We start from the raw sequence: 130,929 nt of genomic DNA on the forward strand, positions 1-130,929 counted from the left end.
AAAATTCGCCCCCTCATAGACCACCTGTCATCAAAATTTGCAGATGCTTATACCCCTGAACAGTCATTTTGAGACATTTGGTTTCCAGACTACTCACGGTTTTGGGCCTGTAAAATGCCAGGGCGGTATAGGAACCCCACAAGTGACCCCATTTTAGAAAAAAAGACACCCCAAGGTATTTTGTTAGGTGTATGACGAGTTCATAGAAGATTTTATTTTTTGTCAAAAGTTAGCGGAAATTAATTTTTATTGTTTTTTTTTCACAAAGTGTCATTTTTCACTAACTTGTGACAAAAAATAAAATCTTCTATGAACTCGCCATACACCTAACAGAATACCTTGGGGTGTCTTCTTTCTAAAATGGGGTCACTTGTGGGGTTCCTATACTGCCCTGGCATTTTAGGGCCCCTAAACCGCGAGGAGTAGTCTAGAAAACAAATGCTTCAAAATGATCTGTGAATAGGACGTTGGGCCGTTGGGCCCCTTAGCGCACCTAGGCTGCAAAAACCACACATGTGGTACCGCCGTACTCAGGAAAAGTAGTATAATGTGTTTTGGGGTGTATTTTTACACATACCCATGCTGGGTGGGAGAAATTTCTATGTAAATGGACAATTGTGTGTAAAAAAATCAAACAATTGTCATTTACAGAGATATTTCTCCCACTTAGCATGGGTATGTGTAAAAATACACCACAAAACGCATTATACTACTTCTCCTGAGTACGGCGGTACCACATGTGTGGCACTTTTTTACACCCTAAGTACGCTAAGGGGCCCAAAGTCCAATGAGTACCTTTAGGATTTCACAGGTCATTTTGCGACATTTGGTTTCAAGACTACTCCTCACGGTTTAGGGCCCCTAAAATGCCAGGGCAGTATAGGAACCCCACAAATGACCCCATTCTAGAAAGAAGACACCCAAAGGTATTCCGTACGGAGTATGGTGAGTTCATAGAAGATTTTATTTTTTGTCACAAGTTAGCGGAAAATGACACTTTGTGAAAAAAAACTATTAAAATCAATGTCCGCTAACTTGTGACAAAAAAATAAAATCTTCTATGAACTCACCATACTCCTAACGGAATACCTTGGGGTGTCTTCTTTCTAAAATGGGGTCATTAGTGGGGTTCCTATACTGCCCTGGCATTTTAGGGGCCCTAAACCGCGAGGAGTAGTCTTGAAACAAAAATGACCTGTGAAATCCTAAAGTTACTCATTGGACTTTGGGCCCCTTAGTGCAGTTAGGGTGCAAAAAAGTGCCACACATGTGGTATCGCCGTACTCGGGAGAAGTAGTATAATGTGTTTTGGGGTGTATTTTTACACATACCCATGCTGGGTGGGAGAAATACCTCTGTAAATGACAATCTTTTGATTTTTTTACACACAATTGTCCATTTACAGAGGTATTTCTCCCACCCAGCATGTGTATGTGTAAAAATACACCCCAAAACACATTGTACTACTTCTCCCGAGTATGGCGATACCACATGTGTGGCACTTTTTTGCACCCTAACTGCGCTAAAGGGCCCAAAGTCCAATGAGTACCTTTAGGATTTCACAGGTCATTTTGAGAAATTTCGTTTCAAGACTACTCCTCACGGTTTAGGGCCCCTAAAATGCCAGGGCAGTATAGGAACCGCACAAATGACCCCATTTTAGAAAGAAGACACCCCAAGGTATTCCGTTAGTAGTATGGCGAGTTCATAGAAGATTTTATTTTTTGGCACAAGTTAGCGGAAATTGATTTTAATTGTGTTTTTTCACAAAGTGTCTTTTTCCGCTAACTTTTGACAAAAAATAAAATCTTCTATGAACTCACCATACTCCTAACGGAATACCTTGGGGTGTCTTCTTATTAGTGACAAGAAAAGGAGCCAAAATTCATTTAGGTGGTAGGTTGTATGAGCGAGCAATAAACCGTGAAAGCTGCAGTGGTCTGAATGGAAAAAAAGTGGCCGGTCCTTAAGGGGTAGAAAGCCCTAGGTCCTCAAGTGGTTAAAAGCTTGCCATTTCCCTTAAGTGTCCTCCCCTTGTAGTACATTATCCCAGTTCACCAAACTTAGTGCCTGCCTAATTTGATTGGACTTTGCTTTTCTAAAATTCATAGTTTTAGTGGTCCCGCTGCCCCGTGGCCTATCAGTCACCAGATCAAACGTTATCATGTTGTGATCACTATTTCCCAAATGTTATTGAACCTGCACATTTGATACATTATCTGGTCTATTAGAAATGATCAGATCCAGTAACGCATTCCCCCTAGTTGGTTCCGTTACCATTTGAGTCAAGTAATTGTCCTGTAGTGCTGCCAGAAATCTACTGCTTTTACCAGAATGGGTAGCCTCAATACCCCAGTCAATGTCTGGAAAGTTGAAGTCGCCCATAACTATGACCTCATTTTTACTTGCAGCTTTTTCAATCTGCTGTAGTAATCGCAGTTCTGCAGCTTCATTAATATGAGGTGATCTGTAGCATACCCCAATAAGCAATTGGCAACTTTTATTTCCACCATGAATATTTACCCAAACGGACTCCACATCTTCGCAATCTTCCTCCATCTCATCGTTGAGGTCAGCTGTAAAAGAATTCTTAACGAAGAGACAAACCCCTCCACCTTTTTTCCCTGTTCTATCCTTCCTAAACACATTGTATCCTTTTAAATTAGCTATCCAGTCATGGCTTTCATCCATTCATGTCTCGGTTATTCCCACAATGTCATAGCCTTTGTCATTCAGAATGAACTCTAGTTCGTCTATTTTATTTGCAAGGCTCCGAGCATTGGTTACCATGCACTTTATATTTTTACCACCACATTTACCAATTTTGTTTACTTGAAATGGGCTACTTGAAGTTTTACCAACCTCCTTAATCTTTACACTGTCTCCACCCCCCTCTCCACCCCCCATAATGTTAGGCTCCCACTGTCTTTTTACCTTATCTTGTCTACATATTGAGACTTTATCCTCCCGCCTGGGGGAGGGGGGGGGGGTCTGTTGGTTAGGGTTGGGCATCAGGGGGGAGGGATCTGGGTGAGTGTAGGGTTAGGCTTAGTTATATTAAAATATCGGTATTTTAATAATTTTCTTTACACTTTAAAGGGGTCCTTAAAGAGAAACTCCGACCAAGAATTGAACTTTATCCCAATCAGTAGCTGATACCCCCTTTTACATGAGAAATCTATTCCTTTTCACAAACAGACCATCAGGGGGCGCTGTATGACTGATATTGTGGTGAAACCCCTCCCACAAGAAACTCTTGAGTATGTACTCCAGGCAGTTTCCTGTCTGTGAACCTTGCTGCTGCATTGTGGGAAATAGCTGTTTACAGCTGTTTCCAACTGCCAAAAAAACATGCAGCAGCTACATCACCTGCCAACAGTAAAAATGTCACCATGTAATGTCAGAATGTAAATCTGGGATTTAAAAGATTTTACAATGGGCAAACACTGACTAAATCATTTATACATAATTATTGTAAAAATGAAGCACTTTTTTACTACATTGTTTTCACTGGAGTTCCTCTTTAAGTGAAGAGTAAAAGATTCTCGCTCACCTGGGGCTTCCCCCAGCCCCCTGCAGACATCCTGTGCCCGCAGCATCTCAAACAGATCACCCGGTCCCCCCTGCAGGCAACTAGTTATGATTTCTGGCCGTGCACGTACTCAATCCCAATCCTACCGCCACGGCCGTCCTGCGCAGTACATGTCAGGAACCGGCCCGCGGCACACCTCCGTATACGGTTCCCGACTGCGGGTTTGACCAGATCGAGAGGGGAAGCAGCCTCAGTCAGGCTAAAAACAAGGCTGTGACCCCTCAAACGCTTCTTACTACCACCACTAGCTTTTGCTAGACACGTCCACTCGGCTGTCGAGTGCTCAGCGCGCAATCCGCGTTTTCGTATTTGGGTCAGCTTTGCGCTTTAGACCGAATACGGGAACGCCACACACACACAGTACAGTTGTACAGTAACACGGCACAATCAGGCACTGACTTGTAATGCAAGTTACACTGTAGTGCAGCAAAACCACTAACAGTCGTTCCGAACGATACTGTTAGCCACTCTGCTGTCGAGTGCAAAAGTGCCCCATACACACAATGCAATTACAATCCTATACAGTAGTGTTGCTCAGTCATACAATGAGGCATGGACTTATACACAGTTACACTTCAGTCTCTTCTAGTAGGCTATGAGTGTTAGTTTAGTACAGCAGAAGTCAAACTTATTAAATAACGATTTAATATTCCAGGAAAAAAGAGGAACAATGCAGAAAATAGTATATACAAAAGATTTACAAAAAGTAAAAAAGCTACAAAATAAACAGGGAAAAATAAACGTTACCAGCGTTGTTGGAACGTCATTGGCGGGAGAACGCCGCTTTCGACCACTAGTCGGGCAGCCCTAGCGTCTTTGCTATCTCCAGAGAGCTACCAGTTGTGAAGGACCTGTGCAGGTTCTTATAGGCCCATTTAGGGCCTGAGGGTACAAGTCCCACAATCTAACGCAATTTCCCCATTTGTGACATCACGGCCTGCCGAGCCCCTTGTCACACCTGGGCTAGCTGTGACATGCGAATTTCAAGGCTTTTCCTGTCCACTTTGAACTTGGCAGACTCAGTTTGTCTGATAGTGTTTTGGCACACAGGCAGCTGTTTACCTTCATACAAAAGATCAAAGCAATGCACCACATTTGCAGGATGCCAAACAAAAGTGAACCTAATTACCTGTTCCTGGCTGTCCAGACGAACTGTATGCTAATGTCCAAGCTCCCTGCTTCCAGAGGAATTCCATGCAAATGTAGGTCTATTGACACCCACAAGCAATCACATTACCAGTTTCCATGAAGCTAGCTGCCAATACCTTCAGGCCTGGAACCCACTGAAATCAGCAAACGCAACCGCTAGCGTTTTGTCTGAGCGGTTTGCAAGCGGATTCATGCGCGTTTTTGGTCGTGTTTTGCAACATTGTATTTTTTTGCCCAGTGGGTGCGTAGCGTTTTGCGTTTTGCGTTTTTATCCTGATTGGTCCTGTGAATTATTTTTCATTTTGTTACAGTGTGCTGAACCACAAAACGCTAGCAAAACCGCTCAGTTTAGGTTTTGCTGAGCGTTTCCGCTAGCGTTTCAATACTTTACATTGAAGCGCTAACGCTCCCAAAATGCTGCAAGTCCTGCGTTTGCATTTCTGAGAAACGCAAACGCTCCTGTGGAAGTTGCCCCATCCATTAACATTAGCCCAGCGTTTTGGCAAACTGCTAGCGTATCGCAGTGCTGCCAAAACGCTGCAAAAGCGCTCCTGTGGGTTCCAGCCCTCAAAGCCAGACTGGCTGACATACCCATGTGACACAGCCAGAAAAATGAAAAATACGCTTCTGTGCGATACCATACGGCGGCGATATTCTACATATTATCGTACATATCATCCTCATCCCAATATATCATCACAGTACGCGTACTACGTGTACGTGTGTGATGTACGCCTACTGCGCCTGCATAGGACAGCCAATGAGGCGGGAGTGCGATCGAGTACTCACGCGGCCAGAGCCGCGCAGGCACACTGCCGAAATCTAAACTAGCTGCCTGCGGAGAACCGGAGAACCTGTTTGAGACGGTCAGTTAGGTAGAATATCAGTAAATGTACAGATACTTTACTATCAGTTTTCCTGTGTTCTCAAATTTCCAGGTGCCCTTTTATTACATACTGTATGCCTCAGGGGATTCACAGGTTAATTTTTTCCCAGGGACCCATTTTATATAGAATTAGCCCTGCCTCCAGCAACTATCTGCCCAAATTTAAAGGTGCCCTTTTATTACATATGCCTTAGGGGGATCACAGGTTAATTTTATTTGCCATTATCCCTACCTCCAGCAATTATCTGGGAACTAATAATTATTATAATGATGGAATGTGGTTCATCTGTGGATGAGGATGTTTTGTAGTGAAAGAGAATAACAACAATAAGAAGTGGCTGACTGCACAGGTCCACAAACAGAGGCTGCAGTTAGCCCATTTGCCACAAGATGGCGACGTCACACCTCCCAGGTGGAACGCACAGATAGGAAATAATTGCGACTAATACAGGAAGTAATTTAGCACAGCAGGAAGAGAAGTTGCAAGGAGTGGAGAGACTACGTTGTTGGAAAAGGTAATTGTGTGATTCTTGTTACTGTATATACTATCTAATGTATGCTCATTGGGCGTTGCACATGTAGTAGAATAGACTGCAGTGTGGGAGATTAGTACAGACATGGGTATGGGGGAGCAGTGGGGGGATTAGTACAGACATGGGTATGGGGGAGCAGTGGGGGGATTAGTACAGACATGGGTATGGGGGAGCAGTGAGGGATTAGTACAGACATGGGTATGGGGGAGCAGTGGGGGGATTAGTACAGACATGGGTGTGGGAGAGCAGTGGGGAGATTAGTACAGACATGGGTATGGGTGAGCAGGGAGGAGATTAGTACAGACATGGGTATGGGGGAGCAGTGGGGTGATTAGTACAGACATGGGTATGGGGAGCAGGGAGGAGATTAATATAGATATGGGTATGGGGGAGCAGTGGGGGCATTAGTACAGACATGGGTATGGGAGAGCAGTGAGGGATTAGTACAGACATGGGTATGGGGGAGCAGTGGGGGGAGATTAGTACAGACATGGGTATGGGGGAGCAGTGGGGGATTAGTACAGACATGGGTATGGGAGAGCAGTGAGGGATTAGTACAGACATGGGTATGGGGGAGCAGTGGGGGATTAGTACAGACATGGGTATGGAGGAGCAGTGGGGGATTAGTACAGACATGGGTATGGGGGAGCAGTGGGGGATTAGTACAGACATGGGTATGGGAGAGCAGTGGGGGATTAGTACAGACATGGGTATGGGGGAGCAGTGGGGGGATTAGTACAGACATGGGTATGGGGGAGCAGTGGGGGGATTAGTACAGACATGGGTATGGGGGAGCAGTGGGGAGATTAGTACAGACATGGGTATGGGGGAGCAGTGGGGGGATTAGTACAGACATGGGTATGGGGGAGCAGTGGGGAGATTAGTACAGACATGGGTATGGGGGAGCAGTGGGGGGATTAATATAGATATGGGTATGGGGGAGCAGTGGGGGCATTAGTACAGACATGGGTATGGGAGAGCAGTGAGGGATTAGTACAGACATGGGTATGGGGGAGCAGTGGGGGCATTAGTACAGACATGGGTATGGGGGAGCAGTGGGGAGATTAGTACAGACATGGGTATGAGGGAGCAGTGGGGGGATTAGTACAGACATGGGTATGGGGGAGCAGTGGGGGGTTAGTACAGACATGGGTATGGGGGGAGCAGTGGGGGGATTAGTACAGACATGGGTATGGAGGAGCAGTGGGGAGATTAGTACAGACATGGGTATGGGGGAGCAGTGAGGGATTAGTACAGACATGGGTATGGGGGAGCAGTGGGGGGATTAGTACAGACATGGGTATGGGGAGCAGTGAGGGATTAGTACAGGCATGGGTATGGGGGAGCAGTGAGGGATTAGTACAGACATGGGTATGGGGAGCAGTGAGGGATTAGTACAGACATGGGTATGGGGGAGCAGTGAGGGATTAGTACAGACATGGGTATGGGGGAGCAGTGGGGGGATTCGTGCAGACATGGGTATGGGGGAGCAGTGGGGGGATTAGTACAGACATGGGTATGGGGGAGCAGTAGGGAGATTAGTACAGACATGGGTATGGGGAGCAGTGAGTAATTTGTACAGACATGGGTATGGGGGAGCAGTGAGGGATTAGTACAGACATGGGTATGGGGGAGCAGTGAGGGATTAGTACAGACATGGGTATGGGGGAGCAGTGAGGGATTAGTACAGACATGGGTATGGGGGGAGCAGTGGGGGGATTAGTACAGACATGGGTATGGGGGAGCAGTGAGGGATTATTACAGACATGGGTATGGGGGAGCAGTGGGGAGATTAGTACAGACATGGGTATGGGGGAGCAGTGGGGAGGTTAGTACAGACATGGGTATGGGGAAGCAGTGGGGGGATTCGTACAGACATTGGTATGGGGGAGCAGTGGGGGGATTAGTACAGACATGGGTATGGGGGAGCAGTGGGGGGATTAGTACAGACATGGGTATGGGGGAGCAGTGGGGGATTAGTACAGACTTGGGTATGGGAGAGCAGTGGGTGGATTAGTACAGACATGGGTATGGGGGAGCAGTGAGGGAGATTAGTACAGACATGGGTATGGGGGAGCAGTGGGTAGATTAGTACAGACATGGGTATGGGGGAGCATTGTGGGGATTAGTACAGACATGGGTTATGGGAGAACAGTGGGGGGATTAGTACAGACATGGGTATGGGGGAGCATTGTGGGGATTAGTACAGACATGGGTATGGGGGAGCAGTGGGGGGAGATTAGTACAGACATGGGTATGGGGGAGCAGTGGGGGATTAGTACAGACATGGGTATGGAGGAGCAGTGGGGGGATTAGTACAGACATGAGTATGGGGGAGCAGTGGGGGGATTAGTACAGACATGGGTATGGGGGAGCAGTGGGGGATTAGTACAGACATGGGTATGGGGAGCAGTGGGGGATTAGAACAGACATGGGTATGGGGGAGCAGTGGGGGATTAGTACAGACATGGGTATGGGGGAGCAGTGGGGAGATTAGTACAGATATGGGTATGGGTGAGCAGTGGGGGGATTAGTACAGACATGGGTATGGGGGAGCAGTGGGGGGATTAGTACAGACATGGGTATGGGGGAGCAGTGGGGAGATTAGTACAGACATGGGTATGGGGGAGCAGTGGGGGGATTAGTACAGACATGGGTATGGGAGAGCAGTGGGGGGATTAGTACAGACATGGGTATGGGGGAGCAGTGGGGAGATTAGTACAGACATGGGTATGGGGGAGCAGTGGGGGGATTAGTACAGACATGGGTATGGGGGAGCAGTGAGGAGATTAGTACAGACATGGGTATGGGGGGAGCAGTGGGGGGATTAGTACAGACATGGGTATGGGAGAGCAGTGGGTGGATTAGTACAGACATGGGTATGGGGGAACAGTGGGGGGATTAGTACAGACATGGGTATGGGGGAGCAGTGGGGGGATTAGTACAGACATGGGTATGGGGGAGCAGTAGGGAGATTAGTACAGACATGGGTATGGGGAGCAGTGAGTGATTAGTACAGACATGGGTATGGGGGAGCAGTGAGGGATTAGTACAGACATGGGTATGGGGGAGCAGTGAGGGATTAGTACAGACATGCGTATGGGGGGAGCAGTGGGGGGATTAGTACAGACATGGGTAAGGGGAGCAGTGGGGAGATTAGTACAGACATGGGTATGGGGGAGCAGTGGGGGATTAGTACAGACATGGGTATGGGGGAGCAGTGGGGGGATTAGTACAGACATGGGTATGGGGGAGCAGTGGGGGGAGATTAGTACAGACATGGGTATGGGGGAGCAGTGGGGAGGTTAGTACAGACATGGGTATGGGGAGCAATGGGGGCATTAGTACAGACATGGGTATGGGGGAGCAGTGGGGAGATTAGTACAGACATGGGTATGGGGAAGCAGTGGGGAGATTAGTACAGACATGGGTATGGAGAGCAATGGGGGCATTAGTACAGACATGGGTATGGGGGAGCAGTGGGGAGATTAGTACAGACATGGGTTATGGGGGAGCAGTGGGGGGATTAGTACAGACATGGGTATGGGAGAGCAGTGGGTGGGATTAGTACAGACATGGGTATGGGGGAGCAGTGGGGAGGGATTAGTACAGACATGGGTATGGGGAGCAGTGGGAGGATTAGTACAGACATGGGTATGGGGGAGTAGTGGGGGGATTAGTACAGACATGGGTATGGGGGAGCAGTGTGGGAGATTAGTACAGACATGGGTATGGGGAGCAGGGAGGAGATTAATATAGATATGGGTATGGGAGAGCAGTGGGTGGATTAGTACAGACATGGGTATGGGGGAGCAGTGGGGGGATTAGTACAGACATGGGTATGGGGAGCAGTAGGGGGATTAGTATAGACATGGGTATTGGTGAGCAGTGGGTGGACTAGTACAGACATGGGTATGGGAGAGCAGTGGGAAGATTAGTACAGACATGGGTATGGGGGAGCAGTGGGGGGATTAGTACAGACATGGGTATGGGAGAGCAGTGGGGGATTAGTACAGTCATGGGTATGGGGAGCAGTGGGTGGATTAGTACAGACATGGGTATGGGGGAGCAGTGGGGGATTAGTACAGACATGGGTATGGGGGAGCAGTGGGGGGATTAGTACAGACATGGGTATGGGGGAGCAGTGGGGGGATTGGTAGAGACATTGGTATGGGGGAGCAGTGGGGGATTAGTACAGACATGGGTATGGGGGAGCAGTGGGGGGATTAGTACAGACATGGGTATGGGGGAGCAGTGGGGGGATTGGTAGAGACATTGGTATGGGGGAGCAGTGGGGGATTAGTACAGACATGGGTATGGGGGAGCAGTGGGGGATTAGTACAGACTTTGGTATGGGAGAGCAGTGGGGGGATTAGTACAGACATGGGTATGGGGGAGCAGTGGGGGGGATTGGTAGAGACATTGGTATGGGGGAGCAGTGGGGGGATTAGTACAGACATGGGTATGGGGGAGCAGTGGGGGGATTAGTACAGACATGGGTATGGGGGAGCAGTGGGGGGGATTGGTAGAGACATTGGTATGGGGGAGCAGTGGGGGGATTAGTACAGACATGGGTATGGGGGAGCAGTGGGTGGATTAGTACAGACATGGGTATGGGGGAGCACTGGTGGGATTAGTACAGACATGGGGTATGGGAGAGCAGTGGGTGGATTAGTACAGACATGGGTATGGGGGAGCAGTGGGGGAGATTAGTACAGACATGGGTATGGGGGAGCAGTGGGTAGATTAGTACAGACATGGGTATGGGGGAGCATTGTGGGGATTAGTACAGACATGGGTATGGGGGAGCAGTGGGGGATTAGTACAGACATGGGTTATGGGAGAGCAGTGGGGGGATTAGTACAGACATGGGTATGGGGGAGCATTGTGGGGATTAGTACAGACATGGGTATGGGGGAGCAGTGGGGAGATTAGTACAGACATGGGTATGGGGGAGCAGTGGGGGGATTAGTACAGACATGGGTATGGGGGAGCATTGTGGGGATAAGTACAGACATGGGTATGGGGGAGTAGTGGGGGGGGATTAGTACAGACATGGGTATGGGGGAGCAGTGGGGGATTAGTACAGACATGGGTATGGGGGAGCAGTGGGGAGATTAGTACAGACATGGGTATGGGGGAGCAGTGGGGGGATTAGTACAGACATGGGTATGGGGGAGCAGTGGGGAGATTAGTACAGACATGGGTGTGGGGGAGCAGTGGGGAGATTAGTACAGACATGGGTATGGGAGAGCAGTGGGGGGATTGGTAGAGACATGGGTATGGGAGAGCAGTGGAGGATTAGTACAGACATGGGTATGGGGGAGCAGTGGGGAGATTAGTACAGACATGGGTATGGGGGGAGCAGTGGGGGGATTAGTACAGACATGGGTATGGGAGAGCAGTGGGGGGATTAGTACAGACATGGGTATGGGGGAGCAGTGGGGAGATTAGTACAGACATGGGTATGGGGGAGCAGTGGGGAGATTAGTACAGACATGGGTATGGGGGAGCAGTGGGGGGATTAGTACAGACATGGGTATGGGGGAGCAGTGGGGGGATTAGTACAGACATGGGTATGGGAGAGCAGTGGGGGGATTGGTAGAGACATGGGTATGGGAGAGCAGTGGAGGATTAGTACAGACATGGGTATGGGGGAGCAGTGGGGGATTAGTACAGACATGGGTATGGGGAGCAGTGGGGGGGATTAGTACAGACATGGGTATGGGAGAGCAGTGGAGGGATTAGTACAGACATGGGTATGGGGGAGCAGTGGGGAGATTAGTACAGACATGGGTATGGGGGAGCAGTGGGGGGATTAGTACAGACATGGGTATGGGGGAGCAGTGGGGAGATTAGTACAGACATGGGTATGGGAGAGCAGTGGGGGAATTGGTAGAGACATGGGTATGGGGGAGCAGTGAGGGATTAGTACAGACATGGGTATGGGGGGAGCAAGGGGGGGATTAGTACAGACATGGGTAAGGGGAGCAGTGGGGAGATTAGTACAGACATGGGTATGGGGGAGCAGTGGGGGATTAGTACAGACATGGGTATGGGGGAGCAGTGGGGGGATTAGTACAGACATGGGTATGGGGGAGCAGTGGTGGGAGATTAGTACAGACATGGGTATGGGGGAGCAGTGGGGAGATTAGTACAGACATGGGTATGGGGAGCAATCGGGGCATTAGTACAGACATGGGTATGGGGGAGCAGTGGGGAGATTAGTACAGACATGGGTATGGGGGAGCAGTGGGGAGATTAGTACAGACATGGGTATGGGGAGCAATGGGGACATTAGTACAGACATGGGTATGGGGGAGCAGTGGGGAGATTAGTACAGACATGGGTTATGGGGGAGCAGTGGGGGGATTAGTACAGACATGGGTATGGGAGAGCAGTGGGTGGGATTAGTACAGACATGGGTATGGGGGAGCAGTGGGGAGGGATTAGTACAGACATGGGTATGGGGGAGCAGTGTGGGAGATTAGTACAGACATGGGTATGGGGAGCAGGGAGGAGATTAATATAGATATGGGTATGGGAGAGCAGTGGGTGGATTAGTACAGACATGGGTATGGGGGAGCAGTGGGGGGAATAGTACAGACATGGGTATGGGGAGCAGTAGGGGGATTAGTATAGACATGGGTATTGGTGAGCAGTGGGTGGACTAGTACAGACATGGGTATGGGAGAGCAGTGGGAAGATTAGTAGAGACATGGGTATGGGGGAGCAGTGGGGGGATTAGTACAGACATGGGTATGGGAGAGCAGTGGGGGATTAGTACAGACATGGGTATGGGGAGCAGTGGGTGGATTAGTACAGACATGGGTATGGGGGAGCAGTGGGGGATTAGTACAGACATGGGTATGGGGGAGCAGTGGGGGGATTAGTACAGACATGGGTATGGGGGAGCAGTGGGGGGATTGGTAGAGACATTGGTATGGGGGAGCAGTGGGGGATTAGTACAGACTTGGGTATGGGAGAGCAGTGGGGGGATTAGTACAGACATGGGTATGGGGGAGCAGTGGGGGGGATTGGTAGAGACATTGGTATGGGGGAGCAGTTGGGGGGATTAGTACAGACATGGGTATGGGGGAGCAGTGGGGGGATTAGTACAGACATGGGTATGGGGGAGCAGTGGGGGGGATTGGTAGAGACATTGGTATGGGGGAGCAGTGGGGGGATTAGTACAGACATGGGTATGGGGGAGCAGTGGGGGGATTAGTACAGACATGGGTATGGGGGAGCACTGGTGGGATTAGTACAGACATGGGGTATGGCAGAGCAGTGGGTGGATTAGTACAGACATGGGTATGGGGGAGCAGTGGGGGAGATTAGTACAGACATGGGTATGGGGGAGCAGTGGGTAGATTAGTACAGACATGGGTATGGGGGAGCGTTGTGGGGATTAGTACAGACATGGGTATGGGGGAGCAGTGGGGGATTAGTACAGACATGGGTTATGGGAGAGCAGTGGGGGGATTAGTACAGACATGGGTATGGGGGAGCATTGTGGGGATTAGTACAGACATGGGTATGGGGGAGCAGTGGGGAGATTAGTACAGACATGGGTATGGGGGAGCAGTGGGGGGATTAGTACAGACATGGATATGGGGGAGCATTGTGGGGATTAGTACAGACATGGGTATGGGGGAGTAGTGGGGGGGATTAGTACAGACATGGGTATGGGGGAGCAGTGGGGGGATTAGTACAGACATGGGTATGGGGGAGCAGTGGGGAGATTAGTACAGACATGGGTGTGGGGGAGCAGTGGGGAGATTAGTACAGACATGGGTATGGGAGAGCAGTGGGGGGATTGGTAGAGACATGGGTATGGGAGAGCAGTGGAGGATTAGTACAGACATGGGTATGGGGGAGCAGTGGGGAGATTAGTACAGACATGGGTATGGGGGGAGCAGTGGGGGGATTAGTACAGACATGGGTATGGGAGAGCAGTGGGGGGATTAGTACAGACATGGGTATGGGGGAGCAGTGGGGAGATTAGTACAGACATGGGTATGGGGGAGCAGTGGGGGGATTAGTACAGACATGGGTATGGGGGAGCAGTGGGGGGATTAGTACAGACATGGGTATGGGGGAGCAGTGGGGGGATTAGTACAGACATGGGTATGGGAGAGCAGTGGGGGGATTGGTAGAGACATGGGTATGGGAGAGCAGTGGGGGGATTGGTAGAGACATGGGTATGGGAGAGCAGTGGAGGATTAGTACAGACATGGGTATGGGGGAGCAGTGGGGGATTAGTACAGACATGGGTATGGGGAGCAGTGGGGGGATTAGTACAGACATGGGTATGGGAGAGCAGTGGGGGATTAGTACAGACATGGGTATGGGGGAGCAGTGGGGGGATTAGTACAGACATGGGTATGGGGGAGCAGTGGGGGGAGATTAGTACAGACATGGGTATGGGGGAGCAGTGGGGAGATTAGTACAGACATGGGTATGGGGAGCAATGGGGGCATTAGTACAGACATGGGTATGGGGGAGCAGTGGGGAGATTAGTACAGACATGGGTTATGGGTGAGCAGTGGGGGGATTAGTACAGACATGGGTATGGGAGAGCAGTGGGTGGGATTAGTACAGACATGGGTATGGGGGAGCAGTGGGGAGGGATTAGTACAGACATGGGTATGGGGAGCAGTGGGAGGATTAGTACAGACATGGGTATGGGGGAGTAGTGGGGGGATTAGTACAGACATGGGTATGGGGGAGCAGTGTGGGAGATTAGTACAGACATGGGTATGGGGAGCAGGGAGGAGATTAATATAGATATGGGTATGGGAGAGCAGTGGGTGGATTAGTACAGACATGGGTATGGGGGAGCAGTGGGGGGATTAGTACAGACATGGGTATGGGGAGCAGTAGGGGAATTAGTATAGACATGGGTATTGGTGAGCAGTGGGTGGACTAGTACAGACATGGGTATGGGAGAGCAGTGGGGGGGATTGGTAGAGACATTGGTATGGGGGAGCAGTGGGGGGATTAGTACAGACATGGGTATGGGGGAGCAGTGGGGGGATTAGTACAGACATGGGTATGGGGGAGCACTGGTGGGATTAGTACAGACATGGGGTATGGCAGAGCAGTGGGTGGATTAGTACAGACATGGGTATGGGGGAGCAGTGGGGGAGAATAGTACAGACATGGGTATGGGGGAGCAGTGGGTAGATTAGTACAGACATGGGTATGGGGGAGCAGTGGGGGATTAGTACAGACATGGGTATGGGGGAGCAGTGGGGAGATTAGTACAGACATGGGTATGGGGGGAGCAGTGGGGGGATTAGTACAGACATGGGTATGGGAGAGCAGTGGGGGGATTAGTACAGACATGGGTATGGGGAGCAGTGGGTGGATTAGTACAGACATGGGTATGGGGGAGCATTGTGGGGATTAGTACAGACATGGGTATGGGGGAGCAGTGGGGAGATTAGTACAGACATGGGTATGGGGGAGCAGTGGGGGATTAGTACAGACATGGGTATGGGGAGCAGTGGGTGGATTAGTACAGACATGGGTATGGGGGAGCAGTGGGGGATTAGTACAGACTTGGGTATGGGAGAGCAGTGGGTGGATTAGTACAGACATGGGTATGGGGGAGCAGTGAGGGAGATTAGTACAGACATGGGTATGGGGGAGCAGTGGGTAGATTAGTACAGACATGGGTATGGGGGAGCATTGTGGGGATTAGTACAGACATGGGTTATGGGAGAACAGTGGGGGGATTAGTACAGACATGGGTATGGGGGAGCATTGTGGGGATTAGTACAGACATGGGTATGGGGGAGCAGTGGGGGGAGATTAGTACAGACATGGGTATGGGGGAGCAGTGGGGGATTAGTACAGACATGTGTATGGAGGAGCAGTGGGGGGATTAGTACAGACATGAGTATGGGGGAGCAGTGGGGGGATTAGTACAGACATGGGTATGGGGGAGCAGTGGGGGATTAGTACAGACATGGGTATGGGGAGCAGTGGGGGATTAGAACAGACATGGGTATGGGGGAGCAGTGGGGGATTAGTACAAACATGGGTATGGGGGAGCAGTGGGGAGATTAGTACAGATATGGGTATGGGTGAGCAGTGGGGGGATTAGTACAGACATGGGTATGGGGGAGCAGTGGGGGGATTAGTACAGACATGGGTATGGGGGAGCAGTGGGGAGATTAGTACAGACATGGGTATGGGGGAGCAGTGGGGGGATTAGTACAGACATGGGTATGGGAGAGCAGTGGGGGGATTAGTACAGACATGGGTATGGGGGAGCAGTGGGGAGATTAGTACAGACATGGGTTATGGGGGAGCAGTGGGGGGATTAGTACAGACATGGGTATGGGGAGCAATGGGGACATTAGTACAGACATGGGTATGGGGGAGCAGTGGGGAGATTAGTACAGACATGGGTTATGGGGGAGCAGTGGGGGGATTAGTACAGACATGGGTATGGGAGAGCAGTGGGTGGGATTAGTACAGACATGGGTATGGGGGAGCAGTGGGGAGGGATTAGTACAGACATGGGTATGGGGGAGCAGTGTGGGAGATTAGTACAGACATGGGTATGGGGAGCAGGGAGGAGATTAATATAGATATGGGTATGGGAGAGCAGTGGGTGGATTAGTACAGACATGGGTATGGGGGAGCAGTGGGGGGAATAGTACAGACATGGGTATGGGGAGCAGTAGGGGGATTAGTATAGACATGGGTATTGGTGAGCAGTGGGTGGACTAGTACAGACATGGGTATGGGAGAGCAGTGGGAAGATTAGTAGAGACATGGGTATGGGGGAGCAGTGGGGGGATTAGTACAGACATGGGTATGGGAGAGCAGTGGGGGATTAGTACAGACATGGGTATGGGGAGCAGTGGGTGGATTAGTACAGACATGGGTATGGGGGAGCAGTGGGGGATTAGTACAGACATGGGTATGGGGGAGCAGTGGGGGGATTAGTACAGACATGGGTATGGGGGAGCAGTGGGGGGATTGGTAGAGACATTGGTATGGGGGAGCAGTGGGGGATTAGTACAGACTTGGGTATGGGAGAGCAGTGGGGGGATTAGTACAGACATGGGTATGGGGGAGCAGTGGGGGGGATTGGTAGAGACATTGGTATGGGGGAGCAGTGGGGGGATTAGTACAGACATGGGTATGGGGGAGCAGTGGGGGGATTAGTACAGACATGGGTATGGGGGAGCAGTGGGGGGGATTGGTAGAGACATTGGTATGGGGGAGCAGTGGGGGGATTAGTACAGACATGGGTATGGGGGAGCAGTGGGGGGATTAGTACAGACATGGGTATGGGGGAGCACTGGTGGGATTAGTACAGACATGGGGTATGGCAGAGCAGTGGGTGGATTAGTACAGACATGGGTATGGGGGAGCAGTGGGGGAGATTAGTACAGACATGGGTATGGGGGAGCAGTGGGTAGATTAGTACAGACATGGGTATGGGGGAGCGTTGTGGGGATTAGTACAGACATGGGTATGGGGGAGCAGTGGGGGATTAGTACAGACATGGGTTATGGGAGAGCAGTGGGGGGATTAGTACAGACATGGGTATGGGGGAGCATTGTGGGGATTAGTACAGACATGGGTATGGGGGAGCAGTGGGGAGATTAGTACAGACATGGGTATGGGGGAGCAGTGGGGGGATTAGTACAGACATGGATATGGGGGAGCATTGTGGGGATTAGTACAGACATGGGTATGGGGGAGTAGTGGGGGGGATTAGTACAGACATGGGTATGGGGGAGCAGTGGGGGATTAGTACAGACATGGGTATGGGGGAGCAGTGGGGAGATTAGTACAGACATGGGTATGGGGGAGCAGTGGGGGGATTAGTACAGACATGGGTATGGGGGAGCAGTGGGGAGATTAGTACAGACATGGGTGTGGGGGAGCAGTGGGGAGATTAGTACAGACATGGGTATGGGAGAGCAGTGGGGGGATTGGTAGAGACATGGGTATGGGAGAGCAGTGGAGGATTAGTACAGACATGGGTATGGGGGAGCAGTGGGGAGATTAGTACAGACATGGGTATGGGGGGAGCAGTGGGGGGATTAGTACAGACATGGGTATGGGAGAGCAGTGGGGGGATTAGTACAGACATGGGTATGGGGGAGCAGTGGGGAGATTAGTACAGACATGGGTATGGGGGAGCAGTGGGGGGATTAGTACAGACATGGGTATGGGGGAGCAGTGGGGGGATTAGTACAGACATGGGTATGGGGGAGCAGTGGGGGGATTAGTACAGACATGGGTATGGGAGAGCAGTGGGGGGATTGGTAGAGACATGGGTATGGGAGAGCAGTGGGGGGATTGGTAGAGACATGGGTATGGGAGAGCAGTGGAGGATTAGTACAGACATGGGTATGGGGGAGCAGTGGGGGATTAGTACAGACATGGGTATGGGGAGCAGTGGGGGGATTAGTACAGACATGGGTATGGGAGAGCAGTGGGGGATTAGTACAGACATGGGTATGGGGGAGCAGTGGGGGGATTAGTACAGACATGGGTATGGGGGAGCAGTGGGGGGAGATTAGTACAGACATGGGTATGGGGGAGCAGTGGGGAGATTAGTACAGACATGGGTATGGGGAGCAATGGGGGCATTAGTACAGACATGGGTATGGGGGAGCAGTGGGGAGATTAGTACAGACATGGGTTATGGGTGAGCAGTGGGGGGATTAGTACAGACATGGGTATGGGAGAGCAGTGGGTGGGATTAGTACAGACATGGGTATGGGGGAGCAGTGGGGAGGGATTAGTACAGACATGGGTATGGGGAGCAGTGGGAGGATTAGTACAGACATGGGTATGGGGGAGTAGTGGGGGGATTAGTACAGACATGGGTATGGGGGAGCAGTGTGGGAGATTAGTACAGACATGGGTATGGGGAGCAGGGAGGAGATTAATATAGATATGGGTATGGGAGAGCAGTGGGTGGATTAGTACAGACATGGGTATGGGGGAGCAGTGGGGGGATTAGTACAGACATGGGTATGGGGAGCAGTAGGGGAATTAGTATAGACATGGGTATTGGTGAGCAGTGGGTGGACTAGTACAGACATGGGTATGGGAGAGCAGTGGGGGGGATTGGTAGAGACATTGGTATGGGGGAGCAGTGGGGGGATTAGTACAGACATGGGTATGGGGGAGCAGTGGGGGGATTAGTACAGACATGGGTATGGGGGAGCACTGGTGGGATTAGTACAGACATGGGGTATGGCAGAGCAGTGGGTGGATTAGTACAGACATGGGTATGGGGGAGCAGTGGGGGAGAATAGTACAGACATGGGTATGGGGGAGCAGTGGGTAGATTAGTACAGACATGGGTAAGGGGAGCAGTGGGGAGATTAGTACAGACATGGGTATGGGGGAGCAGTGGGGGATTAGTACAGACATGGGTATGGGGGAGCAGTGGGGAGATTAGTACAGACATGGGTATGGGGGGAGCAGTGGGGGGATTAGTACAGACATGGGTATGGGAGAGCAGTGGGGGGATTAGTACAGACATGGGTATGGGGAGCAGTGGGTGGATTAGTACAGACATGGGTATGGGGGAGCATTGTGGGGATTAGTACAGACATGGGTATGGGGGAGCAGTGGGGAGATTAGTACAGACATGGGTATGGGGGAGCAGTGGGGGATTAGTACAGACATGGGTATGGGGAGCAGTGGGTGGATTAGTACAGACATGGGTATGGGGGAGCAGTGGGGGATTAGTACAGACTTGGGTATGGGAGAGCAGTGGGTGGATTAGTACAGACATGGGTATGGGGGAGCAGTGAGGGAGATTAGTACAGACATGGGTATGGGGGAGCAGTGGGTAGATTAGTACAGACATGGGTATGGGGGAGCATTGTGGGGATTAGTACAGACATGGGTTATGGGAGAACAGTGGGGGGATTAGTACAGACATGGGTATGGGGGAGCATTGTGGGGATTAGTACAGACATGGGTATGGGGGAGCAGTGGGGGGAGATTAGTACAGACATGGGTATGGGGGAGCAGTGGGGGATTAGTACAGACATGTGTATGGAGGAGCAGTGGGGGGATTAGTACAGACATGAGTATGGGGGAGCAGTGGGGGGATTAGTACAGACATGGGTATGGGGGAGCAGTGGGGGATTAGTACAGACATGGGTATGGGGAGCAGTGGGGGATTAGAACAGACATGGGTATGGGGGAGCAGTGGGGGATTAGTACAGACATGGGTATGGGGGAGCAGTGGGGAGATTAGTACAGATATGGGTATGGGTGAGCAGTGGGGGGATTAGTACAGACATGGGTATGGGGGAGCAGTGGGGGGATTAGTACAGACATGGGTATGGGGGAGCAGTGGGGAGATTAGTACAGACATGGGTATGGGGGAGCAGTGGGGGGATTAGTACAGACATGGGTATGGGAGAGCAGTGGGGGGATTAGTACAGACATGGGTATGGGGGAGCAGTGGGGAGATTAGTACAGACATGGGTTATGGGGGAGCAGTGGGGGGATTAGTACAGACATGGGTATGGGGGAGCAGTGGGGGGATTAGTACAGACATGGGTATGGGGGAGCAGTGGGGGGATAAGTACAGACATGGGTATGGGGGAGCATTGTGGGGATTAGTACAGACATGGGTATGGGGGAGTAGTGGGGGGGGATTAGTACAGACATGGGTATGGGGGAGCAGTGGGGGATTAGTACAGACATGGGTATGGGGGAGCAGTGGGGAGATTAGTACAGACATGGGTATGGGGGAGCAGTGGGGGGATTAGTACAGACATGGGTATGGGGGAGCAGTGGGGAGATTAGTACAGACATGGGTGTGGGGGAGCAGTGGGGAGATTAGTACAGACATGGGTATGGGAGAGCAGTGGGGGGATTGGTAGAGACATGGGTATGGGAGAGCAGTGGAGGATTAGTACAGACATGGGTATGGGGGAGCAGTGGGGAGATTAGTACAGACATGGGTATGGGGGGAGCAGTGGGGGGATTAGTACAGACATGGGTATGGGAGAGCAGTGGGGGGATTAGTACAGACATGGGTATGGGGGAGCAGTGGGGAGATTAGTACAGACATGGGTATGGGGGAGCAGTGGGGAGATTAGTACAGACATGGGTATGGGGGAGCAGTGGGGGGATTAGTACAGACATGGGTATGGGGGAGCAGTGGGGGGATTAGTACAGACATGGGTATGGGAGAGCAGTGGGGGGATTGGTAGAGACATGGGTATGGGAGAGCAGTGGAGGATTAGTACAGACATGGGTATGGGGGAGCAGTGGGGGATTAGTACAGACATGGGTATGGGGAGCAGTGGGGGGATTAGTACAGACATGGGTATGGGAGAGCAGTGTGGGGATTAGTACAGACATGGGTATGGGAGAGCAGTGGAGGGATTAGTACAGACATGGGTATGGGGGAGCAGTGGGGAGATTAGTACAGACATGGGTATGGGGGAGCAGTGGGGGGATTAGTACAGACATGGGTATGGGGGAGCAGTAGGGAGATTAGTACAGACATGGGTGTGGGGGAGCAGTGGGGAGATTAGTACAGACATGGGTATGGGAGAGCAGTGGGGGGATTGGTAGAGACATGGGTATGGGGGAGCAGTGAGGGATTAGTACAGACATGGGTATGGGGGGAGCAAGGGGGGGATTAGTACAGACATGGGTAAGGGGAGCAGTGGGGAGATTAGTACAGACATGGGTATGGGGGAGCAGTGGGGGATTAGTACAGACATGGGTATGGGGGAGCAGTGGGGGGATTAGTACAGACATGGGTATGGGGGAGCAGTGGGGGGATTAGTACAGACATGGGTATGGGGGAGCAGTGGGGGGATTAGTACAGACATGGGTATGGGGGAGCAGTGGGAGGATTAGTACAGACATGGGTATGGGGGAGTAGTGGGGGGATTAGTACAGACATGGGTATGGGGGAGCAGTGGGGGGATTAGTACAGACATGGGTATGGGGGAGCAGTGAGGAGATTAGTACAGACATGGGTATGGGGGGAGCAGTGGGGGGATTAGTACAGACATGGGTATGGGAGAGCAGTGGGTGGATTAGTACAGACATGGGTATGGGGGAACAGTGGGGGGATTAGTACAGACATGGGTATGGGGGAGCAGTGGGGGGATTAGTACAGACATGGGTATGGGGGAGCAGTAGGGAGATTAGTACAGACATGGGTATGGGGAGCAGTGAGTGATTAGTACAGACATGGGTATGGGGGAGCAGTGAGGGATTAGTACAGACATGGGTATGGGGGAGCAGTGAGGGATTAGTACAGACATGGGTATGGGGGGAGCAGTGGGGGGATTAGTACAGACATGGGTAAGGGGAGCAGTGGGGAGATTAGTACAGACATGGGTATGGGGGAGCAGTGGGGGATTAGTACAGACATGGGTATGGGGGAGCAGTGGGGGGATTAGTACAGACATGGGTATGGGGGAGCAGTGGGGGGAGATTAGTACAGACATGGGTATGGGGGAGCAGTTGGGAGATTAGTACAGACATGGGTATGGGGAGCAATGGGGGCATTAGTACAGACATGGGTATGGGGGAGCAGTGGGGAGATTAGTACAGACATGGGTATGGGGAAGCAGTGGGGAGATTAGTACAGACATGGGTATGGGGAGCAATGGGGGCATTAGTAGAGACATGGGTATGGGGGAGCAGTGGGGAGATTAGTACAGACATGGGTTATGGGGGAGCAGTGGGGGGATTAGTACAGACATGGGTATGGGAGAGCAGTGGGTGGGATTAGTACAGACATGGGTATGGGGGAGCAGTGGGGAGGGATTAGTACAGACATGGGTATGGGGAGCAGTGGGAGGATTAGTACAGACATGGGTATGGGGGAGTAGTGGGGGGATTAGTACAGACATGGGTATGGGGGAGCAGTGTGGGAGATTAGTACAGACATGGGTATGGGGAGCAGGGAGGAGATTAATATAGATATGGGTATGGGAGAGCAGTGGGTGGATTAGTACAGACATGGGTATGGGGGAGCAGTGGGGGGATTAGTACAGACATGGGTATGGGGAGCAGTAGGGGGATTAGTATAGACATGGGTATTGGTGAGCAGTGGGTGGACTAGTACAGACATGGGTATGGGAGAGCAGTGGGAAGATTAGTACAGACATGGGTATGGGGGAGCAGTGGGGGGATTAGTACAGACATGGGTATGGGAGAGCAGTGGGGGATTAGTACAGTCATGGGTATGGGGAGCAGTGGGTGGATTAGTACAGACATGGGTATGGGGGAGCAGTGGGGGATTAGTACAGACATGGGTATGGGGGAGCAGTGGGGGGATTGGTAGAGACATTGGTATGGGGGAGCAGTGGGGGATTGGTACAGACATGGGTATGGGGGAGCAGTGGGGGGATTAGTACAGACATGGGTATGGGGGAGCAGTGGGGGGATTGGTAGAGACATTGGTATGGGGGAGCAGTGGGGGATTAGTACAGACATGGGTATGGGGGAGCAGTGGGGGATTAGTACAGACTTGGGTATGGGAGAGCAGTGGGGGGATTAGTACAGACATGGGGTATGGGAGAGCAGTGGGTGGATTAGTACAGACATGGGTATGGGGGAGCAGTGGGGGAGATTAGTACAGACATGGGTATGGGGGAGCAGTGGGTAGATTAGTACAGACATGGGTATGGGGGAGCATTGTGGGGATTAGTACAGACATGGGTATGGGGGAGCAGTGGGGGATTAGTACAGACATGGGTTATGGGAGAGCAGTGGGGGGATTAGTACAGACATGGGTATGGGGGAGCATTGTGGGGATTAGTACAGACATGGGTATGGGGGAGCAGTGGGGAGATTAGTACAGACATGGGTGTGGGGGAGCAGTGGGGAGATTAGTACAGACATGGGTATGGGGGAGCATTGTGGGGATTAGTACAGACATGGGTATGGGGGAGCAGTGGGGAGATTAGTACAGACATGGGTATGGGGGAGCAGTGGGTAGATTAGTACAGACATGGGTATGGGGGAGCATTGTGGGGATTAGTACAGACATGGGTATGGGGGAGCAGTGGGGGATTAGTACAGACATGGGTTATGGGAGAGCAGTGGGGGGATTAGTACAGACATGGGTATGGGGGAGCAGTGGGGGGATTAGTACAGACATGGGTATGGGGGAGCAGTGGGGAGATTAGTACAGACATGGGTGTGGGGGAGCAGTGGGGAGATTAGTACAGACATGGGTATGGGAGAGCAGTGGGGGGATTGGTAGAGACATGGGTATGGGAGAGCAGTGGAGGATTAGTACAGACATGGGTATGGGGGAGCAGTGGGGAGATTAGTACAGACATGGGTATGGGGGGAGCAGTGGGGGGATTAGTACAGACATGGGTATGGGAGAGCAGTGGGGGGATTAGTACAGACATGGGTATGGGGGAGCAGTGGGGAGATTAGTACAGACATGGGTATGGGGGAGCAGTGGGGAGATTAGTACAGACATGGGTATGGGGGAGCAGTGGGGGGATTAGTACAGACATGGGTATGGGGGAGCAGTGGGGGGATTAGTACAGACATGGGTATGGGAGAGCAGTGGGGGGATTGGTAGAGACATGGGTATGGGAGAGCAGTGGAGGATTAGTACAGACATGGGTATGGGGGAGCAGTGGGGGATTAGTACAGACATGGGTATGGGGAGCAGTGGGGGGATTAGTACAGACATGGGTATGGGAGAGCAGTGTGGGGATTAGTACAGACATGGGTATGGGAGAGCAGTGGAGGGATTAGTACAGACATGGGTATGGGGGAGCAGTGGGGAGATTAGTACAGACATGGGTATGGGGGAGCAGTGGGGGGATTAGTACAGACATGGGTATGGGGGAGCAGTAGGGAGATTAGTACAGACATGGGTGTGGGGGAGCAGTGGGGAGATTAGTACAGACATGGGTATGGGAGAGCAGTGGGGGGATTGGTAGAGACATGGGTATGGGGGAGCAGTGAGGGATTAGTACAGACATGGGTATGGGGGAGCAGTGGGGGATTAGTACAGACATGGGTATGGGGGAGCAGTGGGGGGATTAGTACAGACATGGGTATGGGGGAGCAGTGGGGGGAGATTAGTACAGACATGGGTATGGGGGAGCAGTGGGGAGATTAGTACAGACATGGGTATGGGGAGCAATGGGGGCATTAGTACAGACATGGGTATGGGGGAGCAGTGGGGAGATTAGTACAGACATGGGTATGGGGGAGCAGTGGGGAGATTAGTACAGACATGGGTATAGGGAGCAATGGGGGCATTAGTACAGACATGGGTATGGGGGAGCAGTGGGGAGATTAGTACAGACATGGGTATGGGGGAGCAGTGGGGAGATTGGTACAGACATGGGTTATGGGGGAGCAGTGGGGGGATTAGTACAGACATGGGTATGGGAGAGCAGTGGGTGGGATTAGTACAGACATGGGTATGGGGGAGCAGTGGGGAGGGATTAGTACAGACATGGGTATGGGGGAGCAGTGTGGGAGATTAGTACAGACATGGGTATGGGGGGCAGGGAGGAGATTAATATAGATATGGGTATGGGAGAGCAGTGGGTGGATTAGTACAGACATGGGTATGGGGGAGCAGTGGGGGGAATAGTACAGACATGGGTATGGGGAGCAGTAGGGGGATTAGTATAGACATGGGTATTGGTGAGCAGTGGGTGGACTAGTACAGACATGGGTATGGGAGAGCAGTGGGAAGATTAGTAGAGACATGGGTATGGGGGAGCAGTGGGGGGATTAGTACAGACATGGGTATGGGAGAGCAGTGGGGGATTAGTACAGACATGGGTATGGGGAGCAGTGGGGAGATTAGTACAGACATGGGTATGGGGGAGCAGTGGGGGGATTAGTACAGACATGGGTATGGGGGAGCAGTGGGGAGATTAGTACAGACATGGGTATGGGGGAGCAGTGGGGAGATTAGTACAGACATGGGTATGGGGGAGCAGTGGGGGATTAGTACAGAGTTGGGTATGGGAGAGCAGTGGGGGGATTAGTACAGACATGGGTATGGGGGAGCAGTGGGGGGGATTGGTAGAGACATTGGTATGGGGGAGCAGTGGGGGGATTAGTACAGACATGGGTATGGGGGAGCAGTGGGGGGATTAGTACAGACATGGGTATGGGGGAGCAGTGGGGGGGATTGGTAGAGACATTGGTATGGGGGAGCAGTGGGGGGATTAGTACAGACATGGGTATGGGGGAGCAGTGGGGGGATTAGTACAGACATGGGTATGGGGGAGCACTGGTGGGATTAGTACAGACATGGGGTATGGCAGAGCAGTGGGTGGATTAGTACAGACATGGGTATGGGGGAGCAGTGGGGGAGATTAGTACAGACATGGGTATGGGGGAGCAGTGGGTAGATTAGTACAGACATGGGTATGGGGGAGCGTTGTGGGGATTAGTACAGACATGGGTATGGGGGAGCAGTGGGGGATTAGTACAGACATGGGTTATGGGAGAGCAGTGGGGGGATTAGTACAGACATGGGTATGGGGGAGCATTGTGGGGATTAGTACAGACATGGGTATGGGGGAGCAGTGGGGAGATTAGTACAGACATGGGTATGGGGGAGCAGTGGGGGGATTAGTACAGACATGGGTATGGGGGAGCATTGTGGGGATTAGTACAGACATGGGTATGGGGGAGTAGTGGGGGGGATTAGTACAGACATGGGTATGGGGGAGCAGTGGGGGATTAGTACAGACATGGGTATGGGGGAGCAGTGGGGAGATTAGTACAGACATGGGTATGGGGGAGCAGTGGGGGGATTGGTAGAGACATTGGTATGGGGGAGCAGTGGGGGATTGGTACAGACATGGGTATGGGGGAGCAGTGGGGGGATTAGTACAGACATGGGTATGGGGGAGCAGTGGGGGGATTGGTAGAGACATTGGTATGGGGGAGCAGTGGGGGATTAGTACAGACATGGGTATGGGGGAGCAGTGGGGGATTAGTACAGACTTGGGTATGGGAGAGCAGTGGGGGGATTAGTACAGACATGGGGTATGGGAGAGCAGTGGGTGGATTAGTACAGACATGGGTATGGGGGAGCAGTGGGGGAGATTAGTACAGACATGGGTATGGGGGAGCAGTGGGTAGATTAGTACAGACATGGGTATGGGGGAGCATTGTGGGGATTAGTACAGACATGTGTATGGGGGAGCAGTGGGGGATTAGTACAGACATGGGTTATGGGAGAGCAGTGGGGGGATTAGTACAGACATGGGTATGGGGGAGCATTGTGGGGATTAGTACAGACATGGGTATGGGGGAGCAGTGGGGAGATTAGTACAGACATGGGTGTGGGGGAGCAGTGGGGAGATTAGTACAGACATGGGTATGGGGGAGCATTGTGGGGATTAGTACAGACATGGGTATGGGGGAGCAGTGGGGAGATTAGTACAGACATGGGTATGGGGGAGCAGTGGGTAGATTAGTACAGACATGGGTATGGGGGAGCATTGTGGGGATTAGTACAGACATGGGTATGGGGGAGCAGTGGGGAGATTAGTACAGACATGGGTGTGGGGGAGCAGTGGGGAGATTAGTACAGACATGGGTATGGGGGAGCATTGTGGGGATTAGTACAGACATGGGTATGGGGGAGCAGTGGGGAGATTAGTACAGACATGGGTGTGGGGGAGCAGTGGGGAGATTAGTACAGACATGGGTATGGGGGAGCAGTGGGTAGATTAGTACAGACATGGGTGTGGGGGAGCAGTGGGGAGATTAGTACAGACATGGGTATGGGAGAGCAGTGGGGGGATTGGTAGAGACATGGGTATGGGAGAGCAGTGGAGGATTAGTACAGACATGGGTATGGGGGAGCAGTGGGGAGATTAGTACAGACATGGGTATGGGGGGAGCAGTGGGGGGATTAGTACAGACATGGGTATGGGAGAGCAGTGGGGGGATTAGTACAGACATGGGTATGGGGGAGCAGTGGGGAGATTAGTACAGACATGGGTATGGGGGAGCAGTGGGGAGATTAGTACAGACATGGGTATGGGGGAGCAGTGGGGGGATTAGTACAGACATGGGTATGGGGGAGCAGTGGGGGGATTAGTACAGACATGGGTATGGGAGAGCAGTGGGGGGATTGGTAGAGACATGGGTATGGGAGAGCAGTGGAGGATTAGTACAGACATGGGTATGGGGGAGCAGTGGGGGATTAGTACAGACATGGGTATGGGGAGCAGTGGGGGGATTAGTACAGACATGGGTATGGGAGAGCAGTGTGGGGATTAGTACAGACATGGGTATGGGAGAGCAGTGGAGGGATTAGTACAGACATGGGTATGGGGGAGCAGTGGGGAGATTAGTACAGACATGGGTATGGGGGAGCAGTGGGGGGATTAGTACAGACATGGGTATGGGGGAGCAGTAGGGAGATTAGTACAGACATGGGTGTGGGGGAGCAGTGGGGAGATTAGTACAGACATGGGTATGGGAGAGCAGTGGGGGGATTGGTAGAGACATGGGTATGGGGGAGCAGTGAGGGATTAGTACAGACATGGGTATGGGGGGAGCAAGGGGGGGATTAGTACAGACATGGGTAAGGGGAGCAGTGGGGAGATTAGTACAGACATGGGTATGGGGGAGCAGTGGGGGATTAGTACAGACATGGGTATGGGGGAGCAGTGGGGGGATTAGTACAGACATGGGTATGGGGGAGCAGTGGGGGGAGATTAGTACAGACATGGGTATGGGGGAGCAGTGGGGAGATTAGTACAGACATGGGTATGGGGAGCAATGGGGGCATTAGTACAGACATGGGTATGGGGGAGCAGTGGGGAGATTAGTACAGACATGGGTATGGGGGAGCAGTGGGGAGATTAGTACAGACATGGGTATAGGGAGCAATGGGGGCATTAGTACAGACATGGGTATGGGGGAGCAGTGGGGAGATTAGTACAGACATGGGTATGGGGGAGCAGTGGGGAGATTGGTACAGACATGGGTTATGGGGGAGCAGTGGGGGGATTAGTACAGACATGGGTATGGGAGAGCAGTGGGTGGGATTAGTACAGACATGGGTATGGGGGAGCAGTGGGGAGGGATTAGTACAGACATGGGTATGGGGGAGCAGTGTGGGAGATTAGTACAGACATGGGTATGGGGAGCAGGGAGGAGATTAATATAGATATGGGTATGGGAGAGCAGTGGGTGGATTAGTACAGACATGGGTATGGGGGAGCAGTGGGGGGAATAGTACAGACATGGGTATGGGGAGCAGTAGGGGGATTAGTATAGACATGGGTATTGGTGAGCAGTGGGTGGACTAGTACAGACATGGGTATGGGAGAGCAGTGGGAAGATTAGTAGAGACATGGGTATGGGGGAGCAGTGGGGGGATTAGTACAGACATGGGTATGGGAGAGCAGTGGGGGATTAGTACAGACATGGGTATGGGGAGCAGTGGGTGGATTAGTACAGACATGGGTATGGGGGAGCAGTGGGGGATTAGTACAGACATGGGTATGGGGGAGCAGTGGGGGGATTAGTACAGACATGGGTATGGGGGAGCAGTGGGGGGATTGGTAGAGACATTGGTATGGGGGAGCAGTGGGGGATTAGTACAGAGTTGGGTATGGGAGAGCAGTGGGGGGATTAGTACAGACATGGGTATGGGGGAGCAGTGGGGGGGATTGGTAGAGACATTGGTATGGGGGAGCAGTGGGGGGATTAGTACAGACATGGGTATGGGGGAGCAGTGGGGGGATTAGTACAGACATGGGTATGGGGGAGCAGTGGGGGGGATTGGTAGAGACATTGGTATGGGGGAGCAGTGGGGGGATTAGTACAGACATGGGTATGGGGGAGCAGTGGGGGGATTAGTACAGACATGGGTATGGGGGAGCACTGGTGGGATTAGTACAGACATGGGGTATGGCAGAGCAGTGGGTGAATTAGTACAGACATGGGTATGGGGGAGCAGTGGGGGAGATTAGTACAGACATGGGTATGGGGGAGCAGTGGGTAGATTAGTACAGACATGGGTATGGGGGAGCAGTGGGGGATTAGTACAGACATGGGTTATGGGAGAGCAGTGGGGGGATTAGTACAGACATGGGTATGGGGGAGCATTGTGGGGATTAGTACAGACATGGGTATGGGGGAGCAGTGGGGAGATTAGTACAGACATGGGTATGGGGGAGCAGTGGGGGGATTAGTACAGACATGGGTATGGGGGAGCATTGTGGGGATTAGTACAGACATGGGTATGGGGGAGTAGTGGGGGGATTAGTACAGACATGGGTATGGGGGAGCAGTGGGGGATTAGTACAGACATGGGTATGGGGGAGCAGTGGGGGGATTAGTACAGACATGGGTATGGGGGAGCAGTGGGGGGATTAGTACAGACATGGGTATGGGGGAGCAGTGGGGAGATTAGTACAGACATGGGTGTGGGGGAGCAGTGGGGAGATTAGTACAGACATGGGTATGGGAGAGCAGTGGGGGGATTGGTAGAGACATGGGTATGGGAGAGCAGTGGAGGATTAGTACAGACATGGGTATGGGGGAGCAGTGGGGAGATTAGTACAGACATGGGTATGGGGGGAGCAGTGGGGGGATTAGTACAGACATGGGTATGGGAGAGCAGTGGGGGGATTAGTACAGACATGGGTATGGGGGAGCAGTGGGGAGATTAGTACAGACATGGGTATGGGGGAGCAGTGGGGGGATTAGTACAGACATGGGTATGGGGGAGCAGTGGGGGGATTAGTACAGACATGGGTATGGGGGAGCAGTGGGGGGATTAGTACAGACATGGGTATGGGAGAGCAGTGGGGGGATTGGTAGAGACATGGGTATGGGAGAGCAGTGGGGGGATTGGTAGAGACATGGGTATGGGGGAGCAGTGGGGGATTAGTACAGACATGGGTATGGGGAGCAGTGGGGGGATTAGTACAGACATGGGTATGGGAGAGCAGTGGGGGATTAGTACAGACATGGGTATTGGGGAGCAGTGGGGGGATTAGTACAGACATGGGTATGGGGGAGCAGTGGGGGGAGATTAGTACAGACATGGGTATGGGGGAGCAGTGGGGGGAGATTAGTACAGACATGGGTATGGGGGAGCAGTGGGGAGATTAGTACAGACATGGGTATGGGGAGCAATGGGGGCATTAGTACAGACATGGGTATGGGGGAGCAGTGGGGAGATTAGTACAGACATGGGTTATGGGGGAGCAGTGGGGGGATTAGTACAGACATGGGTATGGGAGAGCAGTGGGTGGGATTAGTACAGACATGGGTATGGGGGAGCAGTGGGGAGGGATTAGTACAGACATGGGTATGGGGAGCAGTGGGAGGATTAGTACAGACATGGGTATGGGGAGCAGTGGGAGGATTAGTACAGACATGGGTATGGGGGAGTAGTGGGGGGATTAGTACAGACATGGGTATGGGGGAGCAGTGTGGGAGATTAGTACAGACATGGGTATGGGGAGCAGGGAGGAGATTAATATAGATATGGGTATGGGAGAGCAGTGGGTGGATTAGTACAGACATGGGTATGGGGGAGCAGTGGGGGGATTAGTACAGACATGGGTATGGGGAGCAGTAGGGGGATTAGTATAGACATGGGTATTGGTGAGCAGTGGGTGGACTAGTACAGACATGGGTATGGGAGAGCAGTGGGGGGTTATTGGTAGAGACATTGGTATGGGGGAGCAGTGGGGGGATTAGTACAGACATGGGTATGGGGGAGCAGTGGGGGGATTAGTACAGACATGGGTATGGGGGAGCACTGGTGGGATTAGTACAGACATGGGGTATGGCAGAGCAGTGGGTGGATTAGTACAGACATGGGTATGGGGGAGCAGTGGGGGAGAATAGTACAGACATGGGTATGGGGGAGCAGTGGGTAGATTAGTACAGACATGGGTAAGGGGAGCAGTGGGGAGATTAGTACAGACATGGGTATGGGGGAGCAGTGGGGGATTAGTACAGACATGGGTATGGGGGAGCAGTGGGGAGATTAGTACAGACATGGGTATGGGGGGAGCAGTGGGGGGATTAGTACAGACATGGGTATGGGAGAGCAGTGGGGGGATTAGTACAGACATGGGTATGGGGAGCAGTGGGTGGATTAGTACAGACATGGGTATGGGGGAGCATTGTGGGGATTAGTACAGACATGGGTATGGGGGAGCAGTGGGGGGATTAGTACAGACATGGGTATGGGGGAGCAGTGGGGGGAGATTAGTACAGACATGGGTATGGGGGAGCAGTGGGGAGATTAGTACAGACATGGGTATGGGGAGCAATGGGGGCATTAGTACAGACATGGGTATGGGGGAGCAGTGGGGAGATTAGTACAGACATGGGTGTGGGGGAGCAGTGGGGAGATTAGTACAGACATGGGTATGGGAGAGCAGTGGGGGGATTGGTAGAGACATGGGTATGGGAGAGCAGTGGAGGATTAGTACAGACATGGGTATGGGGGAGCAGTGGGGAGATTAGTACAGACATGGGTATGGGGGGAGCAGTGGGGGGATTAGTACAGACATGGGTATGGGAGAGCAGTGGGGGGATTAGTACAGACATGGGTATGGGGGAGCAGTGGGGAGATTAGTACAGACATGGGTATGGGGGAGCAGTGGGGAGATTAGTACAGACATGGGTATGGGGGAGCAGTGGGGGGATTAGTACAGACATGGGTATGGGGGAGCAGTGGGGGGATTAGTACAGACATGGGTATGGGAGAGCAGTGGGGGGATTGGTAGAGACATGGGTATGGGAGAGCAGTGGAGGATTAGTACAGACATGGGTATGGGGGAGCAGTGGGGGATTAGTACAGACATGGGTATGGGGAGCAGTGGGGGGATTAGTACAGACATGGGTATGGGAGAGCAGTGTGGGGATTAGTACAGACATGGGTATGGGAGAGCAGTGGAGGGATTAGTACAGACATGGGTATGGGGGAGCAGTGGGGAGATTAGTACAGACATGGGTATGAGGGAGCAGTGGGGGGATTAGTACAGACATGGGTATGGGGGAGCAGTAGGGAGATTAGTACAGACATGGGTGTGGGGGAGCAGTGGGGAGATTAGTACAGACATGGGTATGGGAGAGCAGTGGGGGGATTGGTAGAGACATGGGTATGGGGGAGCAGTGAGGGATTAGTACAGACATGGGTATGGGGGGAGCAAGGGGGGGATTAGTACAGACATGGGTAAGGGGAGCAGTGGGGAGATTAGTACAGACATGGGTATGGGGGAGCAGTGGGGGATTAGTACAGACATGGGTATGGGGGAGCAGTGGGGGGATTAGTACAGACATGGGTATGGGGGAGCAGTGGGGGGATTAGTACAGACATGGGTATGGGGGAGCAGTGGGGGGATTAGTACAGACATGGGTATGGGGGAGCAGTGGGAGGATTAGTACAGACATGGGTATGGGGGAGTAGTGGGGGGATTAGTACAGACATGGGTATGGGGGAGCAGTGGGGGGATTAGTACAGACATGGGTATGGGGGAGCAGTGAGGAGATTAGTACAGACATGGGTATGGGGGGAGCAGTGGGGGGATTAGTACAGACATGGGTATGGGAGAGCAGTGGGTGGATTAGTACAGACATGGGTATGGGGGAACAGTGGGGGGATTAGTACAGACATGGGTATGGGGGAGCAGTGGGGGGATTAGTACAGACATGGGTATGGGGGAGCAGTAGGGAGATTAGTACAGACATGGGTATGGGGAGCAGTGAGTGATTAGTACAGACATGGGTATGGGGGAGCAGTGAGGGATTAGTACAGACATGGGTATGGGGGAGCAGTGAGGGATTAGTACAGACATGGGTATGGGGGGAGCAGTGGGGGGATTAGTACAGACATGGGTAAGGGGAGCAGTGGGGAGATTAGTACAGACATGGGTATGGGGGAGCAGTGGGGGATTAGTACAGACATGGGTATGGGGGAGCAGTGGGGGGATTAGTACAGACATGGGTATGGGGGAGCAGTGGGGGGAGATTAGTACAGACATGGGTATGGGGGAGCAGTTGGGAGATTAGTACAGACATGGGTATGGGGAGCAATGGGGGCATTAGTACAGACATGGGTATGGGGGAGCAGTGGGGAGATTAGTACAGACATGGGTATGGGGAAGCAGTGGGGAGATTAGTACAGACATGGGTATGGGGAGCAATGGGGGCATTAGTACAGACATGGGTATGGGGGAGCAGTGGGGAGATTAGTACAGACATGGGTTATGGGGGAGCAGTGGGGGGATTAGTACAGACATGGGTATGGGAGAGCAGTGGGTGGGATTAGTACAGACATGGGTATGGGGGAGCAGTGGGGAGGGATTAGTACAGACATGGGTATGGGGAGCAGTGGGAGGATTAGTACAGACATGGGTATGGGGGAGTAGTGGGGGGATTAGTACAGACATGGGTATGGGGGAGCAGTGTGGGAGATTAGTACAGACATGGGTATGGGGAGCAGGGAGGAGATTAATATAGATATGGGTATGGGAGAGCAGTGGGTGGATTAGTACAGACATGGGTATGGGGGAGCAGTGGGGGGATTAGTACAGACATGGGTATGGGGAGCAGTAGGGGGATTAGTATAGACATGGGTATTGGTGAGCAGTGGGTGGACTAGTACAGACATGGGTATGGGAGAGCAGTGGGAAGATTAGTACAGACATGGGTATGGGGGAGCAGTGGGGGATTAGTACAGACATGGGTATGGGGGAGCAGTGGGGGGATTAGTACAGACATGGGTATGGGGGAGCAGTGGGGGGATTGGTAGAGACATTGGTATGGGGGAGCAGTGGGGGATTGGTACAGACATGGGTATGGGGGAGCAGTGGGGGGATTAGTACAGACATGGGTATGGGGGAGCAGTGGGGGGATTGGTAGAGACATTGGTATGGGGGAGCAGTGGGGGATTAGTACAGACATGGGTATGGGGGAGCAGTGGGGGATTAGTACAGACTTGGGTATGGGAGAGCAGTGGGGGGATTAGTACAGACATGGGGTATGGGAGAGCAGTGGGTGGATTAGTACAGACATGGGTATGGGGGAGCAGTGGGGGAGATTAGTACAGACATGGGTATGGGGGAGCAGTGGGTAGATTAGTACAGACATGGGTATGGGGGAGCATTGTGGGGATTAGTACAGACATGGGTATGGGGGAGCAGTGGGGGATTAGTACAGACATGGGTTATGGGAGAGCAGTGGGGGGATTAGTACAGACATGGGTATGGGGGAGCATTGTGGGGATTAGTACAGACATGGGTATGGGGGAGCAGTGGGGAGATTAGTACAGACATGGGTGTGGGGGAGCAGTGGGGAGATTAGTACAGACATGGGTATGGGGGAGCAGTGGGTAGATTAGTACAGACATGGGTATGGGGGAGCAGTGGGTAGATTAGTACAGACATGGGTATGGGGGAGCATTGTGGGGATTAGTACAGACATGGGTATGGGGGAGCAGTGGGGGATTAGTACAGACATGGGTTATGGGAGAGCAGTGGGGGGATTAGTACAGACATGGGTATGGGGGAGCAGTGGGGGGATTAGTACAGACATGGGTATGGGGGAGCAGTGGGGAGATTAGTACAGACATGGGTGTGGGGGAGCAGTGGGGAGATTAGTACAGACATGGGTATGGGAGAGCAGTGGGGGGATTGGTAGAGACATGGGTATGGGAGAGCAGTGGAGGATTAGTACAGACATGGGTATGGGGGAGCAGTGGGGAGATTAGTACAGACATGGGTATGGGGGGAGCAGTGGGGGGATTAGTACAGACATGGGTATGGGAGAGCAGTGGGGGGATTAGTACAGACATGGGTATGGGGGAGCAGTGGGGAGATTAGTACAGACATGGGTATGGGGGAGCAGTGGGGGATTAGTACAGACATGGGTTATGGGAGAGCAGTGGGGAGATTAGTACAGACATGGGTATGGGGGAGCATTGTGGGGATTAGTACAGACATGGGTATGGGGGAGCAGTGGGGAGATTAGTACAGACATGGGTATGGGGGAGCAGTGGGTAGATTAGTACAGACATGGGTATGGGGGAGCATTGTGGGGATTAGTACAGACATGGGTATGGGGGAGCAGTGGGGGATTAGTACAGACATGGGTTATGGGAGAGCAGTGGGGGGATTAGTACAGACATGGGTATGGGGGAGCAGTGGGGGGATTAGTACAGACATGGGTATGGGGGAGCAGTGGGGAGATTAGTACAGACATGGGTGTGGGGGAGCAGTGGGGAGATTAGTACAGACATGGGTATGGGAGAGCAGTGGGGGGATTGGTAGAGACATGGGTATGGGAGAGCAGTGGAGGATTAGTACAGACATGGGTATGGGGGAGCAGTGGGGAGATTAGTACAGACATGGGTATGGGGGGAGCAGTGGGGGGATTAGTACAGACATGGGTATGGGAGAGCAGTGGGGGGATTAGTACAGACATGGGTATGGGGGAGCAGTGGGGAGATTAGTACAGACATGGGTATGGGGGAGCAGTGGGGAGATTAGTACAGACATGGGTATGGGGGAGCAGTGGGGGGATTAGTACAGACATGGGTATGGGGGAGCAGTGGGGGGATTAGTACAGACATGGGTATGGGAGAGCAGTGGGGGGATTGGTAGAGACATGGGTATGGGAGAGCAGTGGAGGATTAGTACAGACATGGGTATGGGGGAGCAGTGGGGGATTAGTACAGACATGGGTATGGGGAGCAGTGGGGGATTAGTACAGACATGGGTATGGGAGAGCAGTGTGGGGATTAGTACAGACATGGGTATGGGAGAGCAGTGGAGGGATTAGTACAGACATGGGTATGGGGGAGCAGTGGGGAGATTAGTACAGACATGGGTATGGGGGAGCAGTGGGGGGATTAGTACAGACATGGGTATGGGGGAGCAGTAGGGAGATTAGTACAGACATGGGTGTGGGGGAGCAGTGGGGAGATTAGTACAGACATGGGTATGGGAGAGCAGTGGGGGGATTGGTAGAGACATGGGTATGGGGGAGCAGTGAGGGATTAGTACAGACATGGGTATGGGGGGAGCAAGGGGGGGATTAGTACAGACATGGGTAAGGGGAGCAGTGGGGAGATTAGTACAGACATGGGTATGGGGGAGCAGTGGGGGATTAGTACAGACATGGGTATGGGGGAGCAGTGGGGGGATTAGTACAGACATGGGTATGGGGGAGCAGTGGGGGGAGATTAGTACAGACATGGGTATGGGGGAGCAGTGGGGAGATTAGTACAGACATGGGTATGGGGAGCAATGGGGGCATTAGTACAGACATGGGTATGGGGGAGCAGTGGGGAGATTAGTACAGACATGGGTATGGGGGAGCAGTGGGGAGATTAGTACAGACATGGGTATAGGGAGCAATGGGGGCATTAGTACAGACATGGGTATGGGGGAGCAGTGGGGAGATTAGTACAGACATGGGTATGGGGGAGCAGTGGGGAGATTGGTACAGACATGGGTTATGGGGGAGCAGTGGGGGGATTAGTACAGACATGGGTATGGGAGAGCAGTGGGTGGGATTAGTACAGACATGGGTATGGGGGAGCAGTGGGGAGGGATTAGTACAGACATGGGTATGGGGGAGCAGTGTGGGAGATTAGTACAGACATGGGTATGGGGAGCAGGGAGGAGATTAATATAGATATGGGTATGGGAGAGCAGTGGGTGGATTAGTACAGACATGGGTATGGGGGAGCAGTGGGGGGAATAGTACAGACATGGGTATGGGGAGCAGTAGGGGGATTAGTATAGACATGGGTATTGGTGAGCAGTGGGTGGACTAGTACAGACATGGGTATGGGAGAGCAGTGGGAAGATTAGTAGAGACATGGGTATGGGGGAGCAGTGGGGGGATTAGTACAGACATGGGTATGGGAGAGCAGTGGGGGATTAGTACAGACATGGGTATGGGGAGCAGTGGGTGGATTAGTACAGACATGGGTATGGGGGAGCAGTGGGGGATTAGTACAGACATGGGTATGGGGGAGCAGTGGGGGGATTAGTACAGACATGGGTATGGGGGAGCAGTGGGGGGATTGGTAGAGACATTGGTATGGGGGAGCAGTGGGGGATTAGTACAGAGTTGGGTATGGGAGAGCAGTGGGGGGATTAGTACAGACATGGGTATGGGGGAGCAGTGGGGGGGATTGGTAGAGACATTGGTATGGGGGAGCAGTGGGGGGATTAGTACAGACATGGGTATGGGGGAGCAGTGGGGGGATTAGTACAGACATGGGTATGGGGGAGCAGTGGGGGGATTGGTAGAGACATTGGTATGGGGGAGCAGTGGGGGGATTAGTACAGACATGGGTATGGGGGAGCAGTGGGGGGATTAGTACAGACATGGGTATGGGGGAGCACTGGTGGGATTAGTACAGACATGGGGTATGGCAGAGCAGTGGGTGGATTAGTACAGACATGGGTATGGGGGAGCAGTGGGGGAGATTAGTACAGACATGGGTATGAGGGAGCAGTGGGTAGATTAGTACAGACATGGGTATGGGGGAGCGTTGTGGGGATTAGTACAGACATGGGTATGGGGGAGCAGTGGGGGATTAGTACAGACATGGGTTATGGGAGAGCAGTGGGGGGATTAGTACAGACATGGGTATGGGGGAGCATTGTGGGGATTAGTACAGACATGGGTATGGGGGAGCAGTGGGGAGATTAGTACAGACATGGGTATGGGGGAGCAGTGGGGGGATTAGTACAGACATGGGTATGGGGGAGCATTGTGGGGATTAGTACAGACATGGGTATGGGGGAGTAGTGGGGGGGATTAGTACAGACATGGGTATGGGGGAGCAGTGGGGGATTAGTACAGACATGGGTATGGGGGAGCAGTGGGGAGATTAGTACAGACATGGGTATGGGGGAGCAGTGGGGGGATTAGTACAGACATGGGTATGGGGGAGCAGTGGGGAGATTAGTACAGACATGGGTGTGGGGGAGCAGTGGGGAGATTAGTACAGACATGGGTATGGGAGAGCAGTGGGGGGATTGGTAGAGACATGGGTATGGGAGAGCAGTGGAGGATTAGTACAGACATGGGTATGGGGGAGCAGTGGGGAGATTAGTACAGACATGGGTATGGGGGGAGCAGTGGGGGGATTAGTACAGACATGGGTATGGGAGAGCAGTGGGGGGATTAGTACAGACATGGGTATGGGGGAGCAGTGGGGAGATTAGTACAGACATGGGTATGGGGGAGCAGTGGGGGGATTAGTACAGACATGGGTATGGGGGAGCAGTGGGGGGATTAGTACAGACATGGGTATGGGGGAGCAGTGGGGGGATTAGTACAGACATGGGTATGGGAGAGCAGTGGGGGGATTGGTAGAGACATGGGTATGGGAGAGCAGTGGGGGGATTGGTAGAGACATGGGTATGGGGGAGCAGTGGGGGATTAGTACAGACATGGGTATGGGGAGCAGTGGGGGGATTAGTACAGACATGGGTATGGGAGAGCAGTGGGGGATTAGTACAGACATGGGTATTGGGGAGCAGTGGGGGGATTAGTACAGACATGGGTATGGGGGAGCAGTGGGGGGAGATTAGTACAGACATGGGTATGGGGGAGCAGTGGGGGGAGATTAGTACAGACATGGGTATGGGGGAGCAGTGGGGAGATTAGTACAGACATGGGTATGGGGAGCAATGGGGGCATTAGTACAGACATGGGTATGGGGGAGCAGTGGGGAGATTAGTACAGACATGGGTTATGGGGGAGCAGTGGGGGGATTAGTACAGACATGGGTATGGGAGAGCAGTGGGTGGGATTAGTACAGACATGGGTATGGGGGAGCAGTGGGGAGGGATTAGTACAGACATGGGTATGGGGAGCAGTGGGAGGATTAGTACAGACATGGGTATGGGGGAGTAGTGGGGGGATTAGTACAGACATGGGTATGGGGAGCAGGGAGGAGATTAATATAGATATGGGTATGGGAGAGCAGTGGGTGGATTAGTACAGACATGGGTATGGGGGAGCAGTGGGGGGATTAGTACAGACATGGGTATGGGGAGCAGTAGGGGGATTAGTATAGACATGGGTATTGGTGAGCAGTGGGTGGACTAGTACAGACATGGGTATGGGAGAGCAGTGGGGGGGATTGGTAGAGACATTGGTATGGGGGAGCAGTGGGGGGATTAGTACAGACATGGGTATGGGGGAGCAGTGGGGGGATTAGTACAGACATGGGTATGGGGGAGCACTGGTGGGATTAGTACAGACATGGGGTATGGCAGAGCAGTGGGTGGATTAGTACAGACATGGGTATGGGGGAGCAGTGGGGGAGAATAGTACAGACATGGGTATGGGGGAGCAGTGGGTAGATTAGTACAGACATGGGTATGGGGGAGCGTTGTGGGGATTAGTACAGACATGGGTATGGGGGAGCAGTGGGGGATTAGTACAGACATGGGTTATGGGAGAGCAGTGGGGGGATTAGTACAGACATGGGTATGGGGGAGCATTGTGGGGATTAGTACAGACATGGGTATGGGGGAGCAGTGGGGAGATTAGTACAGACATGGGTATGGGGGAGTAGTGGGGAGATTAGTACAGACATGGGTATGGGGGGAGCAGTGGGGGGATTAGTACAGACATGGGTATGGGAGAGCAGTGGGGGGATTAGTACAGACATGGGTATGGGGAGCAGTGGGTGGATTAGTACAGACATGGGTATGGGGGAGCATTGTGGGGATTAGTACAGACATGGGTATGGGGGAGCAGTGGGGAGATTAGTACAAACATGGGTATGGGGGAGCAGTGGGGGATTAGTACAGACATGGGTATGGGGAGCAGTGGGTGGATTAGTACAGACATGGGTATAGGGGAGCAGTGGGGGATTAGTACAGACATGGGTATGGGGGAGCAGTGGGGGGATTAGTACAGACATGGGTATGGGGGAGCAGTGGGGGGATTGGTAGAGACATTGGTATGGGGGAGCAGTGGGGGATTAGTACAGACATGGGTATGGGGGAGCAGTGGGGGGGATTGGTAGAGACATTGGTATGGGGGAGCAGTGGGGGGATTAGTACAGACATGGGTATGGAGGAGCAGTGGGGGGATTAGTACAGACATGGGTATGGGGGAGCAGTGGGGGGGATTGGTAGAGACATTGGTATGGGGGAGCAGTGGGGGGATTAGTACAGACATGGGTATGGGGGAGCAGTGGGGGGATTAGTACAGACATGGGTATGGGGGAGCACTGGTGGGATTAGTACAGACATGGGGTATGGGAGAGCAGTGGGTGGATTAGTACAGACATGGGTATGGGGGAGCAGTGGGGGAGATTAGTACAGACATGGGTATGGGGGAGCAGTGGGTAGATTAGTACAGACATGGGTATGGGGGAGCATTGTGGGGATTAGTACAGACATGGGTATGGGGGAGCAGTGGGGGATTAGTACAGACATGGGTTATGGGAGAGCAGTGGGGGGATTAGTACAGACATGGGTATGGGGGAGCATTGTGGGGATTAGTACAGACATGGGTATGGGGGAGCAGTGGGGAGATTAGTACAGACATGGGTATGGGGGAGCAGTGGGGGGATTAGTACAGACATGGGTATGGGGGAGCATTGTGGGGATTAGTACAGACATGGGTATGGGGGAGTAGTGGGGGGGATTAGTACAGACATGGGTATGGGGGAGCAGTGGGGGATTAGTACAGACATGGGTATGGGGGAGCAGTGGGGAGATTAGTACAGACATGGGTATGGGGGAGCAGTGGGGGGATTAGTACAGACATGGGTATGGGGGAGCAGTGGGGAGATTAGTACAGACATGGGTGTGGGGGAGCAGTGGGGAGATTAGTACAGACATGGGTATGGGAGAGCAGTGGGGGGATTGGTAGAGACATGGGTATGGGAGAGCAGTGGAGGATTAGTACAGACATGGGTATGGGGGAGCAGTTAGGGATTAGTACAGACATGGGTATGGGGAGCAGTGGGGGGATTAGTACAGACATGGGTATGGGAGAGCAGTGTGGGGATTAGTACAGACATGGGTATGGGAGAGCAGTGGAGGGATTAGTACAGACATGGGTATGGGGGAGCAGTGGAGGGATTAGTACAGACATGGGTATGGGGGTGCAGTGGGGGATTAGTACAGACATGGGTATGGGGGAGCAGTGGGGGATTAGTACAGACATGGGTATGAGGGAGCAGTGGGGAGATTGGTACAGACATGGGTATGGGGGAGCAGTGGGGGATTAGTACAGACATGGGTATGGGGGAGCAGTGGGGGGATTAGTACAGACATGGGTATGGGGGAGCAGTGGGGGAGATTAGTATAGACATGGGTATGGGGGAGCAGTGGGGAGATTAGTACAGACATGGGTATGGGGAGAAGTGGGGAGATTAGTACAGACATGGGTATGGGGGAGCAGTGGGGGATTAGTACAGACATGGGTTATGGGAGAGCAGTGGGGAGATTAGTACAGACATGGGTATGGGGGAGCAGTGAGGGAGATTAGTACAGACATGGGTATGGGGGAGCAGTGGGGGGATTAGTACAGACATGGGTATGGGGGAGCAGTGGGGAGATTAGTACAGACATGGGTATGGGGGAGCAGTGGGGGGATTAGTACAGACATGGGTATGGGAGAGCAGTGAGGGATTAGTACAGACATGGGTATGGGGGAGCAGTGGGGAGATTAGTACAGACATGGGTATGGGGGAGCAGTGGGGGGATTAGTACAGACATGGGTATGGGGGAGCAGTGGGGGGATTAGTACAGACATGGGTATGGGGGAGCAGTGGGGGGATTAGTACAGACATGGGTATGGGGGAGCATTGTGGGGATTAGTACAGACATGGGTATGGGGGAGCAGTGGGGGATTAGTACAGACATGGGTATGGGGGAGCAGTGGGGGGATTAGTACAGTCATGGGTATGGGGGAGCATTGTGGGGATTAGTACAGACATGGGTATGGGGGAGCAGTGGGGGGATTAGTACAGACATGGGTATGGGGGAGCAGTGGGGGGATTAGTACAGACATGGGTATGGGGGAGCAGTGGGGAGATTAGTACAGACATGGGTATGGGGGAGCAGTGGGTAGATTAGTACAGACATGGGTATGGGGGGAGCATTGTGGGGATTAGTACAGACATGGGTATGGGGGAGCAGTGGGGGATTAGTACAGACATGGGTATGGAGGAGCAGTGGGGGGATTAGTACAGACATGGGTATGGGGGAGCAGTGGGGGGATTAGTACAGACATGGGTATGGGAGAGCAGTGGGGGGGATCAGTACAGACATGGGTATGGGGGTGCAGTGGGGAGGTTAGTACAGACATGGGTATGGGCGAGCAGTAAATAGTATAGATATTGTCAGGGCCGGATTTACAGCTCAGGAGCCTGTCTCCAGAGGCGCTCACACGCTTTATGGACCTGAACCAGTTTGCGTTGCGATTTTATGGAGTTGTGAATAAATTGTATATATATTTTTACTCTGCATTTGAGTATATGTCCACTACCAGAGGGAGGTAAGTCCACCTCGACTTCCCTCTTTTTATCATTTTTAGAACATTGTTTTACTCTGCTTGGCGCCTCTGTTCATACATATTACAGCCTACAATTATGTCCCTTAAGAATCTAACTATCAGCCCAGCATCATTACTTCTTGTACACAGCTGATGTGATGTGTACATCCAGCATGAGCAGCATGAGAGGAGAGGACATGCTCAGTATTTTGCAGCCCAGACCTGTGAATATATCAGAGAAGCACAGGGTCTGACAACGACTTCCGGTGGTGCTGTAATGCAGAGCTAACCGAGTATTGGGGAAACAGAGTTAGCTGCTCTGGGCAACTGCATCACTTTAGCTCCCCTGAATGATCAGAGCCCCCATTGTGTGCAGCGTCTCGCCCTCATCAGACTCATGGCCCTAGAAGCTGCATTCATTTTCCTACTCTGCGCTCTCCAGATCCTCCTATTTTATCAGTAGCTGCAGCCACGGCTGGAGACATGACGCTGACCGAGCTCATGGCGCACAGCACCCCTCAGCAGCACCTGCAAGGCCGCCAGCCAGAGCCCCTCACCGTCCACACAGCTTAACCTCCCGTCACTCAACAGCCACTGCCCAGTGCCCACAACAATGCGGTCCTCTGCAGATTGTCGGCTTAGCCTCGGGCGCTGGTCCCGCCTCTTGCTACCGCTCAGCCAATGACTGCACGAGCTCGCCAGGAAGCGCGAGATCTCGTGCACAGAGCTATGCAGATTCGCGAGCAGCGCTGTTTTTTTTACAGTTTGCGAGAGAACCCAGCGCGATTAGCATACTATCTGTCACTACACCGGCCACGCGGTGATGACAGCCGGTAACACAGCCAGCCGGGCGGTAATTGATTTTACCCGGGCGGCGCGCCCACTTGTTTGATCCTGGGGAGAACACTGGGCTACTACCAGCAACAAGCAGATGTAGATTTTAGTGATGGGTAGATTCTATTGATAGGAAGGTGGTGGTAGGCAATATGGATGGTCTGGGAGTTGATGCAAATTTGGTTACAATTAGTCTGCATGTTGAAAGTGAGCCAAATCAATATCAGCAGCAGGGGTATTTGAATGGTCAAATTTAACTCGGTGTGGCCTCTCTCAAACAGGAGGCTGAGCTGTGCGGCACCAGTACAGAGCACTAGCAATTCTAAGGGCCAGCAGGTACTGATCGGTTTAATAAATTGGCAGGCTGGCAGTTTGGTTGATTCTTGTGGTGAGCTGGTAGTTTTCGGTTAATCCTAGTGCCAGACTGGTAGTGATCAGTCAAATCTGGTGACAGACATGGAGTGATCGACATTCCTAGTGCCAGGCTGGTGGTGATCAGTTGATTCTAGTGGCAGACAGGAAGTGATTGGGTGAACCTAGTGCTAGGCTGGTAGTGGTTGGTTGATTGTAGTGACTGGCAGACAGTAATTGGTCGGGTCTAGTGGCAGGCAGGCAGTACATTGGTGCATTGTTCCCCCTCCTCCCAGCTAGTGGGAAGCAGCTGTGTCATGCCTCCCCACATAGAAACAGCACACAGGACTGAGCTTGAGGCCCTGTTTACACTTAATCAGTTGGTACGCATTTTTTTTCTTCTCTATAGCAGTGCATTATGAAAAATCTTTCAGTTAAAATGTGTATAGTGTAAACTGAGCCATAGGAAAACATGGGCATTACTATGAAAATCAGTTGACCTTTCAGATTTAAAGAGGAACTCCAGTGAAAATAATGTAATAAAAAAGTGCTTCATTTTTACAATAATTATGTATAAATGATTTAGTCAGTGATTGCTCATTGTAAAATCTTTCCTCTCCCCGATTTACATTCTGACATTTATTACATGGTGACATTTTTACTGTGGGCAGGTTATGTAGCTGCTGCTAGCTGTTTTGGCTGTTAGAGACAGCTGTAAACAGCTATTTTCTGTCTGTGAACCTTGTTACATTGTAACAAACTGCCAAAAGTACTGCGGTACTCAGAGCTTCTTGTGGGAGGGGTTTCAGCACAAAATCAGTCATACAGCGCCCCCTGATGGTCTGTTTGTGAAAAGGAATATATTTCTCATGTAGAAGGGGGTATCAGCTACTGATTGGGATAAAGTTCAATTCTTGGTTGGAGTTTCTCTTTAACTGATTAAGTGTAAATGGGGCATAATCCTTACAGGTGACACTATTATAATAGGAGACTCCTCAGTCCTCAAAGCATACCTTAATCCTAAACATATGAGAGAGAGAGAGAGAGAGAGAGAGAGAGAGAGAGAGAGAGAGAGAGCGAGAGAGAGCGAGAGAGAGCGAGAGAGAGCGAGAGAGAGAGAGAGAGAGAGAGAGAGAGAGTATATGCTTACAGCATCTCCCAGTGTCTGCATCTGTTTGCACATTATCTTCCTTGTTTAAAGGGTCCTGGTCAGCACACTGTGACCCTCACATACTATGCTGTACATGCGCACATAAAGCACTTTGGGTTCCACTTCCCAGTAAGTGCGGTCACAAGGCACTCAATCGGACATACTGTGCATGCACAGTGTAGTATGTCTGTGTCAGAGGGCACCGACCAGGAACCTTAGAATGGGGAGGAAAAGAAGCAAACAGAGGCAGACGCTGGGCCACGGGAGGTGCGGTAAGCATATGTACAACTCCCCTCACACACAGAGTGTCAATTTGAGGATGCATTTCGGACCAAAGTATCCATTAAAGGAAATATCAGACATTTGTGAAAATGTGATCTACTTACCTGTTGCTTCCTCCAGACCCTGGAAGACTGTGTCCCTTGCCGCAGCTCCGCTCCCAGCCGGTCTCCCAGGGTCACCTCGGTTGCAGATGCTGACCCGGAGAGGTCGGTATCTTCTGCGCGTGCACAGAACGCTCCCGGCTACGTGAGTGTGATCCCGCAGGCGCAGAAGATACCGTCCTCGCCGGGTCAGCATCTGCAACCGAGGTGACCCTGGGAGACCGGCTGGGAGCGGAGCTGCGGCAAGGGACACAGTCTTCCAGGGTCTGGAGGAAGCAACAGGTAAGTAGATCACGTTTTCCCAGAACGTCATTTCGGACAGCACCCCTGGATGAGACTTGTCTCCCTCCCCATTGTGGACAGGAAACTGTTAAAAGAAGAATTTGCATAAGCAATAGGCAGCCACATATAAGATACTACACCTACCACAGTACCTCAGTTTAGTTTCCTGTCCTGGACGGGATGCATGGGAGAGGTCTCCAGGAGTGTCATCCATGTCAGGCGGCAGGGGCAGCGTTTTCCAGGGCTCCAAGCAGCGCTGCTCAGTGAACAGTCGGAGCCCAGCAGCGTGGAGGAGGCTTCTCCATTGGAGGCAGCAACTTTATGCGCGCCTCTAGGTCAGCTCCTGCACAATCTGCTAAATCTGCCCAGAATCCCTCTCTGGCAAGTAGATGTGGTTATGTTTCTTCTGCTTGGCTGGTTGTATGTTATGTATAGAGGGATTTGTCTAATGGCTGGCTATCGTTTATTATGTGTTATACCCCAAAAGACATAAGACTGAGAAGGTTGAAAAGTCTGACAAATCTTCTACTCAGTCCAGTCAGCATGGATTAGCAACTCTGAATGGAAGTTGTGCCAGTATTGTACAGAGAAGGTCCACAGCAATAGGAAATTAAAGATTCTGCTATTGCTTCTACTGCCTCAGCTGCTTCAGATAGGCCTGGAAGCTAATCCATCATCTCCTATGTTGTCTGCACCTCCAACTATGCCTCCTGCTTCCAAGAGACATAGGCCTCTATTCATAGAGCATTCCCGCATGCGATAATGCTCAAAACAGCTGACTTTACCCACCATTTAGCAAGGTGTGCATTCATAAAACCTGTGTCCGCATGAAAATCTATAATTCCTGAGCAGGTGTGGGAAATTACCGCCTTGTGCGGAGATTATCACAACACATGTCACTGAAGGTTAATTCATAAAAATTAGAGCAGGCGAATGTGAGCAGAGAAACCCTGGCTGTTTAGATAAGGCGATAAGCCAGCAATAAGGCCTGGTGCACACCAAAAACCGCTAGCAGATCCGCAAAATGCTAGCAGATTTTGAAACGCTTTTTCTTCTTTTTCTGTAGCGTTTCAGCTAGTGTTTTGCGGTTTTGTCTAGCGGTTTTGGTGTAGTAGATTTCCTGTATTGTTACAGTAAAGCTGTTACTGAACAGCTACTGTAACAAAAACGCCTGCAAAACCGCTCTGAAGTGCCGTTTTTCAGAGCGGTTTGCGTTTTTCCTATACTTAACATTGAGGCAGAAACGCAACCACAATCCAAAAAATGCCTCACCCAGGCATTTTTCGTTTCTGCAAAACGCCTCCCGCTCTGGTGTGCACCACCCCATTGAGATACATTGACCAAGCAGATCCGCAGCCGCAAGCGGATCTGAAAACGCCCAAAAAGCCGCTCGGTGTGCACCAGCCCAAACAGGCAAGCTAATGGAGAGACACACCTCCCAGGCAGCTGCAGTGAGAGCAGAACAAACTGCATCCCAGAATACCCAGGCTGTATTTTTAACCACTTGGGTACCTGTTTTCAGATAAATTTCACATCAGAAAGCCTGCATGTGTAACATTCTTGAAGTTCTTCTAAGCTGCAGCAATTTAAATAGATTGTTTAGAAGAATTAGACAGATTCAGGGCAAGGAGAGGCAATTTAAACAAAAATGCACATGTAAAGGAATCCTGGGGCTGCCTCCTTTATAGTAACTCTCTCTGCACAGAGAAAATGTATCACACTAGGAGGAAGACTTGAGTACAATTGGCTAAGGGTTTTTTCCACTACCCTGCGATTTACGATTTGATTCTGATCGTGAGGTATGTTAAACTAATGGAAACTGCAGCAGCAATTTCCATCTGTGCAATCTGATTGCGATGCGATTTGGACAAAGCACAATCGTCATCCTCCTGCGTTTGTATGCGATTAATCTGTACTATAAGTATAGTAGCTCAATCGCATAGTGGAAATTGAAGTGTGATTGGGATTGCAAATGCGGTTGAGATCGCATTTCATAGTGGAAAAGAGCCCTATCCGAAATGTTTTTTCCTGAATGAATGAAAGACTTACTAATGGCTATGCATGAGACAATGGGTATTAAGTCTGAGCAGAAATCTTTGACACCTTTGGATCCAATGTATGAGAGTTTGGCGGATCCTCATTCTCGCCTTATTCCAGTCCATGCTACTCTTAAGATTAGGATTAAGAAGGAGTGGGATAATCTAGGAAAAGGGCTTTTTGGCCCAGATCATTATCTAAATGTTATCTGTCTCCTGAAGATCAGGGTTTGGGGAACCCCGCCTAAATTAGATCCATATTTTTCAAGGGTATCAAACAAAACTGACCTACTTTTTTGAGGATTTCTGGGAAATTTTGAATGATTTCCCTAAAGTTTGGAATGCTTCCAATTATCTAGTGGACGCTTCAGATGATACGGTTAAACTTACGGCCAGAACTACGGCATTAGTTAATTCAGCCAGAAGAGGTGTATGGGTAAACTTGGAATGATGACAATTCTTCAAAATCAAGTTATGTGGTGTACCTTGTGAAGGGGGTCTGCTGTTTGAGTCAGTTAGACGACCCTCTAGAGACAGAACGGCAGACACATACTATCTATTCACATATTTTCAATTGACACAGGAATTGTTTGGGAAGTGCTGCTAAGTACTGGTGTATACATTTTAGTAGCAACCTCTTTGTTTACTGTTATCAAAATACTTTCAAACTTTACTGACAAAACTGACTCTGAGCCATGAGGAGAGGGGAAATTCCCCTCACACTTGATCAGTTAACTCTGTGTAACTCTGTGTGTGACAGAGAGAACAGCTGCAGCTTCTGTGTCCTGTGTTTCTGACTGAAGTGTCTGTAGAGAGCAGAGGAAATGTAACTAATTGTCACAGCTTTTCATACTGTTTTTGCTTTCAGTTTGTTTGATATTAGCTTTCTGTAGTCCGATATGCAACACTGGCTGTGCATTGAAGCAGACACCCCTTCTGCAGTTGATTTGTCCCAATATAGCTAATCCTATCCTCAATAAATTACAGCTTTTGCCTCTGATATTTAACATGAAAGGTAGGAAAATGTTTACACGGCAACTTAGACATTATTTGTACATTGTCATTTTGGAACACTTGGGTATTGATAGTATTCCTTTAAGAAAGGACCTTTTCAAAGTAAACGGTCTTTTCGTCCCTCTTCTAAGAATAAGTCAGATCCCTAGTCCTCTAAGGGCAGGAGATGGGCTTCCTACAAGTCACAGAAGCCCAAGTCCAACTTCACTTTTACCAAGAAGTCAGATAAGCAATGACGCTAGTATTCCAGTGAGATGGAGAATTGCAGATTTTTTTTTTTTTTTTGAAACATGGCAACTACAGTTCACAAAACATTGGTTATTTAGGCTGTTTTCACAGTGGGACGTTACAGGCACACGTTAGAGCAGCCTGTAACGCAGCCCAACTCATAGTAATGAAAAATCAATCAAAATCCACGTTGTGTTACAGTGTAACGCTGGACGTTAAAGAAAGTGCAGCATGCTGTGCGTTATACGCGGTTTTAGCCGCATTCAACTGTTTGCACATGCTCAGTAATGTGTGTTTTTATTTTTTCGTGCAGGAGAGGAGGGGAGAGTCCGCTATTGTGGCCAGCCACACAACTAATTAATATGCACTTTAGTGTTTACTTCCTGGAGCTGCCGCTTATTGGCTGGCGGGACCACGTGATGCGGAGTTTTCCGATCACGTGGTCTCCACAGTCTTTGCCGCATGCGCTGTTTTTGTCCGAAAGTATGCGTCAAAAAGTACGCATCACGGACGCATAACGCGGCTCTATATAACACCTAACTTCAAAGCTCACATCCGTTGCGTTGGGGGCACGTTATGCAACCTTAGCGTCGCGTCTAACGCAACGTCTTAGTGGGAAAGAGCCCTTAAGGTGGTTTTTGGAGGGATACAGAATAGAGTTCAGCCAGCCTCCTCTTCAGGACTTTTGCATTACTCCCCGCTCGCAGGATCAAGTAAAGTTTTCCTTTCCCTGTGTATAAAAAAAAAAAAAAAAAAAAAAAAAATTAATTTGAGAAGTACCGAAATGTCAGAGGACAGGGATTCTATTCCCCTGTTTTCTTCTAGTGAAGAAGCTACAGGGAAATTATCGGTTCATACTAAATCTAAAGAGTCTAAACCAGAAGGTAAAATACAGAAAATTCAGGATGGATTCGATCTATTATTAATCTCCTACAGAAGGACGATTTCCTAGCTTTTCTAGACCGAAAAGATGCGTATCTTCAATTACCGATACATCTGTCTTCTCAATAATACTTAAAGGGATACTGTAGGGGGGTCGGGGGAAAATGAGCTGAACTTACCCAGGGCTTCTAATGGTCCCCCGCAGACATCCTGTGCCCGCGCAGCCGCTCACCGATGCTCCGGCCCCGCCTCCAGTTCACTTCTGGAATTTCTGACTTTAAAGTCAGAAAACCACTGCGCCTGCGTTGCCGTGTCCTCGATCCCGCTGATGTCATCAAGAGCGCACAGCGCAGGCCCAGTATGGTCTGTGTCTGCGCAGTACACTCCTGGCGACATCAGCGGGAGCAAGGACACGGCAACGCAGGCGCAGTGGTTTTCTGACTTTAAAGTCAGACATTTCAGAAGTGAACCGGAGGCGGGGCCGGAGCATTGGGGAGTGGCTGCGCCAACACAGGATGTCTGCGGGGGACCATTAGAAGCCCCGGGTAAGTTCAGCTCATTTTCCCCCGACCCCCCCTACAGTATTTGCCATCCAGATGGAGGAAGAGGTAAGAATGTATCAGTTTAATGCTTTGCCCTTCGGATTATCCTCAGCTCCAGGGTTGTTTATGAAGGTAATGTCTGAGGTTCTGGCTGCTCTTAGACAATGAAATGTTAACATTTATGTTACCTTGATAATTTTCTGTTTTGGTGGACGTCTCCCAATTCGGTAAGAGATTAGATTGTTCTTGATCATTGATCATCGCCTTAATGTATCTGCCTCTGCAGGTTTATCCTTCAGAAGGAAAGTTTTGCAAGCTGTGGTCCCACCCTAATGCTGCGTACACACTGGCGATAACGATCGTTCGTAACGAACGATAATTGAAAGACGAACGATAGTAACATGACAGGAATGCAACGACGGATTCCAACGATGAACGTACACACTGAGCTGAGTGTTCTAGCAATTAAGAACGTTTCAGGAAAGAAGATGCGCACATATATATATATATATATACAATCATACTTTGTACTAATACACAGATTTTAATTCATAATCCTTGCTATTAACACACAACTACAAACACCAGGAATATTAAGAACAAACACATACATGCATGTATTACATTGGGCTCATAGATAGTCAGGATAGACAAATAAATTCGTTTTTCGAAAACGTTCCCTTTAAGTTTCAAATTAGCCGTTCGTTCGTCTATAACAGGAAGTACGGTCAGAAGAAAGAAGTTTCGCGGTTGCGTGGTTCGCTATATAACGATCGTTCTCGGCAGACTATCATCCACACTACACTTTTCCAACGATAGTCGGCAGATGCGATCCGTCAGGATGGATAGCTCCTTTTACCCGATGTCGTTCTTTCGTCGTTCTTCTTAATGATCGTTGGCAAAAGTTTTTCCCCCGACCGTCGGCTGAACGATCGTTAATGAGCAGTTTCAAACGACCGTTGTCGCCAGTGTGTACGCAGCATAAGGCTTTAACTCTTGTATATCGTCTCATCCAGGGGTGCTGTCCGAAATGACGTTCTGGGAAAGACCACTTTACTTACGGTAAAGTCTTTTCCAGTAGTCATGAGGACAGCACCCCTGCAACCCGCCCTTATTTGGGTAGGAAAGAGAAATAAATTTGTGTAAGCATCATTAAATGTCCGTGTCATCTTTTTATTAACTGAGGTACTGTGGTAGGTGTAGTATCTTATATGTGGCTGCCTATTGCTTTTGCAAATTCTTCTTTTAACAGTTTCCTGTCCACAGTGGGGAGGGAGACAAGTCTCATCCAGGGGTGCTGGCCTCATGACTACTGGAAAAGACTTTACCGTAAGTAAAGTGGTCTTTCTTTAAAATACCTGATATTTCCTTTAACCCTTACTGACCACTGATATCCCCACTTCTCTAGCTGAGAGACTACATTACTCCCCCCTTCTGAACCATGTCCCCTGCTGAGGCAATCCTATGCTTCCCTTTACTCTTTCAAGTAGTCCCCCTCCCCATCTGACACCTACAACCTGGTTTCCAGCAGTGTTTCCATAGGGCAACACCTCAGCACTGACCAGCTGTCACCTGACCTGATTACAGCTGCAATGACATCTGATCAGGTCAGGTGACAACTGGACCTTGCTGAGGTGTAGCCCTATGTAAACACTGGGAAGCATCACAGCATTGTCTCAGCAGGGGATACCGTTCAGAAGGGGGGGAGAGGGAAGGGGGAGGAATTATAGTGTCAGCAAGGAAAAGGAGCTGGGAGGATCAATTAGGGTCCCAAGCCTCTCTGCATGATCAGTCACTTACTTTGTCCCTGTACCTGGCTCAGGCTGCAGATCTTGCTGGCTGCAATGCAGGTCTGTGTAGCTGCACGCTGTCCAGGAATGTAAGTTAAACAGGAATAGCATGGTAGCACTGGCATCTTTAAAAGTCCCAGGCACAGGCACCAGCTCAACCAATAGACATGGGGAGGGGGGATGGGGGCAGAGCTGTAGCCGGCAGCAATCATCCTAAAGCCATTTGTTTGCAGCATTCCGTGCTGCTCTCTCACCACTCAGCTGTCAAGTTATTAACCAGACCTTTGTCTGCACCATGTGAGAAGGAGGGGGGATGGAGCTTTTTGTGTTTAGCCTAGTTCTGCTTTCTCTTCCTCCTTCCCCCTACACACTTTGAAGTAACAAACTTTCTCCCCAATAGCTCCCTGCGACTACAGACAGAGTGCAAAAATAAAGCCAGCCAGGACAGTGCCGCTCTCATCTCCCTGACACCCCCGCCTTTAACCTGCTCGCAGCTGAAAGGCTGCTGCATCCTGACTCCCAGTGTGTGTAATAATGTATACAGTGGTAGGCGGCCGGTGAGTCGGACGCTCGCTGTGCGGCTGACATCTGATGCGGGCGGGCCGATTAGTTATCTCCTGCACTCACTGCTCTGTCGCTCTTTCTCTGCGTAGGGGCACATTCAGGACCCGCCCCTGTCGTATAGGCCCGCATATAGGCACGTGCCTAGAGTGCCTTATGGGAAATCCGGCCCTGGATATTGTATACCACAGTACACAAAGCAAGTGCTCAGATCAGGCAGCACATGGTTTTTATATATGGCTGCAGGAAAGGCTTCTCAGCAAATTTAAAGGCACACTCTGTGCTATTATTTTTCCAGCACAAATACAGCAGGAGCTGACAGCGCCCCATCACCTACACCAGAGCAAAGCTCCTGCAATGGGAGTCTTATGCCCATGCATTGCCTCTATGGAGTACAGTCTATGCTCACATTGAATTCCTCCTCACCAGAAATAGTAGGCATGTTTGCAGTAAACACCGCCTTGGAGGGAGAAGGGATTGCTCAAGTGAGACTTCACAGGAAGGGCCTGCACTCACCCTTTCCAGCCATTCTCCTGGCGAACGTTCGCTTCCTCCCTAACAAGCTGGGCAAACTGCTTCTACTGCTTGGCAGCAAACGCTTGAATGGTTGAAAGTCCTTGATCCTCTGCTTCACTGAGATTTTGTGGAACATCATCATCATCCCTGACTACTCCCTGGGCCTACTGGAATTCAACTTCTTCTGTGCAGATCACGACCATGCACTCTCAGGGAAAAATAAAGGCGGTGCATCTGCTTCTACATCAATGATTCTTGGTGCCACAAACACAACCATCCTGAACAAAAGCAGTTTTTCAGATGTGGAACCCCTACTCATCAGCTGTAGGCCTCATTACTCTTGTTATGGGGACTCATTTCTTTTAAAGAGACCATGACACCATGTTGCAGTAGCAGAGCCGGGACAAGGTACTCCAGTACCCAAGGCTGACACACCAAAATGCGCCCCTCCCATCCCAACCGTCACACACTGATTGCTATTAGCCTAAGACAGTGATCTGCAAATTTGGCTTTCCAGCTGTTAAAGAACTACAAGTCCCACAATGCATTTGCCTTTGTGGACCATGGCTGTGGCTGTCAGACCCCTGCAATGCATTGTGGGGCTAATCTTGTCACAGTTTTGTCAGAAATATCTGATCTACATGCTTGTTCAGGGTCTGTGGCTAAAAGTATGAGGCAGAGGATCAGCAGGAACCAGGTAACCTGTGTTGTTTAAAAGGAAATGAATATGGCAGCATCCATATCCTTCTCACTTCAGGTTCCCTTTAAGAATAAGTGGTGGGTGGGGACTTCAGGGTACACTCACAGGTGGAGTGAGCATAACATTAAACATCACCAGTCAGAGGGAGTAAAGGGGGTACAGGGAGGACACAAAGGTGTGTGTGTGTATGTGTGTGTGTGGGGGGGGGGGTGGCGGCTCACTGTTACTGTATCTGTGTTCAAATATTAAATTATCTCTCATTTTGTATACAGGATAGAGAACTGATACATATGAATGTTGTGATTAAGGAGACATATGTGAGGCGTGATCAGCAGTCTATGGAGGAGGGTTACATGATGAGGACAATTAAAGTGGAAGAAGAAGAGACGTATGTGAGGAATGAGCAGCAGTCTGTGAAGGAGGGTGACATGATGAGGACGTCTAAAGAGGTACAAGAAGAAACATATGTGAGGCGTGATCAGCAGTCTATGGAGGAGGGTGACATGATGAGGACAATTGAAGAAGAAGAGACATATGTGAGGAGTGACCAGCAGTCTATGGAGGAGGGTGACATGAAGGGGACATATAAAGAGGAAGATGAGACGTATGTGAGGAGTAATCAGCAGTCTATGGAGGAGGAGGACATGATGGGGACAATTAAAGAGGAAGAAGAGACGTATGTGAGGAGTGATCAGCAGTCTATGGAGGATGATGACACGATGAGGACAAGTAAAGAGGAAGAAGAAGAGACATATGTGAGGAGTGACCAGCAGTCTATGGAGGAGAGTGACATGATGAGGACAAGTAAAGAGGAAGAAGAAGAGACGTATGTGAGGAGTGACCAGCTGTCTATGGAGGAGGGTGACATGATGGGGACAATTAAAGAGGAAGAAGAAGAGACGTATGTGAGGAGTGACCAGCTGTCTATGGAGGAGGGTGACATGATGGGGACAATTAAAGAGGAAGAAGAAGAGACGTATGTGAGGAGTGATCAGCAGTCTATGGAGAAGGGTGACATAATGAGGACAACTATCGAGGAAAACATTACAGGGATGAGCTGCGGTGAGTGATTTTCAACAGATTGAGCAAATTAAGTATGACTATAGCGGCCAATTACGACTACATGTCGCTACACTGTGATTTCCATTACTGCAATTATGAATATAATCAGAATTTCAAGTAGAAATATCAATTACATGATTCTGATTACTAGTTGTATTTACGGCCATAATTATGGTTACGATCGATGTGCATGTATATATGCATATATGCATCATTTAGAAATGTATACTGTATCTATATATTGTACAGTGTGTGTGTGTGTGTGTGTATTGCTTCCGGGAAAGTAATCGCACTGCAACACTTTTCCCACATTTTATGTTACAGCCTTTTTCCAAAATGAATGCGCTCAACACCCCATAATGACAACGTGAAAAAACTTTTGGCAAATTTTTAAAAATAACAAAAAATTGAGAAAACACGTGTACTTAAAGTGGACCTGAGGTGAGAGCGATATTGAAGCTGCCATATTTATTTCCTTTTAAACAATACCAGTTACCTGGCAGTCCTGCTGATCTATTTGGCTGCAATAGTGTCTGAATCACACCAGAAACAATGCATGTAGCTAATCTTTTTTTTTAGATCTGACAGTAATGTCAGACACACCTGATCTGCTGCATGCTTGTTCAGGGTCCATGACTAAATGTATTAGAGGCAGAATATCAGGTTGCATCTTGTTTCCCCTGATCATCCTTGAGATGTTTCTGCAGCGTAATTGGAGTCCACCTAGTGTAAATGTAGTTGCTTGGACATGATATGGAAAGGCACACACCTGTCTATATAAATGTCCCACCATTCACCGTTCAAACCAAGCATGAATCAAAGACCTCCGAGACAGGAGTGTCTTGAGGCACAAATCTTGGGAAGGTTACAGAAAAAAATCTTCTGCTTTGAAGGTCCCAATGAGCACATTGGCTTCCATCATCCGTAAGTGGAAGAAGTTCAAAACCACCAGGACTCTTCCCAGAGCTGGCCGGCCATCTAAACTGAGCGAGGGGGAGAAGAGCCTTATTCAGAGAGGTGACCAAGAACCCAATGGTGTTTCTGGCAGAGCTCCAGAGGTCCTCTGTGGAGAGAGGAGTACCTTGCAGAAGGACAATCATCTTTGCAGCAATCCACCATTCGGTCTTGTATGGTATAGTGGCCAGACGAAAGCCACTTCTTAGTAAAAAGCACATGGCAGCCCACTTGGAGCTTGTCGAAAGGCACCTGAAGGGCTCTCAGACCATGACAAACAACATTCTCTGGTCTGATGAGACAAAGATTGAACCCTGTGGTGTGAATGCCAGGCATCACGTTTGGAGAAAAACAGGCAACGCTCTCCCTCAGGCCAATACCATCCTTACAGTGAAGCATGGTGGTGGCAGCATCATACTGTGGGTATGTTTTTCAGTGGCAGGAACTGGGACACTAGTCAGGATAAAGGGAAAAATGACTGCAGCAATGTACAGAGACATCCTGGATGAAAACCTGATCCAGGGTGCTCTTGATCCCAGACTAGGGCATCGATTCATCTTTCAGCAGAACAACCAACCTAAGCACACAGCAAAGCTATCAAGAGTGGCTTCAAGACAACTCTCTGAATGTCATTGAGTAGTCAAGCTAGAGTCCAGACTTGAATCCAGTTGAACATCTCTGGAGAGATCTTAAAATGTCTGTGCACGACATTTCCCATCCAACCTGATGAAGCTTAAAAAGTGCTGCAAAGAGGAACAGGTGAAACTGGCCAAGGATAGGTGTGCCAAGCTTGTGGCATCAAATTCAAAAAGACTTGAGGCTATAATTGCTGCCAAAGGTGCATTGACAAAGTATAGAGCATAGGCCGTGAATACTTATGTACATGTGATTTCTCTTCTTTTTTTTTTATTTTTTTTTTATTTTAAAGAGACTCTGTAACAAAAATGTCTTTTTTTTTCTACTATCCTACAAGTTCCTAAACCTAGTTTAATGTGCTCTGGCTTACTGCAGCACTTTCTACTATCACCATCTCTGTAATAAATCAACGTATCTCTCTCCTGTCGGATTTGTCGCCCTGTGTCTGGAAGGTTGACAACTCTTCAGTGTTGTTGATCTGTTATGCACCCCCCCCCCCCAGGCTCCCTCTATGCACACTCCCGTGTGTGTTATTTAGATTAGGCAGTTTCTCTGCTCTCTTATCAGTGAGAGAAGAGACCTGCTTTCACAAGCTGGATAAAATCTCCTCTGAGCTGGCTGGGCTTTCACATACTGAGGAGTTACAGACACCAGCAGAGCTGTCTGCAGGGAGAAACGATCAGCCTGTCACTCTTCAGTGGATGAGAGCTGCAGGGGGAAGAAGGTAAACACACAAATGATCTCTTGAGATTCAAAAGTAATGCTGTATACAGCCTGCTTGTGTATGGATGTATTTTCTATGTGTGGACATACTGTACATCAACCTACTTCCGGTTTTGGTGGCCATTTTGTTTGTTTATAAACAAACTTTTAAAACTGTTTTTGACTACTTTTAATGTGGCGGGGAGCGGCGAAATTGTGACAGAGGGTAATAGGAGATGTCCCCTAAAGCACTGGTATGTTCACTTTTGTGCGATTTTAACAATACAGATTCTCTTTAATACATTTGCCAAAACCTCAAATAATATTTTTTCATGTTGTCATTATGGGGTGTTCTGTGTAGAATTCTGAGGGAAAAAAATAATGTAATCCATTTTGGAATAAGGATGTAACAAAATGTTACAAATGTGATGCACTATGAATAATTTCTGGATGCAATGTATACACAAACAAATTCAAAAAATCCATACATAGGATGTTAATACAGTATGTAAATATGTGTGTACATATATATATAAATTTATATATTTACAAGATACCCAAGGTGACATGTGACATGATGAGATAGATATGGGTATGTACAGTGCCTAGCACACAAATGGCTAGGCTGTGTTCCGATTTTTCTTTCTCTGCCTGAAAGAGTTAAACATCAGGTATGTAAGTGGCAGTTCCTGCCTGAGTCAGGACTGGGTCAGACTACAGTGTGACCCTCACTGATAAGAAATTCCAACTATAAAACACTTTTCTAGCAGAAAATGGCTTCTGAGAGCAGGAAAGAGATAAAACAAGTTCAATAGTTCATAGATTTTAGCTCTGGCATACTTCAATAAATGTGTCATTGAGCAAAAACAATAAGTTAAAACTTAAAAAGTAGATTTAAACATGAAATAAAACTGGAACATCTTAAAAGTCATTTTTAGGAGAAGGTAGATAGATACAATTGTTTGTTTCATTCGTTTATTTTCGCCTCGGGTGTCCTTTAAAGTTGGCAGGAGCCCCCAAGTTGGTCAGGACATCCGCTTCTTGATCACAAAAAAAACTATTCTTTTTCTTCTCCTCCTCCTCCCCTCCTCATCCTCTTCCCCTCCTCCTTCTCATCATCATTCTAATCCTCATCATCCTCATCCTTCTTCTTCTTCCGTTGGCATGAGCACAGCCACTTTTTGATCTCGACAAGCTCTTCTTCTTATCTTCAGCATGTAACGTTGGCAGGAACCCCCCAAGACAAGTTGATCAGGGCACCTGTTTCTTGATCATGTGGTAGCAGAATAGGCTGTGGAACCTGGCGTTGGGACCACAGTATTAATAAAATAAAATTATGCCAGCAGGTGGATTTGGTCTAAGCGGAGGTGGCCATAGAACCCAGCAGTGTGACTACAGTATTAATTACACAAAATGAAGACCGCAACAGGAGAAGGTTTCAGGCAGCAGTTGGGTCCTTGCCACAACTTGGACAGCACAGTTTTCAACCCGGACACCCACAGCATTAATTAAATAAAATTAAGACAGTAACAGGAGGAGGAATTGGTGTCAGCAGAGTAGGCCATGGAACCTGGCAGTGGGACCACAGTATTAATTAAACAAAATTAGAACTGCAACAGGAGGAGGTTCCAGGATGCGGTCATGAAGCTACAGTTGGTCCCTTGCCACAACTTGGACAGCACAGTTTTCAACCTGGTCACCCCAGGATTATTTAAATAAAATTATGACAGCAGTAGCTAGAGGAATTGATGGTAGCAGAGTAGACCTTGGAACCTGGCGGTGAGATCACTGTATTAATTCAACAACATTAAGACAGCAACAGGGGAAGGTTCCAGGCAGTGGTTTTAAAGCCGCAGTTGGCCTTAGTCACAACTCAGACAGCACAGTTTTTAACCTGAACGCCCTCTGTGGCAACTAGTTAGCAAGTGGTGACAAATCAGGCAGACAAGTGTAATTTATCAAAGACAACAAATTTGTGGGAGACTTGAGGGAGGTAGAGGGGTTCCCAGTTCAGGTCCTCTCAACAACAGTGGGGTAAAGGAAATCCCCTTTGTTCCAAGCCTTGTTTATCTTTATGAATGTGAGTCGGTCCACCAACTTGTTGGACAGACAGAAGCACTTCTCAGTAACCACGTCACCGACCATACTGAATCTTCTCTCAGACAGCACACTGGGAGGGGGGGCAGGATAGGACTTCCAGGGCATACTGGGAAAGCTCCCTCCAGGTGTCCAGTCTGGAAACCCAGTACTTCATGGGGTCCTCGTTGTGACAATCCAGCCCCGCGATCCCGTCTAATCTGCTCCCGTTAGCATACGCAGGAAGTACTGTGAGCAGACTGACAATAAAGACCGGTTGCTGGATTGTCAGAAGAAGGTAGTTTATATGACAGAGTGTGCCAATCCCGTCTAATCTGCTCCCGTTAGTATACGCAGGAAGTACGTTGAGCAGACTGACAATAAAGATTGATCGCGCAGCTGCCGACAATATGTAATGTGACAATCACTCACCAATCCCGTATTACTAGGCCACTGTTGCCATGCAGGTCTCATGCACTAGAGACTTCTGGAGGCAAATTCACTGTGTGCATAGTAAACGGTTAAGATTGGTTGGAGGTGCCCATACATGTACAATCCCGATTGTATGTACAATCGGTAACTAAAAAATATAAATTTCTCGCTGGAAATTGGGTAATTTACTGCCAATACTCTCCCGTGTTCAGGGAGGAAAGAGACTCCCGCTTACTACTCCTAAAAGGAAAGAAACTGTTATTTACAACCTAGCTAGCAAACCAACAATTTATAAGAAAATAATAAAGCAATGCAATAGTATGACTCTGACTCTTCAGAGGGCAGATTCGTTGTAGCAGCAATCAGATGACCAGAACAGGCACAAGACTGAACAAAAAATTGGTAGTTTTTATTCTAAAACTACATACACACAGCCTAATTTAGCCCACAGATAAATATACCTGTCCGGCAGAACAGATTGGTTTGATAGAAAGAGAGTAAAGATGAAAAACAGAATGTCCGAATATACAGTTCAAATACCGTTATTGGTAGTCCATGCAGCAATCGCAAGTCTTTGGAGGAAGTCCAAGATGGCCGATTGCCATAGAGGCGAGGAGGCCCTTTGTGAGAATTAATTCAAGTGAGTTGCCAGTGTCCAGCTGGCTGTCCGATGTTATAGACAAAGATTTCAGATGATGGACGCTGGACCTTTGTGTCATTGGAGTTTTAACCCTCACTGTAGATAGGAGGGGTCATGACACGTAAAAGTCCAGCCTTGTGCAATTTGAATAAGGCAGTGCCCCCTTAGACAGGGAGAGATTTTGGCCCAATTCATGTTTTGCCTGCTCTCTCCATGCCCGTAGGTCACACCAGGAAACAGAATGCATATTCGCACTAAGCATAATTGTACAATTAATTTGATACTATTCATGAGGACCATGGGAGACAAATAACACCGTTTGTTACTTCCTCCCTTGTAGTATTGGTTCTGGAAGATCCAGATGCTTGAAAATATCACAGAACCAGTGTCATGTGAAGTCCAACACACTCTGTGAATTTGAAGAACCTGGAATCTTTGTAACACCAGAATTGTTACAAAACTGTGCCTACAATTAAATATAGTTTTTAAGGTGGGTTGAACTTTTAGGAGTCCCCAGAAGGATCACTCCTGTGTCTCTTTCAACTCAGGCCAGAAGGCAGCTACATGTTGGACACCTTCTGGGTCGGTTCCTAACAGTCTAGAGACGGATGCGGTTTATGAGCTTTTGTCAATCTAATCTCTGATGGATGGCTTATAAACTCTCTAGGGTGTCCCATGAGGCCAGGAAACCCACTCTTCACACTTGGGGGTGAGAGACTATGTACTCAGAAAAACTGCCAGTGCTTGCTAGCAGAGCAAGAGAGTAGGAAAAAAAAAAGCTGATTTATAAAACAAAAATGTCATTTTGGTTGCTTGCAATGCGCTTGCAAGTGCGTTTGTGACTTGAATGGCGCACATGCGGATCTTTCGGGAACCGTGTGCGTCACACTCGGGGCTCATGCTGTCATATACACTCAGGGACACCAGGTAGTCAGCCCCCATGCGGGTGACTGGAGGATTCTGCTAACTGCTGGGCCAGCTGAACAGGAACATGTGGGGTGGAAGGCTGGCAAGGGCCTCCTACAACTCTCTCATTAGTTTTTCACGCCATCCCTGAGGAACAAAAAGGTTCCCGTTCTGTCGAGGGTCCAGAATGAGAGCGACCCACAGATCCTTCCTTGCCTTCACCTGAACCACCTAGAGTTCTCTGCGGAGGCAACGCAGCATGTGACTGGCATGGTGAAAAGGTGGGCCCACGGAGCTACACCTTCATGGCCAGACAACCTTCTCACCCCCTTCCTCCTGCTGATGCCACTGACTCTCCTGATTCTCCCAATCCTGAACTAGTGCAGCTGCACTCCAATGTTCCCATTCAAATCAAAGCAAAGATAGCGTTATTGACATGACCAAGATTTATACAGGCATTGCCAAAGCAAGGGGAAAAGGGGGACATGGAAGGAGGTGGGGTAGGGGTACAATGACTAAGCAGTCTGTCAACATTTTTAGGTTTACAGTTTCTTTATGCGCCTCTCAGTCAGGGGCATGCTGTGACATAGTGTGCAGCTATTGTCACTGTTGATTCCTCCTCTCAGTCTGTGGCATTTTGTGACATAATGTGCAGCAATTGTCACTGTGAATTCCTCTTCTCCCAGTAAGATGCATATTTTCCACTCATCCTCTGTGAGAAAGTCTGGAAATAGTTCCATCAATTTCTTAAAGTAAGTGTCCCTGGTGTCATTGTCTCATCGCTAAAGGTGGACATTAACAGTACAATTTTTAGTAAATGTTCGTATGGCATGAAAGCAGAGAGGCTGATGGGCCCATCCATCCTGAACTATTGCATTATCCATCGTTTCCTTAGAGGTGTTCAACTGGTGGAGATCTGATTGCAATCTTTCCTTTCAGTCTGAATGATCTTATTGTAAATATAGTTGTTCGCTAAAAATTGTACCGTTAATGGGCAGATTTAGGTCTCCATACTGGTCCTCCTCACATAGCTAAAGTCTGTGCCTGGAAAAAAAAAAATATATATATATATATATATAAATATTTACCTGTTAAAGAGAGACTGACGCCTCCTAAAATGCCACTTTTTTTAGGCCGTCTTCTTAAAGAAAAACTGTATCGAGAAAAACCTCCCCTGGGGGGTACTCACCTCTGGTGGGGGAAGCCTCCGGATCCTATCGAAGCTTCCCCATCATCCTGTGTCCCACGGCGGTGGTGAGAAAGCTCCCCGAACAGCTGGGATTTAAATATTTACCTCCCTGGCTCCAGCGCAGGCGCAGTATCAGCTCTCCGCTTGGAGATAGCCGATCGCTGTCGGGCCGCTCTACTGCGCAGGCGCAAGTCTCCTGCACCTGCGCAGTAGAGCGAATCCAACAGAAATCGACTATTTTCACCTTTCTCCATGTGGAGAGCCGAAACAGCGCCCCCACTGAAGCCAGGAAAGGTAAATAAATCAGTGCTTATCAGCCTTGGTCAGGCTTGTCGAAGGAGGATTGCCGGACACTTCGGGGGAGCCAGCGCTGGATTGCCTGCAGCTACAGGGGTGGGGGAAGCCTCATTGGGACCCTGAGGCGTCCCCCTCCCGAGGTGAGTACCCCCCAGGGGAACTTTTTTGTTACAGGTTCTCTTTAAGCATTAATGGCTTAGCTGAAACACAGCTATCCCGCGGCAAAACAAGGCTTTAATCACCCCGAAATCCCCGGGGCAAATTGTGGGGCCCTTCCTGTTGGAGGCAGAGCTTTGAGCTGTAGCTCTGCCTCCATTCACATCAATCTCCCACAGATCTCTGCCTGCTCCCGCCCCTTTCAGTCTTTTTTTTTCGCTCAGAGGGGCGGGAGGAGGTGGAGATCCGCGGGAGATTGAAGCGGATGGAGGCAGAGCTGCAGCTAAAAGCTCTGCCTCCCCGGGCAGCAAAATCCATGACTTTAAAAGTCCTGGATATTTGCCCCAGTATTTGGGGGTGATTAACCAGTTCGCATTCAGTCGTTTTTCGCTTCATGCATCCGAACAATGTTCACCTCCCATTCATTAGCCTATAACTTTATTACTACTTATCACAATGAACTGATCTATATCTTGTTTTTTCCGCCACCAATTAGGCTTTCTTTGGGGGGTACATTTTACTAAGAGCCACTTTACTGTAAATGCATTTTAAAAGGAAGAATAAGAAGAAAACGGAAACAAATCATTATTTCTCACTTTTCGGCAATTATAGTTTTAAAATAATACATGCCTCCATAATTAAAACCCACGTATTGTATATGCCCATTTGTCCCGTTTATTACACCATTTAAATTATGTCCCTATCACAATGTATGGCGACAATATTTTATTTGGAAATAAAAGTGCATTTTTTCCGTTTTGCATTCATCACTATTTACAAGCTTATAATAAAAAAAAAAAAAAATATTTCATCTTTACATAGATATTTAAAAAGTTTAGACCCTTAGGTAAATATTTGTGTTTTGTTTTTTTTTTTAATTGTAATGTTTTTTTTTTTTTTTAATTAAACATTTTATGTGGGTATTTTTGGGAGGGTGGGATTGAAATTGTATTTTTTTTGTAAATATATGTGTATTTTTATTTTTATTTAACATTTAGATGTAGTTTACTTTTTGGCCACAAGATGGCAGCCATGAGTTGTTTACAGTGACGTCACTCTAAGCGTACCACGTACGCTTAGAGCGACATAGGAGGCAGAAAAAGCGTAGCTTCCGAGAGAAGCTGTCGCTTTTTCTGCGGGGGAGAGGAATCAGTGATCGGGCACCGTTGCCCGATTCACTGATTCACTGGCTAACAAACCGCCGGCCGATCGCGCGCGTGCACGCGCGCGATCGGCCGCGTGGACGCGCAGGAGCGCACATGGCTTCCTGGACGTGAGTTTCACGTCCAGGAATGTGAAATAGTTAAAGCCTCGTTTTGCCGCGGGATCGCAGCGTTACAGCTAAGCCATTTATTCTTAAGAAGACTGTCATTTTAGGAGGCTTCAGAGGCTCTTTAAACGACAAGATAAATTGCATTTGTTTTATAATGGGGATGTTCTTCTATGATTGCTACTTTAGCTTGGTGGGAGGAGCTTCTTATCAATTGAAATTTGGCTATTCTCCAGGGCTGTGGAGTCGGTCCAAAAATCCACCGACTCCGACTCCTCAGATTAGGATTCCACCGACTCCGACTCCTCGACTCCGACTCCTCTAATTTGCATATTACAATTTTGTTGATTAAAAGTATGTAACGTGAAATTTGTCTCTTAAGGGCTCGTTTCCACTATTGCGGTGCAGAATCGCCTGGATTCCACCGCTTTTTTGCCGCGAATTCGCATACGAATTCGCATAGGTGAGGGTATATGCGAATTTAACCATGTCACTGCCTGTTTGAAGTTACATTGGTACCTATGCGAATTCGCATGAAAATTCGCATACCATAGCCGCATGCGAATTCCCTATTAAATACATTAGCGGCGATTCGCATGCATTCCACTCGCAGGGGAATTCGTTGGCTCTTTTGTGCGTTTTTTTTAACGCTGAAAAAAACGCACCTCAACAACGCTACAGTGGAAACAGGCCCATCCACTTGCATTACATGTGCGAATCCGCATGCGTTGGACGCATGCGGATTCGCGATAGTGGAAACGAGCCCTAACTGCCAATGCTTAGGAATTTTACAAGACAACTGAAGTGAGAAGGATATGTAGACTACTATATTTATTCCCTTTAGACTAAAACTAGTCCTTGGTAAGAGTACTTGTAAAAGGTACAAACTGGAACAAAGAACATCTATCAGGCCCTAGGCAATGTAACTGTGGGTACATGTAAGAGTGATGTGCAGGTACTCTGCAGCTGAATGAGGGGATTCTTCCTCTATTACACATTCTTCATGCACAATCTGAACCAGGTTTATGGGCGATAGACAACACCTCTGTGTTCAATGTGCACAACATTCTCACTGGATTCCCTGCAGCTCTGTGGGGAGTGCATAGGTAGAGTATAGTACTACTGTGTAACAAAGTAAACCTGAGACAGATGAAATTAGTTTTATACATACCTAGGGCTTCCGCCAGCCGCCTTCAGGATAATCAGTCCCTCGTTGTCCTCCTCCACCACCTGGATCTTCTGCTATGAGTCCAGGTATTTGAGCCAGTCGGGCGTAGTGCGCATGCACACACTCCGCCGCCAGGAGCATACTACACCTATTGCGCAGGTGCAGAATGTTCCTGGCTGTGGGAGCGGCACGTGGGTGGACTGCGCTGACTGGCTGAATTACCAAGACTCATAGCAGAAGATCCAGGTGGTGGAGGACAGCAAGGGACTGATTGGCCTGAAGGGGGCTGGAGGAAGCCCCAGGTATGTATAAAACTTTACTTTTCATCCGTCTCAGGTACCCTTTAATTCGCAGTCACCAAACCAAATTTTAACAACATATCAAATTATTTGATTTCATGAGCAAAGAGAGTGCATACATTTGCATAAATCAGCATCAATGCAGAATTATTTCCATCTCATTGACCATCTCTATTAGTGACACGGCTACACATCAGGCTTTATTCTTACAGCATAGATGTTATTTAGTATATATAAGAGATTCCTGTGTACACATCATATATACAGTCACAATCAGATCTGTATATCTGACCTTAAAAATACGGGGACTGCTTTATTGAAACAGCACAAGTAACTCATTTTGATTGGTTTATTTCATTTTTGTGGACTAAGCACAGCTATTACTGTATATATACTGTATATATACATTATTTTTAATGACTATTATCTGAGAAATAGAACATTTTATCATATTTTTTTTACATTTTAATTACAGTTACAAATTCATTAGGAGTCGGAGTCGGTGCATTTTTACGCGACTCTGACTCCAGGCACCCAAAATGACTCCGACTCCACAGCCCTGCTATTCTCATGACTGGTACACTGACTGTCTGCTTAATTTCTCTCCTCTAACCTGACTTTTTCACTGTTATAAATACAAAAAAATACCCTGTGAGTGTATTACCGTGTTTCCCCGAAAATAAGACACTGTCTTATATTATTTTTTCCTTCAAAAGTTGTGCTAGGGCTTATTTTCGGGGAGGTCTTATATTTTGTGGGGGTAGCGAAACCCCCCTTGTGAATATCCAGATCCCCCAAGTCTATGGCCAGATCCCCAATCCCCTTGTTTATGGCCAGATCCCCCCTTAAGTATAGCTAGACCAGACCCACCTAATTGTATAGCCAGATCCCCATCCCCTTAGTGTATAACCAGACCCCTGGCCAACGTATAGCTAAATCCCCCTCTTGTTTATGGCCAGACACCCCCTTGCTAGCCAGATAACCCAGCAGCTGCAGATTCAGTGTAACAGTACTTCCAGATGCAGGAAGTAAACAGAGAAGCCACTTCCTGTATACGGAGACGCTGTTACACTGAAATATGCAGCTGCCCTCACCGCAGATCCCAGCTGATCTGCGGTTCAGGATTATTGCCGCTGGTGGTCTGACTACAAGCATGGGGATGGGACTTTCTGAAAGTGGGGCCAGTAGGAGGTAATGCGGCGACATAACGGGGGCTCGGGGGGAGGGGGGGACGGGTCGGTACTGCCGCTGCCACTAGGGCTTATTTTCAGGGAGGGCTTATATTTCAGGCATACTGCTCGATATTACCTAAGGCTTACTTTAGGGGTAGGTTTTACTTTCGGGGAAACACGGTAGTATCCATCTCTAGCAGCGTATGGAATATTTCCTGCAGGGTGCCTGGTACCGCTCTGACCTGAATATTACAGCGTCTCCCCATTGTCTAGGCCCTCAGTGATAAGGGTTGCCTCTTGTAGCTGGCAGACCTGATTGTATGCAAGACCTTGGAGGCGTTTATTATCAGTTTTCTCCTTTGAGGAGGGCATTTTGATATACAGACAGGCGGCGTTTAGATCCGCCGGAGTCACAGAGTGAGGTGCTGCCCGTCGTGGCTTGCTGCACTGGAATTGGGAGCAGATGAACAAGACTCACCACCAGCAGGCGCCATCTTGTCCCTCGTGTTGGGTCCTGATCTCTGGCGCTCGGGCACACCTCACTCCAAGTCCCACGACAAGGATTCTCCAGGTTTCCAGGTCTGTTTTTCTGTTGTGGCTTGGCCTATATTTTCAGACTATGTTCAATAACTCTGACTTTCAAGCAAATATAATGCAATTTGTATGCAACTAATCACATTTAATAGAAAAAACACACGTTTTGATCCTATTGAGAAGTGTGTTTGTGCATTTAAAACATAACTTTTATTAATTATAATAAAAACTTGTTTTCATAATGACTAGTTATAACACAAAAAATGAGGTATGGTCCTATTATTTAGTAAGCATTTGTCATCCAGGCAGATCTATATGAGATCAACACCTATACCTCAACTAGTTTGCTTATTGCTCTCTAAATCATAAAGAAACCCCCCACCAAACCAACATGTTTCAACCCCTCAATTGGAGCCGTCATCAGGGATAAGTGCTCAGTGCTAGGGTGCTATTGCAGTAGAGAAATAACATTGCAATCACATCATATGAAAAACAAAAAATGAGCATCTGCTCTCCAGTTAATTCAGCAATCAACTGACCTCGTTCCTGATCAGCCTTATTAGGGCTGATCAAATCCGAAACCAGGAGACATCTGGATAGTTGCTATCCGATATCTCCCGGTAAACCTGTGGGGGGGGGGGGGGGGGGGGGGGCAGTGGTTAATCTTCCCGGAAGGAGGAAGTGTTTGTAATCACGTGACCGCCGTTTGGAGCGCATCGTGGGAGGCGCCGAGGGACGGACGAAGAAGACGTCAGACAGGTAAGATTGACACCCCCCGCCCAGGTTTACTGGGAGATATCCGGATAGCAACTATCCGGATGTCTCCCGGTTTCTGATTTGAGCAGCCCTAAGCCTTATATACTACCTAAGTGGGGCGGGACTTGTTTGTGCTAAAAAGCCCACATTTCCATCCTTTCCATTGGTCAGTGATCCTTTCAATCACTAATGGCAGCTAGTCATTGGCTGTCATATCTTACTCCATAATTGTTAAAAACCTACTTTCTGGGCATTTGTTCATCGCCCCGGTCGATTCACAGAGTGTCTATATTGTCAGCTTGTCCCTTCTTCTAAAAACTTTGTATATAAATATACAGAACACCAAAAATGCCAAATAGCGCTGTTTCCCCATATGGAAGCAGTGGGCGCTTTCTATTGGTGTATCTATCAAGGGGTAGTCCGCCTTTCTATCTACCCTCCAATCACCATTGGGCAACCGTTTCTGCCCGCCCCCTTATGTGTACCTCTATTCACCGCTTCGCTTATCCCCATGGAAACCACACTCGAACCCCCCCCCCCCCCCGGTATTTACCTATCCAATAGGCGTCCTTACGTCACCACCACTCGAGCGGCGTTACCTGTTGTCATGGGAACAGGCAGAGCGGGGAGGTGTCGGCGCATTTCGCCGAATCCATTGGTTACTACATCTCTCATGGATATTGGAGGCTGACGTCCGCCTATTTGCTCTATCTACCTCATCTATTTACATCTATTGGGCCAATCAGAGCATTGCACACTCGCCATATGGTCCTGCCTCAATGTCCTGTCATTATTTACAATAGTTCCTTCAAATGGGGATTATGCACAAGGGAAAAAACTGTATACATTAATAGTCTATTAGGCATATATTCGGAGGGGAGAATGTTAATATTGGCAGCAAACATGATCAAATATTTAGGTGATCATATATAAGATATTTGTAATTTAATTGCTATGTACTTCACAGAGATTATGCATTCAATTTTATAAGTATCAATTCCAAGCACCATATTTTCAATGCCATTACCACTATTGTCTTTGTGTCTAATAACACATATTTTACACGTAACAAATGTATAGATTTGCTTATACAGTAGTGGATTTGGATTATATATGCATAACTCATAAATCATACGCAGGACTGCTATACATCACTAAATTATGCATACTATATTCAAAAAAGTATCAATTCCAATCACCATACCACCATAGTCTGTGTGTGTCTAATAATACATTTTTTACACATGACACAATTATAAGTTTATTTATACAGTAGTAGCTTATCAATCATAAAGGGAATTGGATTATACACTCACCTAAAGGATTTTTAGAAACCCCTGTTCAATTTCTCATTAATACAATGATCTCCTCCTACCTCTCAAATCGCTCCTTCAAGACCTCCTTCAATGGTTCCTCCTCAACCTCCTTCCCACTTTCAGTTGGGGTCCCCCAAGGCTCTGTTCTTGGTCCCCTGCTGTTCTCCATTTACACCGCCTCCATCGGAAAACTCATCTCCTCTCTGGGTTTCAACTATCACCTATATGCAGATGACACCCAGATTTACCTCCATACCACTGACCTCTCCACCACCACCATGGAGAAGGTATCCTCTGGTCTCTCAGCTATTTCATCGTGGATGTCTGCCAGGTTCCTAAAATTAAACCTGGATAAGACTGAGCTCCTAATCTTCCCGCCCCGTGCTGCTTCACCCCCCACTGACCTCTATGTCACTGTCAATGGCACAATCATTCATCCAACCACACAAGCCCGCTGCCTGGGTGTCACCCTAGACTCGGCCCTCTCCTTCACCTCCCACATCCAAACCGTAGCTAGAGCCAGCTATTTCCACTTACGCAACATCTCCAAGATCCGGCCTTTCCTGACCCCAGACACTACCAAACTCCTTGTCCATGCCCTCATCATCTCCCGCCTGGACTACTGCAACTCCCTCTTGTCAGGCCTTCCTCAAAACCGCATCGCCCCCCTAAAATCCATCATGAACGCAGCAGCCAGACTCATCTACTCCTCCCACCGCTCTGTCTCCTCAACTCCCCTACGCAAATCCCTTCATTGGCTTCCAATTCACTTCAGAATCAGCTTCAAGATCCTATGTTTGGCATACAAATCCTTACACAAGTCCTGCCCAACCTACATCTCTGACCTGGTCAGCAGATATACACCTGGCCGCCCACTTTGCTCCTCCAACGACCTCCTCTTAACCACCCCACGCATCTCGCACTCCCATGCCAGACTGCAGGACTTCACTAGAGCTGCCCCTATCCTGTGGAACTCTCTCCCGCTGCCCATCAGGCTCGCTCCCACCTTCAACACCTTCAAAAAAGCACTCAAAACTCACTTCTTCAAGGAGGCCTACATCAACTCAACACTACCCTAATCCTTTCTGCCAATAACTTCTTGATGCACCCCCTCCTTTTGTGTCACCAGCCCCTCCCTCTAGATTGTAAGCCTTTGGCAGGGCCCTCTTCCCTTGTGTATCATACTTGACTGTGTGCACTTTACCCAGAATTTGGAACTGGTAATTTTTTACCACTACCATTCCAGTTTATGATCTGGCATTGTACTATTATCTGCATTGTGTTGTGTATCTTATTGCTATTACCTGTATTGTTGTATCTATGGTCTGTTACCTGTATTGTTCTGTCAACCCTGTTATCATTGTCTGTAAGCCTATTTATTGTACAGCGCTGCGTAATATGTTGGCGCTATATAAATCTAATAAATAATAATAATAATCTAATCAACCAATCACATGGCAGTTGCTTCAATGCATTTAGGGGTGTGGTCCTAGTTAAGACAATCTCCTGAACTCCATACTGAATGTCATAATGGGAAAGAATAGTGATCTAAGCAATTTTGAGCGTGGCATGGTTGTTGGTGCCAGATGGGCCGGTCTCAGTATTTCACAATCTGCTCAGTTACTGGGATTTTCACGCACAACCATTTCTAGGGTTTACAAAGAAAGGTGTGAAAAGGGAAAGTATGTGGCAGTCCTGTGGGCGAAAATGCCTTGTTGATGCTAGAGGTCAGAGGAAAATGGGCCGACTGATTCAAGCTGATAGAAGAGCAACGTTGACTGAAATAACCACTCGTTACAACCGAGGTATGCAGCAAAGCATTTGTGAAGCCACAACACGCACAACCTTGAGAAGGATGGGCTACAACAGCAGAAGATCCCACCGGATACCACTCATCTCCACTACAAAAAGGAAGGAGAGGCTACAATTTGCGCAAGCTCACCAAAATTGGACAGTTGAAGACTGGAAAAATGTTGCGTGGTCTGATGAGTCTCGATAGTCAGAATTTGGCGTAAACAGAATGAGAACATGGATCTATCATGCCTTGTTACCACTGTGCAGACTGGGGGTGGTGTAATGGTGTGGGGGATGTTTTCTTGGCACACTTTAAGCCCCTTAGTGCCAATTGGGCATCGATTAAATGCCACAGGCTACTTGAGCATTGTTTTTGACCATGTCCATCCCTTCATGATTACCATGTACCCATCCTCTGATGGCTACTTCCAGCAGGATAATGCACCATGTCACAAAGCTCGAATCATTTCAAATTGGTTTCTTGAACATGACGATGAATTCACTATACTAAAATGGCCCCCACAGTCCCCAGATCTCAACCTATTAGAGCATCTTTGGGATGTGATGGAACGGGAGCTTCGTGCCCTGGATGTGCATCCCACAAATCTCCATCAATTGATAAATGCTACCCTAGCAATATGGGCCAATATTTCTACAGAATGCTTTCATACCTTGTCGAATCAATTCCCACGTAAAATTAAGACAGTTCTGAAGGCAAAAGAGGGTCAAACACTGTATTAGTATGGTGTTCCTAATATGTAATCCTTTAGGTGAGTGTATATGCATAATTCATAATTATACGCCAAAATGCTGATTATATTGATGGCGATTACAGGATATATGATCCCTTCAGTTTATCTGCCATACTTTAAAGAAGAAGAAGGAGCAATAGAGTCAGAATACATGTCTGAGATAATATTGTACATTTAGTCAGGAAATACATTGAATTGGCTAAATTCCAAGCCACATAAAATTTGCATCCAATCCAAAATTGTTGATTGGCCGCCTGTTATAAGCACAACCTTCTGCAGTTCTGTCAGGCTGATGAATAGTGATGGGTGATAGTGATTGTGTTATAGTCTATCAATATTAGTCCTTATCTAGAGCAGTACATGTCTGAGTGGGCGAGGTGGATTGCCCAATAAAAGGACTGTGTTTTTGGCCTTTCACTATTTAAAAGGACCTTACCCGATTATATATCCATAGATGATAAATAGTGATGGTCAGTGACATGCCAAAACCAGGGGGGAAAAATATATACTAAACCTGGTGCGTCCATATTCCAGGAGCATCTTGTACATGTTCTCCCCCAAATGGTGTCCTCCTGTCTCCTGTCCTTCTGTCTCCCCCATGTGTTCCCATGTGTCCTCCTCTCTCCCTCATGTGTACTCCTGTCTCCCCCATGTCTGCCCCATGTGTCCTCCTGTCTCCCCCATGTGTCCTCCTGTCTCCCCCATGTCTGCCCCACGTGTCCTCCTGTCTCCCCCATGTGTCCTCCTGTCTCCCCCATGTGTCCTCCTGTCTCCCCCATGTGTCCTCCTGTCTGCCCCATGTGTCCTCCTGTCTGCCCCATGTGTCCTCCTGTCTGCCCCATGTGTCCTCCTGTCTGCCCTTTGTGTCCTCCTGTCTCCCCCATGTGTCCTCCTGTCTCCCCCATGTGTCCTCCTGTCTCCCCCACATCTGCCCCATGTGTCCTCCTGTCTGCCCCATGTGTCCTTCTGTCTGCCCCATGTGTCCTGCTGTCTCCCCCATGTCTCCCCCATGTGTCCTCCTCTCTCCCTCATGTGTACTCCTGTCTCCCCCATGTCTGCCCCATGTGTCCTCCTGTCTCCCCCATGTGTCCTCCTGTCTCCCCCATGTCTGCCCCACGTGTCCTCCTGTCTCTCCCATGTGTCCTCCTGTCTCCCCCATGTGTCCTCCTGTCTCCCCCATGTGTCCTCCTGTCTGCCCCATGTGTCCTCCTGTCTGCCCCATGTGTCCTCCTGTCTGCCCCATGTGTCCTCCTGTCTGCCCCATGTGTCCTCCTGTCTGCCCCATGTGTCCTCCTGTCTGCCCCATGTGTCCTCCTGTCTGCCCCATGTGTCCTCCTGTCTGCCCCATGTGTCCTCCTGTCTGCCCCATGTGTCCTCCTGTCTCCCCCATGTGTCCTCCTGTCTCCCCCACATCTGCCCCATGTGTCCTCCTGTCTGCCCCATGTGTCCTCCTGTCTGCCCCATGTGTCCTGCTGTCTCCCCCATGTCTCCCCCATGTGTCCTCCTGTCTCCCCCATGTCTGCGCCATGTGTCCTCCTGTCTCCCCCATGTGTCCTCCTGTCTCCCCCATGTGTCCTCCTGTCTCCCCACGTCTGCCTCATGTGTCCTCCTGTCTCCCCCATGTCTGCTCCATGTGTTCTCCTGTCTTTTCCATGTGTCCTCCTGTCTCCCCCACGTCTGCTCCCTGTGTCCTCCTGTCTCCCCCACGTCTGCTCCATGTGTCCTCCTGTCTACGACATATCTGCCCCATGTGTCCTCCTTTGTCCTCCTGTCTCCCCCACGTCTGCTCCATGTGTCCTCCTGTATCCCCCATGTCTGGCTCACGTGTCCTCCTGTCTCCCCCATGTCTGCCCCATGTGTTGTCCTGTCTCCCCCATGTCTGCTCCATGTGTCCTCCTGTCTCCCCCACGTCTTCTCCATGTGTCCTCCTGTCTCCCCCACGTCTGCTCCATGTGTCCTCCTGTCTACAACGTATCTGCCCCATGTTTCCTCCTTTGTCCTCCTGTCTCCCCCATGTCTGCCCCATGTGTCCTCCTGTCTCCCCTACGTCTGCTCCATGTGTCCTCATGTCTACGACATATCTGCCCCATGAGTCCTCCTTTGTCTTCCTGTCTTCCTGTCTCCCCCATGTGTCTTCCTGTCTCCCTCATGTGTCTTCATGTCTGTCCCATGTGCCCTCCTGTCTCCCTCATGTCTGCCCCATGTGTCATCCTATATCCCTCATGTGTCATCCAGTCCCCCCCCCCCCATGTCTTCCCCATGTGTTATCTGGTTTCCCCCGTGTGTCCTCCTGTCTCCCCCACGTCTGCCCTATGTATCCTCCTGTCTGCCCAATGTCCTACCCAGCTCCCCCCCGCATGCCTCTGCTCCTTTTCCTGCCCCTCGTCCTGCCCCCCCCCCCCCCCCGTGTGTAGTGTCATCTGCTTACCTCATCCGTCATCATACCTGCAGGGATTGCAGACCTCCGTCATCTCCATGGAGCTTCCTCTGGTGATGGGCTTCTAATGATGATGCACTCATTGAAAGCCCGTCACTAGAGGAAGCCGCATGGAGAGGTCCCAGCAGTTATGGTGGATGAGGTAAGCAGTGGGGGGGGGGGGGGGGCAGGAGAGGGAGGAGAGGAAGGCGGGGGGGGGGGCACACAGATAGGGAATTCCCAACGTGGCAGCAGTTCATATTGGAGAGCGTTCATAAGTCGGGGATTCCCTGCCTTTGCCATATAAGATGCAGGGTCTATTTCTCCCCATATTTTAGGGCAGAAGAATGCATTCTTATGCTTAGTCACCTATACTGCGCAGAAGTACCCAGGTAAACATAGGTGTCCTAACTCTGGCCCTGTAACATGCATAGTGCAGACATGCAAACACATTCATTGCATCAAACCTATCAATGGATTAGGAGCACACATCCTAACTTCCTCTCCTGGGAAAGACGGTGCATCTTACCAATCGCACAAGGGAGCTAACGTTATGTGTCCACGTGCACCATGCGCATACACCAGCATAAGCTGTGTGCATGCTGACAAACACATACAGGGGAAGGAGGGAGTGCACTGAATTAGACCCTAGCCACAGGGGTCAGTAGTAAGAATAGAAATACATATATCCAGGCACATCGCCTCTAGTTAGGACATTAAATAAATTATTATTGTGCCTGGATGAGTGAATCTGTGAATGCATTTGTTTGAACATTTGCATGTGAGAGTGCGAAGGGTTAATTGATTTTTGCTGTTTTCTAGCCACACCCCCTTCAGCACCTCCCTTTCCCTAATAATTTATTTAATGTCCTAACTAGAGGCGATGTGCCTGGATATATGTATTTCTATTCTTACTACTGACCCCTGTGGCTAGGGTCTAATTCAGTGCACTCCCTCCTTCCCCTGTATGTGTTTGTCAGCATGCACACAGCTTATGCTGGTGTATGCGCATGGTGCACGTGGACACATAACGTTAGCTCCCTTGTGCGATTGGTAAGATGCACCGTCTTTCCCAGGAGAGGAAGTTAGGATGTGTGCTCCTAATCCATTGATAGGTTTGATGCAATGAATGTGTTTGCATGTCTGCACTATGCATGTTACAGGGCCAGAGTTAGGACACCTATGTTTACCTGGGTACTTCTGCGCAGTATAGGTGACTAAGCATAAGAATGCATTCTTCTGTGAACTAAAACCCTGGCTTTTAATTTAGCTGTAGGTATAACAGTTGTGCCTGGATGAGTGAATCTGTGAATGCATTTGTTTGAACATTTGCATGTGAGAGTGCGAAGGGTTAATTGATTTTTGCTGTTTTCTAGCCACACCCCCTTCAGCACCTCCCTTTCCCTAATAATTTATTTAATGTCCTAACTAGAGGCGATGTGCCTGGATATATGTATTTCTATTCCCATATTTTAGGGGAGAAAAAGTGCATCTTATATGGCAGAAAATACGGTAATTACATGCAGAGCTATGCAGCTGCTGCATCAGGTCCATATCCAAGCTTTATAAACTTTGTATCAACTTGAGAATTCTCAGCACCTCACTGACCATCCCTAATGATAATTGTTCCTCCCCTCAGAATTCTCTAACAGGAAGTGATGATGTTTCTCTATTTGCAGGGCGGAGTCCCGGCATCAGGAACCTCTCAGAGACTCGTCTCTCTGTATCCACAGACTGTACAACAGATGATGATGTCACTGGACAAGAGTCTCCTGCAGATATCCTGGTTGCCCCAAATATTCCCCCATACTCCCCTCACCTGTCTAACCCTGAGGGGCCCCATACCCATCACAGCTCTCCCCCTGCTGGAGGGTCTCATTCCTGTTCTACGTGTGGTAAAGGTTTTGTTAATAAATCAGGACTTGTCAGACATGAGAGATCTCACACTGGTGAGAAGCCCTATTCATGTTCTGAGTGTGGGAAATGTTTTGGACAGCGATCAACCCTTGTCAATCATAAGAGAACTCACACTGGTTTGAAGCTATTTTCATGTGCTGAGTGTGGGAAATGTTTTGGACGTCAATCAACCCTTGTCAGTCATAAGAGATCTCACACTGGTGAGAAGCCCTATTCATGTACGGAGTGTGGGAAATGCTTTGGACATCAAGCATCCCTTGTAAGTCATGAGAGATGTCACACTGGTGAGAAGCCCTATGCATGTAATGAGTGTGGGAAATGTTTTGGACGTCAATCAATCCTCGTCAGTCATAAGAGATCTCACACTGGTGAGAAGCCCTATTCATGTAGTGAGTGTGGGAAATGCTTTGGACAACAAGCAACCCTTGGCATTCATGAGAGATCTCACACTGGTGAGAAGCCCTATTCATGTACTGAGTGTGGGAAATGCTTTGGACATCAAGCAAACCTTGTCAGTCATGAGAGATGTCACACTGGTGAGAAGCCCTATGCATGTAATGAGTGTGGGAAATGTTTTGGACGTCAAGCAACCCTTGTCATGCATGAGAGATGTCACACTGGTGAGAAGCCCTATTCATGTGCAGAGTGTGGGAAATGTTTTGTTCACAAATCGTATCTTGTCAGACATGAGAAATGTCACACTAGTGAAAAGTAGGGAGGATCAATGAGATGCAAATATTTCTGAGTTCATGCAGGATTATGTCAACTTGTATTCAAATGTATGCAGCTTATATATGGACCAATCAAGTCCCACCAAGGTTTTAATTGATTTATTCATTTTCAAGCTTCATAAATTTGAATGAACTTGCCAATATTTGCATCTCATTGATCATCCCTTGTGAGTAGGGAGGAGCTAAACATAGTCGTGACATCACGCACAAGCACAGAGCATGCTCCGCCTCAGGCGCAATCGAGGACGTGTGTCGCTGGGTCAGCTCCTGCGTATAACTGAGGGGCCTTGCCAACCCGGAAGTAATCTAGAGGTAGGCTGCCCATGGACTGTTCGCACTCAAACAGTTCAGCCCATCCCTACTTGTGAGACATCCTATTCATGTGCTGAGTGTGGGAAATGTTTTGCGAGTAAATCACTGCTTGTCAGATATTTGTGTTGGGTGTGGGAAATGTCTTGGCCATAAGTTGTGTTTTTTTTTTTTTTGTTTTGTTTCCCCCCCCCCCCCCCCCCCCCAGTATTTCTGTTACCTTGTGCAAAGTGCATATGAAAGCGTTTTTACATGGAATTCTGAAGACTTTTTTTGCTACTCAGTGCATTTGTTTTTGAAGCAGAACGTCCCTGAACTGAGGTTACGTGATGATATAAACATGGGTACTTATAGTACTAAGCCTTGTTAGAAGTTTGTCATCAGTAAGTAGAATGAAAGATATGTGCACCTTCCATCCCGGTTAGTAGCTGAGCTGTTTATTTTGTCCACATGTCCACAAGCCGAACAGGTACATCTCCATTACAAAGCCAATATTAGTGGTAGTCCAGTGTCATGGAATCCACCGGTCACCGTGGGAGTGGAGGTGGGTGTCAGGGGACAAAGCCGGAGCTGGTAAGGCCAGCCGGCCTTTCTTTCTACTTACTGATGACGAAGTTCATGGACTCTTTCTTCCTACGTGCAAACGGAGCACATCTCGGTGGTCCGAGCCATAAGACAGCCAGACTACACCGTGGTGATAGTGATGTTGCTTATTATACTTTGTGCTGTTGTTAATTAATAAGGGAATGCCACCTCATCTGTTTTTCTTTCATACGACGACTAGTTAAAACTTTCCCATTTCAAAGGTTAATAAACCATGTGCTTTTTCTATGCAAATGAGGCAGGGTGTGCAGTCACATACAGCCACAGCTCTCCTGCAGAGTAAATCTATCTTGCTAAATAAACACTCGTGATAAGGAGAGTGATGAAAAGTTACAGTAATTACTTATTTTGTTGGGAGCTGAATGTGCCAGATTTTACATCACACTGATATGACAGTTGTGCACAATTCAGAGTCAGGATGTGAGACTCCAGGAAAGTTCTATATAGCATGATTATTTATGTACTGTGGGCTGCAGCTGTGGGGATATTAGAAGTTCCAATTCATCCAGACTGAACTGAGGAAAGATTTCCCTAACTCTGTCTCTCTGTGTCTTTGTTTTATATTCGGGAAACATGAAGAGATTTGAGCTGAATGCACAAAGTCCAGTATGATAAGATGAGAGGGATTTATCTTCCTGCAATGTTAATGGAATACATGGTGAGCTGGGAAAAATCTTTACTTACCTGGGGCTACTTTCAGCCCACTTGAATTGCATGTGGTCCCTTGCTGAGGCTCCGGTCTCCTCCTGCCAGCTGTTTACAGTATGCAGAAGCTCGCCGATCCAGGTTGGGTCATGAGCTTATGCACAGGCGCGCGTTGATTGCAGTTCTACTGCACATGCACAGGAGCTCACAACCCGGCCTGAGTCTGTGAACTTCCGCATACTGAAAACAGCTGCCAGGACAAGGCCAGAGCCTCAGCAAGGCACCACACAGACTTCAAGGGCCTGGAGGAAGTCTCAGGTGAGACACTGGAAGGAGAAAACACCAAGTATCTCGCCACTACTGCAAATGGTTCTTCTTCAGTGATGCATCAACACGTACATGTGACAGACATCATAGACCCCTCCCAGTACAGGCTGTGGGGCAGTGTTAGTGGGGGCAGCTAAGCCTGACAATCATTTAATGCATTTATGGATTGTAAAAGGCTCACAGAATGCAGGCAAGCCCACAAAGTTTGCATGAAATTTGCAACATGCACCCAATCAATTGGCATTTAGAGATTGTTTTTTGCGTGGCATTTTTTGAACTGTGCTGGATTTACATGTGGGCTGCGGTGAATGCTATATGGGCACCTGCAGTCCGCGTGTTTGCATTTGTCACAGTTGTGTTTTTGTTTAGTTAACTTTGTGTCTGATCTTTAGTCACATGGGTGTCTGCTCCAATTGCTATGGAGCCGGGAGTCAGTGGGGGTAACCATGCTTCCTTCTCCCCTTCTGGTTGCATAGGGGATTGTGCATTCCACCACAATGAGGAAGTGACTGGGTGGGCGGTCCGTCATGGGCAGGATGATGTGCGCTGGGGGCGTGACAGAAGGAAGAGCCTTTTGACCCCATTATATATTATTATTGTTATTTAGTATTTATATAGTGGCAACATCTTCAGCAGCTATGTCTATGTTTGTATCATTTAATGTATGTATCATATTCTAGAGCTAGTTTAGGGGGTAGCCAATTAATTTATCTGTATGTTTTTGGGATGTGGGAGGAAACCAGGGTGCCCGGAGGAAACCCACACAGACACAGGGAAGATCATACAAACTCTGTGCAGACAGTGCCCTGCTAAGCTGGTAAGGGAGACAAGCAGGTGCGTTGTGAGCCATAGACAACACCCAGGTGTGCATAATGATCATCAGGCATAGCTGCCCCCACTAATGTTACCCCACGTGGGGATGTGTAGCATTATTTTATGTCTGTCACATGTACACATTGATGCATCATTAACTGCATCAAAAAAGAAAAACAGTCGAATCAGGCACTGCAGTATATGCTGTTTTAACGGTGTATTCAATTGTGCGTAAAATCACTATTTGTATCAAAAATTGTGATATTCAAAAGGTAGGTACAAAACCTCATCATCTGTAGAAAAAATCATTAACTGCTCCTGGCCCAAATCTATGGCCTGTTTGGGACCTGTTATTCCTGCCAGGGCATAGATCACATTGATTACATAGTCAGGAGCCAATGAAATCAGCTCCTGACCGCTTTTTGGAGCTCTGCGGCGATAGGGACGGGAGGGTGAGTGGGCTTCAGCGACAGGAGAGCGGCCTGATCAGCGGGTCTGTGCGTCGAGATGTTGGTGAGCTCAGTGTTTTTGTACTAGCAGTCTCTGGTCCTTAACAGGCCAGAGACTGCTGGTACTCAAGTGGTTAATGAATAACCATTTGCTGTAGTGCCGAGAGTCTTGGTGTTTTCTCCTTCCAATGCATAAAATATTTTTTACCCCCTCCCCTCAGTTTTCCTTAAAGGTGGACACACATAGGACTAATATTCAGAAAGATTTGATCACTGTGACTGTGACAGGTTCTGAGGTGAGACTCAGGAATTCTGGGGTGGAGAGAGGGACAGGTTATTGTTATATGTGTTACAATCACTGCTATAGACAAATGTGGGAAGCTGTTGCTGGAGACGATTCTGTTATGTAACAAAATAAATCCTACTAGCCGACCCCTTCCCCCCCCCCCTACCTGGGTCCCCCATGTGCGCTCCCCCTCCGGCTTAAGCTCAGCAGGACCCCCCCCCCCCTCCCTCACCTGGGTCCCCCATGTGTGCTTCCCCTCTAGCTTAAGCTCAGCAGCCACCGCTATTAGTAAGAGGCAGCGGGCGGGGATGACTCACCTCTTCCGCGTTCCAGCGTGCGTTCCACTGTCGTCACTTTCTGCAATGCCGCCCACTGTATTGTAAGTGGACGGCATTGCAAGAAGTGACGACAGGTCCGACCCCCCCCCCCCCTCCCCGCCGCTGTGCCCAATACCCCCTTCCTGCCCACTACCCCCTCCAGCTCGGCGGAAGTCTAGGACCGCCCATGGGGGCAGGGAGCTACTTGATAATAATAATAATCCGAACATTTATATAACACTTTTCTCCTGTCGGACTCAAAGCGCTCAAGAGCTGCAGGCACTGGGACGCGCTCAAGAGGCCACCCTGCAGTGTTAGGGAGTCTTGCCTTGAACTACTTACTGAATAGGTACCAACCCTAGCCAGGATTCGAACACTGGCCTCCCATGTCAATGGCATTGCCCTTAACCAGTACTCTATTCAGCCACTGCTACTCCTCTTCTTGCTTGCACCGGCCCCTTCTTCTTGCTTGGCCGGCCCTGGGGGCAGGGCGCTACTACTTCTTCTTGCTTGAAGGTTGAGGCACTTACTCTAATATATAGATAGATATTAGATAGATAGATAGATAGATATTAGATAGATAGATATTAGATAGATAGATAGATAGATAGATAGATAGATAGATAGATAGATAGATAGATAGATAGATATAGATTAGAATGGAAATCTGATGCATCTCCAAGTATCTCTCCTGTGGATAAAGCTGCTAATAAAGTTATTCCTCTGGATAATGTGCTGAATATCAGCTGTATACTGTTCCCACAGTGTGACGTGTTTTGCTCCTTTGCATGTAATGTAAGATCAGTGCAGTTTCTAGGCTAAAATGCACCCAGGGCGAGGGTGTAAAAATTGCGCCCCCCCCCCCCCCCCCCCCGGAGCCAAGAATAGGTAACCCAGTATAGGTAGCCAGCTATAGGTCCCCCAGTATAGGTAGCCAGGCATAGGTGAGCCAGTATAGTTGCCCCAGTATAGGTTAGCCAGGTAGGTGCCTCCAGTATAGATAGCCAGTATAGTTGCCCCCAGTATAGGTTAGATAGGCAGGTGCCCCACTGCAGGTTAGCTAGGTGGGTGCCTTAAATATAGGTAGCCAGAATAGTTGCCCCTAGCATAGGCTAGATAGGTAGGTGCCCCAAGTATAGTTTAGTTAGGTAGGTGCCTGCAATATAGGTAGCCAGTATAGTTGCCACCTGTATAGGCTACCTAGGTAGGTGCTCCCAATACAGGTTAGATAAATAAGTGCCCCCAGTATAGGTTTGATAGGTAGGTGCCCCCCCCCCCCCAGTATAGATTAGATAGGTAGGTGCCCCCCAGTATAGGTTAGATTAGGTAGGTGCCCCCCAGTATAGGTTAGATCAGGTAGGTGTCCCCTACTATAGGTTAGATAGGTAGCTGCCCCCCCAGTATAGGTTAGATAAGTAGCTGCTCCACTGGCCCCCTCAGCCAGACCCCCCACTCAGTGCAGGTTACAGTGGCACTGACAGGCAAACAAACCTCCCTTAACTAGAGAGCCCCCCCAAGTGGCACTTGCAGAACCTCCAACACCCCCTCAGCCAGAGAGACCCCCCCCCCCCCCCCAAAAGTAATTGTGGCAGCCACACTAGCACCCCAGGGCCCTGACGCCTCAGCAAGAATAAGATCAGGGAGTTCATTATTTATTTTAAATTATACTGCAGCTGGGCAGAGAGCGCCCACCCTTCCCTCTCCCCCCTCCCAGGCAGAGGGAAAGTCAGGTGGGTGACAGCGCAGCAGGTCACTTACCGTCTCTCTGACTGTGACCAGGCGCTCGCTCTCCAGGGGGAAAAGCACGCATCGCCGCCCATGAAGACAGCCTCCTCCCTCCATCGGCGCTCTGCCTGGCCTTCAATAACGGGCGGCGCTAGACGTCAAGTGTCATCACACGTGGCGGTGCTGTCAGAGCGGAAGGAGTTGCCACAGGATGCCCAGGAGGAGTGTGGGTAGGATGGTGATGATCGCGCAGGTGTACTTTCATTCGCCTGTACCGCGCATCACCTGTCCTGCTCACTCCCCGGCTCCCACAGACGCATGCAGTCAGTGTCTTCTTGCCGGCGCCCCCCTTCCTGACCTGTCAGTCTGCGCTCAGTGCGGTCGCCCGGCCCGCACGGTGCAAAAACGGCCCTGTGTAAGATGTACTGTTAATTGCATCATTCAGATTCACTGTAATAAATAAATTGCATTGTTATCAATCACAAAATCAAAAAAAGGAGAGCTAAACTCACCAGGAATTTGAATGTCACCCCTATATGTAGGTAGAAAAAACAAAGTCTTGTAAAAGTAATACTTTTTAATGGCTAACTGCTAAAGTTAAATGCATTATTTAACTTTAGCAGTTAGCCATTAAAAGGAATTACTTTTACAAGACTTTGTTTTTTTCTACCTACATATATTGTTTGGCTAACACGGTACAGAAACATTTTTACTACTAATGTCACCCCTATTAAGAAGGGGGAGCCAGAGTGTGATATACAGTGAACTTTGAACAATCGGGTTTCACACATGTCTACTTTGACAAAATACAAATGTTAATGAATAATTGCACATGGATAAAAAGCACCCTCATCCCTCCCTCCAATAAAATGACATTCAATCGTCTGCTGAGAGACTTTTGAACAACTATGAACCACCTACGTTATCCACACACAAAATGCACACCCATCTCTGCTCAAATCCACTCCTGAGCAATGCTGAACCGTAGAGTCTGATCAGACCAATGATCATGTTCAGAAAGCATGCTATGGAAGATTTGCATTGATTAGCTGTGCCGGGGTACATTGCACCGGTGTTTGTTAAACACAAGTCCGTGGGGTTCAAGAACTTCAATTGCTAAATGCCAGTTTGGCAAAGGCGGATCTTTCTGTGCTTTTTTTTTTCCGCTTGATCACAGCTGACCACGCTGCTGGACTGTCTCCTGCTAAACTTGTTTTTGGCAAGTGCTTGAATCATGTGGACAATTGTGTTTAACACCGGTGCAACATAACCCAACTCAGCTACTCTGATCTGATCACGTGAGGGTGCTGGTCTGGTGTCTTGTCACTTTGGGTAAGGTGGGTAAGCTCTTACTTTAATTTCATCTTATCTCTTCCATATTTATTCTACATAGACTGATCCCCCGATCACATGTTACTCTCCACTGGAATTTCTTTTTGGTTTATTACATATTGAAGGGATCTTATGAGAGGTGCATTTGAGAAATTTGCATATCCTACATTTGATACATATGTGGGGGTTGATTTGTGTATATGTATATGTATATATATATCTCAAAAAAAAAAAGAAATATCTATATATATATATATATATATTCTTATGTGACCATTATTATGTGAGTCGCTGTGATACATATTTTACTTTTTGACACTGGAATTACACTTCTTGCGGTGTTTTACATGTAAAGTCCCAAATAAATAATGTTTAAACTCTTGGACATTTTTTGTGGATATTATTTATTTGCTATATGGATGGCTGTTTATAGTGTCATGACCACTTGTGGCTATCATAAGGAGATGGCAACCAATAGTCACCTGATGCACACCCAACGGGCCCAGGGTCCTGCCAGCTTTATGGGCTCCTAATGCTGCAATCTGGATGGGGGTGGAGGGTACAAACTGGTGACCTAATGCTGGTATCTGAGGGGGGGAGCATGACAAAGGGGCCACCTAATGCTGCAATCTGGGGAGAAGGGAGACGAAGTAGTATCTAATTATGCTATCTGTGGAGAGGGCAACGTGGCCACCTAATGCAGCTTTCTGGGGGAGTTGGACAAAAAGGCCACCTAATGCTAATATCTGGTGAGGGGCAAGGGGACCACACAATGCTGCTATTTGAGGGTTGGGGGATGAGGGGGCACCTAATGCTGCTATCTGGGGTAGGGGAAATGCCAAGTGGACACCGAATGCTGCTGAGCATGGGGGGGGGGGGATAAGGGGGCCCACATAATGCAGCCATCTGAGGAAGGGGGAATCGAAGGCGACCAAATTACCGCTAAATACTGAGATTTCAATGGACGCCAATCGTATTTGTAAGCTGGGGTGTTTGTGCAGGATGGGTATGGTCACGCATCAGGCAGGGTGTTTGAGCGGAGGGGGGGGGGGGTGTTGTTGGTTAGGGTTGGGCATCAGGGGGGAGGGATCTGGGTGAGTGTAGGGTTGAGCTTAGTTATATTAAAATATTGGTATTTAATACTGATATTTTAAGAATTTTCTTTACACTTTAAAGGGGTCCTTAAAGAGAAACTCCGACCAAGAATTGAACTTTATCCCAATCAGTTGCTGATACCCCTTTTTACATGAGCAATCTATTCCTTTTCACAAACAGACCCTCAGGGGGCGCTGTATGACTGATATTGTGGTGAAAGCCCTCCCACAAGAAACTCTGAGTATGTACTCCAGGCGGTTTCCTGTCTGTGAACCTTGCTGCATTGTGGGAAATAGCTGTTTACAGCTGTTTCCAACTGCCAAAAAACCATGCAGCAGCTATCACCTGCCAAAAGTAAAAATGTCACCATGTAATAAATGTCAGAATGTAAATCAGGGATTTAAAAGATTTTACAATGGGAAAACACTGACTAAATCATTTATACATAATTATTGTAAAAATGAAGCACTTTTTTTTTTATTACATTATTTTCACTGGAGTTCCTCTTTAAGTGAAGATTAAAAAAAAGTCCCACTCACCTGGGGCATCCCCCAGCCCCCTGCAGACGCCCTGTGCCCACGCCGTCTCAACCCGTTCATCCGGTCCCCCGCAGACAGCTAGTTAAGATTTCTGGCCGTGCGCGAACTCGATCCCAATCCTGCCGCCACAGCCGTCCTGCGCAGGCGCAGTACGCATACTACGTGTACGTGTGTGATGTACACCTACTGCGCCTGCATAGGACAGCCAATGTGGCGGGAGTGTGATCGAGTACTCACGCGGCCAGAGCCACGCAGGCTCACTGCCGAAATCTAAACTAGCTGCCTGCGGAGAACTGGAGAATCGGTTTGTGACGGTCAGTTAGGTAGAATATCAGTAAATGTACAGATACTTTACTATCAGTTTACCTGCGTTCCCAAATTTCCAGGCGCCCTATTATTACATACTGTATGCCTCGGGGGTTCACAGGTTAATTTTTGCCCAGGGACACATTTTATATAGAATTAGCCCTGCCTCCAGCAACTATCTGCCCAAATTTAAAGGCGCCCTTTTATTATATCTGCCTTAGGGGGTTCACAGGTTAATTTTATTTACCATTATCCCTACCTCCAGCAATTATCTGGGAACTAATAATTATTATAATGATGGAATGTGGTTCATCTGTAGATGAGGATGTTTTGTAGTGACAGAGAATAACAACAATAAGTAGCTGACTGCACAGTTCCACAGAGGCTGCAGTTAGCCTATTTGCCACAAGATGGCGACCTCATACCCCCAGGTGAAACGCACAGAAAGGAAATAATTACGACTAATACAGGAAGTAATTTAGCACAGACAGCAGGAAGAGAAGTTGCAAGGAGGGTAGAGACTACGTTGTTGGAAAAGGTAATTGTGTGATTCTTGCTACTGTATATACTATCTAATGTATGCTCATTGGGCGTTGCACATGTGGTAGAATAGACTGCAGTGTGGGAGATTAGTACAGACATGGCCTATGAGCAGTGGGTGGATTAGTACAGACATGGGTATGGGGAGCAGTGGGTGGATTAGTACAGACATGGGTATGGGAGAGCAGTGGGGAAATTAGTACAGATATGGGTATGGGTGAGCAGTGGGGGGATTAGTACAGACATGGGTATGGGGGAGCAGTGGGGAAATTAGTACGGGTATGGGTGAGCAGTGAGGGGATTAGTACAGACATGGGTATGGGGGAGCAGTGGGGAAATTAGTACAGATATGGGTATGGGTGAGCAGTGGGGGGATTAGTACAGACATGGGTATGGGGGAGCAGTGGGGGATTAGTACAGACATGGGTATGGGGGAGCAGTGGGGAGATTAGTACAGACATGGGTATGGGGGAGCAGTGGGGGATTAGTACAGACATGGGTATGGGGAAGCAGTGGGGGGATTAGTACAGACATGGGTATGGGGGAGCAGTGGGGAGATTAGTACAGACATGGGTATGGGGGAGCAGTGGGGGGATTAGTACAGACATGGGCATGGGGGAGCAGTGGGGAGATTAGTACAGACATGGGTATGGGGGAGCAGTGGGGGGATTAGTACAGACATGGGTATGGGGGAGCAGTGGGAGGATTAGTACAGACATGGGTATGGGAGAGCAGTGGGGGGATTAGTACAGACATGGGTATGGGGGAGCAGTGGGGAGATTAGTACAGACATGGGTATGGGGGAGCAGTGGGGGATTAGTACAGACATGGGTATGGGGGAGCAGTGGGGGGATTAGTACAGACATGGGTATGGGGGAGCAGTGGGGGATTAGTTTAGACATGGGTATGGGGGAGCAGTGGGGGATTAGTACAGACATGGGTATGGGGTGAGTAGTGGAGGGATTAGTACTGACATGTGTATGGGAGAGCAGTGGGGGGATTAGTACAGACATGGGTATGGGGGAGCAGTGGGGAGATTAGTACAGACATGGGTATGGGGGAGCAGTGAGGGATTAGTACAGACATGGGTATGGGGGAGCAGTGTGGGGATTAGTACAGACATGGGTATGGGGGAGCAGTGAGGGGATTAGTACAGACATGGGTATGGGGGAGCAGTGGGGGGATTAGTACAGACATGGGTATGGGGGAGCAGTGGGGGGATTAGTACAGACATGGGTATGGGGGAGCAGTGGGGGGATTAGTACAGACATGGGTATGGGGAAGCAGTGGGGGGATTAGTACAGACATGGGTATAGGGGATAGGGTGGCCACTTGCAGTACCCCAAAAAGGAGGACATCGTACTGAGCGTGCCAAAAGTGGGCGTGGTCAAGCATAACGCGGGCGTGGTCATGGGTGGGGCCAATTATACATGACCTTAGCAGTGGTGTAAATTGTCTGCCGGGGAAGTTTGAGCTCTGCCGTAGTGTAGCTTCCAAAAATAGATGTAATCTGACAGCATTTCACCAAAAATATGAATAATCTGGTAGAAGTTCCTGCAAAATACAGATAATATGGCAGTGGTTCCCCCAAAATAGACAATGTGGCAGCAGCAGTTCCCCCCAACATACACATAATCTGGAAGCAGTTCCCCAAAATACGCGAAACCTGGCAGCGGATCACCCAAAATACACAACACCCAAAATACATGTAATCTGGCAGCAGTGGTCCCCCAAACATACACAATCTGGCAGCAGTTCTCCAAAATACGCAAAATCTGGCAGCAGCCGTGCCCCTAACATACATAATATGGCAGCGGTTCCCCATAAATACAGATAATCTGACAGCAGTTACCCCAAAATAGGTGCCCCCAGCATAGGTAGCCAGGTCTATAGGTGTCCCCAGTATAAGTAGTCATGAGTATAGTTGTCCCCAGAATAGGTAGCCAGGTGTATAATGTCCCCAGAATAGGTAGCCAGGTCTTTGGGTGTCCCCAGAGTAGTTAGCCAGGTCTATAGATGTCTCCGGTACAGATGGCCAGGTTTTTAGGTGTCCCCAGAATAGTTAGGCAGGTCTATAGGTATCCCCAGCATATGTAGCCAGGTCTTTAGGTTCCCCCAGAATAGTTAGCTAAGTGTATAGGTGTCTCCAGTACAGATAGCCAGGTGTATAGTGTCCCCAGTATATATAGCTAGGTCTATAGGTGTCCCCAGTATATTTAGCCAAGGCTATGGGTGTCCCAAGTATATGTACCCAGGTCTATAGGTGTCCCCAGAATAGTTAGCCAGGTGTCACCTGGCAGGAGGGGCGAGCTCAGTGAAGTGAGAGCAGTAGGTACAGCAGTGTGAAAGGGAGGACATCTCCCCCCCTTTCCTCACCTTTGGGCTCCCCCTTCCTCGCTCTCCCATCTAGAACTAAAGTTTTGGGGTGGCTGGCAGCGGGTGAGACTTACCTGCCTCCTTTCACGGCGAAGCAGTAGTGATGTCCGGCTCATGAGTCATTTGAGCCTGTTCTTTCCTGTGATCCGACTCATCCACTGAACCGAATCAGTTCAGTGGATGAGACAGGAACTGCAGCTGCACACAGTGTTTAGCTGCAGTTCCTGTTTCATCCACTGGACTGATTCGGCTCAGTGGATGAGTCAGATCATTACACTCACAGGAAAGAACAGGCTCAAATGACTCATGAACCGGACGTCACTACGCAGTACGCAGCGCTTGGAGCGAGGCAGAGGTAAGTCCCGCCCGCTGCCAGTCACCCCAAACCTTTCCCACTGTGCCCACTGCTCTCTCTTCTCTGCGCTTTTTCCCTCCACACAGCCCAAAAAGGAGGACATCTGGCTGTCCTCCCTCGCCTTGCGCCGGACGGAGGACAAGCAGTCAAAAAACCGGACTGTCCGGCCTAAATCCGGACGGATGGCCACCCTAATAGGGGAGCAGTGGGGGATTAGTACAGACATGGGTATCGGAAGCAGTGGGAGATTAATACAGACATGGGTATGGGGGAGCAGTGGGGGGATTAGTACAGACATGGGTATGGGGGAGCAGTGGGGGGATTAGTACAGACATGGGTATGGGGGAGCAGTGGGGGGATTAGTACAGACATGGGTATGGGGGAGCAGTGGGGAGATTAGTACAGACATGGGTATGGGGGAGTAGTGGGGGGATTAGTACAGACATGGGTATCGGAAGCAGTGGGGGGATTAGTACAGACATGGGTATGGGGAGCAGTGGGGAGATTAGTACAGACATGGGTATGGGGGAGTAGTGGGGGGATTAGTACAGACATGGGTATCGGAAGCAGTGGGGGGATTAGTACAGACATGGGTATGGGAGAGCAGTGGGGGGATTAGTACAGACATGGGTATGGGGGAGCAGTGGGGAGATTAGTACAGACATGGGTATGGGGGAGCAGTGGAGGATTAGTACAGACATGGGTATGGGGGAGCAGTGGGGGGGATTAGTACAGACATGGGTATGGAGGAGCAGTGGAGGATTAGTACAGACATGGGTATGGGGGAGCAGTGGAGGATTAGTACAGACATGGGTATGGGGGATCAGTGGGGAGATTAGTACAGACATGGGTATCGGAAGCAGTGGGAGATTAATACAGACATGGGTATGGGCGAGCAGTGGGGGGATTAGTACAGACATGGGTATGGGGGAGCAGTGGGGGGATTAGTACAGACATGAGTATGGGGGAGCAGTGGGGGGATTAGTACAGACATGGGTATGGGAGAGCAGTGGGGAGATTAGTACAGACATAGGTATGGGAGAGCAGTGGGGGGATTAGTACAGACATGGGTATGGGGGAGCAGTGGGGGGATTAGTACAGACATGGGTATGGGGAAGCAGTGGGGGGATTCGTACAGACATGGGTATGGGGGAGCAGTGGGGGGGGGGATTAGTACAGACATGGGTATGGGGGAGCAGTGGAGGATTAGTACAAACATGGGTATGGGAGAGCAGTGGGGGGATTAGTACAGACATGGGTATGGGGGAGCAGTGGGGAGATTAGTACAGACATGGGTATGGGGGAGTAGTGGGGGGATTAGTACAGACATGGGTATCGGAAGCAGTGGGGGGATTAGTACAGACATGGGTATGGGAGAGCAGTGGGGGGATTAGTACAGACATGGGTATGGGAGAGCAGTGGGGGGATTAGTACAGACATGGGTATGGGAGAGCAGTGGGGGGATTAGTACAGACATGGGTATGGGTGAGCAGTGGGGAATTAGTACAGACATGGGTATGGGTGAGCAGTGGGGGGATTGGTAGAGACATGGGTATGGGAGAGCAGTGGAGGATTAGTACAGACATGGGTATGGGGGAGCAGTGGGGAGATTAGTACAGACATGGGTATGGGGGAGCAGTGGGGGGATTAGTACAGACATGGGTATGGGGGAGCAGTGGGGGGATTAGTACAGACATGGGTATGGTAGAGCAGTGGGGGGATTAGTACAGACATGGGTATGGGGGAGCAGTGGGGGGATTAGTACAGACATGGGTATCGGAAGCAGTGGGAGATTAGTACAGACATGGGTATGGGGAAGCAGAGGGGGGGATTAGTACACTGCCATGTGTCCCCTTTTCTTAATTATCTCTGCTTCAAACACAATAGGGGAATGATATCTGGGTGAGTTCTGCTCCCCCTCCTGCACTGCGCCCTGAGACTAGAGCCTCTCTCGCTTCTGCCTTGGCCCAGCCCTGTGCAGTAGAAAAGGCTATATTCACTTCGATTGACACAATACCTCAAAGATTTAAAAAAATCATTTTTGTATGCAGATCCATTAGAAGGTATAGGGCATATTCACAGTGGGACGTTGCAGTTTAATGCGACGTTAAAGTCGCAACATGTCTGCGTTAAGAGGTAACGCACTACAAGCAGTTAGTTACCGCAACGCAACATTTTCAACGCGACAGTAACGTTGCACTGTGAATGGCCCATAGGATTATCATTGCAGTGCACAAGACTTTATAATGCAGCTCAGCAACGTGGCGCTGTGAATGCGACCATAATCTTCATAAATATCACAACAATATGAAAAAAGATCTTCAGAAGACTGAAGGACATATATGGCTTGACGTTACGGATAAATCATGAGCTTTATCATGTGTAGGCTACGACACGAGTTCGTTTCGGGAAAAACACACCCTTCATCAGGCCCTTATATCAAAGATTCTAAAAATAAAACAAACCTGACCAGAATTAAAATACAAATATAACATCAACTGAAGCCAGAGAAGATGCCACTGACCAAGGAAAGACCAAAACAGTAGTGCAAAAAAGCTCAGCATATTACACAGAGGTCATCCTTCGTTCAAAGGTCCCATAAGCCAGAATATAAATTGGTTTCAAAGAAAAATGAAGAAACAGAAGTGTGTCCACATGGGGCAATAACAATGCCACACACTTAGAGAAAGATCAATACAGGAAGTCTCCAGAAAAGGAGTAGAGTAAGAGAGTCTTAACACGATTAAGTGTATAAATAGAGACCAAGTGGGACAGAAACGGCACCCAATGCATCACAAACAATACAAACCTCATGAGTCCAGTCAGAAGCAAAACCAGAAGAAATATATGCAAATTAGGGAAGCATCTGACCAACCAGATGCATTCACTCCTAGTAACATAATGAGGACTATGAAAAAAGGAGACTATACATTTCCAGCAGGGCTGAAAGCATAACAAATAATAGCACCTAAGGGGAAGATCAAGAGTGCCTGATAGGGATAAGCCTCCCTATACACATAATCCACCAAGGTTTCTGGTGCATGTGATCAAAGAGTCTAATAGGATACAATTATATACCATATTGCATGGAAGCAAAAAATAGTACAAGCCCTCCATAAGGGTACTCGCAAGTGATCACAAAATAATGCAAGCCCCCTCCATGGCCACATACGGGTAGCCCCCACTAGGGTACCTACAAGACGCTACATACAAGCCGGTCTATATTAATCAAACCCCACAACGGAGCCTCTCATAAATACTAGAACTTACTGAGTTCCATAGTGCCAGCTGAATTCACTTCAACCGCAGATGAGATCCTCGTGATTCCACATGGGGAGTGTATTTGATAAAATGCCCTTGTGGGAAATGCTTTGTGGGAATGACAACTCAATGCTTTAAGGATCGTCTGACCTCCACCATCAGAAATGGCAACTTGGAACTTGCAGTTACTTTTGTAAATATGGACATCCTGTCAGTCAGCTACGGGTCCAGGTTATTGACTCGGTTTTATCAAGATATAGAGGGGGGTGATCGTCTTATACAGCTTATGATGAAGGAGGCCAGATGGGTTAGGAAACTTGATACCATCCATTCTGGCCTCAACAGAGAACATGATCTTAATATTAATTGGTAACTGTTCACTGTATTTATCTGTATACTTAACATGTTCATCTTAATTCTATACCTCTGGGTCAATCCTAATACCAGGTCTGTGAGCAATAAAGTAAACAAGGATCCTTATCTTACCCCATTTAGATGGTCTGTTTGTATTAAGGCATCTTCATGATGTATTTATGCTTAAAAAAATATCTGTTTTCCCTTTTGATGTTGCATGTATATAAGCTGTCTGTACCACCAGCTTGCAAACTAACAGGATGTAAACCTGACGAAGGCTGCAAGGCCGAAAGCTTGTTCATTCTTATTCATTTGTAGTTAGCCAATAAATGGTATCATCCTGATTTAAAACTTCTTGCTTTTACTGATGGCTAACACGGTACAATACCCTACTGCTATCTTAATTCTATGTTATTGCTTTGTTTGTTGTAGGATAGAGTATCTGTGGATCATTGGCTCATCTCCCTTTGTTGCCCCTTTGGAGATGGAATTCTCGTAGTGTGAGTATTATTGTGTTTATGTGTTGCTAGAGGACAAGATACAATGGGAGCTGGGCAGCTGCCCACTTCCTGGTTTCACCCATGTGACAGTCATACGGAGGTCACATATCTGGTTGCTAGGGACATGTGGTGCGGGGTGCCGATACTGTGCAGCTTACTCCTTACATGCCCTGGTAACCGTATTGCTGGAAATAGTGTGTTTGTTTACATGCGTGATTAGGTCAGGAATGCTTGTACTCGGTTTACCAGTTTTTACAAGGGCTGTGGAGTTGGTACTCTGCGAGTCTCACTGCTCAGTTTATCAAACCTCCGACTCCTTGACTCCACAGCCTCTGGGTACTTTATTATTATTATTTAGTATTTATATAGCGCCGACATCTTCCACAGCGCTGTATTTCCTTTTAAGCAATACCACTTGCCTCGCAGTCCGGCTGATCTATTTGGCTGCAGAAGTGTATGAATAACACCAGGGCTGTGGAGTCGGTACAAAAATCCACCTGCTCCGACTCCCCAGGTTAGGATTCCACTGACTCCGACTCCTCTAATTTGCATATTACAATATTGTTGATTGAAAGTATGTAACATGAAATGCATCTCTTAACTGCCAACGCTTAGGAATTTTTAAAGACAACTGAAGTGAGAGGGATATGGAGGCTGCCATATTTATTCCCTTTTAAATAATACCAGTTACCTGGATATCTGGCGAATCTTCTGCCTCTAGACTAAAACTAGTCCTTGGTAAGAGTACTTGTAAAAGGTACAGACAGGAACAAAGAACATCTATCAGGCCCTAGGCAATGTAACTGTGGGTACATGTAAGAGTGATGTGCAGGTACTCTGCAGGGAAATGAGAGGATTCTTCCTCTATTACACATTCTTCATGCACAATCTGAACATGGATCAGGCCCTAGGCAATGTAACTGTGGGTACATGTAAGAGTGATGTGCAAGTACTGTGCAGGGGAATGAGGGGATTCTCCCTCCATTACACATTCTTCATGCACAATCTGAACATGGATCAGGCCCTAGGCAATGTAACTGTGGGTACATGTAAGAGTGATGTGCAGGTACTCTGCAGGAGAATGAGGCGATTTTTCCTCTATTACACATTCTTCATGCACAATCTGAACATGGATCAGGCCCTAGGCAATGTAACTGTGGGTACATGTAAGAGTGATGTGCAGGTACTCTGCAGGAGAATGAGGCGATTCTTCGTCTATTACACATTCTTCATGCACAATCTGAACATGGATCAGGCCCTAGGCAATGTAACTGTGGGTACATGTAAGAGTGATGTGCAGGTACTCTGCAGGAGAATGAGGCTATTCTTCTTCTATTACACATTCTTCATGTACAATCTGAACCAGGTGTATGGGTGATAGACAACACCTCTGTGTTCAATGTGCATAACATTCTCAGTGGATTTCCTGCAGCTCTGTGGGGAGTGCATATGTAGAGTATAGTACTACTGTCTAACAAAGTAAACCTGAGACAGATGAAATTTAAAGTTTTATACATACCTGGGGCTTCCTCCAGCCCCCTTCAGGCTAATCAGTCCCTCGCTGTCCTCCTCCACCACCTCGATCTTCTGCTAGGAGTCCAGGTACTTGAGCCAGTCTGGCATAGTGCGCATGCACACAATCCGCCACGGGGAGTGTAGTACACCTGCGCAGCACTATTTCGCAGGTGCAGAACACTCCTGGCTGTGGGAATGGCACGCGGCCGGACAGCGCTGACTGGCTGAATTACTGGGACTCATAGCAAAAGATCCAGGTGGCGGAGGAAGACAGCGAGGGACTGATTGGCCTGAAGGGGGCTGGAGGAAGCCCCAGGTATGTATAAAACTTTTCTTTTCATCCGTCTCAGGTACCCTTTAATTCATAGTCCCCAAACCAAATTTTAACAACATATCAAATTATTTGATTTCATGAGCAAAGAGAGTGCATACATTTGCATAAATCAGCATCAATGCAGAATTATTTCCATCTCATTGACCATCTCTATTAGTGACACGGCTACACATCAGGCTTTATTCTTACAGCATAGATGTTATTTATTATACAGTATATATAAGAGATTCCTGTGTACACATCATATATACAGTCACAATCAGATATGTATATATGTATATCTGACTTTAAAAATACAGGGACTGCTTAATTGAAGCAGCACAAGCAACTATTTTTTAATTGGTTTATTTCATTTTTGTGGACTAAGCACAGCTATTACTGTAGGTATACATTATTTATGATGACTATTATCTGAGAAATAGAACATTTTATCATATTTTCTATTTTAATAACAGTTTAAATTCATTAGGAGTTGGAGTCGGAGTTGGTGCATTTTTTTCCGACTCCACAGCCCTGAATAACACCAGAAACAAGCATACAGATAATCTTGTCAGATCTGACAATAATGTCAGAAACACCAGATCTGCATATGCTTGTGCATGGCCTGTGGTTAAAAGTATTAGAGAAAGAGGATCAGCTAGATAGCCAGATAACTGGTATTGCTTAACCACTTAAGGACCGCGGTGTTAAACCCCCCCCCCCCCCCCCCCCCTAGTGACCAGGCCATTTTTTACTAAATAGGCCACTGCAGCTTTAAGGCCTCGCTGCAGGGCCGCACAACTCAGCACACAAGTGATTGCTACCTCCCCCCCCCCTTCTCCCCACCAACACAGCTTTCTGTTGGTGGGGGCTGATCCCTGCCAGCTTCTTTATTTATTTATTTTAAATTAATTCTTCTATTTTTTTTTTTTATAACCCTACCCTCCCCCCGCTAGCCAGTGACAGCAGATCGCCTTTGTGCCTCTGGAGGGGACAGCCGAGTGACATGGCTGTTCCCAGTGCAGCACTGCCTTAGATCGCAGCGCTGTACAGTCTTATTAGAATGGGGTTTAGCCCTCTAACAGTCTCAGAGCGGCTGGGAGACTGATGGGGGAGCGTAACTCCGGCATTCCAGTGGGGATGCGTGCGCATTGGCGCTCACTATCTCCTGCAATCCCCGCCCATAGCACTTCATGCCAATTGGTGTGGAGTGGTCCTGGGCCTGCCGCCGCGTTCACGCCAATCGGCGAGGGGTTAAAGAACATCCGAGGTGACGTGACATAATGAGATAGACATGTGTATGTACAGTGCCAGGCACACAAACAACTATGCTAAGTTCCTTTTTTCCCTTCTCTGCCTGAAAGAGTTAAAAATCAGGTATGCAACTGATGGTTTCTGTCTGGGTCTGGAGCGGGTCGGACTACTGCGTAACCCTCACTTATACGGAATTGCAGCCATAAAACACTTTCCTAGCAGTAAATAGCTTTTGAGAGCAGGAGAGAGAGTTAAAAAGGGTCAAAAATTCATAGCGTTTAGCTCTGGCATACTTTAATGAATGTGTCATTGAGAAAGTTTTTACTGCCATGAAACAGTAAAAACTTGAAAAATAGATTAAAATAAACCTGTGGGATAGCTAAAAAGGTCATTTTAAGAAGGAGGAGGGCAGATACAATTGTTTATCTCATTAGTTTATTTTCACCTTGGAGGTCCTGTAAACAGGGCGGGATTTGTACTTTTTACCGACCAAAGCCATCTGTCACCAACCGCTCCACACATACACGTACCAGTGCACAAATTCCAACCTCCCTCCTCCCCAGAAAAAAACCATGTGCATACTGGGCATGTACAAGTAAGGTCTGTGCATGCTCAGTAGAACTAAGTCACTTGTGCATAGCTTTTTTACTCTGTGCACATGCACTTCATTTTACTGGGCATGAGCAGACCTAACTTGTGCATGCCCCATACAGGTACACTCGCCCACGCTCGCTTGCTTACAGAAGAAACCTATTTAACCAGAAAGTAACTCAGCACTGGGAAGGTGGGGTATAATAAGATACAGGAAACCCAGGACTATCCTCACCTTCCATAGAGGCACCACAGCTCCTAGCAATCCCTACCCCCTTTATTGAAGTACCACAGTTCCCATCATGCTTCTCTCCTCCATAGAGACATCACAGCTCCAAGCATGCGCTTTCCCTAAATAGAGGCACCACAGCTCCCAGCAGGCACCTCTTCTTTCATAGAGGCACAACACTTCCCATATAGTATTGGGTTGTCTCCCAGGGCCTCAGTGGTGGCTGTTGGGACCCCAGGCCTCCTCCAATGTGAATATTGGTCCCCTGAAGCCCCTGCAGAACATTTTTAGTAGAACGCACTCACCTGTCCGGCCGGCTTGCTCCTCTGTGTGCTTAATTCTCATGACCTGACGGCATTTACATATTCAAGTGATCACAGAGAAAAACAGGCAGAGAAGCATGCCAGTGGGACAGGTGAGGACACTATGGGGGGGAGGGCACTATTCACTTTTGGGAAGACCAGGGAAGTTTGCCAGCTGGCTCTGGGGCCCTGAGGGAAAACACAATACTATATGGAGGAGGAGGGGCATGCTGGGAGCTGTGGTGCCTCAATAGAGAGTAAGTGGACAAAATGTGCCAACTAATGCTGTGGGGTGGGGGAGAGGGTGTCAGGACTCTAACCATGCAGGTGAGGGTCACATCTGCAGAGACACAGGGACATTGGATTCTCCAGCTTCCTGCTTCAGCCAGCGAAGACTGCACTGCCCCATGTGAGCTGAGCTGTCCCATTCGGGTGAGCACTCTCCCATTCCCCTGAACTTTTCTGTCTGGACTTCTCAGAGGGGAGAATGAACAAACAGCTGCCATGTGACCCACCGTCTCTGCAGGCACTTCTCCAAGTCTGCAGGAAGTTCTCCGAGGCAGGAGGCCATGCTGCCTGTCGCATGAGCTGCAGGCTGTGTGTTTGCTCCCTCTGCACAGTCAGACCCGGTTTCGTTGGAGCACCGGCCATTCAGCTTTGCCCTTGTGCAAACACCCTATCGAAGTGCCCACCGCCCGACCGCGCTATGATTTATTCCAGCCGCTGGCTGCACTCTCCTCCAGGGCTCCACACTAGTAAACGCAAGCAGCCAGCAGCTCTGTATGGCATGAGGCAGCCAGACCCGATCTGTCCACTGATGCAGGGTGGCTGCGGACAGATCGGGTCTGGCTGCTTCATGCCATACAGAGCTGATCGCTGCTTGCGTTTACTAGTGTGGAACCCTGGAGGAGAGTGCATAGCGCGGTCAGGCGGCTGGGCACTTCGATAGGGGTTTTGCACCAACATAAAACATTAATGCCCCTCAGCCGCCCCAATTAAGGGTCATTTTTCTGGCGCCCTAGGCCATGGCCTATATGGCCTTGCCAGAAATCCGGCTCTGCCTGTAAAAGGAAATAAATTTGGCCACCTTCATATCCCTCTCACTTCAGTTCTTTAAATAGAATAAAGTGTTACTCAGGGCTGTGGAATTGGTACATAAATCATTCGACTCCCGACTCCGACTCCTCAGGTTGTGAAACCACCAACTCTGACTCCAGGTACCCAAAATTACTCCGACTTCACAGCCCTGGTGTTACTGCATGATGAGCAGAGCACAATGAGCAGAATACATACAATGTGTTATGCTCTACGGTAAGGCTTTATGCAAATAATTCTGTTTGATGCAAGTCACTGCATCACCCCAAAATGTCACATCTACAGTGCTGCCCCATGAAAAAATATTACCAACATGTGAGAGGTGTGCTCACTATTGTGAGATACTGTATGTACTAAACTATATAGAATGAACCTCCCCATAAGGTAAGCTCATAAGAGAGTGGGCAGTAGGTGGGAGTGGACGGTGTTATTTACCTAAGGGGGCGGGGCTTCTCTCTAGCCAGCCATGCATATGGGATCCATCATCTTGCCAGGGAAACCCAGAGGTGCTGCAGGTTCAAGCTCCCATCAGAGCTGCGTGTCTCTGACTGCAGTAATGCATGCTGGGAGATGTAGTCCTTCAATCGAAAGACTACATCTCCCAACATGCATTGCGGCAGTGAGGACACATGACACAGCCGGAAACTTTAAAATGCTGGTGCTGCAGTTCTCCCTGGGAACATGGTGATTCCCATACAGAAGGAGGGCTAGGGAGCAGCCCCCCCTTTTGTAGGTAAATAACACTGGTCATCCCCACCAACAGTTCACTGTATTCTGCACGTCCCTTATGGGGGTATTTCATTTTGTATATTTCTCTATATAGACGCTGTGTTGCCTTTAAAAGAAACCTGACGCAATAGGTATATGGAAGCTGCCATATTTGATTGCTTTTAAACAATACCAGTTTCCTGGCAGTCCTGCTGATCATTTTGCTGCAGTAGTGTCTGAATCACAAACCTGTAACAAGCATGCACCTAATCTTGTTACAGTGTTGTCAGAAACACCTGATCTGCTGCATGCTTGTTCAGGGTCTGTGGCTAAAAGTATAAGAGGCAGAGGATCAGCAGGACAGCCAGGTAACCTGTGTTGTTTAAAAGGAAATAAACATGGCAGCCTCCATATCCTTCTCGCTTCAGATTCCCTTTAAGAATAAGTGGTGGGTGGGGACGTCAAGGTACACGCACAGGTGGAGTGAACATAAAATTAAACATCAGCAGTAAGAAAGAGTAAGGGGGGGGGGGTGCAGGGAGGACACTAAGGTGTGTGTGTGGTGGGGGGCTCACGGTTACTGTATCTGTGTTCAAATATTAAATTATCTCTCATATTTTTTGTACAGGGTAGAGAACTGATACATATGAAAGTTGTGATTTAAAGAGACATATGTGAGGCGTGATCAGCAGTCTATGGAGGAGGGTGACATGATGAGGACAAGTAAAGAGGAAGAAGAAGAGACATATGTGAGGCGTGATCAGCAGTCTATGGAGGAGGGTGACATGATGAGGACAATTAAAGTGGAAGAAGAAGAGACAAATGTGAGGAGTGATCAGCAGTCTATGGAGGAGGGTCATATGATGAGGACAATTAAAGAGGAAGAAGATGAGACATATGTGAGGAGTGATCAGCAGTCTATGGACGAGGGTGGCATCATGAGAACAATTAAAGTGGAAGAAAAAGAGACATATGTGAGGAGTGATCAGCAGTCTATGGAGGACGGTGACATGATGAGGACAATTAAAGAGGAAGAAGAAGAGACATATGTGAGGAGTGATAAGCAGTCTATGGAGGAGGGTACCATGATGGGGACAATTAAAGAGGAAGAAGATGAGACATATGTGAGGAGTGATCAGCAGTCTATGGACGAGGGTGGCATCATGAGAACAATTAAAGTGGAAGAAAAAGAGACATATGTGAGGAGTGATCAGCAGTCTATGGAGGACGGTGACATGATGAGGACAATTAAAGAGGAAGAAGAAGAGACATATGTGAGGAGTGATCAGCATTCTATGGAGGAGGGTGACATGATGAGGACAATTAAAGAGGAAGATACATATGTGAGGAGTGACCAGCAGTCTATGGAGGAGGGTGACATAATGATGATAATTAAAGAGAAAGAAGAAAAGACATATGTGAGGAGTGATCAGCGGTCTATGAAGAAGGGTGACATGATGAGGACAGTTAAAAAGGGAGAAGAGACAAATGTGAGGGGTGATCAAGAGTCTATGGAGGAGGGTGACATGATGAGGACAATTAAAGAAGAAGAGACGTATGTGATGAGTGATCAGCTGTCTATGAAGGAGGGCGACATGATGAGGACAATTGAAGAAGAAAAAGAGACATATGTGAGGAGTGATCAGCAGTCTATGGAGGAGGGTGACATGATGGGGACAATTAAAGAGGAAGATACATATGTGAGGAGTGACCAGCAGTCTATGGAGGAGGGTGACATAATGATGATAATTAAAGAGGAAGAAGAAAAGACATATGTGAGGAGTGATCAGCGGTCTATGAAGAAGGGTGACATGATGAGGACAGTTAAAAAGGGAGAAGAGACAAATGTGAGGGGTGATCAAGAGTCTATGGAGGAGGGTGACATGATGAGGACAATTAAAGAAGAAGAGACATATGTGATGAGTGATCAGCTGTCTATGAAGGAGGGCGACATGATGAGGACAATTGAAGAAGAAAAAGAGACATATGTGAGGAGTGATCAGCAGTCTATGGAGGAGGGTGACATGATGAGGACAGTTAAAAAGGAGGAAGAAGAGACGTCAGTTAAAAAGGAAGAAGAAGAGACGTATGTGAGGAGTGATCAGCAGTCTATGAAGGAGGGTGACATGATGAGGACAGTTAAAAAGGAAGAAGAAGAGACGTATGTGAGGAGTGATCAGCAATCTATGGAGGAGGGTGACATGATGAGTACAATTGAAGAGGAAAAGACATATGTGAGGAGTGATCAGCTGTCTATGGAGGAGGGTGACATGATGAGGACAAGTAAAGAGCAAGAAGAAGAGAAATATGTGAGGAGTGATCAGCAGTCTATGGAGGAGGGTGACATGATGAGGGCATATAAAGAGGAAGAAGAAGAGACACATGTGAGGAGTGATCAGCTGTCTATGGAGGAGGGTGACATGATGAGGACAACTATCGAGGAAACCATTACAGGGATGAGCAGTGGTGAGTGATTTTGAACAGGTTGAGCTAAATAGGTATGATCATAGAGGCCAATTACGACTACATGTCGCTACACTGTGATTTCCATTACTGCAATTATGAATATAATCAGAATTTCAAGTAGAAATGTAAATTTCATGATTCTGATTACGAGTCGTTATTACGGCTATAATTATGGTTACCATCGACGTGCGTGTATATATACATATATGCATCATTTAGAAATATATACTGTATATATATTGTACAGTGTGTGTGTGTGTGTATATTGCTTCCGGGAAAGTAATCGCACTGCAACACATTTTATGTTACAGCCTTATTCCAAAATGAATACACTCAACACACCATAATGACAACGTGAAAAAACTTTTGTCAAATTTATTAAAAATAACAAAAAATTGAGAAAGCACGTGTACCTAAATATTCACAGCCTCCTCCTCTCCATCCTCTTCCCCCTCCTCATTATCATCCTAATCCTCCTCATCCTTCTTATTCTTCTTCTTCCGTTGGCATGAGCACAGCCACTTCTTGATCTCGACAAGCTCTTCTTCTTATCTTTGGCATGTAACGTTGGCAGGAGCCCCCCAAGACAAGTTGATCAGGGCACCTGCTTCTTGTTCATGTGGTAGCAGAATAGGCTGTGGAACCTGGCGTTGGGACCACAGTATTAATAATATAAAATTATGCCAGCAGATGGATTTGGTCTAAGCAGAGGTGGCCGTAGAACCCAGCAGTGTGACTACAGTATTAATTACACAAAATGAAGACAGCAACAGGAGAAGGTTTCAGGCAGCAGTTGGGTCCTTGCCACAACTTGGATACCCCCAGCATTAATTAAATAAAATTAAGACAGTAACAGGAGGAATTGGTGTCAGCAGAGTAGGCCGTGGAACCTGGAAGTGGGACCACAGTATTAATTAAACAAAATTTGAACTGCAACAGGAGGAGGTTCCAGGAAGCTGTCATAAAGCTACAGTTGGTCCCTTGCCACAACTTGGACAGCACAGTTTTCAACCTGGTCACCCCAGGATTATTTTAATAAAATTATGACAGAAGTAGCTAGAGGATTTGATGGTAGCAGAGTAGACCTTAGAACTTAGAACCTGGCGGTGGGACCACTGCATTAATTCAACAAAATTAAGACAGCAACAGGAGAAGGTTCCAGGCAGTGGTCATAAAGCCGCAGTTGGCCTTAACCACAACTCAGACAGCACAGTTTTTAACCTGAATGCCCTCGGTGGCAAGTAGTTAGCAAGTGGTGACAAATCAGGCAGACAAGTGTTATTTATCAAAGACAACAAATTTGTGGGAGACTTGAGGGAGGTAGACGGGTTCCCAGTTCAGGTCCTCTCAACAACAGAGGAATAAAGGAAATCCCCTTTGTTCCAAGCCTTGTTTATCTTTATGAATGTGAGTCGGTCCACCAACTTGTTGGACAGACAGAAGCACTTCTCAGTGACCACGTCACCGACCATACTGAATCTTTTCTCAGACCGCACACTGGAAGGGGGGCAGGATAGGACTTCCAGGGCATACTGGGAAAGCTCCCTCCAGGTGTCCAGCCCCGCGATCCCATCTAATCTGCTCCCGTTAGCATACGCAGGAAGTACGGTGAGCAGACTGACAATAAAGACCGGTTGCTGGATTGTCAGAAGAAGGTAGTTTATATGACAGAGTGTGCCAATCCCGTCTAATCTGCTCCCGTTAGTATACGCAGGAAGTACGTTGAGCAGACTGACAATAAAGATTTATCGCACAGCTGCCGACAATATGTAATGTGACAATCACTCACCAATCCCGTATTACTAGGCCACTGTTGCCATGCAGGTCTCATGCACTAGAGACTTCTGGAGGCAAATTCATTGTGTGCATAGTAAATGGTTAAGATTGGTTGGAGGTGCCCATACATGTACAATCGGTAACTAAAAATATCGATTTTGCACTGGAAATCGGGTAATTTACTGCCACCACTCTCTCGTGTTCAGGGAGGAAAGAGACTCCCGCTAACTACTCCTAAAAGGAAGGAAACGGTTATTTACAACCTAGCTAGCAAACCAACAATTTATAAGAAAATAATAAAACAATGCGATAGTATGACTCTGATTCTTCAGAGGACAGATTCATTGTAGCAGCAATCAGATGACCAGAACAGGCACAAGACTGAACGATAAAATCATTAGTTTTTATTCTAAAACTACATACACACAGCCTAATTTAGCCCACAGATAAATATACCTGTCCAGCAGAACAGATTGGTTTGATAGAAAGAGAGTAGAGATGAAAAGAAACAGAATGTCTTAATGTACAGTTCAAATACCGTTATTGGTAGTCCATGCAGCAAACGCAAGTCTTTGGAGGAGATCCAAGATGGTCGATTGCCATAGAGGCCATGAGGCCCTTTGTGAGAAATAATCAGTGCTGTGGAGTCGGTCCGAAAATCCACCGACTCTGACTCCTCAGTTTAGGATTTCACCGACTCCGACTCCTCTAATTTGCATATTACAATTTTGTTGATTAAAAGTATGTAACGTGAAATTTGACTCTTAACTGCCAACGCTTAGGAATTTTACAAGACAACAGAATTGAGAAGGATATGTAGACTACTATATTTATTCCCTTTAGACTAAAACTAGTCCTTGGTAAGAGTACTTGTAAAAGGTACAAACCGGAACAAAGAACATCTATCAGGCCCTAGGCAATGTAAGTGTGGGTACATGTAAGAATGATGTGCAGGTACTCTGCAGGGGAATGAGGAGATTCTTCCTCTATTACACATCTGAACATGGATCAGGCCCTAGGCAATGTGACTGTGGGTACATGTAAGAGTGATGTGCAGGTACTCTGCAGGGGAATGAGGAGATTCTTCCTCTATTACACATTCTTCATGCACAATCTGAACCAGGTTTATGGGTGATAAACACCTCTGTGTTCAATGTGCACAACATTCTCAGTGGATTCCCTGCAGCTCTGTGAGGAGTGCATATGTAGAGTATAGTACTACTGTGTGACAAAGTAAACCTGAGACAGATGAAATTAAAGTTTTATACATACCTGGGGCTTCCTCCAGCCCCCTTCAGGATAATCAGTCCCTCGTTGTCCTCCTACGCCAGTCGGGCGTCGTGCGCATGCACACACTCCGCCGCCAGGAGCATACTACACCTGTGCAGTTGCAGAATGTTCCTGGCTGTAGGAGCGGCATGCGGCCGGACTGCACTGACTGGCTGAATTACCAGGACTCGTAGCAGAAGATCCAGGTGGTGGAGGACAGCGAGGGACTGATTGGCCTGAAGGGGGCTGAAAGAAGCCCCAGGTATGTATAAAACTTTACTTTTCATCCGTCTCAGGTACCCTTTAATTTGTAGTCACCAAACCAAATTTTAACAACATATCAAATTATTTGATTTCATGAGCAAAGAGATTGCATACATTTGCATAAATCAGCATCAATGCAGAATTATTTCCAACTCATTGACCATCTCTATTAGTGACACGGCTACACATCAGGCTTTATTCTTACAGCATAGATGTTCTTTAGTATATATAAGAGATTCCTGTGTACATATCATATATACAGTCACAATCAGATATGTATATCTGACTTTAAAAATACGGGGACTGCTTTATTGAAGCAGCACAAGTAACTAATTTTGATTGGTTTATTTCATTTTTGTGGACTGAGCACAGCTATTTCTGTATATATACTGTATATATACATTATTTTTAATGACTATCATCTGAGAAATAGTAAATGTTATCATATTTTCTATTTTAATTACAGTTACAAATTCATTAGGAGTCTGAGTCGGTGCATTTTTTCCTGACTCCGACTCCGACTCCAGGCACCCAAAATTGCTCCGACTCAACGACTCCGACTCCACAGGCCTAGAAATAATTCAAGTGAGTTGCCAGTGTCCAACTGGTTGTCCGATGTTATAGACAAAGATTTCAGATGATGGATGCTGGACCTTTGTGTCATTGGAGTTTTAACCCTCACTGTAGATAGGAGGGGTCATGACACGTAAAAGTCCAGCCTTGTGCAATTAGAATAAGGCAGTGCCCCCTTACACAGGGAGATATTTTGGCCCAATTCATGTTTTGCCCGCATTCTCCGTGCCCGTAGGTCACACCAGGAAACAGAATGCATATTCGCACTAAGCATAATTGTACTATATTATTATAATTAATTTGATACTATTCTTGAGGACCATGGGAGACAAATAACACCATTCGTTACTTCCTCCCTTTGTAGTATTGGTTCTGGAAGATCCAGATGCTCTAAAATCTCTCAGAACCAGTGTCAAGTAAAGTCCAACACACTCTGTGAATTTGAAGTACCTGGTGTCTGTGTAACACCAGAATTATTACAAAACTTTGCCTATTATTAAATATAGTTTTTAAGGTGGGTTGAACTTTTGGGAGTCCCCAGCTGGAGTGATAAGGATCACACCTGTGTCTCTTTCAACTCAGGCCAGAAGGCAGCTACATTTCGGACACCTGCTGGGTCGGTTCCTAACAGTCTAGAGATGGATGCTGTTTATGAGCTTTTGTCAATGTAATCTCTGATGGATGGCTTATAAACTCTCTAGGGTGTCCCATGAGGCCAGGAAACCCACTCTTCACACTTGGGTGAGAGAGACTATGTACTCATTAAAACTGCCAGTGCTTGCTAGCTGAGCAAGAGAGTAGGAAAAAAAAGCTGATTTAAAAAACAAAAATTTCCTTTTGGTTTCTTGCAATGCGCTTGCAAGTGCGTTTGTGACTTGAATGGCGCACGTGCGGTTCTCTCGGGAACCATGTGCATCACACTCGTGGCTCATGCTGTCATATAAACTCAGGGACACCAGGTAGTCAGCCCCCATGCAAGTGACTGCAGGATTCTGCCAACTGCTGGGCCAGCTGAACAGGAACATGTGGGGTGGAAGGCTGGCAAGGGCCTCCTGCAACTCTCTCATTCGTTTTTCACGCCATCCCTGAGGAACAAAAAGGTTCCTGTTCTGTCAAGGGTCAAGAATGAGGGCAACCCACAGATCCTTCCTTGCCTTCATCTGAACCACCCACAGTTCTCTGCGGAGGCAACGCAGCATGTAGCTGGCATGGTGAAAAGGTGGGCCCGCGGAGCCACACCTTCATGGCCAGACAACCTTTTCACTGACTCCACTGACTCTCTGGATTCTTCCAATCCTGGACTAGTGCAGCTGCACTCCAATGTTTCCATTCAAATCAAAGCTAGTGTTATTGACATGACCAAGATTTATACAGGCATTGCCAAAGCAAGGGGAAAAGGGGGACATGGAAGGGGGTGGGGTAGGGGTACAATGGCTAAGCAGTCTGTCAACATTTTTAGGTTTACAGTTTCTTTATGCGCCTCTCAGTCTGTGGCATGCTGTGACATAGTGTGCAGCTATTGTCACTGTTGATTCCTCATCTCAGTCTGTGGCATTCTGTAACATAATGTGCAGCAATTGTCACTGAATTCCTCTCAGTCTGTAGCATGCTGTGACATAGTGTGCAGAGATTGTCACTGTTGATTCCTCCTCTTAGTCTGGGGCATTCTGTGACATAGTGTGCAGCAATTGTCACTTTGGATTCCTCTTCTCCCAGTAAGATGCATATTTTCCACTCAGGTGCAGTAAACAGGTATGCAGTGGCTGGTATCAATACAATGTGCAGCTGTCACACACACAGGTGCAGTGAACAGTTATGCAGTGACTGGTATATAACACTGAGTGCGGTCACACAAGTGCAGTGAACAGGTATGCAGTGACTGGTATTACAAATGTGCAGCAGTCACACACACAGGTACCGTGAACAGGTATGCAGTGACTAGTATTACAAATGTGCAGCTGTCACACACACAGGTACCGTGAACAGGTATGCAGTGACTAGTATTACAAATGTGCAGCTGTCACACACACAGGTGCCGTGAACAGGCATGCAGTGAGTGGTATATAATATAACACTGCGTGCTGTCACGCAAGTGCACTGAACAGGTATGAGGTGACTGGTATCAATACAATGTGCAGCTGTTACACACACAGGTACAGTGAACAGGTATGCAGTGACTAGTATTACAAATGTGCAGCTGTCACACACACAGCTACCATAAACGGGTATGCAGTGACTGGTATATATATCACTGCGTGCTGTGTGCTGTCACTCAGATGCAGTAAACAGGCATTACTTGTTGTCATGGGAACAGGCAGAGCGGGGAGGTGTCGGCGCATATCGCCGAATCCATTGGTTACTACATCTCTCATGGACATTGGAGGCTGGCGTCCGCCTATTTGCTCTATCTACCTCATTTATTTACAACTATTGGGCCATTCAGAGCATTGCATGCTCGCATATCGCCCTGCCTCAATGTCCTGTCATTATTTACAATAGTTCCTTTGAATGGGGATTATGCAGAGGGGAAAAAACTGTATATATTAATAGTCTATTAGGCATGTATTCGGAGGGGAGAATGTTAATATTGGCAGCAAACATGATCAAATATTTAGGTGATCATATATAAGATATTTGTAATTTAATTGCTATGTACTTCACAGAGATTATGCACTAAATTTTATAAGTATCAATTCCAAGCACCATATTTTCAATGCCATTTCCACTACTGTCTATATTTTACACGTGACAAATGTATCGATTTGCTTATACAGTAGTGGCTTATCAGCCATATAAGGAATTGGGTTATATATGCATAACTCATAAATCATACGCAGGACTGCTACACATCACTAAATTATGCATACTATATTCAAAAAAGTATCAATTCCAAGCACCATACCACCATAGTTTATGTGTGTGTCTAATAACACATTTTTTACACATGACACAATTATAGTTTTATTTGTACAGTAGTGGCTTATCAACCATATAGGGAATTGGATTGTACACTCACCTAAAGGATTTTTAGGAATATGCTTAGCTTTTATGAGTTAGTGAACACCAATGTGGATATTGGGGATATGTGAAGGAGCAGGCTGGTGTTGTACTTTGTTCTCTGGTTGAACTCGATGGACGTATGTCTTTTTTCAACCCAAATAAGTATGTCACCTGTTCAATTTCTCATTAATGCAATTATCTAATCAACCAATCACATGGCAGTTGCTTCAATGCATTTATGGGTGTGGTCCTAGTCAAGACACTTTCCTGAACTTCAAACTGAATGTCAGAATGGGGAAGAAAGGTGATCTAAGCAATTTTGAGCGTGGCATGGTTATTGGTGCCAGACGGGCCGGTCTGAGTATTTCACAATCTGCTCAGTTACTGAGATTTTCACGCACAACCATTTCTAGGGTGTGAAAAGGGAAAAACATTCAGTATGCGGCAGTCCTGTGGGCGAAAATGCCTGGTTGATGCTAGAGGTCAGAGGAAAATGGGCCGACTGATTCAAGCTGATAGATAAGCAACGTTGACTAAAATAACAACTCGTTACAGCCGATGTATGCAGCAAAGCATTTGTGAAGCCACAACACGCACAACCTTGAGGCGGATGGGCTACAACAGCAGAAGACCCCACCGGGTACCACTCATCTCCACTACAAATAGGAAAAAGAGGCTACAATTTGCACAAGCTCACCAAAATTAGACAGTTGAAGACTGGAAAAATGTTGCCTGGTCTGATGAGTCTCGATAGTCAGAATTTGGCGTAAACAGAATTAGAATATGGATCCATCATGCCTTGTTACCAGTGTGCAGGCTTGTGGTGGTGTAATGGTGTGGGGGATGTTTTATTGGCACACTTTAGGCCCCTTAGTGCCAATTGGGCATCGTACCACTTAAGGACCAGGGGTGTTTTGCCTGATCTGTGCTGCGTGGAATCTCCAGCCTGCAGCACAGATCAGGATTATGCCAGGGCGATCAGACTTACCCTCTTTTTTCCCCACTAGGGGGATGTCCTGCTGGGGGGGTCTGATCGCCGCCTGCTTGCTGCGCTCTGCGGGGGGGGGCTCTTCAAAGCCGCGGCGTTTTCGGTGCTCTCTTCCTTCCCGTCCCTCCCTCTCTCTCCATGGGCTACGCAGGACGGATAACCGTCCTGCGCATTGTAGAATAGGCTTCAGCCTATCATATGCCGGCGATCCCCGGCCAATCAGAGGCCGGGGATCGCCGATCTGCCTTACGGCGCTGCTGCAAATGATGTAAACAGCGGGGATTTCTTCCCCGCGTGTTTACATTTTGCCGGCGAGCCGCGATCGGCGGCTCTCCGGCTGTTCCATGCTAAACCACTTAAGACCTGCTGACGCCTATGGGTGTTAGCTGGTCGTTAAGTGGTTAAATGCCACGGGCTACCTGAGCATTGTTTCTGACCATGTCCATCCCTTCATGACCACCATGTACCCATCCTCTGATGGCTACTTCCAGCAGGATAATGCACCATATCACAAAGCTCAAATCATTTCAAATTGGTTTCTTGAACATGACATTGAGTTCACTGTACTAAAATGGCCCCCACAGTCACCAGATCTCAACCCAATAAAGCATCTTTGGGATGTGATGGAACGGGAGATTCGATGTGCATCCCACAAATCTCCATCAACTGCAAGATGCTATCCTATCAATATGGGCCAACATTTCTAAAGAATGCTTTCAGCACCTTGTTGAATCAATGCCACGTAGAATTAAGGCAGTTCTGAAGACAAAAGGGGGTCAAACACCGTATTAGTATGGTGTTCCTAATACGTAATCCTTTAGGCGAGTGTATATACATGATTCATAGATTATACACCGAAATGCTGATTATATTGATAGCGATTACAGGATATACCTATTGTGATCCCTTCAGTTTATCTGCCATGCTTTAAAGAAGAAGGAGCAATAGAGTCAGAATACATGTCTGAGATAATATTGTACATTTAGTCAGGAAATACATTGAAATGGCTAAATTCCAAGCTACATAAAATTTGCATCCAATCCAAAGTTGTTGTCATGTGATTGGCCGCCTGTAATAAGCTCCCATCCTAAAAAAAGAGCAAAACATCTGGGTCGGATCAGGAAGTCTGCGCAACCACACTGGAGCGCAGTTCACTGGTCCAGACACCACTCCCACACTGCCACATGTAAGAAAAAAACCTATCCATTTAAATAAGGGGGCAGTGTCTATCTAAAGGAAGCTTCAAGGGGACAGAACACATCACTACATTACGTTTTTGGCAAATCATTCGGGAAAATACGTGCAGCAAGTTTCTGCACATATTACAAAATAGGACACACACCAAACACCACACACACACCCTACCATCAATTCCAATACATCCAGATGACACTATCAAAGACCTACTGGATGTAGAATTACATTTTATTTTTATATCTTAAAGGCATATGAAATTTTAGTATTGACAAATAGATGGATCAAATCAATTTAAATGACCACGTTTCTCCTGTGTCAAGAGTGGGCTAACCTTGTATAAAGCCCACAAATAGCACTACATGTCTAAGGCACTCAGCGGGGTGGATGCAGAATGCCCCAAATCGCTCAACATACTGTCATATTGAAAGGTATACCAACCATACAGTTGTATCAAAGCATCCTCAATCATGGGGCTACAACCACTGGGTCTCCATCTACAAAAACAAAAAACAATGAAATCAAAGAATATCACTACAACACATAAGGAATATTGCACATTTGTATAATTTATTGGGGTCTTTAATCAATGTTGAGCCCTGTCGGAACCAATGTTTGTAAAAATCTAATCCAGCGGGCCTCTCTATGCAATAAGATTGATTCCCTATTACCTCCCCGTCTAGGTGGGAGCACTATCTCCAAGACACAGAATCTCAACTGATTTGCAGAGTGGCCCATCTCTAAGAAGTGCTGAGCCACAGGAGAGTCTACCTGAGATGGATCCAGGCCTCGTCTAACAGCTACATTCATTTTAGATTTATGTTCAATGACTCGCTCCTTGACTGCTCTTGTGGTTTCACCAATATACATCTTGCCACACGGGCACTTGATACCGTATATAACAAACTCTGTATCACATGTTGCATAGTAACCAAATGCAATTGGAAAACCTTTCACAGGATGATTGATACTTTTGCCCTTAAGCACTAGTTGGCAACATGAGCAGTGCAAGCAGGGAAAAATACCTCTACGTGATGGTGCTAATTGCCTCTGTGTATTAATTTTAGCAGACCCAATGTCCGCCTTTATAAGGTGATCACGTATGGATTTTTCCCTCTTTTAAGCTACTATTGGAACCTGTCCAAAGACTGGTACTTCCGTGCTAATGGAGCGCAGGATAGGCCAGTGTCGCCTGATAACATTTGAAATTTTTTTTGACAATGTACTAAAGGAAGTGGATTAGACCATCCGTTCCTTGCTTTTGTCCCCCAAATTTTTCCTGGGTTTCAGTAATTCTATTCTCTCTCACTTCATGACATCCCTTTAACTTCGTTCAACCAATTTCTTTGGATAGTGTCTATCGATAAATTTCAATGCCATACCAGACATGCGTTTTTCTACTTGGTTGACGTCACTAACTATACGACGTACTCGCATCACTTCCGGTCTGGCGACTGCGCTCCAGCGTGGTTACACCACCCGGAAAGGGTTGCGGCTTGGTTCCATTGGAGGATTGATGCCGAGCGCAGGTGCACCTCCTCCCTTGAGACGCTCTGCGGGCTATTTAAACTGCAGTGGACGTCATTAGGGATTGGATTCCCATGTTAGCAGCTCGTTCTTTCTGGAGGCCATTGGGATAGTGAGTATCTTTACAGTTTATGGATCACATTGATGGATGGCACGCTTCTGCCTGTTATTTCATCCTGTCCTTATTTCTATGTGATGGCTTGCGGGACCCATCTTAATGTTTTTTCAATACTTTATTATGCAATTCCTTTATATTTTTTGCATTTACTGTTAGCTTTGATGAGACCTTGCCGCTATTGTATGTGCATGGGGACAGTGATGTGTCTGAGCACTATATGGCGATTTCTTATGTGACAATTTGTTATCTATTGTTTTGTCTCTGTATATTTAGGCCATTTTTGTGTGTCTGGTTGGTTCAGATGCCGTATGTCACCCTCTGCTGTTGTGCTCTGCCGGCTCTTTGCTATTGGTTGAACCGTGCAGGTTTGTATTATGGCATCCTCATAAAAAATATATGCATAAATAATGTGTCACTGCTTTATAGGTACTGTCGTTAATGCTAATTTACTTTTGATATGGTTTTGGCTCTCCATCACGCTATATGTTTTGGCATTGGCAAGCATATTTATTGCATTGTGGTCTGTGTTGCACTATTGGTTGTGCCCACTTCATGACCCTTGCTATATATATTCTTTTGGAGTGTTCGATATGTGCTGTTTATTGCCATACCCTTGCCTTTCATATATATATATTTATTTCATATTTTTCATATGCTGCCAGTCTTGCATTTGATGGGCAACCAATCCCACATGTATGTTCAAGCTCTATGCTCCACCTCCTTTGGTGTTTTCTTTACTTCTGATCTTCTTTGGGTTGTCAAAAGACGCATTCTTCCATTTAAGCTCCATGTTCCATCTTCTTTGGTGTTCTCCTTGCTTTTCTCAATCTTTTTTCGGCTGTCAATAGACTCTTGTTCACCATTTCTTGTGGAGGATATGTGATTAGTATTATCTGTGATTTCCCTCATCCTTGGTGTGTTGATCTTCATCTGTACACAATTCTCTAATGGTATTTAGGTTCAAGAATGTTATGGAACCTGGTTGTTGTACATACCGCAATTCTACCACCCTTGGCGGCTCTCTTATCCTTCTATTTCGGCTTGGAAATTTGTATTATGTTTGATCCAATTGTGTGTTTTTAATGTACCTTTTATTGCTTGTTCCCTAGAACTCTGTAACTCGGCCTGATGAAGGGCGTTGTATAGCCCGAAAAGAACAAGTGTCGTTGCCTTTAAACGTATGCCTGTAAAGGTTACAACCACTCATCCAGCCAAGCCAAACTACAGTTATTGTCAGTTCCTGATATCAGCCTGTTGTCTTGCGGTTGTTTATATGAAGACTGACTTTTCCAATTTGAAGAACCGTGTTTTAAGGTTTTTTTTCTGCAATATGTGTCCATAAAGTTTGCAATATTTTTTGTACTACAAGATTGCGTTATAGTCATCAATATTAGTCCTTATCTAGAGCAGTACATGTCTGAGTGGGCAAGGTGGATTGCTGAATAAAAGGACTGTGTTTTTGGCCTTTCACTATTTAAAAGGACCTTACCCGATTATATATCCATAGATGATAAATAGTGATGGGTAGTGACTTGCCAAAACCAGGGGAAAAATATATATACTAAACCTGGTGCATCCATATTCCAGGAGCATCTTGTACATGTTCTCCCCCAAATGATGTCCTCCTGTCTGCTGTCCTTCTGTCTCCCCCATGTGTTCCCATGTGTCCTCTTGTCTCTCCATCTCTCCTCCTGTCTCCCTCATGTGTCCTGTCTCCCCCATTTCTGCCCCATGTGTCCTTCTGTATCCCTCATGTGTTCTCCTGTCTCCCCATGCCTGCCTCCTGTGTTCCCATGTCTCCTCATGTGTCCTGTCTCCCCCACGTCTGCCCCATGTGTCCTCCTGTCTGCCCCATGTGTCCTTCTGTCTCCACAAGTCTGCCCCATGTGTAATTCTTTCTCCCCTGTGTGTCCTCCTGTCTCCCCCACGTCTGCCCTATGTGTCCTTCTGTCTGCCCAATGTCCTACCTTGCTCCCCCCGCATGCCTCTGCTCCCTCTCCTGCCCCCCCCCCCCCCCGGATGTGTAGTGTCAGCTGCTTACCTCATCCGACATACCCACAGGGATTGCAGACCTCCGTCTTCTCCATGCGGCTTCCTCTGGTGATGGGCATCGAATGATGATGCAATCATTAGAAGCCTGTCACTAGAGGAAGCCACATGGAGAGCACGCAGGTCTGCAGTCCCAGCAGGTATGTTGGATGAGGTAAGCAGCTGACACTACACACCCGGGGGGGCAGGAGAGGGAGGAGAGGCATGTGGGGGAGCCGGGCACACAGATAGGGAATCCCCGACGTGGCAGCTGTTCGTAACGGTGAGCATTCATAAGTCGGGGATTCCCTGCCTTTGCCATATAAGATGCAGGGTCTTTTTCTCCCCATTTTTTGGGGGAGAAAAAGTGTATCTTATATGGCAGAAAATACGGTAATTACATGCAAAGCTATACAGCTGCTGCATCAGGTCCATATCCAAGCTGTATAAACTTTGTATCAACTGTGGAATTATCAGCAGATTACTGACCATCCCTAATGATAATTGTTCCTCCCCTCAGAATTCTCTAACAGGAAGTGATGATGTTTTCCCTATTTGCAGGGCGGAGTCCCGGCATCGGGAACCTCTCAGAGACTCGTCTCTCTGTATCCACAGACTGTACAACGGATGATGATGTCACTGGACAAGAGTCTCCTGCAGAAATCCTGGATACTCCAAATATTCCCCCAGACTCCTCTCACCTGTCTAATACTGAGGGGCCTCATACCCAGCACAGCTCTCCCCCTGCTGGAGGGTCTTATTCCTGTTCTACGTGTGGTAAAGGTTTTGTTAATAAATCAAGACTTGTCAGACATGAGAGATCTCACACTGGTGAGAAGCCCTATTCATGTGCTGAGTGTGGGAAATGTTTTGGACATCGATCAACCCTTGTCATTCATAAGAGATCTCACACTGGTTTGAAGCCATTTACGTGTGCTGAGTGTGGGAAATGTTTTGGACGTCAATCAGCCCTTGTCAGTCATAAGAGATCTCACACTGGTGAGAAGCCCTATTCATGTACTGAGTGTGGCAAATGCTTTGGACATCAAGCAACCCTTGTCAGTCATGAGAAATGTCACACTGGTGAGAGGCCCTATGCATGTAATGAGTGTGGGAAATGTTTTAGACGTCAGTCAGCCCTTGACATTCATAAGAGATCTCACACTGGTGAGATGCCCTATTCATGTACTGAGTGTGGGAAATGCTTTGGACATCAAGCAAACCTGGTCATTCATGAGAGATCTCACACTGGTGAGAAGCCCTATTCATGTGCTGAATGTGGGAAATGTTTTGTTCAGAAATCAAACCTTGTAATACATGAGAAATCTCACACTGGTGAGAAGCGGTTTTTATGTGCTGAGTGTGGGAAATGTTTTTGGCTAAAATCACATCTTGCCCGGCATGAGAGATGTCACACTGGTGAGAAGCCCTATGCGTGTGCTGAGTGTGGAAAATGTTTTGGATATAAATCACAGCTTGTCATGCATGAGAAATCTCACACTGGTGAGAAGCCCTATTCATGTTCTGAGTGTGGGAAATGTTTTGTTCGCAAATCACATCTTGTCAGACATGAGAAATGTCACACTAGTGAAAAGTAGGGAGGATCAATGAGATGCAAATATTTCTGAGTTCATGCAGGATTATGTCAATTTGTAAATTTGAATGAATTTGCCAATATTTGCATCTCATTGATCATCCCTTGTGAGTAGGGAGGAGCTAAACATAGTCGTGACATCACGCACATGCGCAGAGCATGCTCCGCCTCAGGCCTGATCGAGGACGCATGTCGCTGGGTCAGCTCCTGCATACTACTGAGGGGCCTTGCCAACCCGGAAGTAATCTAGAGGTAGGCTGCCCATGGACTGTTCGCACTCAAACAGTTTGGCCCATCCCTACTTGTGAGACACCCTATTCATGTGCTGAGTGTGGGAAATGTTATGCTAGCATAATATTGCCCCTGTTTAACTCTCTAGTAAGGCCACATCTGGAATATGGAATTCAGTTCTGGGCACCACATTCCAAAAAAAGATATTGCAGTTTTAGAGCAGGTGCAGAGACCAGCAACAAAATTGATACGTGGGATGGAAGGTCTCGCTTACCAAGAAAGGTTAGATAAACTGGGTTTATTTAGTCTAGAGAAAAGACGCCTTAGAGGAAATCTAATTAACATGTATAAATACATCAGAGGGCAATATAATAGCTTGGTGGATGAGATTTTTGTCCCTAGGCCTTCTCAAAGGACTAGAGGACATGATCTGCACATGGAGGAAAAACGTTTTAGCCATTTATTTAGGAAAGGGTTCTTTACAGTAAGAGTGATTAAGATGTGGAATGCATTGCCACAGGAAGTCGTTATGGCAAACTCTATACCTGCATTTAAAGGGGGCTTAGATGCTTTCCTTGCGTTGAAAGACATCCATGGCTACAATTACTAGGTAATGCCTAATGATGTTGATCCAGGGATTTTATCTGATTGCCATCTGGAGTTGGGAAGGAATTTTTCCCTTTTGGGGCTAATTGGACCATGCCTTGTAAGGGTTTTTTCGCCTTCTGGATCAACAGGGATATGTGAGGGAGCAGGCTGGAGTTGTACTTTGTACTGGTTGAACTCGATGGACGTATGTCTTTTTTCAACCAAAATAACTATGTAACTATGAGTAAATCACTGCTTGTCAGACATTTGTGTTGGGTGTGGGAAATGTCTTGCCATAAGTGTTGTTTTTTTTCCAGTATTTCTGTTACCTTTTGCAAAGTGCATATGAAAGCATTTTTACACAGAATTCTGAGGACTTTTTTTTGGCTACTCAGTGCATGTTTTTAAAGCAGAACGTCTGTGAACTGAGGTTACATGATGAGATAAACATGGGTACATATAGTACTAAGTCTAGTTAGAACTTTGTCATCAATAAGTAGAATGAAAGATACATGCACCTTCCATCTGGGTTAGTAGCTGTGTATTATGTCCACAAGCCGAACAGGTACATCTCCATCCCAAAGCCAATATCAGTCTTAGTCCGTCACCGTGGGACTGGAGGTGGGTGGTGGGGGACAAAGTGGGAGCTGGTAAGGCCAGCCAGCCTTTCTTTCTACTTACTGATGACCCAGTTCATGGACTCTTTCTTCCTACGTACAAACGGAGCACACCTCGCGGGTCCGAGCCATAACACAGCCAGACTACACCATGGTGAGAGTGATGTTATTTATTATACTTTGTGCTGATGTTAATTAATAATGGAGTGCCACCTCGTCTGTTTTTCTTTCAAACAACGACTAGTTAAAACTTTTCCATTTCAAGGGTTAATAAAATGTGCTTTTTCTATGCAAATGAGGTAGGGTGTGCAGTCACATGCAACCATAGCTCTCCTGCAGAGTAAATGAAAGCCAAAACTATTCTTTCTTGCTGAATAAACACTCATGATAAAGAGAGTGCTGAAAAGCTACAGTAATTACTTATTTTTGTTGGGAGCTGAATGTGCCAGATTTTACATCACACTGATATGGCTGCTGTGCACAATTCAGAGTCAGGATGTGAGACTTCAGTTCTATATAGCATGATTATTTATATACTGTGAGCTGCAGATGTTGGAATATTAGAAGCTCCCATTCATCCAGACCGAACGATTTCCCTCTCTCTGTGTCTTTGTTTTATATTCAGGGAAACATCTTTACTTACCTGGGGCTTCTTTCAGCCACTTGAAGTGCATGTGGCCCCTTGCTGAGGCTCCGGTCTCCTCCTGCCAGCTTTTTAAAGTATGCAGAAGCTCGCCGATCCAGGTTGGGCGTTAAGCTTATGCACGGGCGCGCGTTGATTGCTGTTCTACTGCGCATGTGCAGAAGGTCACGACGCGGCCTGAACTTCTGCATACTGAAAACAGCTGCCAGGACGAGGCCAGAGCCTCAGCAAGGCACCACACAGACTTCAAGGACCTGGAGGAAGTCTCAGGTGAGACACTGGCAGGAGAAAACACCAAGACTCTCGCCACTACTGCAAATGGTTCTTCTTTAGCAATGCATCAACACGTACATGTGACAGACATCATAGGCCCCTCCCAGTGCAGGCTGTGGGGCAGTGTTAGTGGGGGCAGCTAAGCCTGATGATCATTTAATGCATTTATGGACTGTCAAAGGCTCACACCATGCAGGCAAGCCCACAAAGTTTGCATGAAATTTGCAACATGCACCCAATCAATTGGCATTTAGAGATTGTTTTTTTACATGGCATAATTTGAACTGTGCTGGATTTACATGTGGGCTGCGGTGAATACTATACAGGCACCTGCAGTCCGCGTGTTTGCATTTGTCACAGTTGTGTTTTTGTTTAGTTAACTTTGTGTCTGATCTTTAGTCACATGGGTGTCTGCTCCAATTGCTATGGAGTCAGGAATGAGTGGGGGTAACTATGCTTCCTTCTCCCCTTCTGGTTGCATAGGGGATTGTGCATTCCACCACAATGAGGAAGTGACTGGGTGGACGGTCCGTCATGGGCAGGATGATGTGCGCTGGGGGCGTGACAGAAGGAAGAGCCTTTTGACCCCATTATATATTATTATTGTTATTTAGTATTTATATAGCGCCAACATCTTCAGCAGCGCTGTACAAAGTATATTGTCTTGTCACTTAACTGTCACTCAGGGGCTCACAATCTAATCCCTACCATAGTCATATGTCTATGTTTGTATCATTTAATGTATGTATCATAGTCTAGATCTAGTTTAGGGGGAAGCCAATTAATTTATCTGTATGTTTTGGGATGTGGGAGGAAACCAGAGTGCCTGGATGAAACCCACACAGACACAGGGAAGATCATACAAACTCTGTGCAGACAGTTCCCTGCTAACCTAGGAAGGGAGACAAGCAGGTGCGTTGTGAGCCTTAGACAACACCCAGGTGTGCATAATGATCATCAGGCATAGCTGCCCCCACTAATGTTACCCCACATGGGGATGTCTAACATTCTTTGATGTCTGTCACATGTACACATTGATGCATCATTAACTGCTTCTGGCCCAAATCTAGACTCTGTTTGGGACCTGTTATCCCTGCCAGGGCATAGATCACAGTGATTACAGGGTCAGGAGCAAATTAAATCAGCTCCTGACCGCTTCTTGGAGCTCTGCGGTGATAGGGACGGGAGGGTGAGTGGGCTTCAGCGACAGGAGACCGGCCTGATCAGCGAGATGTTGTTGAACCCAGTTTTTTTGTACCAGCAGTCTCTGGTCCTTAACAGGCCAGAGACTGCTGGTACTCAAGTGGTTAAAGAAAAAACATTTGCAGTAGTGCCGAGAGTCTTGGTGGTTTCTCCTTCCAATTCATAAAATATTTGTTACCCCCTCCCCTCAGTTTTCCTTTAAGCTGGAGACCTACAGGACTGATATTCAGAAAGATTTGAGATTACTGTGACTGTGACAGGTTCTGAGGTGAGATACAGGAATTCTGGGGTGGAGAGGGGGACAGGTTATTGTTATATGTGTTACAGTCACTGCTATAGACAAATGTGGGAAGCTGTTGCTGGAACCGATTCTTTGTTATGTAACAAAAAAACTCCTACTAGAATGGAAATCTGATGCATCTCCAAGTATCTCTCCTGTGATTAGAGCTGCTAATAAAGTTATTCCTCTGGATAATGTGCTGAATATCAGCTGTATATTGTTCCCACAGTGTGACGTGTTTTGTTCCTCTGCATGTAATGTAAGATATACTATTAACTGCATCAATCAGATGTACTGTAATAAATAAATTGCATTGTTATCATTAATCACAAAAACAAAAATAAGGAGCACTAAACTCAACAGGAATTTGAATGTCACCCCTATCAAGAAGGGGGAGCCAGAGTGTGATATACAGTGGACTGTGAACAAAAAGGTTTCACACGTGTCTACTTTGACAAAATACAAATTTAAATAAATAATTGCACATGGACAAAAAGCACCCTCATCCCTCCAATAAAATGACACTCAATCATCTCTAATGCTGGGAATACACTGCTCACCTTTGAGCCATTAAGATGGCTCGATAGATAATTTCCGACATGTCCGATAACTGTTTGATCGTTTTGCTGCTTGATTTCTCATTGAAGTGAATTGAAAAAAGATAAGAAAAACGAGCAGAAGATAAGAGAATCGCACGGGCAATACGATCGGGTGCAGAATCGACCCATGTATTCCCCGCATAACGTGTGCTGGAAGACAATCGAACAACTATGAACCACCTACGTTATCCACACACAAAATGCACACCATCTCTGCTCACATCCACACCTGCGCAATGCTGAATCGTAGAGTCTGATCAGACTAATGATAATGCTCAGAAAGCATGCTATGGAAGATTTTTAGGGATTAGCTGCATCGGGGTACATTGTTCTGGTGTTAAAGGGGAACCTCAGCCTAAACAAACATACTGTCATCAAGTTACATTAGTTATGTTAATTAGAATAGATTGGTAATATAATCTCTTACCCACCCTGTTTTAAAAGAACAGGCAAATGTTTTTGATTCATGGGGGCTGCCATCTTTGTCATGGGGGCAGCCATCTTTCTGGTTGAAAGCAGGTGACAATGAGCAGGAGACACAGTTCCAACTGTCCTGTGTCCTGATTACCCCTCCCAGCTGCACACGCTAGGCTTCAAATGTCAAATTCAAAATGTAAAAAAAAAAAATTGCACCAAAACAGCAGAACGAGAGCAACAACATCAGAAATACCATCATGCTTTGCACAGCATGAGGGGAAAAAAGCCCGGGCAGTTTTCTTCTGTGCAGCTAAAAATGATGCTTGTATAAGAGAAACAAAGTTCTGATGCTGTGAAACTGTTAAAGAAACACCAAGGCTTTTCAGTGCTGCTGAGTCGATTTTTAGTCCAGAGGTTCACTTTAAAGAGACTCTGTAATAAAAAAAACCCTCTGGGGGATACTTGCCTCGGGAGGGGGAAGCCTCAGGGTCTCCAAGAGGCTTCCGTGACCTTTGTAGATAACAGGTATCCAGCGCTGGCTCCCCCGAATCCTCCCCCGACAAGCGAGTATTTATTTAACTTGCTGGGATCCAGCGCAGGCGCAATAGCGGCTCTTCATTCGGGCTAGGCGGAAATAGCCAAGCCCAATCGTATCCGGATCGCGGTAGGTAAATATTTACCTTGCCGCACTTCGGGGGACCCTGCCACTTAAATGGAGGGACGGAGGAGGATGGGGGAAGCCTCGTTAGGATCCAGAGGCTTCCCCCTCCCGAAGTAAGTATCCCCCAGAGGTTTTTTTTTTCATTACAGGTTTTCTTTAAACACAATTGTCCATGGGGTTCAAGCACTTCAATTGCCAAAAGCCAGTTTAGTATGGGCGGATATTTCTGCTTGTTGTACGCGAGTGACGCATCCCTTTTGAGCTTTTGTGCTTGATCACTGCTGGTCACGCTGCTGGACTGTCTCATTCTAATCTGGCTTTTGGCAATTGAGGTGCTTGTACCCTGTGGACAATTGTGTTTAACACCGGCGCAATGTACTCCAACACAGCTAATCTGATCACGCGGAGGTGCTGGTCTGGTGTCTTGTCACTTTGGATTCGGTGGGTGAGCTCTTACTTTACATTCATATTCCTGCTCCATCTTATCTCCTCCATATAGATTGTACATAGACTGATCTCACTTACTACTCTCCACTGGCATTTCTCTTGGGTGTATTACAAATAGGACAATATACGCTGAGCAGCGCTGCGGAAGAGATCAGCGCTATATAAATACTAAATAATAATATTGAAAGGATCTTATGAGAGGCACATTTGAGATTTTTGCTTATCCTAGATTTTATACAAATGTGGGAGTTGTATATTGCTTGCTCTGTAGTACTATCATATCATGTGATCCATTGTGTCATGAGGTGTATATATATATATACATACAGTGGCTTGCAAAAGTATTCGGTCCCCTTGAAGTTTTCCACATTTTGTCACATTACTGCCACAAACATGAATCAATTTTATTGGAATTCCATGTGAAAGACCAATACAAAGTGGTGTACATATGAGAAGTGGAAGGAAAATCATACTTCATTCCAAACCTTTTTTACAAATCAATAACTGCAAAGTGGGGTGTGCGTAATTATTCAGCCCCCTTTGGTCTGAGTGCAGTCAGTTGCCCATAGACATTGCCTGATGAGTGCTAATGACTAAATAGAGTGCACCTGTGTGTAATCTAAAGTCAATACAAATACAGCTGCTCTGTGACGGCCTCAGAGGTTGTCTAAGAGAATCTTGGGAGCAACAACACCATGAAGTCCAAAGAACACACCAGACAGGTCAGGGATAAAGTTATTGAGAAATGTAAGGCAGGCTTAGGCTAGAAAAAGATTTCCAAAGCCTTGAACATGCCACGGAGCACTGTTCAAGCGATCATTCAGAAATGGAAGGAGTATGGCACAACTGTAAACCTACCAAGACAAGGCCTTCCACCTAAACTCACAGGCCGAACAAGGAGGGCGCTGATCAGAAATGCAGTCAAGAGGCCCATGGTGACTCTGGACGAGCTGCAGAGATCTACAGCTCAGGTGGGGGAATCTGTCCATAGGACAACTATTAGTCGTGCACTGCACAAAGTTGGTCTTTATGGAAGAGTGGCAAGAAGAAAGCAACTGTTAACAGAAAAGCATAAGAAGTCCCGTTTGCAGTTTGCCACAAGCCATGTGGGGGACACAGCAAACATGTGGAAGAAGGTGCTCTGGTCAGATGAGACCAAAATGCAAAACGCTATGTGTGGCGGAAAACTAACACTGCACATCACTCTGAACACACCATCCCCACTGTCAAATATGGTGGTGGCAGCATCATGCTCTGGGGTTGCTTCTCTTCAGCAGGGACAGGGAAGCTGGTCAGAGTTGATGAAAAGATGGAGAGAGCCAAATAACGGGCAATCTTGGAAGAAAACCTCTTGGAGTCTGCAAAAGACTTGAGACTAGGGCGGAGGTTCACCTTCCAGCAGGACAACAACCCTAAACATAAAGCCAGGGCAACAATGGAATGGTTTAAAACAAAACATATCCATGTGTTAGAATGGCCCAGTCAAAGTCCAGATCTAAATCCAATCGAGAATCTGTGGCAAGATCTGAAAACTGCTGTTAACAAACACTGTCCTTCTAATCTGACTGAGCTGGAGCTGTTTTGCAAAGAAGAATGGGCAAGGCTTTTAGTCTCTAGATGTACAAAGCTGGTAGAGACATACCCTAAAAGAATGGCAGCTGTAATTGCAGCAAAAGGTGGTTCTACAAAGTATTGACTCAGGGGGCCGAATAATTATGCACACCCCACTTTGCAGTTATTTATTTGTAAAAAATGTTTGGAATCATGTATGATTTTCGTACCACTTCTCGTGTACACCACTTTGTATTGGTCTTTCACATGGAATTCCAATAAAATTGATTCATGTTTGTGGCAGTAATATGACAAAATGTGGAAAACTTCAAGGGGGCCGAATACTTTTGCAAGCCACTGTTTCAATGAACACCTATGGAGGCACCTAAAAAGCTGTGTTTTTATTTTTGCAGGGTACAATGGTTAATTTGCATATATTCAGCAGTATTATGGTAGAGAACAGAGGCGCCAAAAGGATAAAGACAATATTTAAAAGTTTTAAAATTATTGCTTAGGAGGCAGTGGTGGACTCACCTCCCACAAGCAGACACAACAACTGTGTATTCACAAAAGGGACATTTATTGGTATACTCCAAATAAGGTTGCAACGCGTTTCGCAGGTCAAACCCGCCTCATCAGGCAATCACAGGAAGGAGCACACAACAGCAGTATGTCCAGATAGCACCTGGCGCCTCAGGCTGAGGCGCCAGGTGCTATCTGGACATACTGCTGTTGTGTGCTCCTTCCTGTGATTGCCTGATGAGGCGGGTTTGACCTGCGAAACGCGTTGCAACCTTATTTGGAGTATACCAATAAATGTCCCTTTTGTGAATACACAGTTGTTGTGTCTGCTTGTGGGAGGTGAGTCCACCACTGCCTCCTAAGCAATAATTTTAAAACTTTTAAATATTGTCTTTATCCTTTTGGCGCCTCTGTTCTCTACCATAATACTGATTGTATCCACCTTTGGTGGAGGGGGATACCCCTTCTTGTTTTTCAAGCCTACAGAGAGCGACTTCTTATTCCTGAGTGAGGACAGGCTAATCTCCTCACCTGCCTACACAGTGGTTGCCTGGAGGTAACCCTGGTTTGTGAGTATACAATTCATACTCTTTCTAATTATCCAATTACCTTGACATACTACACCATATCGGGCTCTCGGTTCTCTCTTCTTCATATATTCAGCAGGGATGCACTGGGAGACATCTCAAGCTCACTCCAACCTGAATTATCACAAATTCTTTCTGTTTTAAGAAAGCAAACTTTTGTTTTTCTTAACATCTTAGTAAGGGGGCTTTTAGGACCTGTCACAGGAGCCCTAGTGGCTGACCGCACTTAGCCTTCTAAACGGTGCCAGCGCACGGATCGTGCGAACTCTGGTCGCAGTCAATGCGCAGGAACCGTTAGGAATTAGCCGCAGACAACTCAGAAGGGAGCCTGTGAGACACGGGTAATTACAACGTACACACGATTCCACGGTATCTGCCACCACCACTGGTATGGGCCAGTGGACCCGATTTACTGACTGACTAGTCCTGCGAATAAAACGGGTAAACACACGGTATTCTGTCTAGCCAACAACAAACAAACAGTAGCGTATCTTCAGAGACCCGGGATTAGTTCTGTGTGTGCTGATAAGCAGGGTAGCGGAACAGTGAATGACTTGGAGGAAGTCTTTTATTCACAGCAATATAACTAATTAATATATACAGACAATTATTAAAATCAACAATTATTAAAACAGTAATAGCCAGTTTAAAAAATAAAAGAAGGGAGAAAAATACTTAGTTCCTGGAAAGATGTCCTTTTTGTGGGAAAAATCAGAGTTCTGGGTTTCAATCAAAGTTCAGAGTTCAGACCAGGTGGATGCCAGCATATCCTCAAGCTGGCACCGATGAGTTCAAGATGTTTTCAGGGTGGAGGACTAAATGCCCACCTGCTGGCCAGGTGCTTTTGATGAAGCTGGTTTGGGGGTGTGGCAATGCCGGCCCCTCTGAGCTACCAGCAAATGACAGTTCATTCCCTCTGAGAGATTTTAGAGCTAAACTTATGAATTGCTGTAACTCCTGAACCATACACGTTACATTTAGGGGGGTAACAGCTTCATACTTGGAGGAAAATACAGATTAATATGATATCCGACATGGCTAGTGCAGCAGATCAGGGTCCTGGGTAGATTCATACCTGGGTTGTAGGGGCCCCGGGCCCCTCTCGACTGGTATCAAGAGATCCAGCATGACCCTACGGATCCAATGATACCGCTCTCATAACCACCCTATTTATTGTATTCTGTAAATGGGCAAAAGATTATATAGTACATTAATTTCTTCCTGCTAAGGCTGGAGTCAGCCTGACTGGAGTCCAGCTGTGTCTGCTTCTTGGGATCTCCGTCTATGAAAGGCCCTGTTGGCTCCTTCAATTAACATCTGAATGTGAGATCAGCTTAGACAAACTTTGAGTTTACACCTCTGGCTTAATCAGCAGTCACAGGGCCAGTCTTCCTGCCAGCTGCTAACAGAGGAAAAAAAAACTTCCTATTTAAAAAAACCCGGAATGTCAATCTCTAAATCACTGGCCTGACTACCATCCAGGCGATCGGCGCAATAAACCGATTGCGTTCTAGTTTCTCACGGCTGTTCCGTGACACCTCCCCTTCCTGACGCTGTGTAGAGGGTTGTCAGCAAGACATCCGTCGTAGCAGCCATTGGCGCTGTTGGGCCTAGTCCCCCCTGACACCGGGACAGCCCATCAGCGTTCCGGTGTCGGCCAACCTGGCTGACGGGTCTCGGGTTGCCGGTGCGGCAGGGAAACCTATTGGAGCCTGTGGCTCGGTTCCCCTGGACCGGTCGCGGTCTGCTACCCTCAGGGTTGACCCGACATGGACCGTTCTGGACAGGGCGTTTGCGCCACTGCAGTCGGACGTGGTGTCTGCCGGGACTGCTGACAACGGGCAGTGGGTTGGTTAGGTCAACAGCCAGCCCACGCAGGGTTCCCCTGCTAAGTGGCTGTGGACCTAAGGGAACCCCGCGGGAATCCCTGGACCTTCCCAGCTCCTGACAGACGGCACATGCTCTGCAGTAGTTTGCTACATCCCTGTTCATCCGGGGCCAATAAAACTGTTTCCGAATACCGGCAAGTGTCTTGCGGACCCCTGAGTGCCCTGTCAGAGGATTACCATGTGCGGATTTCAGCACATGTCCCCTGAACGCACTCGGGACCATAAGCCATTTGGTATTCGCGTGGGATCTACCTGTAGGGGGCTGTACAGACTCACTGTACAGTCTCCCACCTTCCCAGTACACCTTGAAAGTGGCCCCGTCTGTGAGGGGCTCAGCGGCTTGCTGCCTGAGCACCTTCAGGCTTGGGTCACTTTGTAGTGCGGCTGAGAATACGGCGCTGTCCGCTTCAGCCAACTGGCTCATGTCACACGAGGCCAGCGGCTGAAAGGTCTCATCCCTGCGGTCAGAGGAGGGGGAGGAGGCCGGAACCCCCTCCACCTGTTCTGAGCTCGGGTTCTGAGCAGTGCAGCTGCGCGGTACTGCTAGCACAGGTACACTGTCAGAATGGCACTGACAGACATTACTCGAATCATCATTGCATGCAGTAATGACATTGACAGGTATAGACATTTTTTCATCACAGACAGGTTGTACAGTAAACTCAGGTACAGTTACAGCATCATCACAACAGACAGTCTGTACATCAAACTCAGGTGCCTTTGAAGCAGGCACTATTGAACCTGGTACCCTTGAACTGGGCACATTCAACCCACCTCCCCCTGGTGCTCCCCCAAGTGTATAAAGTACCTGGTGGTGGGTGGAGAGTCCGTCTCCTTCCGTGAGCGACAAGGCGGTCGGGGCAGGTTCATAGTAGGACACAAGCTTGCCCAAATCAGTCCCCAGCAACACAGGGACTGGGAGATCCTTCATAACCCCAACAACCCTTTCGTGGACCCCTCCTCCCCATTCCAGCTTCACTCTCGCGTGGACTATGTGAAAAAGGGTACCCTCTACTCCAGTAAGGGCAAGGGATCGGCTGGAGCTGATGCTCTCCTTTGGCACAAGGTGTGAGTGAACTAACGTGATGTCAGCTCCGGTGTCTCGAAATCCGGTGACAACTTTGCCGTTCACTCTAACAAGTTGCTGCTGGTCGGTTCGGTCTCGGATTTCCTTTCCGCGGGCAAACAGGACAAAATCTGATGATCCAGGCTGTGGTTCGCTGGCGGGTTGCCTCTGCTGTGGGTGAGGTACAGGGGATACAGATGATCCAGGTGCTGGTGGTGTCTGTCTCCGCTCCGGACAGTCGAATTTCATGTGTCCGGGCTGGCGGCAGTAGTGACAGGTGACCTCTCCAGGGGCTGCAGCCCTGGGTGCAGAAGCTGTGCTGGATGGCCTCTGTGGCTGACGGCTCACAGGGGCAGGAGGGTCTGCCGAGGTATTGGGCTGACCTCCTCTCCAGCTGGATGGGACAGTTCTACGGGTATCAGCCACCCGGGTAGTTGCAAAAGTCTCAGCAAGGTCTGCAGCGACAGTGGCTGAAGCCGGCCTGCGTTCTAGCACAAACTGGCGTACATCAGCAGGGCAAATGTTCAGAAATTGTTCCAGGACTATCAAGTCCTCCAGGACATCATAAGACCCTTTGGTGAGGCCTAGAGTCCACTGGCGGAGTGTGGTGAGCAAGCTGCTGACCACATCTCGGTACGAATCAGAAGACTTTTTCTGCCAGGCCCTGAACTTTTTCCGATAGGCTTTTGGCGTCAGCTGGTACTTAGTAATGATAGCGTCTTTTATAGCAGCATAATCATTATCCTTCTCCGCAGGCAATTCTGCGAAGGCATCAAGCGCTTTGTAGCGCAGCAAAGGTGTCAGATGTCTGGCCCACTGGTCTTGGGACAGACGATACTGACGGCACGCTTTTTCAAAAGACCGCAAAAACAAGTCAATGTCTGTGTCTTTCTCAATATTAGCAAATTTAAATTTTGCACTTACGGGTGCTGCAGCTCCTTCAGCAGGGAGGCTGGGCGGTGAACTCCGGCTGGCCTGTTGAACCTTTGCCATGTCGAGCTCATGCTGTCGTCTCTCCCGCGCCTCTGCAGATTGGCGCTCCCGTTCTCGCTCAGTGGCATCCCTCTCTGCGTGGCGTTCAGCAGCAGCAGCTGTGCGTTCCGCAGATTGGCGCTCCCGTTCCTCCCACATGTACTGCAGGTACTTGTCCAGGTCAGTGTCCATCAGCTTTTGTAATGCCTGCTGCATTAGCGGATCAGTACAAACGGACAGTCCAGTACTGGCCGGTTCCAGGTGAGTACTTTCAGAAACTCTGGGATTGGGGTCCATACTGACAGTCTCTGGCGTAACTGTTGCAACAGGGCCCGCAGGATGCTCAACCTCTGTACGCCTAGGATCTTCAGCCTCTGGTTCCCCTTGCCTTGAGTCAGATGGGTCAGCGTCTACCTCAGCAGACACATCCAGCTCCTGCAGTTGCTGGGTATCCCATTGAAACAATTCCGTTACCAGGTCCTGTTGTTTCCTGCGGCTGACATCAATGCCTCTCTCTTGGCAAAGATTTTGCAGGTCCGCCAGGCACATTTTCTTGTAGTTCCCGGACATTTCCATGCCAAATAAAATAAAACTTTTGGGGAGGGGTACTGGCTACACAGTCTCTCTGTATATATAAAAAATATATTGCCTTCCAGCTACACCAACGAATTAGTTCGTTTCTTGATAGCGCTAGCGCTATCTTAGATACTTTCAGCACAACACAGGTCCCAACCGCTGCCTAACACTGTCACATGAGCCTTAGTGGCTGACCGCACTTAGCCTTCTAAACGGTGCCAGCGCACAGATCGTGCGAACTCTGGTCGCAGTCAATGCGCAGGAACCGTTAGGAATTAGCCGCAGACAACTCAGAAGGGAGCCTGTGAGACACGGGTAATTACAACGTACACACGATTCCACGGTATCTGCCACCACCACTGGTATGGGCCAGTGGACCCGATTTACTGACTGACTAGTCCTGCGAATAAAACGGTTAAACACACGGTATTCTGTCTAGCCAACAACAAACAAACAGTAGCGTATCTTCAGAGACCCGGGATCAGTTCTGTGTGTGCTGATAAGCAGGGTAGCGGAACAGAGAATGACTTGGAGGAAGTCTTTTATTCACAGCAATATAACTAATTAATATATACAGACAATTATTAAAATCAACAATTATTAAAACAGTAATAGCCAGTTTAAAAAATAAAAGAAAGGAGAAAAATACTTAGTTCCTGGAAAGATGTCCTTTTTGTGGGAAAAATCAGAGTTCTGGGTTTCAATCAAAGTTCAGAGTTCAGACCAGGTGGATGCCAGCATATCCTCAAGCT

At 48.1% G+C, this 130,929-nt stretch overlaps 1 protein-coding gene across 1 annotated transcript; it reads left to right on the top strand.

The window, feature by feature from the left end:
- Positions 1-6,101: 6,101 nt before the first annotated feature.
- LOC137535312 (zinc finger protein 773-like) lies at positions 6,102-78,574 on the top strand. The gene is made up of 3 exons (XM_068257142.1): positions 6,102-6,142; positions 55,217-56,006; positions 77,151-78,574. The coding sequence occupies exons 2-3, from the start codon at positions 55,235-55,237 to the stop codon at positions 78,101-78,103; spliced, it is 1,725 nt and encodes a 574-aa protein (XP_068113243.1). The 5' UTR covers positions 6,102-6,142; positions 55,217-55,234; the 3' UTR covers positions 78,104-78,574.
- Positions 78,575-130,929: the final 52,355 nt, after the last annotated feature.

This window comes from Hyperolius riggenbachi, chromosome 10 (assembly GCF_040937935.1).
Source record: "Hyperolius riggenbachi isolate aHypRig1 chromosome 10, aHypRig1.pri, whole genome shotgun sequence".
NCBI lineage: Eukaryota > Metazoa > Chordata > Amphibia > Anura > Hyperoliidae > Hyperolius > Hyperolius riggenbachi.

Coding starts and splice junctions, on each gene's coding strand:
- LOC137535312 (XM_068257142.1), top strand. CDS start 55,235: ATGAATGTTGTGATTAAGGAGACATATGTGAGGCGTGATCAGCAGTCT. Junction 56,007..77,150: donor CATTACAGGGATGAGCTGCG/GTGAGTGATTTT, acceptor CTCTATTTGCAG/GGCGGAGTCCCGGCATCAGG.